The sequence below is a fragment of the Schistosoma haematobium genome, chromosome 1 (genome assembly GCF_000699445.3).
Source record: "Schistosoma haematobium chromosome 1, whole genome shotgun sequence".
Classification (NCBI taxonomy): Eukaryota; Metazoa; Platyhelminthes; class Trematoda; order Strigeidida; family Schistosomatidae; genus Schistosoma; species Schistosoma haematobium.
In genome coordinates, this window is record NC_067196.1 from 36,171,372 (window position 1) to 36,315,550 (window position 144,179).

A 144,179-nucleotide genomic window follows, 5' to 3' on the forward strand; every position below is an offset into this window, starting at 1 on the left:
CAATCTCCACAAATCCCCCTTTTACCATATAAATATCTCCTAAATATATTTCCTTTAGTTCACTTTAAGAAAACTGGTCTATTCATATTTACATTTACTACTCTAGTATTCATATTTTAAGAACTAATGTTAACAATAATGTCTACTTTAATAAATTCCCTAATAATTTTAGTTTACATTCACAGTTACGTTATTAAGTAAGTGGATTTACTCCGAAAAAGTCCAAACAAAACTGCTGGATTAAACGTTAGAATTATTTAAGTTTCAGTCGTTTACATTATCTCAAGTATAATTTTCACGAGTAGTATGATCTGATTGATCTTGATTGATATTTATTGTTAAATAGACATTGTGTCTTTTCATTAAAATCTTTTTTATTAATTAGTAAAAAGAAAAAGACTAGTATGATAACAAAGAGTTATCGGTCAGTTAACTAATGAATAATTTAAGATAAATAAAATACTGAATAACACGAATTACTTCCCTGTGTTATCATGAAATAAGTTCTAAGTTGTATAAAGTTTATTACTTCTGAAAATCCTTTTATTTCTATTTGTTCTTTTGAATAGCTTTTATTTTCTGTAATGATTATTAAAATTTTGGTTGTTAAACTGTAATATATTGGGAAAGGCTCATTTGTTCCCGATAAGTAACAAATAATAAGCCCAGCTGGTTTACATGAGCAAGTTTTCTTAATTCATTAGTTCTCAAAACAACTGTGTAGTAAATAATGCGTAACATAATTATTTACATATTGGTTTGAAAATGGTCACAGACTAGTTTACAAACAAATCAGTATACCAACCAGGAATTGAAACTTTTGTAGGTGATATTAAATCTAAGATTTTATTTTAAAATCATCACTCTTTTAGTTTTTTTTGAAAACAACGTTACCACCAAAACAAACTCATTGCTTTTCAATTTCGATTTGAGAGGAGGCTAGCGATTTGTGCTGGTCATTACGACGGAGGTCACTAAGTTGATCCAACTTTCTTTTGAACGTGTTGACAGATAGAGCTTCAACCATGTGTTGAAGTAAGAAGTTCCGTTTGTTGATCACTCGATAGGAGAGTTGGTAATCAGTTAAAAAGTAATATATTCTGGACTTATGAACATATTTGAAGTGTCCTCATAAATTCTGTTTTGAAAGACAAGAAAAATGAATGCATTTTTGATGAAAAATTATTACTAAGAAATCTAAAAACTGTAACTAAGTTATCTTTAGTCCCTCAGTGTGATGATAAGAATAGGTTTAGTTTGGCCAGTCTCTTGTCACACAGTAGCTTAGAGATTCCGGTAATCAACTTAGTTGTCATTTTCTCGACCTTTGAAAAACTCACTATTCTTTTTAGGCCGAGACTGTCTGCTTGAATGCAATACTTGAGCTATTAATAAGTTTGTGAGACATGAATAACTTGTTTTAAAACCGTTTTGATTTTTGTAGAGAATCACATTTATATTCAGATACCTAAATAACTGCTTGTGAATAATCATTTCTTGAATATTAACCACCATGCTGAATAAACATGAGGCCTGCTAATTATCAGGTTTACATGTGCACCTGTTTGAAGATTTACTATAGAGTTCTTTCATTTGTTTAATGATCTACCTTGGATTACAGGCGGATTAAAACATGTGCTCAATGGATTTACTATAAAGCTTGAGATTCTCTTTGGTAATCTATGATCCATTTATATCTAATTCATTTAACACCGAGTTTTTTAATAGTCACAATATTCAGAGTGTGATTAAGGTATCTTTTTGTACCTGAGAGAAAAGCATCTATACGGTATATACATAAGGAAAGTAGTTTGAGAATATCTGAGCTACATCGCAGTTGTCTTTCGCTAGCAATACAGTATGACTATCATACAGTTCAGAGGTGCCGCCTCCCATCCTCTACCCTTGATTTTTGTACAAGTGTAAATGTTTTCTAAATTCTACAAACTATCTCTGTTAAAATAAATAACTTTCTATTTCTTCCTTTTTATGAGTGATTGTAACTCTATCAGCTAAATTTATTTTAAATAGCATCATTTTATTATTCTGGTGAAACCCAACATTAAACTTTTAATGAATAAAATCAACTATTTATTCGTTGCATTGTATAAGGATTAATTCTTTAACCTATTCATATTAAAAGTATAATATCTAATAAATTTTAATTAAGTACTGATTGCCTAACTTTATTAAATATTTTAGTATCTTAGTAGATTATCTTTAGCTCAGATTTTGTTCCCAATCCATATTTAGTTCTAAACGTTAGTTTTCGTCACTTATTTAAAAAAGAAAAAAAAAACTTTTATTCACTAGTGAATTCTAATTAAAATTATATTAAGAAATTTCATTATAAACGTTATATATCACTTGAGTATTTATTGTTGGAAGAAGAACAGTTTCTTCTTAAAGTCAATCCCCCTACAGAATATAATGAACCCAATGATATTGATTTTTTTTAATCAAACAAAATGGAATTTCACAGTTTTTATTTAATTTAATTAGATAATTTATTTATTCTAATTTAATTTGTGTAATAAGTTTTGATTATGTAATTTATAGTTGTCATGTAATTAGGCTATAAAGCAAATTATTTGTTATTTTCCTGAATCATTATTTAAAATAAAATTGTACTTTTAAACGTGATACTATAATCATTTAGGTAAAAATGTTTCTATTTTTTTAATTAATAAAAGTATAAAATAAATAAAAAATATACAAAAAAATATTTATGTATATCTATGCTAGTAACACAATTGAGCTACACGATGTTTGTAAATTTTTTTTGAGGGGGGGTATATGCTATTAATTTTTCTTCAAAAACATTATTGACTATCAAAGTAATGATAACAATGAAATAATGATCCTAGATTTATGTATAAACTACTATAAGAGTAACATTGGTTGATCAGAGCTTATTACAAGTGTCAACCATTATATATTTTGATCTATTGAATGAAATGGTAAACGTGTTTGCAATAAAATTCTGATGAATAAATTCGGGCAACTAAAAAGAACTGTGCTTTAAAATTTCGTGGTTTTCTTTTGTTCTCCAATGACAGAAGTATCTTCAAATAATAATGTCTTAAATTTGACATATATTTTTATATTTCAACGGCATTTTTCAATTTCCAATAATCATTCACGTCTTTTCAACTTATAGCTTGCTTTCACTTAACTTCTTTGAACAAAATTGCTTCTATGAAGAGTTTTCATTTTGTTTCATTACAGAAGCATTACATATTAAAGAAATAAAATTTATCATCTTTGAATAAGTTAAATAAGAGTACCTTATACTCCCATCTTATTTACGAGAGAATTTATCCAATATATCTTAAAAACATTCACTTCGGCATAATTTTCTGTTTATCAGGAATTACTATACTGTTGTTCTTCTCACTTTCGGTAGCTCATATACTACAACATTAAGATAAAATATAAAAGAGATTTGAAATGCTTAAGTTTTTTTAATCTGATAAATAAACGTAGGCTTCTTTTCTTGTGAAGTAACTGAACAGAATAACTTTTCATATAATGACTAGATGATTTAACTATTTTCATACATTTGACAAGGCCGTTAGGAATAAGCATTAAACAAAGTTTTTCTTAACTAAAACAAAACCTTTTTTGTTTTATACATAAGTAAATATATTTAGTCAAATAGAGTAGAGAGTATTTAGTATAGAATGGTTTAAGAAACAATTAATGCTTAATATTTTACTAGCATTAATACAATCAGTTTATTCAATAAAATAAGGAACTTTTCTTTGACTTCAATAAAAAAAGAAAATTTGTTAGTTCCAGTAGTTATTATACCGCAAACATAATCCCTATTGATTTTAATCTCCCTAACTAATGTTATTATTTATTAAAACAATGAAACATTTTAATTTTGTTAGTGAATGAATTAAATAATTTGAAATTGTATATAATCTAATTGATTAATCAGCTAAAACAAAATTTGTCCGTTTAACTTTTGGGGACAATAAATACAGTAAGGTTAATATTCTATTACTAAAGTATTAGGAGTATAAACGTATCATGTACTGGAGAAGATTAGAGAAGAAGTAATGTAATGGAAATGATAATATGTATGTGAATATAGGTAATAACAAGAAGGTAATAACAATTATAACGCTGTCTAAGTGTATATTCTTCAATTGTGCTGACAATAGATTCAGAGTTTCACAGATGTTCTCTCTCTGTTGCTTACCATTAAGCTTATATAAGTAGTAACTTAGTAACAGAAGTGTTAGTGAAAGGAATCATAATAACCGATAAGCAAGGTGTATTTTTAGCAGAAACAGACGAAAAATATTAATATTTAATTTTTAACACTGAGTATAAACAGAATGTTCTTTTCTGCTAGATTCCCAGAATTCACTTGATAAACGTCTTATTTTTGTGATTTTATTTTGGAAATTTGAATTTCTTGTTTTCACGCCAGATGCACTCATTTTTACCGTCAGATTGTATTTCCCACTTGGAATAACCTTAAATGTCATTGGTTTGTTCGCTCTTTTAATATGCTATTTTGTGATGTTTCTCAAGGATATTTTTATGCAGTATATATACTCATGAGTTGTGGGCTTGTTGTTGTTCGTGATTCTGGCTGCTTATGCAATATACTTCCTTTCTCTAAATCTGAACTTCTCCCTCTAGTTAGCGGGGTTGGAACGCGTCTGAAGGGTTAGCTTATCTTGTCATTTTATCTCTGAGCCTTCGTTTCGGTCTCTGATTTAAATGATCTCGTAATCTCTTCAAACATAGCGAGATCCCACATAAACAAAATTTACTAGAGATACTATAATACAAAGTCGTTACAAATCTATTTTCACCATCACCATCAGTACGTTGAAAATTATAGACTGGTCAGGTACTTTACCGACTAGTACTGAATTTTAGTGAATTCAATGTATATATAAGAAGGTTCATAGAATCGTGATTATGATAGAATGTAATTGATTTGTTGTTTACTTAATTCCAGATATGAAGTTGATAAAAAAGATTCAAAATCTTTCATGATAATAAAACAACTAAGAATGTGAAAATTATTAGCTCAGTCTGTTGAGATCATGATCAAAAGATTTACATAAAGAATTTATGCATTCAGAAATACATTATTATTATTATTGTTATTATTATTATTATCAATCTGGTTTCTTCCTAATGGTTTCACTTTCCATAATCCTTTATGTGATTTACCTTCCCAATTGTATATTGTATCTTGTTACATAATTAAACTGTATTCAGTTGACCCATCATCCATTCTATGAAATATAACGTTAATTTTTCAATTCGTATTAACTTTTCTCACTTATTCTTCTTAGTTTTCTTCTTTTTTAGTATGTTTACATATTCTAGAATACAACAAGAAAGATTCTTTCAATTCTTCTGCATTTATTTGGTTTTTTTGCAGTACTCATTATCAGGATCAACAAAAATTCTAATGAAAATGTTTCTAGAAATATTTACACTTATTTAGTTTTAAATAATGACTTATATTCTTTTTAGATTGTAAACAACCGAAGTGAATCTTCACATTATAAATCAAATTCATTCTATTCTGCTATGATTGATTCTTTTTATTTATAACTATTTTCATTTTACTAAATATTAGAAAGTTTCTTTGTTTGTTTTTATTCTTAACAAAAATCTTTATTGTTTATATCTTATTTTTGCTTATTATTTAGTATAAACTTTTAAATAAACAAAAAAAGAAAACGTACTCATGAAGAATGAATAGAACCTATTTGAATTTATCTACTCATCCAATAACTTCAACAGTTGATAATACTTCATTGAATACAATGTCAACAACAAAAGTTCGTTTCAGTTCAGATTTATGTAATGGTCATATATCGTCATCATCATCATCCTTTAAAACAAATTCAAATAATTTATGCGATGCACCATCTTCATCATCATCAACTGGTGATTATTCAACATCATCTGAATTCAGTAGTACATCACATATTTTGAAAAACTTTACTATTGGTGATCGAGTTTTTTTAAGTAGAACAAAACAACATGGTACAATTGCATATATTGGACCAACACATTTTTCCGCTGAAGATCTTGTCGGTAAGTATGTATGATTCAGTAACTTATAAAAATTAATTCACTTTTTCATTTGTGATGCATGTATGGTCTTTTAATTGTATCACTTTATTGTATTTTGAGCTTCTAATGTTTGGCTAGGCATCATTATTATGATTATATAAAAACACGTGGTCAGTACTTTTTTTACCGAGTGCTCTAACGAGCGTTAAATAAAGAATGATGTACTGACTATCTTCAATTAATTCCATTATTAAATAGTCCTTGGAAGTCTGATTCGTTTATTTCTTGATTATCATGTTAATACATTATAGTTTCCAATATCCAACCTTTTAGAATTCAGTTTATTCATCTCATTTGTGAACTCTTGGGATGTTTCGCTTCTATTTATGTACAATTTCTAACTTTGAACTAGATTCATAGAGTTCCGGTTCTTGGGTTAAGTATTTATCATCTTATTAACCATTACGATTCATATTTGACTAAACTTATTTTTATGCACTAGGATGATTGCGCAGATAGGTTGCAAAATATGAAATTGGATCTTATCACAGTTTGATTAGATAGGTTTTTTTTCAGAAGTTCCAGTAGTAAGTCTTGACATATGGAGTTAACTTAGTCTGTACTGAGCCAGTATTTCAGCTATTAAAATAAGTGAATACTGAAACTCTGAACGTGAATCGTTTCATCTGTTCTCAGTGCTCAAACACTAATGTGCTGATTTCTTTCCCGGGTGCAGATATATGTACTCACTGCTAACAAACTTCCAACAATCAAAAACAACAACTCAGTGGTTTCTGGTTTTTATTAGTTCCTGAGCTGAAGTTGACTGCTATAAAATTAATTTAATTCTGCTAAGTACACTTCTTCCTAATTTGTTTTCCGAGAAGAGATAGTTGTCTTGGACGACAATACTAAAACTACAAATGTTTCGTAGCTTTATTGTTTGTTTTGAGTTTATTTTTGCGTTTTTTTTGCTTTCAACTAATATAATGGAAACTTCTAACCACCTACTGGTACATTTTAATGAAATTAGCACTTTGGTATATATATATATATATATATATATATGAAGTTTGATTGCTTTCACTAAACTTCCACACACTATAGTAATAAAATTTGTTTTTGAATTTTACTCAAGTTTCATACATAATTCCAATTTTTGATGGTGCTGAAACATCTATCATCAATCGTTCAGTTGTATACTCAGGATTTATTCGTTCTTTCTAATTGTACTATGGGACTTTTTGTTTTCCTTTTCATAATAAAATATCCATGGTTTTTTCCAGATGTAAATAAGTTTTGGTAATTCAGTTCTTAAGAAATAAACAAACAACCGAAATATAATATTCGTTGAATGGCTATATACAATTGGCGGCATGTCAACGTAATTATTATGTACTTATTATACAAGTTAAGATAGTACACAGTTTCAGATTGCATTATTTATTAGAGATTGTGCACAGAATTTTGTTATTGATCATTATGAGTAGATAAAACACAAGTTACAGCGTCCGGAATTGCATTTCTGAACCTCGCTTGCTGACCGAACCTGTTATTTATTACTGTTAACAGAAATTAACAAGGAAGATAATCTCGAAACAAGTAGATAATAATAACTATACCTGGAGAAAAAATTTAGAAATACTACTTCTGTTACTGACTATTTAAAGGATCATATATTATTTTAGCGTTTGATCGCCATTTAGGCATCCAATTATTATTATTTGATTGTGTGATATGAAACCCAAGGCATTTTACCAAAATACTGACAGTTTTAACTTTGTAAAACTTATCCATTACTTTATTTTTCAAAGTATGCAATTCATAAACTTTAAAGACTTCAAAAAACTAAAAATTGTTACGGTAAATAGTTTGTTTGTCCAATTACGATAAGACCTAAACTATATCCATTTTTTCCCACTATACTGAGCTCTATGTATTAAATCGTTTACTCTTTAAGTTTACTCAATCCTATAGAAATTCACATTTCAACAAGTAAGTATTGTTAGAAATTGTGTGATAAAATGCATTTCAATGTTTTTAGTGTAGGTCAAGGTGTATATCCTGAGTATCTAACATATTTTAATGCAATTTTTAGATTAGGACAAGAGTCAAATGATAATTGCATATCATAAATGGTAAATTCTTTAAAGAGACAATTCATCTCTATTCACAAATTTCTATTAGGCATTTTTGTAATGTAAAAAGAAGTATGTGGATATTATCTATCCAAAAGTTTTCATTTGTTTAGGCGTAATTTATGTTTAGAACTGTTTTGAAAGAATTGGGAAATTTTATATATTTTCTTTGTTCTTCTTCTTTTTATGAGAAAAAATCACACAACAGTTTGATATTAAAGAAAAAAGATTTGTTAAAATAATTAACCTTGAGTACGTCTAACTAATTAGTCTATTGAGGATACAAAAGTCAGACTAACCAAACAATGAAACATGAGTTTAAGGTTTATTTTAATAAATAACATGTTGGATGAGACTTTGAGATGATTAGAGATGACCGATCAATGATGACTGGATTATATATATATCAGTGACTAAAGGCAACCTTCTTTCTTCATTTTAACTGGTTAAGCTAATCGACAGTGGAGAAATATAATACTGACCCAAACATTTGCACATATTAAATCAGGAAATGGTCTCAGTTAGACCACGCGAAGGTATTGGACGGCCGTTTCTTCCATGAAATGAACTTCTCGTCATTGCGAATCCAAACCCCTGAACTCGGTAGTCGGACCCAGGACCTTTGATATAGCTCAAGATCATTAGGCGGCAGTCGTGATGCTATCTGATGAGGGGTTTCATACTAGGAAGGAACAGCCGTTTAATGATTCCAGGTTTTCAACGGTGGTCTAATTAGGAAAAGTTTGTGATTTAAACTGTTAAAATAATATAATCCACAAATCCATTATACTAAAACATTCATTAGAATCGTTTAAAAAATTGCTGATGACTTTAGGATTTAATTATGAACACAATATTTAAAACATCATTAAACCAATGGGACAACTAGCATGTTCACCGATACTGAAAACGAAGGGCCTATAGTTTAGGAAGATTCACCCGATAAAAATACCAAACATAGTTCTTATTGCCTTAATCCAGTTTATCAATGGCGGACATTCCATGAAACCTAAAATTCCACTAAATAAATTGAAAAATGATTGGTCTTACAGATTAGTTCTTTAACTATCAATCAGTAAGTACATAAATTAGTTCATTTCCGCTTTCGCATAGTTGCCGCTGGTCACAGTACCTAAAATAGCAATCTCAACTATGATATTTATTTCTTCAGATTTGTTTTTGACATCAGCACTAAGATTAGTCTCCTGTAGTAGATCGATATTTTACAAGTAGCCTTAAGGACAAACTTCTAAAAGTGACTACTTTGATTCATGTTTATCACTTTCCTTAGGTCAGTGGAACCAGGTTCATTTCTTTTTTTATGTACTTTTAATTTAATAGGGTTTAACTGCATTGGTATATTTAGTGAGTAAAGACAGGCTGTGAGTCCATGATAAGTGTAATAACAGTACAAACTCTTAACACTTACTATGTAATCAAAGATTCTCGTCTGCCAAATACAACGTTTCCTCGTCGTCTATTCATTAATGGACATTTTGCTAAGCATATGGATAAATTTAAACTATATACCTTAAAGTAACTTAACCTATCTTCTTTTTTTGTGGTAAATCAAAACTCGTTTCCTCTCTACCCAACCCATTTGTTCCCCCTCCTTTTACATTGGTCTGCTATTTACATTTGACGAGTTATTATCACTGGAAGATTCATCCACACTATATGATAATATATTAACAAATGTTTGGTAATTATTTTCTTACTGTTTGGGACTTGTTACAAACATTTCATTTTTGAAACAGTAGCTGTTTAAAAACAAGCAATATTCTAGTATAGATTAAAAAAACTCAAAAATTTATAACAAAACATCTTTAACTCTCCTTACTGAATGTTCTATAATATAATGTTTTAAAAAAGGTATGATCTGAAATGAATAACGGTTTAGCTTTTGATCGAGATCATTAATCTCACTGCTGACGAGTCCCTTACTAGAACAAAACGTCCATTCTGTGCTTCCATGTTTTCCGCGGTAGTCTAACATTGGTCGATTTATGTTCTACAACATATATATCATTCTAACAAGATGTTCAGCGAAGTAATTATGAACTTCTATTCATTCAACCGATTTCAACCAGCTTTTCTGAGTATTGAATAGTACTTATTATTATTAAATGATCACCTTAAAGGTTTAATATTTTATTTTATTATTTCTTAAAAAATCTCATAAAAGTATTTTTCTTATAGTCAGATGGGAACTTTATTTATTTAAAATAAAATCTGACGCAATATACACCAGTGTACCAATATTATAATTTACCATAACTAAGGTTCTGGCTCATAACAAATGAACTTTTTTCTAACATGATATGACAATAACTATACAACTTCCTACCAGCAGTACTACATAAAATGAGGGTCCATACTTCCATGTAGAAGTTTAGTTGAGTACTCATTGAATATTCATTAGTTTTACTTTATACAAGAGATGATAGAGGATATTCGTAGGCTACTAGTATTCCATCACGGGGATATTTGAGGCATTGCTCGTGTATTTTGAAACCACTGAGTAAGCAGTGGCTGGGTTAGAAATAGGGTCTCAGATAAGGATGGCGAATCAATTGATGAGGTCATAAATCTTCATCACCAGAATCGATTGGGAAGTGTAAAGGACTTGACCACACACCACGTACTTCGACGGGGCGATTTTGTATGCTGTAGGAGTAAAGGCGGTTGGAGCAAATCATAGCACTATCCCATGAATCCATTGACAATGGGGCTGAGCTATGTTGGGTGCTGAGGACTACCTGTTTGGGATTTGCGTGATTATCCTAACCAGTGGTTAAATAGAATCATTTACAATTCCGCATCTAATCTTTATCTTGCTCCAGATTCCAAGCTTCTGAATCCCTTATGATTTCTTTATTTTATATTTCTGTATTTTTCCGAATCGTTCGTTCGATGACTAACTTCTTTTTATCACACACATTACTGTTACTATCATAACTGCTCTGGAGTTTCCTCTAAAAACCTCATCTCTGTCGTAACGGGATATAGCAATTTGAATCGTTGAGCATACGTACCAGATTCAACGTTGTGTTTGGCTAATTTTCTTTACCTTAACTTCAATGAGTTTCTGTTCATAGAAATCCCAAATAACTCATTGTCTACCGTCTAGATTAGTTGAAAGATTCTAATGCTTATGTTAGTTACCTTGCCATAATTTTTAATGATTATGTATTCAAAACTTCGTCGAAATTCTCATGGTGGTATAGAGCGTGACACTAAAGTGTATATTTCAGATTTCGTACACCGTGAATCAGCGAAGTATAAATAAAAATCAACAAGAGGAAAACAGAGTAGCAGAAATATTCACCATACTTACAATGGCCAAAAACTAAACAAAATATATATTTCAATATTTGAGATTATGAGTCAATTAAAGCTAGACCACCATTGAAAAATTAGAAGCACTGGACAACCGTTTCGTCCTGTTGTATGACTCCTAAGCAGTGCACATCTACAATCCCGCCTAACACGATTCGAACCCAGGACCTTCGGTCTCGCGCGAGAACTCTTAATATCTAGACCACTGAGCCGGCATCCGATGATGTTAATGTCTAACTTCAACCAATCCACGAAATTAAGCGACACATCCATTATTGTCTTCATTGAGTTACTATCTCACAACAGACCCGGTTGAACTCCACTGGTCACTGGTTCTCACTAGAACTCCAGGAAATACTTGTTGAAGCATCTGTTGATTAATATGAGAAGGGGTTTTGTGGATTTTATGGCAATTTCAATAGTTGAGATCATCAGTCTACTGAAGCTGCTGAGTAGTCCCACAATAGGACGAAACGGCCATCCAACGCTTTCAGGTTTTCCATGGTGGTCTAGCTTCAATTGACTCATGATCTCAACTATTGATATTACTATAATATGCACAAAAAAACACTTCTGATAAAATACATATTCTCTAAAGTGAATGGATAAGTATTGTAATTTAAAGCATGGTAGAAACATAAATAAAGAGAACAACTTAATCACAGTGGACGATATTGAAGTATGTTGCTGAATCTTTATAACTATAGACAATAATAATTCAAAAATTTAAAATCTCTATGAAGTGCTTGGATAAATGATAAACGACCAATTCATCAAATAATGGATAGTCTCAATAAAGCTGCTTCCGTGTCTCTTCCAACCCACTATTAATATTATCAGCTAGCAATGTGCTTCAGGGATTCATCAATAAGACAAACGAATTTTGTGACGTAATACTTTATCATCAGAAGGGGTTTTGTGGAGATTTTAGTAACTTCAATAATTGAAATCATAAGCCAATTGAAGTTAAACCACCAAGGAAAACCTGGAAGCACTGAACGGCCGTTTCGTTCTAGTATGCAACTTTTAGGCAGTGCGCATCCTTGATATTCCCCTCCCGCAAGATTCGAGCCCAGGACCTATCAATCTCGCGCGCGGGCGCTTAATCGTTAGACCACTGAGCGGGCATCCAACGTGGCTGCTCACTGCTGAGGAGTTACGTACCAGGACGAGATGGCCGTCTAAAAATTCTAGGTTTTCCGTAGTAGTCTAGCTTCAATTGACTCATGATTTCAACTATTGATAATACTTTATCAGTAAGAAAAAAATTCTGTTGTATCAATATGTTATTTGTTGCTGTGTACTTCATAGATTGTCATATTACTATTATTAATAATAATTACTTTAATTCAAATGAACAAAACAAGTGTTGTCATTGTTGTTGTTGTTGTTCGCGTACACGTGTACATTTTCTAATAATTAAAAATGATAATATATTCCTTTTATCGACCCATCGATACTTATACTACTATTATTATGATTGGTTAAATTAATTAATAAAATCATGTTTCATATTGACTGTAGCTTTCACAATAGTGTAAGAAGAAAAAAAACACATCACAAATTGTTTTCTCTTTTTTTTCTCAAGTCACATGATTTATTACCTTACAGTGAAAGTATGTAATTGTTCAGAAGAAAGTATATAGATATATATATTTCAATAATGTAATAATGATTTATGGATTGTTTAGTTTTCATATTATATTATCAAATTATAAATGATAACATTGTTACTAATATCAGCTGTCTATCATCATTTTATGTATTAAGTAGTATACTGAATGCCGAAAAATTTTTTGGAAGAAAAACAGTTTTAAAGGTTATAATAAATAAGTTTGAGTAATTGAGAATAAAGACATTTTTAATATCCATACTTGTATAATATATTTTGTAATAAAGATATAGTGTGGTGCGTGCTACATATATTGATATAAGTAGTATATTATGCGAGTCAGGAATGTAATGTCTGGCAGCAGAAGATGGGGAAGATCAAGAAAGGAAGAGCGGGAATAGAAAGCAATTAGTATGGAAATGCAAGAACAACGAAGTTCGAGACACTTATTGAACATTTTGCAAATTAAGTATTATAGTATGGTTTTTCTATTTTACCAAGTAACTCTGTAATTTTGTGTTGAATATGATTCGGTTGTCCTCACTTGCGTTCTCCTTCACTACATATTTAAAACTGTTAATAATTCTTAAAGAGTTTAAGTGTACGTTCATATAGTTTGAATAAAACAAACAAACAGGAGAAATACATATATTCCTAAATTATACCATGAACTGATATTAAATCATAAATCTCTGAATACTGACAAAAAGTATCAATGAAATAGATTTTTCTTTCTTCTCAAGCAGTTGTAAATATTTACAGGATCTTATATAGAGTTTTCAGATCCTGGGAACAGTAATTGATTATTCAGCTATTTAATCGATTTGTAACATTATAATAACTTTATCCTTAATAAATATAAATAATTAATCAATTCTAAAATTGCTACCTTATTGTTAGACGTAAAGCTTTTATGTTTTATGTTGTCTATGACGATCGATGAGTGTTATCATGTCGTTCAGAACAACGATGAAACAATGGTTGAGAGCTCCTCGATTTTCAATGATAATCTTTCCAAGAATTGTCTTCATTATTCACAGAATTATATATATATATATATATATATATATATATATATTCATACTTTACTGTGTAAACATCAATATGCCATATGTGGGCCTATCATACAATACACCACTAACAATGAAATTTTCTTGAACATTTTCTCTGAACAAACTGAAAAGTTATTTATTCTATTTTGATGATTTCAGTTGTTAATGCATTTAGCGGTAAAATAATTAAACATAAAATTCTAGACTCGTTGACTAGTTTTCGAAAATATAGGAAAAGTTCAGGGAACTACTCATTAGTCAGTTGATTACTGACGTTTTCTTTTTAAATTTTTTGCTAAATTTCAGAGTGTTTCTATGCTGAAAATGATTAGTCTGACATTCATAGCCTAGGTTAACCGATTTAGATTGATCTGAAATTGATTGGTTGAATATACAGTTTAATCAGATTCTTTAAATTAAGTAAACCCTTTTGATAATGTGTATGTTTATTGTTTTAATTAATGGCATTAAAATTTCCGTTAGCTGTTTAAATGAACTTAATGTTAGACATATTTGTATATTAGATTCAACATGGTCATAACTGATATATGGTTTTTAACTGTGATTAAAGTAGACTTAGGTCTACTGTTATACATCGAAATTTGAAGCTGTTAACTTGTCTACAAATCTATTGATTATTAATCTGAGTTTATTAGACTACATCTTTATCAGCATGAAATTCGAAATCAAAGTAGTTTTTGATTTTTTACCGATTGATCATTATGAATAACTAAGACAATGACAGATGTTTACCAATCTATAGTAATTCATTTCAGTATGTAATAGAAGACAATACTCTGAAAATTTATAGTATTCATATTGACGTAAGGCATAAAAAGTGCAGTGTTGAATATTTTGAATTTTTGTTTAGCCTTTATTCTTGAAACACCAAAATTGCCCTAGATTTTATTGTCGTGATTATAGTATTAAAATAAGCTACTCAAATTTACATATAACATTCATACAATCACTGATTTATTTATCGTTCATTAATGTCTTTTATATATGCATATCAAATGAGTAACCAGTCTGTTTTTCAAATCAGTTATATATAATTGGTCTTGTATTATGTTTGATAATAATGCACTGAATTCTTTTTGTTGAATTAAAGCACAAATATTGATACAAAATATTCGCTTGATAATTAAAAATCAACTGATCAACTAACAAATCTATTTTGTTTAATCACTCATAGGTGTTGTATTAGATTCCAACTCTGGGAAACATGATGGCAGCATAAATGGAATACGATATTTTCAGTGTCCAGCAAGACGTGGGTTATTTTGTCCGATCGGTGACTTGTTCCCAGTGGACCAAAGTAAGTAACAATATATATATATATATATATATATATATATATATATATATAATGACGGATATATTTAGGATTAGTTTTTATCTATCCATACAGCCAAGGGTAATTATTTTATTTTTAATTCATGTATAATCATAAAAGGGTTTAGAGATATACTCAGAAAGATAGGTATTCTAAGTTATTATTTCATTCTATTACTGTCTTCAGTTTATTATGTGCATATTAACATAAAGTTGTCACCTTATTACAGAGGACACGGTTGCTTAATAAACACTGTAACATAAGTAACAAATCCGGAATCATTACCGATTCAAATTTCACAGTGCATTAACTCATAGATGACTTATTAGTAAAGCCAAAAATTTATAGTATTTACTATTAAACGGTCAAATTAGAGGAAAAGGTTTTCAAGCTGCGTATTAACGCGATATTGCAATGCAATTACATAGTGTTCTCAGTTTTCCACCCAACTCATCAAAAGTTTCAACATCTCACTTAGGGAAAGTGGAGACTAAGAATGATGCTTGAATGATGCTTGCCGAAAACATTTACATTATTGCAGTTCAATTCGTTATTTATTAAGGCACATTTTAAGTAAGTATGCATTTAACAGAAATTGTTAAATTTGAAAGGTTTTCAGGTAATAGTCTTCTGAGATGGATGGTGGCTATTAGTAGGATCTAGGATATGTGTTTCATCCTATTTGGGATTCGTCGACTGGATATACTTGCATCCACGAGTTGATGTTCACTTTGAGACTCGGACCCGAATCGGACGAAACGCTCGTCCTGGATTCCACTGCAAGTCACCATCGTCTCTGGTTGAAATGCTTTTGAAACAATAGTTTTGAAACAATTCGCACTGGATGCACATATGCCAATAAAAGGCTGATCAAACACAGTCCTAAACATCAATCGGGAGATTCAAAAAGCCAATACAAAAATGAATTGATGGTTTTCTTGTTTCAAAAACTCTATGATCCAACTAATCAAATTTATATTTTAAATTACTTTAAAATACGATAAATAGTGAGTCAGGAAGTATCACACACATTTTCAAGGATAATTTAGACTAGTTTTGTGTCCAAACTACATGATTTTCAACCACTGGATCACATGGTTAAGCTATCTACCTTCTGATTTGGTCCACTTTATGTTATATATCATCCAGTCCATGAACTTGTATTTGCTAGATGATTTATACTCCAATGATTTAGTGAATTCATTCAATTCATTGTATACGGCATAGTTAAAGCTATACATCAACCATCGATGATAATAATCATTGGTTAGCTAGAATCGAATTATTTCAGAAATAACGAATGAAAGCCGAATTCAATTCTGTAAAAATAGTATAAGTTACTATTTTTAATTGTTGTCTATTTTTTTACTGTAAGATTTTAAATATGGTCTGTTGAATTTGCTTCTATGGTTTTCCGATACGCTCACTTTTGTTTGTTTATTTTGTTTTATCCAGAAAACATTTTTTCGAGAAATAGAATTAGACCTAATACTAATTGTGAAGTCAACCAGTAAGTGACTAATTATTACTTAACATGATTGATTGATTGGTCATTAATAGGTGTTTCATTTTATAACATGTTAATTTTACCTCATTTCAGGATTGGTGATGAATTATTATTGATCTATATCAGAAAATTTTCTTTAGATTACTCTTGTGAGTTTCTTTTGACTAAGCATAGATCTTGATCATTGAAAGTTTTCATTTGAAATCAATATCAACTGATCGTACCAAGGGATGATTGTTGTTCGTCAACATTTTCAGTGACAGATATTTATTTGATCACAAAGATATAGGCCAGATCTGCTTCACTACCATCTTTCTACTTATTCTTCTAGTCTTTAATAATTTTAAAATGTACCTTAAATACCAGTGATCATTTACAAAGGTTTTCATGTACACGTTGTTGACGTTAAGGTCTCCTATCGATCGGTTTCCATTGGCACATGCACATATCGAGCAAATTGCTTCGATACTGTCATTGTCTAATAGGCTTTGGTAAAGTTGAACTGTAGCCAGCATCAGAATCTAGAATGCGCATTCCGTCCTATTGGGAATTCGTTGACTGAACCTAATTCATAACGTTTAATGTTCATAATGAAACTTAGGGCCAGCGCTTTCGCTTCAAACTTTAACACAGTACCTACTGAAAAAATGAGTTCAGGTAACTGCTGACTTGTTTAACGAGTATGAATTTTATTTCTAAATGTCTTGCATATCAAGACAACACACTCAAGATGCGCGTGTGGCAGTAGATATTAATTGTTTCCAGACCCTACTACAATAACGGAAAACTAAAAACCATCAAGAATAAAATTCGTACCTGTTACACAAACTAGTAGCTACCTAGAATAAATACTTCAGTGTGTGAAGTAATTACATTTGAAGCTGAAGATACTGTGTTCACATTTCAGTACGAATATCAACACTGAGATACGTGCATGTCTATCTGACATTCCCAAATGAGAATAAATATACCTCATGAACTCAACTGTTAATCACTTTCCAACTTTCTTGATATCACTAACCAATTTATATATTTTGCGTCGATATATTCAGTAACTATGATGTAACGGTTATCCATTTCGGCTTCATTTTCAATCATTCCCCATCTAACGTCGGTTGAGAACTAAAACTAACTTTAAATGGAACAATATCTATCAAACGTCAAAACTCAGTTGTTTGTGACATTTATTTTGCATAATATGTTTCTTAACCAACGAGAACTATTTTCTGTTGAGATCTATTTTTTTCTGAACCCACTACAGTTAACTTATATTAAAGCAACTATTCGGCTTCTTCATTTGAATGTATTTTTGATTTCTATTGCACGATATTTTATCTCTTAGTTTAACAACAGATAAGATATCAGTACAGACTGTTTGACTTATTATATTTCTTTAAATGAGATCATGAACAGATTGATGTTAGACCACCATTAAAAACCTGGAAGCACTGGACCGCCGTTTCGTCCTATTGTGAAACTCCTCAGCAGTGCGCATCGGAGATCGCGCTTACGGGATTCGGATCCAGGGCCTTCAGTCCTGCGTGTGAACGCTTAACCTGCAGACCACTAAACCGGCATCCAACGGTGTTAATGTCTAACATCAATCAATCCACAGGGTTACTCAACCATCTTCCATTGTACTGATGTAGATACCTGTCTCTACCTGACACAGATTAGCTCCACTGGTCATGGCTTCTCACTAGAAACGGCCGTCCAGTACTTTCAGGTTTTCAATGGTGGTCAAACGTCAATCAGTTCACGATCTCAATCAAAACCTGAATAATCTCTACGACCCTATGCTGATAATCACTTATTATTTATTGTATGGTCGAGAGTGAAATTCCATCGATTCTCATTGAAATAAGACTTTAAAATGTTAGGTGGGGGTTGAAGACAGTTGGCACGAAACCCTGGACTTATGCGCCACGTTATTTGGAGCTCGTCAGCAAGGTATACCTGTAATCTCGAAGGAACTGATGCTCCCTGGCGGGTTTTATCTCCTGTCACCCAGCTTCCCACTTACGAATGTTACAACTGAGCTATCTAACATGCGACTAACCTCCTTTGGAAATAAGACATATTTACAATTGATTAATCACTAGATATTAACCAGTGTTATGTATGTCATGTGCTTTTTAATGCAGATCATTTCTATCAATCAAGTTGTAACGTGACTACTTGTTTAGGTGACTGAACATCGGGTGAATCATACTGCATTTTTAAAATGCTAGTGTCAGCTTAAAAATTTGAAAAGTTAACGAAAGCCAAACAACTTACCTGTAAATCAGGATAAATATTATAATATTAATGAAACAAAATTTGTGTTAAACTTATGTTTTTTCGAGTTATTAGTCGGGTGGTCTTCTTGGGGGTACTGAATTGTTTATTTATACGTAAGTAGCATGCTATTTGGAATGCTACTTTTATGTTTGGCATTGAGAACACTAAGTGGAAATGTTAACGGAAGTATTTTCAATCTGCCATGATCAGAGATGATTGTTTGTATATATGCATGTGCATAGTTATGTTTCTGTTACCTCATCAGTACACAATCAAACCTTTTGAGGCTTTCTTGACACATCTAGAATACATGAGTAGACGTTTATTTGTCTGACTCATGTTATATTAATAGTGGCAAGGCTAAATAAATAACGGTTAATGTCTTAGATTCCAACTGAAGAATACTGACAATATTTTTGTTTTCATAATGTTCATAAATATTTCAGTTAATCTATAAAACCTCTCTTACAATTAGGTTTGTTTACGGTTAGATTTGTCGAGCACTTTTATTAACTCATTTACCGGACATTGTTATTTGAGTAGTAGCAATATGTCTACTACTTTATATTATTATTATTGCTATCTTGTCTGTATGATCATGTTTGCTAGGTCAAACGTTACAGTCCACGCATATATCGCTCTCTCTAGCTTAAATGTTAGTCGCTTAAATATCGCATGATGAATTATTCACTTTCCCATATATATGTGCTTGAATCTCATAAATTGGTTCGATTCTATTCGTTTTGACTCTTGATTGGCCTCTGTGACCGCTTACTCGCGCGCATTAGCTATTCTTTTCAAATTCGCTTGGTATGCCTGTAACTTTGTTTTTTCTAAGCTATTCAATAACAGACTGTAGTCGGGACTTCCTGTTGACTTCCGAATTAATGCACCGTTGGAATTTAATTAATAACGGTTATCACGGTGATCAATCAATGAAACCTAAGGAATTATCTTGATATCAAGCCACTAAAAATCACCATCATCAGCTCCAAATATAATTGTATCATAATAACGAACCAAATAAGTATTCTACTGAAGAGGCGATTACAGTAGTATACAACACTGAGTGGACTAGCATATATACTTATGAATTTTAGATGTTTTGTTCTACTCTATTGAAACAACGCTTAAAACTTAATTCAAACTATTTCGTTCAGAACTATTAAAGCTAAACGATTTTAGCATGTCTACTTTACTGATCTCTATCTGAGACTAGATAATAAAATTATCGGTTCTCAATTTTGATTATATTAACATAAAATTCTGATAAATCCGACGAAAACGATTAATTTTCCCAATAATATATATCTGGAAAGGTTGTAGCGCAGGTTAGTCCCATTGAAGTTTAATTTTAACCGAGTTAAATAAAAGTAAATTCAGGTAGACAAAAATAGATCCACTAATAATTTTACAATGAGATGACTACTATCAAGTTAAAATAACACAGTATATTTTTACTCCAATTTAAGATTCATATTTTCAGCTATTCTGAATACAATCAATCAGTAAGTTTAAGCAATTGCAAAGGCACCCTCTTAATCACCTCTACCATTTATTTCAAAGTATAGTATCTTTGTAGAATAACCATTAACTTGGAAAAGAATAAATTGCAACAGTTTTTTTTAAATTGTTTTATTAACATTTAGGGTTTGACGGCATGCTTTTATAGATTGAATCCATGCATTTCGCAAATAGCATTTTTGCATACGAAATAAAATATTGCATGCAACTAAAATTCAGTGTTTACATATCATCTTCTTCATAGATATACTTCACTAAATTGAAAGAATCCAGTAGATGCTACTAGATTTTCAAATTATTTACGAATAAGAATATTTGCTTGCTTTAACATTGAGTAATCTAAAAAATACTTTTATGTTTGCTTCATATTAATCGAGAGATAAACCTCACTAGATGTATCCTAATATTTCCGGAAAAACCACAATTTTACCCGCTTTTCACAATTCACGTCACACTTTTCAATCAAATACGTTATTAACTGAATAAAAATTATCCATTATAATCGTCAAAATTGGACTCATGATTGTCGAAATTCATAACAAGTGCTGTACATTCAAACTAACAACTTGAGAATTTATAAATGACCATACTGTCATCTTGGGTAGAGTTAATTTGCACTAATTATGGCTTCTTACTAAAAGTCCATGAATTTATGTTGTATCTTGTCTCTAGTTAGAATATGACTGCTATATTTATATATAGTGTGCGATGATTTCTTTACTCAGTTGTTGGCATTATTTAGAGGAAAACTTTCTTGACTAAAGAAAAGCATTTCTTTCGCACTATCTGATAATAAAAATGATTGTTTTCATAAACAAAACAACATTTTTTATTTATAGACTATTTGTTATGTTCTTATGCCCTGTTAGTTACCACATGAATAAATCGTCAATTAGAACACCAACCTATTTGACCATGATACTGTGCTAAATTAGTGACGCGGTAACTAGTATGGGCAGCCTAGAGTCAACCATGAGTCCTTATTGTTTCTTCTCGCCTAGCATTGTTCGTTTGAGTCCAGAATACAATCTCAGCTTCCACTATATGAATCATATACTTCAGGCATACACAGTTTATACACAAGCACATCAGACACCATCATAATATAAAATAGTAAATAACAATTATACAAGATCAGTTCAAAAGTGGCTGTGAGTATGAGAGGCTGAAACTAATAAATTAAGAACAATTTAAGAGCAGTAAATCGTATGATAATAGTCAATAGACCAAATGGAAGCTTATAATAAAGGGGATATGAATATAAATATGATATGGTTACTTATTAGTTATGTAATAAGAATATACGTGTAATAACAGTTCATAAATAATTCCTATCATTTATTATGCATTTATTCTTCGTTAAGACAAAACATTATTTATGTATATCTCGGTAGAAAAACGTAATCATGCCTCTTTGAAAATTAAACAAACGCTACAAGTGTTTTTGTTCATTCTATGTTTTTAAAGATTCAATTTTTTTCAGAATATTTTGAAAAAATAGAAATAATCATTCCTTTACCTGTTTTATTTAAGTATTAAGATGATACTGATATTTTCTGTCATATTAAAGTTATACTAACCAAAGGATTTCGAGCATATTAATGTTCTGTCTATAAATTTCATTAGTAACTATGAAATTTCGTAATATTATTAAATACTATCAAATTACAAGTGAATGTTACACTGCTAAACGTATACAATGCGTAAGAGACTGAATAATGAATAAAAAGGTTACTTTCACAAAATAACTCATTGGCCGACCAGGATTCTAAAGAGTTTTTTCCTAATTCTCTCTTCATTTGAAAGCTGATTTGTTCTATGCAGCATTAAGTCGTTCCTGATAGTACTGGGCAACTCGGTGTATAGTAAAATTGATAAAAATTGACATGCCAGCTATTCTTTATTTCGTTTTGAGTGACTGGCAGTAAACGTGTGATTCAACCCTTATAACTACATGAAAACTCTTAACGCGATCCTATTCATATTTTTAATTATACTAATCGATCGATTGATTTGTACACACTAAGATTACATCATAATACACCGGTTACAAATATTACCAGCTATGACTCAGAATCAACACAAGATATAATTATGTAACCTTCAACATTACCTTTACACTTCACGTAATTTACGATATGAAGTAAATAATTGTTCCTTTCTTTTTCATCGTTTTCTTTAATCGCTTATTATCTTTATCGTCTTTTATTGCTTAACGCTGTTGGACAAGTCTTTTTTTAAGGATATGCATCCCACAGAGTTTAATAATATGTTGAACATATAATTTTCAAATCAAAAAATGTAAATAAGAATTACTATTATTATAATAAATGAATTTTCTATAGTGAAAGTAATAAAACCAGATTACTGCATTAAAAAAATAACCTTATAGTTGTATCCAATTTGACAAATCAATAGACCGCATCATTATAAATGAATTTAATTATGATAGGGAATGAATGATATATTGCTTGCCATTTTATTCGCATATTCTTTTTCTATAATAAATCAGTTGACATTGTATTCATTGTAGATAAAAAATATTGCATTACGTGTTCATTTTGCTACGTTAAATATACGTTCTATCGTAGTCTACCGATATATGTTTCTTCTCATACAAAATAATATGAAAGAATTTTTCAATCGCATTATTTATATACTGAGAACAATCTTTATGATAGGACAGTGGCAGACTATTTTTATCATAAAATGTATGGTTTAGCCTACAAATCTCTCAGTGATAGACAATGATGATTTCTTAGGAAATCTTGATTTAACTTCAGTCCCCGGATGACCTTTCACTCAAATATATTTATGGATATATATAGATTTTCCTGGTGAAGGGGATGTTTTTACGCTTATTTAAAATATAATTTAATATTTCTTCCACTCAACTTTAACCATTATTTCAGCAAAAAATGCAAAAAAGATTTTCCATTCAACCATAATCCAAAATGTCTAATCATAAACAAGTTAACTAATTTTATTAGACATTGTTTGATGATGATTGATATAAAGAGGAGATTTCTTAAAAATGTTGATTGAATAACTATGACTAACATTTTTGATTTCAACTATGCATCTGGAAATATCATTTGATGTTCACTGTTACAATGGAATATAAATCCACAGTCTAATTCTATATTTCGATTATTAAACCATTTTACCGTTTACTTGGAATTCAATAAATCGTGTCTATTAATCTCATATTTTCCTGAAATTATATTCGCAATTTAAATCACACTGTCAGCCATTTTCTAACTAAATACCTGGTTGATAAAGTATACTCTTATGTTACTAAGAGTTTGGTAAAATAAGTCTATCATTCCTTACAACTGAAAGATTATGAATGGTAAACGAATTGTTTCAGCAAACACTGAAACCAGTTTGATTTTTATTCCGGAAGTGATGTAGGCACAACATCTCTGACTGTTCAGTTAATACAAATTAATTATAAAAACAAGTAAAATTACATAATGATCTATTGATTGTTAGATCTTTATTCCGTGAATTAGATTTTTGACGTTTGAAACTAAATTCGGTTGAGCGAAAATTCCCATTCAAAAATTTAATTTACAAAAATATAATTTAAACTAATAGTACATTTATTGAACTGTCAACATTCTAGTTTGTACACGGCATTAGTCCACTGAAGTTTAATGATATTTAGATTATCAACTTGAAATAATAACACAATAAGCTGAATTGTAGAGTGAAGAATAAGTAATTTGTTTATAAAGGATTTAGATACGTATGTGTGACAACGTATTTGTTACATCCAAATTAATTGTCAAAATCTTATCTTTTGTATACTAAAGCATTTGTCCTGTGATTGATACTAGAACTAGTTATCTTTAAGATTGAACCATATCTCATTTCTCTAATCTATACGTAAACTAAGTTTCACTTTGATTCCAATCAGTTTCTGTTTATGCGGAAGTCAACAGTTAAAGATTTATCATTAAATAACTCTAGTGATATTTATTCCATAATATATTTCTCTTATTCTGCTTTTTCCGGTTTCAATGAAAGGAAGCTCAAGTTTCGTATCTCTGATAAACGGGCATCATCTAATTCCTTCTGTAATCAATTTGACAGATATGACCGTAAACGTCATTCATTTAGACTTCCTAAAACAACAGATAATGCATACTTACAAGAAAGTGGAAAATTTCAGAGATCCTGGTCTGAAAGGAGTAGATCTACTGGAAAACTATGGAAAGATTCTGAATTTAGTACCTCCAATCGAATTGTTGAACCCTATGACGTACCAAAGGTAAATATTATGACGTTTGCATAGGAATTTATTTAGATTTTTTCATGTAAATCAATCAAACTAATGATAACTGATCTAAGTAAAAGATTATAAAAAATTTTACACACTGTTCAGTTATGTGAAATTCAACAGCATTTTCTGAAATAATTAATTAGTATCTTAATTAATGCTCTAATATATAGTCTCGGTTGTGCTTTGCTCTAACTATTGAACTCATAACTTAGTCTAATTGATTGGTGGTTATTAAAATGAATTTAATTGAGAAAATAACTTTTGAAAAATTCCATTCTGTTTTGAGAAAAATCTGTTGATTACTGAGTTCACATTTCTACATTACCCATATATATGTTCGGACGTACGACTTGATCCATTATATTAACGTACGATTTTGTATGAAAAAGAGAATAGTAAAATCGTAGAAGTCTCGACATATGAAACATTTAAAACGCACCTATGCCAAAAGAAAATTTATTTTAATACATTTCTATTAATATTTTTATTCGTCAGATAGTGTAATGAATGAACACTTAAGTGTTATCATATGAAAATTACAGAATATCTTTGTAAACTACGAGAATCATACATTAAATGCTTTATTTGTAAATCTTCCATAAATTTTCCTTTACATTCTGTATGATTCTTCCAATTCAAAATTTCTTCCTATTTCTCGTTTTGTTTTCTTCTATTCGATCTTCTTAGTCTTCTGTTGCCAACCATTCAACTTTTGATTGTTGTTGCATACTACTTATGTTTGTCGTCATAATTAGCATACACCACAATATTGCAGTCATATTTTCTTGTTGTTCAGTAGTAATGTTAGCACGTATGATAATTTTCTCATGATTTATCACTATTTCTTCAATTTCTCATTTTTATTGTGTACATCATCATTAGTATTTACTTTTAAGTAACCTATTCGAGACTGTACAAAAACAAAGACGTGTATGTATGTATGCGTATATATATATCACTTGAAAATAAGTATATAGACTAACTTATTATAAGATGTCGCCAAGTGTATACGTCTGTGACAAGAACATAGAAATAGTAATGAAAATAAGGACTAACAATAAAATGAAAAAGCTGTCTCTGAATTTCCGTGTTAGCTATATTTTTTTATACAAAATGAAACATACATTTTGATTTCTTTCAATCTGATCAACTTATATCCTTTTGCTACAACTAGATACAATTTTATCGATAAAGTTCAGATTCCATCCAATAAAACAATGTTTCTTCTTAATCGAAGTATGAGTAAAACGTATAAATCTTCCATTTGAATGTTCAATTACTTTCAATTAAGAAGTATCGTTTAAAGTTATGAGTTTTTATTTCTGTACAAATCAGCTTTCTTGAATTATTTCATTTGAATTACTTTGTTCTAACTAAACTTTATATTCATTACCATAATTGAATAACTATAAAAATTAGAAAATGTGTATTTTTATAAAATCATTGTTACTTACCTACTTACGCCTGTTACTCCTCGTGAAGGAACATAGGCCGCTCACCAGCATTCTCCATCCAACCCTGTTCTGGGCAATCCTTTCCAGCGCCTTCCAGTTCCTAATCATCCTTTTCATATCTGCTTCTATTTCTCGGCGTAATGTGTTCTTTAAGCTTCCTCTTTTCCTCTTCCCTTCGGGATTCCAAGTTAGGGCTTGCCTTGTGGTGTAGTTTGATGATTTGCGTAATGTACGTCCTATCCAGTTCCGTCGACTTGTCCTAATTTCCTCTTCAGCTGGAAGTTGGTTTGTTCTCTCCCAAAGAAGTCTGTTGCTAATGGTATCCGGCCAATGGATGTTGAGTATCTTGCGTAGACAGCTATTTACAAATACTTGTACCTTCTTGATGGTGGTTGTTGCAGTTCTCCAAGTTTCAGCTCCGTACAGTATAACTGTCTTGACGTTCGTATTGAAGATTCTGACTTTGATATTGGTTGAAAGTTGTTTTGAGTTCCATATGTTCTTCAATTGTAGGAATGCGACCCTTGCTTTGCCGATCCTCGCCTTTACGTCTGCATCTGAACCTCCTTGTTCATCGATGATGCTTCCTAGGTATGTGAAGGACTCTACATCTTCCAGAGTTTCGCCATCAAGTGTGATTGGATCGCTGTTGTCCGAGTTGTATTTGAGGACCTTGGTTTTCCCCAGCAAATCATTAATATTACCTCAAAATGATAATTATTGTGATGAACGAGAACTCATGTGGAGACAACCAAACTATTTGTTAATGCAAAATTACTGAATGTCATGATAAAATATGGAATTCATATATTAGATATTTCATCTGTAAATTTTCCATCAACTATCCTTTACATTCTGTATGATTCTTCCAATTTACAGTTCCTTTCTATTCCCCTTTCTGTTTTCTTCGATTCAATCTCCTTAGCTTTGTACTGTCAGGTTTTCTACTTCCGATTGATGTTACATACTGCTTGTCTGTCAACATAAGTAGGATATACTACAATATCACATTTTGACATTAATTCCTCTTACTTGAGACAAAATCGAAATTAAAAATATTTTACTCTTTCAATTAGATATTTATAAAATATAAATAAACTCATAAGTAGAAACATTTTACAAATTGTCCATTTAATAAGCCAATCTTTTGTTCAGTGTTCATTAACTGGGAAAAGAAGCAAATCATATCTAGTATTCAATATTGGAAGGAAAATATTTTTCAGCGAAAACACGTGAACAAAATAAAATTTATTCTTTATATTTTTGAGGAAAAACACAGACGAAATGGCTTCTTTAATGGAATTCGATAACCATTTGTTCTATATAATAGGTTAATTACATAAATCTTGCTGTGGAGGTGATACTGATGAAGTGTATTGATACAGAATTTTAAACACAAATTTTTATTGACAAAATTTGAAATAAAGGACTATAGATCAAAGGTTTTTCAACCATATTTAATAAATAATTAGATATTTATATATCAGGAAGCACTAGACTATTCTTTCATCTCTGTATGGGTTTCCTCATACTGCTCATTCACAAACTTACAAAAGAAATATGCAAGTTTTAATATGACGTACCAAAGTATATATATGTTATATGCAGCAAAGAGATATCAGATAAGAATATAATTCTGTTTTTGTTGTTCCAGCTCATTCACTATCAATATAGAGTGAAAACTTTAGAAAAGTGAAATACTCTTAACGATAAAATTATCCACAATAATGAATATTTCTTAAATGAAGTTTTATACTACAATCCTAATAAATTAACCAATGTATTATCATTTAGATTATATTACATCATTTAAGACTTTTTTTCTGGTAGACCACAACTATTTTACAATAAACGCTGATCAATGTAACGTGAAATTTTAAATATATCAGTCACCGTTAGTAGTTTTGTCAGTTTAAACACGGAACGTTTACAATATAAATCAATCATATTGTAAATAAAATTGATGAAAATTCTATAAGTTAGAGAGTTTTTTGACAAATGTGCCAACTGCATTTCGTATAAACTTACTATCGATTTAAAAATACTTTAAAATGGACTATTTCATTATACTTCAATAGTTATTCGATTGATAGGTATGTAAATAGTTTAGAGTCTTGAAATGAAGCTCTTATATTTTACACAGAACACATTGTTATTCATTAAACCAAATGCATAAAGATATACTTAAATTTGTGTATGTTAACAATTCCATTATGTGTGGTTGATTAAATCGACTACATTCATCAAGTTTTTGGTTTCAGTATTACGTTACGGACTTATAAACTGGAAATGAAAAATAAAACGAATTAGTTCGTCAACATACAACAAGCGTAACTTGAACACTAGCACTGGTACGAGTACTTTATTATAAAGTTACTTGAAAGCTATCCAAAATATTTTTCCTGATATGGAGCTGGTTTTTTGTTTCAGAAATAATCTTTTTATGGACAGTCATATATTTCACTTTCTTCATTTTGATCATATAAATCATTCAAAGTGATTAATCAATTTAAGAAATCATGATTGAAAAACTTGACTCATAATGAGGTGATTGGAATTGTTGTCTTTTTGATCCTCTTGATTTTTAAAATAACCTGCTTAATGAAAATAATGTTACTATGTACTCGGTTCGCTTTACATATTTCAGAAAATCCCTCATTTTAGTACCCATGTACCCCTTTTTGATGGAGTTTTGTTCTCTGAGCTGGATGGTTGGGTCGTGGAGCTTTCATCGTTCTTCTGAACGACATCATCAGCACAAACTTCAGGTAGAAGTGAAGTGTTCGAATTTCTCCATATGCGTTTCACAGCTTGTTCTGTACACCTCGAGGTTGATTGGTTCTTATTGACCTTAAATTTGTCATTGTTTACTTTGTTTTGGTTGTGTCTCCCATTGGTTTGATTTTCGTTCCTATATTTGTGCATAATTTTCCTGATTGGTTGATAAATTGGATCGATTTTAATGTGCTTGTTGATTGCTGACTGACCTGATTGACACTTCACTTCTATCTGAAGTTTGTGCTGATGATGTCGTTCAGAAGAACGATGAAAGCTCCACGATCAAACCATCCAGCTCAGAGAAGAAAACCCCATCAAAATCATCCACATGAGCTACAAATCTTCTCCACCACCCATGTACTCCTAATTGATGTGATATTTTTAAGTGAAATCTATCTTAGGTATGTATGAACAAATAATAAGTCAGAAAACATGTGTTCTAAAGAAAAGGGATTAAGAAGCTGTTTTGTTGTGCTTCAACATTAACATTTTCTATTTAAAAAATATACTTCATACTTCAATACTATTCATAGTAAATTGAGATACAGAGTTTAGTCTCAAAATAGACTTAGGCTTTATATTTTTGAAAATTACTCAATTATAAGTTGATTACTGCAAAATCTCTACTCAAAACCAATACACGTCTTTGCGAATCAAATTGATTATAAAGCCGTACTTTGCTATGTAAGTTTAATCCTAGTGCCAATAAATAGATTATTGGATAAACATTAGTAAAGCATTTGTAAGATACACACTTATTTTTAATACTAATAAAATATCCAAAATCTCTTTTGTTATCCGACATGTGTCCAGAAGAATGTAAGATTTCTTCTGATCGTTTTTAACAGGGGTTGCTTATGAGGGAGGTTGATTATGAATATGGTGGTCTTGAGTGCTGTTAGAGGTATGAGGACGGTTATCAATTCCCGGTTGCCCACACCGTGGAAGAGTTCTTCTGGAGGTCCCTGAAAAGGAATTTGGATTAGAGGTGGTCTCAGTGACCTGAGAGCGTGACCGCAGTGCCCAGGGGACAACTGCTTGAGGTTGGTCACACACGACCTTTTATGGGTAATTTTTGTGCTAACTCCGTACTTGTAGAGACCTTACCGCCGGAGATGGATATCCGTGGGATAAGGCGAGGTGTGCATTTTTAGGGTCGACCTTTTCTAACCCCACCCCTCCTTGTGGGAAGGCAGCATCGCTGTCATGCTGGTTGTCTGAAGGAAACACCATACTGCTGTCACACCTCTAAACAGTCAGCAGTACGACTTCGCCTTCGGACCTTGGGTTTGTTGCTTTTAGTCTTACCGCTCTTCAACCGACCTGTCTGACATGGTAGGACTTTGAGGAACGGTTGTTCCAGCCAGTATAGCTCGGTTGCTTCATTACGATAGGCGAGCCCGACCACCACGTCAAGGTAGAAACAACTGTCCAGTCGTTTTTAACTAAAACATACTTTACGATCACGTGATCAACGAAAGATGTAATACCGTTTCTTCATGGAAATTGTTAAATATACAATTCATCTAGTTTAACAATAAATTGTCAAAATTACTTAATTCAATTTTCAAAGTTAACTATTCAATTCGCTTTTTTTCTTTTCTTTTTGTTTGTTTATATGAATAGGAAATAAAAGATCATCGATATAATACTCTACCAGAATATTCAAATTGCTCTTCAAATAATACATCATTATCTAGTTTACATTTTATTCGAACCGGTAGTCTTTCTAAAATAAAACAAAATTATGAATTAAAAAAAGTAATACTATATGTGGTATTAATTCAGTTTCCTCTACATCAAAATTATATGATCAACGTCATAGAAATAGTTTAAATAATAATAATAATAATAAATTAAACTTATTCAATTCAAAATATTCTTCTAATAAATTGTCAACATATACATCCAATTCATCTTTATTCAATGTACAATTTAGAAATTCTTTAAAATTAATTAAATTAAAAACTAAATTAAATAAATATTCTGTTGAACAATTAATAAATAATAATTTTAATAATAAAAATTATCATTTACAACAGAATTATTTATTGAATGAAAATCAATTAGTTCTTATGAATAATGTTATTCATTGTGCACAAGAAAGATTAAATGATTTACAAAATCAAGTTTTACAATATCATGAAATGAATGTGAAATTAACAAAACAATTAACATTTGTTAAAATGTAAGTGATTACAATACTTTTATTATTATTATTATTATTATTATTATTTGGGTTTGATGAATATATTGCATCATCTGTAATCCAAAATGTTCTAGATAATTGATTGATTGTAATTTATGTTTTTTTCCAGTTATACATGATAATGATACTGTAAAGGATAGAACTTGCAACATTGTCGTCAAGTATACATAGAGTGAATTTGTATTTACCACTTTAATTACGTATATTCAAACATTCAGTTAAAATCATAAAGATTTAAATAACATTTTATCATTGGAATCTAACAGTATGGATAGTGTTGTGTCTTTATGTCCGGCGTTTTATCACGATTTATCCAATAATCAAGATACGACTTATACAATCTTCGCACTCAACTAAACTAATGATGTTCGACTGGTATGAGGAGCTTAGCGTCCTTATTGGTTCTATGTTCGCTTAGCCCGTTCATTTGAGTCTATCACACCAATAACAGCTAACAATATGCAAATTATTTATTTCAAACCAAACAGACAGCAATGCACCATAAAATAGGAAATAACATTCATACACAATAAAGCCAAAAAGTGACTGTAAACTTGTGAGGAAGCAGTCAGTAAACTGAACATAGCTTAAGAACCGTAAATCATACAATAATAAATTAAAGGTCAAAATAAAGCTTATAATAAGATAAATATAACTATACACAATTTAATTACTGAATAATTATACCTTAAGAATATATGGATAATAATAGTCCATTAATAAGTCTCAGACGTTACTCGTGATTTAATCTTCGCTAGGATATAACAGATAGAATATTGGGAAATTATTTGGTTATAAGCTCAAGTTTGTTAAAAAAATAATTGGCGATATCTTTATATACTAAAATATTTTATACGTTAGTATGTGTACCTGCTATATATATATCAGTAAGTATTATATATTATATCAGTAAGTATTTCCCGACCGTTGTTGCTACCTTGACGTGGTGGTCGGGCTCGCCTATCGTAATGAAGCAACCGAGCTATACTGGCTGGAACAACCGTTCCTCAAGGTCCTACCATGTCAGACAGGTCGGTTGAAGAGCGGTAAGACTAAAAGCAACAAACCCAAGGTCCGAAGGCGAAGTCGTACTGCTGACTGTTTAGAGGTGTGACAGCAGTATGGTGTTTCCTTCAGACAACCAGCATGACAGCGATGCTGCCTTCCCACAAGGAGGGGTGGGGTTAGAAAAGGTCGACCCTAAAAATGCGCACTTCACCTTACCTCACGGATTTCCGTCTCCAGCGGTAAGGCCCTTTGAAGAACGGAGTTAATACGTCAAAAACCTCCCACGAAAAGGCCGTGCGCGACCGGCCTCAAGCAGTTGTCCCTTGGGCACTGCAGTCACGCTCTCAGGTCACTGAGACCACCTCTAATCCAATTTCCTTTTCAGGGACCTCCAGAAGAACCCTTCCACGGTGTGGGCAACCGGGAATTGATAACCGTCCTCATACCTCTAACAGCACTCAAGACCACCGTATTCATAATCAACCTTCCTCTTCAATTCCTATTATTCCTCCTACATCGACTTTCAACCCTAAACTTCCTCCTTCGGCTTCCTCCTCAAGTGTCACCATAGCCAACGATTCTGTTGCTCAAAACTCTGTCCCAGGTCTACTGAAACCTCGCTCCAAACTACACATTGGAGCCTTCAACGTACGCACTCTATGTCAAATCGGTCAGCAGGCTTCCTTGGCTAAAACCCTAGAATCTCTTTCCATTGATGTATGCTGTGTCTCCGAAACACGCATACAGGATTCCAGTGTGGTCATTCACTTGACCTCACCTCGGCAGAACGGAGAGCCAACGAGATACACCCTACGTGTATCTGGTGACCCGATGGCCAGTTCTCGTGGACTGGCAGGTGTAGGCCTAGCACTAAGCATGAGGGCGGAACAAGCACTGCTAGAGTGAATCCCCGTCAACAGTCGTCTATGTGCTGTTCGGCTAAACGGCTCCGTAAGAACTCGGAAGGATAGGGACACACGTCGTTGCCTTTTCGTCGTTTCTGCCTACGCTCCCACTGACTGCAGCTCAGATGATGTGAAAGATGAAGTTTACAGAAAGCTGTCCGAACTTCTTCAGAAAGCTAAACGCTCAGACATAGTACTCGTAGGGGGTGACTTTAATGCTCAGATAGGTAGCTTAAACCAAACAGAAAGGCATTTAGGTGGATATTTTAGCATTCCGGCACAGCGAACAGATAATGGTGACCGTCTGCTGCAACTGTGTTCAGACAATAGCTTATTTTTAGCAAACACAAATTTTAAGCATAAGGAGAGACATCGTCTAACGTGGCGACCGCCTGCACAAAGCCAACGACGGACTCAAATAGACCATATTGCCATCAGTCATCGTTGGAGAGGGTCGGTAGGAGATTGTCGCTCATTCTGGAGTACCTGCTTGGACTCCGACCACGCCCTAATACGGGCACGCATCTGCCTGCTCCTCACTGGACGCAAAAAAGCCACAGTAAAAAAGACCCATTAGAACCGAACTGAGTAGCGAGGAAACCAAAAGTAGGTTCCAGGAACAACTGAGGTCATGATTAGGTAGTTCTGAAGACGAGGCTGACCCAGATGTTGCTTTGAAGCAGTTGTGGAAGCAGCAGTGACATCTATTAGCGACTTAAACCACAGAGTTACAAAGAACCAGTGGATTTCTTCAAAGTCTATCACACTGATGGATTCTCGCAAACTCGTCCCATCAGGTTCCGAACATGATGAAGAGCGACAACAAATCAGATCTAGGTTAAGAAAAAGTCTAAGAAACGACCGTGAGCAGTGGTGGGCAACGAAAGCAAAAGAGATGGAAAAGGCGGCGACTATAGGGAACACAAGACAGCTTTACAGACTAATAAAAGAAACTGGAATTAATAAGTCAAGTGTAAGTGAGATTATATCGGAAAAAGACGATACACTCATCTGCTCCCAGTCCAGGCGTTTAGAACGATGGGCGGAACATTTCAGAGAACAGTTCAGCTGGCCTTCAGCTACTCTACAACTACCCTCCATTCCCAGACAGTGTGAATGGAACATTGAAGTAGGTCCCCCAACTCTTGCTGAAGTTCAAAAGGCTATAGTTAATCTGAAACGAGGAAGGGCAGCTGGTCCAGATGGATTGGCTCCAGAGGTCTTTAAGGATGGTGGTCCAATTTTAGCGATTAGGTTGACTAATATTTTAGCTAAGATCTGGGAGTTAGACGTTATTCCATCTGGTTGGTCACAATCACTTATCGTCCCAATATATAAGAAAGGGTCAAAATCATCCTGTGACAACCACAGAGGGATTAGTTTAACTAATATAATATCTAAAATACTAGCCTCGATAATTATCAGACGCCTAACTAAGACTCGTGAACTGCAAACACGAGAGAATCAAGCTGGTTTCAGACCTGGTCGTGGCTGCATCGACCACATATTCACCATTCGTCAGATTCTAGAACACAGGCATACTTATCGGCGTCCGACAATGGTGGTCTTTCTCGACTTAAAAGCAGCATTTGACTCGGTAGACCGCGAGATTCTGTGGCAGTGTCTGTCATTGAAAGGCGTACCCCAGAAGTACATAAACCTTGTAAAGGCTCTTTACTCGGACACTACTAGTCGAGTCAGAGCTTATGGCGAACTGTCATCCACTTTTGCAACCTCAAGTGGTGTCCGTCAAGGCTGTCCACTTTCCCCATTTTTGTTTAACTTCATCATAGATCTACTGATGGAAATAACTTTCTCGTCGACTGAGTTCTCGGGTATTGATCTCCTACCAGGAGGTCCACTTATCGACTTAGAATACGCAGATGATATAGTCCTGTTTGGTGAAGACGCTGACAAAATGCAGAGTCTTCTGGTAGCACTGAGCAACAGTGCCAGGATGTTTGGAATGCGCTTCTCTCCCTCTTAATGCAAGTTGTTGCTTCAGGACTGGTCTGCGTTAACACCTGAACTAAGGATAGGGAGTGAAGTAGTCGAACGCGTTGACAACTTCACTTATCTTGGAAGTCTGATCAGCCCTAATGGGTTGGCATCGGACGAAATCTCAGCACGGATTCGAAAAGCTCGATTGGCTTTTGCCAACTTGCGTCACCTATGGCGAAGGCGAGATATCCGTCTATCAATAAAAGGACGAGTATACTGCGCGGCAGTCCGTTCTGTTTTCATTTACGGCAGCGAAACATGGCCATTAAGAGTAGAAGACACTCGTAAGCTATTAGTATTTGACCACAGATGCCTTAGAAATATTGCTGGCGTCTGCTGTGATCACCGGGTAAGTAATAGTGAGGTTAGACGCAGGGTATTAGGGAATGATGGTAAATCTGTTGATGAGGTTATGAATCTTCATCGACTGAGATGGTTGGGCCACGTGTTATGTATGCCTAAACACCGATTACCACGACGTGCAATGCTATCCGGTATTGGAAATGGTTGGAAGAAAGTTAGGGGCGGCCAAACCAAAACGTGGGATCAGTGCTTGAAGTCACTAACTTCTAGTCTGAGCCATGTTGGTAGATGCAGACTACTTGGTTGTGGTCCGCGTGACTATCGTAACCAATGGTTGGAGACTCTTGGTGACATGGCTCAGAATCGATCACAATGGCGTGGGTGTATACACTCCCTGTCTTCCCTTAAACTAAGAGATTAAAATCGCTTCATATCTTTCTTTCTACGAACCAATTGTTTCTTCTTGTACTATATCTCTATATGCAATCTTTCTCTCATATATTACTACCTTTGACCTAACCACTGCTATGAGTCCGGTGTTCATCTTGTTGTGCTGATGCGGTATGGCAACCTGGACCGATGCACATATGTGCCTGGTCCTACGTTGTAGCTGACTGATTACTCATTATAAGATGCTTCAAGCAAAATATTAAAAATTAAAAGTTGATTTAAAACATAAAACTATTGTACTTGATTTACAAAAGCTATATTCTTAGCATTGAATAGAAATAGTTAATCATATTTAAATCTATTTGAAGTCATTGTTAGTCAGATCCGCGTTTTCTTAGATTATTGTCTTTTTTAAGTAATATTAATTCTTATCTGTTATCTAGAAGTAAACATATGCAAATAACTGGAAAACACAACAGTATTATCATCATTTAACAGTAAATCATGATTCCTAAAATAGAATAACTAAGAACTAATTTACAAATTTCATCAATCTTTTTCATCATTTTCTTCGTATAAGTTGTTCTGTAAATCTTGAAAGACGCATAATATCTCATTTGCAAGACAAAGTAATGACACATAGTGTGTGACATAAAAACGCAATTCTGTGTGTTTTATTGGACACATTTACAAATAATTATAATTCAGCTTTAACACTGGACTTGTGATAAATATTTTATTTAGTGAAAATTCCCATTTTGCCATTTGGTAAATTAAGAAGGAACGAATTGAGCGAAGAAATTTCTTTTCAATTAGTTTTTCATCATGGCTCTACACTAATATATATACGTTTTACAATAATCATATAATACTCATCGAGTGGATACGTTACGTAATAATTACATAATGACCTTTAAATTAACATTCAGTAATTGGAAGAGAGAGGATTATTAATATTCAAAGTAATCAAGAAGTTGCTATGTTGCGTAATATAAGAAACAAAGAAGGAATAGAATTTTACCGGATGGTCAATAGGATAGTAGTTACGTAAGAATCAAGAGATGAATGTTGAGAAGTTATAAGGCTCAAAAGCGATAGAAACAAAATTACAAAAAATTTTAAAATAAAAATAAAAATGGAAGAAGTATGAAAAATAGTTCTTCTGACGGAAATGTTATACTGAAGGCCAGGGTAGAGAAAGTGGTTGTACGAATTTCTTTTGGATGCAAAGGTCAGGTTTGTGAACATGGATTGCGATGGCTTCCGCAATATGCAAAAGGCGCACTCGTAAACCATGTGGTAGATTTGATGGAATATTGTAGATAACCTTAAAAGCTTTATTCACTTCGACTTGATGACCTGTGTCAACCAAGTGAGAGAGAATAGAACTTTTAATCACTTTCACCTGTCCTTTGCTTAGCCATGTTGGATGATGTTCTGTAATGCGCTGACGGACCTGTCGAATTGTACGCCCAATATAACTGGCTCCACAGGAGCAGTTGAAACGATAGATACACATAGATTTGGCGAATTCTGGCAGTCTGTCTTTAATGGATGTTCTTATTTTTGGGTGGTTGTAGAAGATGACATTTAATTTGGCAGCATTGAATGTTTTTTGTACCGCTCTTCTTAGTTTCTGAGTCATGACTTCTTCAATGGTGTCATTTATGAATTGAAGTTTTATGAATAATACCTTCTTGGGGACAGTGGGTATTTTTATCTTTGTTTTCTTCTCCGTCATATGTTTTTCGATGAATTTCATTGGGTACCCATTCAGACTGAGTAGGTTCCGAATATTGTTCAATTCATCTTCAATAGTGTCTTCAGAACAGATCATTCTAGCACGATGTGTCAAGATCTTTATTAAGTTCCTTTTGTATCTAATTGGAACTGCACTGTGGAAATGAATGTATTGACCAGCTGCTGACTTTCTGTGTACTCTTCTTTTTATAGTTCCGTCTGTTCTTCTAGTTAGTTGGACATCTAGAAAAGATATGCTATTATTTTGTTCATCTTCTGATGTAAAGTTAATTGATGGGTGAACGTTATTAAATATATTAAGTAAATTATGCTTATCATTTTCTTTTTCTAATACTATGAAGGTATCATCTATATAGCGAAACGGTTGAATTTATTTGCAATGAACTAACGGCGAGACGCATAGAAACCCCGATTCCCGCATGCGCGATAAAACAGTTAATTCTTAGATGCACTATGAACGTCCAATTCAGATTTGACAATGAATACTACAGACAACTAGATGGAGTCGCCATGGGATCACCATTGGGCCCTCTACTGGCCAATATTTTCCTTGCAAAACTGGAAAATGGACCACTTAAAAGTACAATTACCCATTTACCAACTTACTATCGCTATATAGATGATACCTTCATAGTATTAGAAAAAGAAAATGATAAGCATAATTTACTTAATATATTTAATAACGTTCACCCATCAATTAACTTTACATCAGAAGATGAACAAAATAATAGCATATCTTTTCTAGATGTCCAACTAACTAGAAGAACAGACGGAACTATAAAAAGAAGAGTACACAGAAAGTCAGCAGCTGGTCAATACACTCATTTCCACAGTGCAGTTCCAATTAGATACAAAAGGAACTTAATAAAGATCTTGACACATCGTGCTAGAATGATCTGTTCTGAAGACACTATTGAAGATGAATTGAACAATATTCGGAACCTACTCAGTCTGAATGGGTACCCAATGAAATTCATCGAAAAACATATGACGGAGAAGAAAACAAAGATAAAAATACCCACTGTCCCCAAGAAGGTATTATTCATAAAACTTCAATTCATAAATGACACCATTGAAGAAGTCATGACTCAGAAACTAAGAAGAGCGGTACAAAAACATTCAATGCTGCCAAATTAAATGTCATCTTCTACAACCACCCAAAAATAAGAACATCCATTAAAGACAGACTGCCAGAATTCGCCAAATCTATGTGTATCTATCGTTTCAACTGCTCCTGTGGAGCCAGTTATATTGGGCGTACAATTCGACAGGTCCGTCAGCGCATTACAGAACATCATCCAACATGGCTAAGCAAAGGACAGGTGAAAGTGATTAAAAGTTCTATTCTCTCTCACTTGGTTGACACAGGTCATCAAGTCGAAGTGAATAAAGCTTTTAAGGTTATCTACAATATTCCATCAAATCTACCACATGGTTTACGAGTGCGCCTTTTGCATATTGCGGAAGCCATCGCAATCCATGTTCACAAACCTGACCTTTGCATACAAAAGAAATTCGTACAACCACTTTCTCTACCCTGGCCTTCAGTATAACATTTCCGTCAGAAGAACTATTTTTCATACTTCTTCCATTTTTATTTTTATTTTAAAATTTTTTGTAATTTTGTTTCTATCGCTTTTGAGCCTTATAACTTCTCAACATTCATCTCTTGATTCTTACGTAACTACTATCCTATTGACCATCCGGTAAAATTCTATTCCTTCTTTGTTTCTTATATTACGCAACATAGCAACTTCTTGATTACTTTGAATATTAATAATCCTCTCTCTTCCAATTACTGAATGTTAATTTAAAGGTCATTATGTAATTATTACGTAACGTATCCACTCGATGAGTATTATATGATTATTGTAAAACGTATATATATTAGTGTAGAGCCATGATGAAAAACTAATTGAAAAGAAATTTCTTCGCTCAATTCGTTCCTTCTTAAATATTTTATTTTCCAGTATACAAATTAAATATGTATTTAGGGAAAGTTATTGAATAATTAAAAGATAAAGCGAAGTACCTTGCCAGTTATTATCATCTTGTTTATTCTATCTAAAAAGATATTCTGATTTTATTAGATTATTCAGCTATCAAATCATTTTCTTATCATTGCTAGTAATCTCACGGTAGTCTTAAGCTGAATTGCCAATCCTTTGGCAAAAAATCTTTATTAGAAAAATACGTAACTTACTACTTCAAACTGTAACAGATATAACTGTAGTTTAAAGAATATTTCAAACATGAAAACTAATTAAGCCTAGGCAAAAATCGATCAGTTCACTTTTTTAAAAGTATGTGAGCTGCACAAGCGCACTTATTTGCTTACTTATTTACGTCTATTACCCCTCGTATACGAGCACAGGCCTCCCACCGGCGTTCTCCGTCAAAATCTGTCTTAGGCAATCCTGTCCAGTTGTCTCCAGTTGCCATTCATTCTTTTGGCATCTGCCTCCAATTTTCGACGCATTTTGTTCCTTGGTCTTCCTTTTTTCCATTTCCCTTAAGGGTTTCAAATTACCTTCTGCTTCATGATGCAGTTTGAAGTTTTCCGTAATGTATATCCTATCAACTACTATCGTCTTTTCTTAATTTCCTCTTCAGCCGGAGGTTGATTTGTTCTTTCTCACGGCAAACTATTGCTGATAGCATACGGCCAACGGACATAGAGTATCTTGCGTAGACGATGTTTATAAATTCCTGTAATTTTTTGATGATTGTTGTGGTAGTTTGACATGTTTCAACTCCATGCATGAGAACTGTCTTGATGTTCGTATTGAAGATTCTGACTTTGATGTTGGCTCCGCCTAAAGACCTTCTAGGTTTACTGCCGGTCTCAAGTTTGTGTACAGGAGGAAGGTTAGACATGGAGTCAGAAACCTCTTTAACGTAGAAATAAACAACCACACATATATATAAAAATACACTTACAAACGAATAAAAATACTGGTCTGTAGTTTTACAGATCATCCTTTTAATTTTTTGATGTTCCTAAAAAATATTTTATTCGAAATGAATATATTTAAAGTAGACATACAATAAATAATGAATGTAGAATTATTCCGTAAACAATTTTTCCGATGACAATAATGATACTTGATATAATAGAGTATTGATAAATACATATTGTTTTATACTGAAGACTATTATATCAACTTTTATTTGTGGTCAGGCAAAGAAAATTTCCCTAATATGGTTTAGACAAGAAGTAGTCCAATAAACTTTATCCATTAAGATATTATTTATAGCAATTAAACATTTTCAAATTGTTTAACTGGTATTTAAGAAAATATATAAGACCGTTTTAATTTCATAACCAAATACTTTAGTTTTAAAAATGTTCTATAAATAAATAAACAATAAATGTGTTGCTCGATTTCGTGGATTGGTTGAAGTTAGATATTGACAACGTTGGATGCCGGCTCAGTGGTCTAGTGGTTAAGCGCTCGCGGGGGGCGGGATCGTAGGTGCGCACTGCTGAGGAGTCCCACACTAGGACGAAACGGCCGTCCAGTGATTCGAGGTTTTCCATGGTAAACTAGTTTCAATTGACTCATGAAACCAACCATTGAAATAAAAATACCTCAATTTTTAATTAAACTTATAACTGAATGTTCATCAATTCATAATTTCATTATCATGGCATTAAGTGATCAGCTGTTGTAGAAGCCGCAACAAATTACTTTAATAATTCACTTTAATAACAAACTTTTTATTTCTTCTAACTAAATGACAACCTATGTATCTAACATTTAGACATTGAATCGCTAACCTTCACTCAGCATTTTTATAACAAACTTTGAAATGAAACGCTTTATAATCAATTACTTTGCAGTCAGTTTACTCGATAAATCAATAAAAGTGATTTACATAATAGATGGTAATGTTATTTTACATGATATTGTGAATATCGACAAAACGATGATGAAAACGTATTGTAATGCCTTCAGTCACTCAACATCACAAGCATTTCTTTTCGAATTTATTTTAACAAAATAAATGTTACTCATAAACTGTATATATAAATATTTACTTTATGGAATAAACGCTGATGATTTTGTCCAGGACGATAGTGGAAGTCTCACAATTAAACCGTCTAGTTTTGTGAATACAACACCGCCAAAAGCACCCAATTGGGCTACAAATTTTAGCCAAACGTTTTGAATATTATTTTTTTCATGACCTTCAATATTACCATTGTTTACATACTTTTTCTATGGTCATCTAAAATCAAATTCATGAATGTGTTTCAGTACTAATCCTTTCGAACTCAGTATATGTTTTACTAATTATCAAATATGTGTATATGAGAGTTGAAAATTTATATGAATATTCGCTTAAACAGTATATTGTTTGATCGTTTAAAAATAACTTAGATCATTTTTAGCTGTTATTCAGTTGTGTAGGTACTCGTTTTTCAAGGAACAAACCGTTTATTTGTATTTCTATTCATACTAGACTTTTATGACAATTATTTATGAATAACCACTATCAATAATTTCATTCCAGTTAAGCTATATAATTTTGCTTTGAAGTTCGTCCCTTCAGCTCCTAAATCAACAGATTAAACACGTATTCAATATCATTCTAATATTGAAATTTACAGAGTGACAAATTCAATACATTTCAGCTCATAAAGAATACTAAAATATGAAACCAACTAAACTGGTACTCATTTTTTATTGTTTGTTTGAATCATCTTTTCCTAAGCTGAAATTATTTTTCCTTCTTTCTGCCGAACTGAGTTGTTATACAATAAAATATTTGGTCCCACTATTTAAGTGTTTGCTTTGTTCATGAAACTGTTATACTTTACTCCCTTCTAGCAAGGCTTTGTGAAATTATGTATTTATAAAAATATCACTAGCTGTTTGAGTGGTAAACAGTGGTTGATTTAATATAAAATGATACGAAAAACCATAAAACGGCCAAAATCTTTAATTTCAAAGTTTCTATCCAAAAGCCGACTGGACATCCATAAAATTTCAATCACATTAGTAAAGCTTCGAATTAATTTCGAACTTCCCATTGAATAATACGAAAATAAACTATCAGTCATCTATTGAATTTCAATATATATACAGTAGCAAAACAGTTTTGGTAATATTACCCTTCCAATGGATAGTAATTCTTGATCTTTTACTCTTTACAGTTTTTGTATTTTGTTTTGATCAAAAATATATCTTTATGCTTTCGACAATCAGTTTACAGTACACTTTTTAAAGAGAACATTTTAAATGACAAGCTTTGTCATTTCATTTCATAATAGTTCACAAAGTTAAACACAATGATTACTGCATCGAAATTCTTCAAGGAGTCATAAATAAAACCTCTGTCACAAATTACAACTTAAAAAATATTGAACTGAGACTGGTGAAAGCAGTTTGCAAAATCATCTTGTAAATTTCACATAACACATAATTAACATTCTGCAAAGAATAATTAAACTGAATCTGTACTGTAAATTATCTTTAACTATCATTTAATTTGTGAACTTAAAAATTACAGTTTCTTTATCAGGTTTCGTTAGTTCAAATACTTCGCAATAACTTTTCTTTATAAAAACAATTCCTAATTCACTTATTTGTTGAAATACAAATGAATAAACATTTTCAATGTTATCTTTCTCTTTATCATATAATCTATAGTCTTAGTTTGAAAAAGTATTTCATTTTTTAGTAGAACAATCAAGAAAAATGATAATTATTCATCCTTTTATATTTATTAATCAATCAACAAATTATTTTAATTAATAAGACCATATATAACCAATAGACCACTGAGCCAGCCGGCATCCAACGATGTTAATGTCTAAGTTTAACCAAGCCAATCGTGGATGGGCACAGCTGAGCAGTCCCACACTAGGACGAAACGGTTGGCCAATGATTTCAGGTTTTCTATGGTGGTCTAACTTTAACTGACTCATGAATTCAATTATCGAATTACTATAACATCAACAAAACCCCTCTCTGAATATATATATAATCTCGTCTACAATATGATGTAAATTACTTTTCTGTTTTTCAATTTGGCTATAGATGTCAGCAAGAAATTTTGTGTAAACTTGGTGAAGGACCAAAGAATGATGTGTGTGAATCACAGGTAAGCTTCACCATCGATTTGTTGATTTTTATTCGAATGAATATACGTAGCATAAATTTTAACTAGGTAATCATCATTCTATTGGTTTTCTTTCAAAATAGATTTGGTTTAATATTTACTTACTGAAATAGCATTGTTGCATAGAAAACTTGAACATTTTACTTGGGTGATCATATTTGTAAATTTTACATCGTTTAGACTTTCGATTTTCAAATTAACTATATTATGACATTATAGTTATAATATGAGTTAATATAAACAAAGATGGATAGTGGCTAGCAGTGGGTTCCAGGACGCGTGTATCGTGCTATGCACCTTCATCCCAAAATTCATGTTCACTCCTGGGTCCGAGTCCCGGAGTTAAAATCAACTCTGAGATGCAGGTACATCCAGCTGAAGAGTCCCGAATAGAACGAAACACGTGTCATGGATTCCATTGCTGCCCACTATCCATCTTTGCTTATAATGCTTGTGAATTCAGGCAATGTCAAGGTAATTCTCACGGGATGCACATATGTCAATAGAGACTGATCAATTGCAATCCTAAACATCAATGGGAAGATTCAAGTAAACATTGGCAAGTGAATATGAGTTATTCTATAACATTATTTCTGCAGGTTTGACAAATTGTTCAAGTTTGCTAACTAAACAATGGTTTATTTAGACTGTGTTTATATGAAGTTCATTCTTCGTCATGGTTTCATTATGACAAGCAAATACATTGGAGAAAAATTAGAATCGAACGAGTAAACTAGTGTAAGCTGAGTTTGGTTTAAACTCAACTTTATGCTATGTTTTAGGATTAAGAGTATGAAAACTGTAAGACATTTGGTAATAGCATTATTAATTAAAAATGATTTTCACAACTTACTTGAATGAAAGAGAGAGGTTGCAGAATGTTTCGTTTGTAATGTATAAATGTTTTCAGATTGGCGGTACTTTTTCGGGAAAGTCAATTTAAAGTACATTTTATTAAAAATGTATATACAGTAGACAACTAAAAGATTTCATTCAAACTTTTTGATAGTACTCCATGTTATTCATTGGCATTCCTGTCATTTATAATGCAATTTATTCTTAATTCTTCAGTCAATTATATCTCCATATGATTAGCTTCAGTAGAGAACACCGTCAATTGTACCAGCTTTAATTTCTTAAATTTCATTGTAAAACACCTGGAGAATCAAGTCCTTTATTCTTTGAATTTAACACATTGATTAGGTCTAACCACTGGTCTTTAGGTTTTCTCGAAACGGAGTGAGATATTAAGGTGGATAACAACCGTGAATATCTGACATTATTGAGTAAAATAAAGGTTTAGTTATAAAAGCTATGATATTTTAACTAAAGATGTACGTAGTATTTTTCAAAACTACATACCTTTTTGAAATTTTGCTGAAGACATGTTACAAATTAACAGTTAATATTTTCTCATTTGTTTTCCGTAAGTATTTAGGTGTGGGACAATATGAAGTCCTAGACAACATGTAGATCTGTTTTTATCTGTGTCTACTGTCAAAATTGTTAAAATCGCCTAAAAATTCCGAACAGTAGTTAATGAAATAAATGACTTCCTCTTTTCCCTCTTACAGATCTCTGACAACCAAAGCTTTATCAAACCAGAGGAATAATGTTTGTTAACGGCTGCTTACTTTCATACTAGAAACCTTTTTAAAAAAGTATCATTATATAGGACTTTGTTAATGATTACTTAAAGCAGCTTCACGGTGAAACATTTATAGTCTCAGAACGAAAAACTAAGTATTTCCTGTGTAAATTCAAATGATCAGAAGTGAAAGATAACGAAATTAACACCTGCACCGGTGTATAAAACAGATTAGAGAAATAATTACGCACCAAAATAAATTTGGTACACACCAATAATAGATAACTGTATACCTTGTCAGATAATGTATTGACCAATACAATATTCTTTATCGCCAACGGTTTAAAGTTCGTTTTCGGAATTCAGATTAAACAATTAATACTCGGAGAATTAATTTAACTGATACAATTTTAAATTTCATGCCAAAGTTCTTCTACAATTCTATCAAATGGTAGGATCCCTAAAATATTTTAAAATGTTACTTATTAAGTTCTATTGGTCAACTTAGTGTCCATGATAATTCTCAAGGCATTCAGTATTACATGGCAGAGTGGTTTAGAGAAGCAGTATAGTGAAAATGACTAGTCACTTATTCGCCTTTATAAAAAATTGCTGTTAGCTGTTTTTTACTGCTGTTTTAGTTACTAATCTCGTGATAACTTTTAGTTGTTCACTACTTTACCAAAATATTCATTCTCTTCTGATTAAATGAAATAATACGGAAGGGAGTAGTGATTAACGATATGACCTTTTCAAATTTAGGTATGCTTATGTAATAAACATCCTACTCTTTCTTTTAGTACACAATTAGTCAGTCACAAATTTATAGAACTCATAGTTTTAAGTAACCATGCCATTTGAAATCGTTTAGTGGAAACCACAAAATACTTTTGGAGATTTCATGTCATCTTACTTATAGGATATAAACGTATCACGTTTTCAGTACATAATATGGTGCCTAAGGATCAAATATTCGAACTATTAGGTGGCTGTTGAAATATTTTACAACTCATTATAGAATGCATAGTATTGTATATAATCACAAAATTGTTAGTGATTATCGCTAATCCACTTGACATAAAGACATTAAAAAAAGAACACAACCGATAATAAACTAGTCCTCTCGATTCAATGAACAAAAATAATTCAGTTGAGGCGAATAACTAAATTATCAACTGCTCATTCTATAATAGTTTGATTCATTAGTTTTCATTTCATTTACCCACAATTACATACATATACTTGTTTAATGACTACTTTTTTCAAAACTGTAAACAGCAAATAGATCAACAACAAAAAGAACGAATTTGTGAAATTAAACATAAACTTTTTCTAGAATATGAAAGATTACAAAATTTGGCAAAGAATTTTTCTGCGCTAAAAATTACCAATATGGATATCATTCCAAAGGTTGTATATAATGGCCAAAATTGTAATAAGCAAACTATTCTAAACAATTGTTATAAGGAGGAAAATAGTGTTGTCATGGCAACTGTTCATGTGAGTTCAATATTCCCATATATATATATGCTTTGTGATTTTTACACTTATTTTAAAATTGTACTTTTATTTTACCAACATTTATTTTTACCAATCTTAGTTTAGAAAGTTTAATTCAGAATGATTTTAAAATAACTACTGAAAAATAGTTAAATGTTAAAATAAAATATTCAGTCTACAATTGAATGATTGTTTAAAGGAAATAAATATAAGTGAAAAACAGTGAACATTCTTTAATTAATCTTTTTAAATCGATGTATATTGTGGATGTCCCAAAGTTGTAATGGATAGCTGTAATATACAAAATAGTATGAGTATTTTTGTAACATGACTATTTTAGATTATAGTCAATTTACACTACCATATGAATAACATGGGATTGGATAATATGTTATCCAATATCATTTTCATGCAAAATATGAATTTTTTTAGCTTTATTCTCATATTTGATTACAAGTGTTCACAAATAAATAAAAGAGAAACACTATATATCCCAATGTTTTATAGATGGCCAACTTTATATATACCAGGTAAATACTTCAACTAAGGAGAATCAAAGTAGACTTTTCATACTGTTATGATGAGAATATTGTCTTTGATATGTTTGGATCGAAATTTATCTGATAGTTTTTAAGTTACAATGAATTCATTTACAACGGCTCTATCACAGAATATGAATAATTACTCGTATAAATAACGTATTAATAACAAATATTATTGTATTGCAGAGAAGTGGTTTAACTGTACTTTTTTCGACATATGAATCACATCACGTTTGTAAATAAAAATGCTTTTACTATATCATGCAAGATTATTCTCTCAGTACGATTAGTTACATAATTTAGGTACTTTTCTCAGCTTTAGAAGTTCAATTCAATATGCTTTCCCACTAATGTGGTGTTCTTATGTTTGACTACGATTTCCATAACTATCTTCAGTGCAAACAATCATACCTGGTGAAATTAAGTTGTTCTTCTTCTCTGAGACTAGTTTTTACTACACACAATCATAATTTCGAACAAGGTTTCTAGAATATAATGAATTCCTTATTGTGAGAAATTGTGAGTAGAGTTTAATTTGGAAATTCACATAAGAACCTGTGAATTAGCATTAATGATCCAGAATTAAAATGTGTCTAACGAGAAGTTTTCCATTTTGTGTATTTTAGGTTAACTGATATATTTTTTTGGCTTTGATCCTACTTTACGTATAGGCCACGCGAAACTGTAGGATATACTTGACATTGATCAAAACCTTTTTATCTGAATAGAATTTCACTACTTTTAATCGGTGCTAATGTAACCTACAATATCAAACTAAACTTCAATAATTACACTGTAACCTTACAGTATCTTGATAATAAGTTTTGCTTTTAGCAAGTTAAATCGTCATTTATCGTGAAAGATGTGTTGATTGAAACTGATGAAATCGGTTAGTTAGTGTGATTCATATTTCATGAATTGTATTGCACAATCGTCTCATATACACCTAAAGATATATTTATTAGAAATTTGTTGACTATCTGTGAATAATGACATTTTCATAATAAACTCTCATGAATCTGTTACATTTTAATTTCACAATTTCTTGACCTTATCGTTTCTAATGTACACGAGTGGTTGTTAAGAGAGTTTGAGTTCATCTAGTTTATCTGTTCAGCTCTTATCATTATATTATTCTTGGTGTAAAATACTTTTTCTTTTAAATATATAAACAGTATTTAAAAGACTAAACAAAACTGGTAGTAATCACTTATATCGAGTCAATCAATACATAATTATATTGTAGTTAAGAGCAGTAAAATTATTCACTACACAATTGATTTTTTTTGTTTTATCATGAAGAATGAAACATGAATATATAAATGAATTGAATAATCTGCTACTATAGTATATACTTATTCAATTTTGGATAATCGTAGTCAACAATATAATATCTATCTTAATGTTTAAATTACATCTAGAAAGGATCCAAATATTCATCAAAAAATCTAAATTCACTTTATAATAATAATAATAATAGTACTTAGAGTTTTTCAATGTTTCACTTAACAATTCATTGCACTAGCAACAGTAGATGATTTATAAAATTTAGTTTACTGGTATGAAATTAATTTAAAGTGTAGTTCTACTCTAATTGAGTTATGATATATCATTGCTAACATTTATATAACCGCGGTTAATTCAACATTTACCAAACAAAATCTATGTCAATTTAACTATTCTCTCATCGTTTTTTTTGTAGTTAGTTATAATGTAAGTTTATAAGACTTTAAATCAATACAATTGGATGCATAGAAGTACAAAAATAAAACCAGCAGAAATTTGTCCAAAAATCAGTTAAACTTAAAATGCTTATTTTTTTTAAAAAAAAAAACAACAAAATATGAATATATCTAATGATTGAGTTCGATTCTTAGTAAACAATGTAGCATTTCTGAAACAATTACCTTTGTTCTATTACAATTTTCTTCATTGAGTAAGTGACATATATATTACTACTCATCGTAACTATGAGGAAATGTGTTTGATTGACATTAATTAAAGTTGATTATCTAAACAAATTAATATGTAAAAGTTTTATCTAAAGATATTTGTTTACAAATTACAATAAAACAACACTTAATCAACATTGAGTAGCCAACACTGTTATGTTTTCAAGTTCTTATTGATGATTGAATTCTTTTGATCCTAATATAAACTGAACACTAAGTCAAGTAACTCATTTGATCTTTGGTTGACTGAAGTCAATTTACAAAAGCTCTGTAATTACATTTTTACTTAAGTGATATTATTCACCTAAAACTACATACAATCTAGATTAGAATGATACTTCTATTCACATCACTCATTATCGAATTCAGAAACACTATCATCACTGAAGTAAACAGCTTTATAATGAAAATATTAAATTTTTTCAGTCATCTGACATTAACTAGTTATACAAATGTTTAAGATGTTTGACTAAGTTCAGATGAAATGGTCGTAAAACATTTAGACAATGGATAAAAGATATTAATTATTGTTGCGAATTTGTTTGTTTTTGGTGGAGTTTTGTTCTCTGAGCTGGATGGTTTAGTCGTGGAACTTTCATCGTTCTTCTGAACGACCTCATCAGCACAAACTTCAGGTAGAAGTGAAAAAACAAGACAAAATTAGTTACGTTAAATATTCAACATTCAATATGACTGACCATAACTTGCATAAAAGTTTAATAAATCTGATGAAAGCATAGACAAATCATAAACATTTGTAAAATTATCTCAACATAATTTTCTTTTTCCATTTTATATAAAGAATAAGCTAACTAGCATATGAAATTCATAGAACTAAATAAATCAATCAGTTTTGTCTGTACATAGCATTTCCTTGTTTGTTTGGTTTTTCTCAGTAAACAAGATTTACTCATGACAAAGAAAGTAACTAAACACTATTTTATAAAAGATTGATTTGTTAGAAATCGATAAATTTATTGAATTGACCTTCTAGAATACAACGATTGAAAAATAACTAAGTTTCGGTTAAATGGTTTTTGTCAGAGTAGACTACTAAGCCAGAAATGTAGGGTAACGAAACATTTTGAGTTGAATGTGCGTATATATATATATATATATATATATATATATATATATAGGAAAAATTAGTGAGACTTCCGATTTTATTTGATGATATGACCTTTCTGTACTTCTCTCACTTATTTAAATGAGTTAAGTCAACCTATTGGCTGATAATTAAAAAATATCCCCATACTTAACTGAAAGAAAGCTTGAACACTTATGTCATTTCAGGGATAAATACGTCATCAACAGACAGCCAAGTCAAAAACAATGTGTAAAAATTAATCATTTTTTCTATACCCACATAGTATTTTAAAAAGCATTAATGCAATTTTATTCGAAAGTGATTTTAATAACGGAATAAAATACGCTGCACTACTAACAAAAGCACCATTGAGCTTTCATAACTTGGTATTCAAAATAACGAAAAACTTATGACCTTTAGTTATCATGATGTGATCAATCTCGTGAATCACTGTGGAATAGTTCGTCTGATCATTGTCAGCCTTCAATCAATTCCTGGTGTTACGAAATCATAACCTGGTGTGAATCTTCAATAACTGTCTTACACATAACGTGGTTGACGCTATAGATCATTGTTTCTTGCTAAACCTTGAAGATATCCAGCTCGCAACCAACAATAGTTATACAGTTAGGTGATTTATGAAGAGCTATTCAAAGTAAAATTAGTTTTTATCATGAAAATTAAAGAACTACAAACATTAGTAAGAGTTTGAATTATCCTGTTATTAATGTTCAGTGCTGAAATTTCGGTTAGTCTTTGTTGTCTAATGTGGACTCCGAGTAAACTGTTTCCAAATAGCCGTGTGGTTACACAGTTTTATAGAGTAGACGGATTGCGGCAAGCAACATTATTCAGTACATACGTTTGGTGCTATTTGGTACTCGCCAGCTGTATGAGAAATTCAGCGTGAATATCAACATTTGAATGTATTTAGAACTATACTTTGATTATATTCTGTTGTGATTTCTGCTTTCTGAACGGATCTCTTAATGTTCCCATTTTTAGTCCCGAGTTCTATTACATGTGAACCATGAATGTCAACTAAAGGGGGAATGTCGACAATTACAAATAAACATTGTATTCGTTAAACAAGTTAACAGACAATGGGTTGGTGTTTGAGTCTGTTGATACTGAATTTGAGTCTTAGCATGAAAATTAAATCCGGGTCAGAGGTTAATCTAATCGTAGTTTTAGTGTAAGGCATTGTATTACTCCACTTCCCTGCACAATCGAAATAAAGGAAGTGTTATATCTCTATATATAAGCATTCAATTAATTTTTATATTCTCCAGTCTGTTTTAACTTATTTAGTTTTCTTCGAATTGTTCCTTTTATATCAACAGCCTTTTGAAAAAAGTGATTACAGTAACAAAATCACTGCTAATAATGATGTTTATTGTAAAGATATAACATCCAATAATAATGGTGATAATCTTAAAAGGTAATTCTATTCAGTGTTGTTTTTCTAATCAAAATTCGTTATTCCTAATATAATTCATTTACATCGTTAAATATTCTCTATGTTCGTATCTCTGTTTCGGTTTATAAACGATTTATTACGTCGTGAACAAACGAAACGACGAATGTTTTGTGCCATTTCAGTAAGAATATAAGTGAACCATAATAGTTATACTTTTGTTATATCCCAATGAGTAGAAAAATTGTATTTCTGACGTTTCTTCACTTAATGCATAAAAACAAACCAATGGCGGGCAATAAATAGATTAATATGAATTTATTAATCAAGTCACTAATAATTTTTCGGAATAACTTTGAAAATTGTATGAAATTTCTCTATCAAAAACAATGTTTTAACAAATAATTAATCAGATCTAAATGAAAACTTGATCAATTTTTCAAAAGATTCCATAAACATCTCATAGTTGACTAAAGTTTTCATATTTTAAAATTAAATTATTGTTTTAACTTACTAATTTAAATGTCCGCTTTTTTTAAAAAAAAGAACAGTCTTTAATTTATGAATAATGAAATTAACTATAAACATTCATAAAAAATTAGTTTACAGGGTGAATTCAATGGTTGAACACTACCGTCACTTATAATAAGACAGAGAGCATGTCTATTTTGGTAGTTTTTATTTACTAATGAGTCGGTGTTTTGAGAAATGAATAATTGACAGTCAAAATTAAAAAAACTATTTGTATTTATTGATTATTACCTGAAAGATTTCTATTTATTTCTCACGTATATTACACTAGTAAGATCTATGCGCTTATTTACATGATACACAGAAACTAAATTAAAAAGGATTTGAATAATTTGAAGTAAACGCCATCAGTATGTTTCCTGAAACTAGTCATTAAACAAAGAACATATTATACTTTTGTTTCATGATTATATACATATATATTCAAAAAGATTAAAGACAATTTATGGACAGTTTGTTACACTGAAGAAGATCGTTTTGATGAACATACAGTTCAATAAATACACTACAGTGGAGATTCTGAAAAATAAACTAGGACTTTCTGTTCAGCTAAATCTCGAATTGTCTTGTGTAATCGGCTTTTGATTCGCAGTTATACGCAGAATAAGCTACTGTTTTGGGACACATTAATGTTCATCTATTAATCTGCTTGCCCTTCTGGTGCAAATTATTTCAGCTTCACATAGTGGAGTCTCTCAAAATGCACCACTGAACATTACTTTTCGTCACTAAAGAAAAAAACTACAGAAGCCCGTTATTATTTCAATACTGAAACATTTCGTAAATCTTTATCACATAGTTTTACAAGAATATTCGTCCGAAACCAATCGTACACTCAAAAGAATTGGTTTAAAGGAAATACAAACTAATGACTTATGTGGTGGAACAAACGATTGAACAAGTGAGGTCTAATCTTTGTATACAAAGACATGGGCAATGTCCCATTTCTCTATAATCTTAACTTCGATTTTTGTCTCCCTTTTACAACAATCTATTGCTTTTTACTCTTTTTTATCTTTTCGCGAACATTGATTAGCTATTATTATAATAGTAGCATATTTTATAAGCCGTTAGATTAGTACGTAACTCCATTTCAATATTTGATTTTCTTACAAAAAATCTACGCAACACCTCTTCATTTGATTACAGAACTTTTAATTCTATATTTTAAAAACTATTTATTATTGTCGATAGTGATTTTGAATGATGCAATACCTCTCTATCTGATTATTATTTTATTATTAACTAACATTTGTAGTTACTAATTGTAAATACGATTGTAAATAGTATCGTCGTTAAGAAAAACTTTGAATTTTTTACACTTTTTAATATTATAGCAATAGATAAATATGAAATGATATTTCATCTTATACAGTACATTACATTTCAATGTGACATATACCAAAGTGCTATCTCAGTTAGCTTTGACTAATTCTGTGAATTAGTATTGAAGTCTTCCGTTTCCAACATTGTCCACGAGGATGAATATTTGATCATATCATTCCTTGTCTAGTGAAAGCATTATAACAGTAAACACGTATGACTCATGAAATACGATTTATTTATACATATTTCTCACTCACTAAAATAGTTCTTTCTTTAACAAGCTTTTTTTATCATTTCAAAGTTACAAAAGAGTCAAATATTGTCAGAACGGGGTTTTATGGAAATTATAGTAATTTAATATTTGTATTCATGAGTCAATTGACGCCAGAACACCATGGAAAATCCGAAATCACTGGACGGCTGTTTCGCCCTATTGCGGGACTCCTCAGCAGTGCGCACCCACGATCAGGCATGTGGGACTCGAACCCGAGACGTTCGGTCTCCTGAGCGAACGCCTGACCTGTAGACTACTGAGCCGGTATCCAACAGTCTTAATGTCTAACTTTAACCAATCCACGAAATTGCACCACCGTTCATTATTGTCTTCAGTGAGTTACTATCTCACAACAGACCCGATTAGACTCCAAAGGTCATGGCTACTCACTAAAACTTTAGGAAATGCCTCTTGAAGCTAGTTACTAGTGAGCATATGATGAACATTATCTGAAAAAGTTTTTTGGGAGATGCGCACTGCTGAGGAGTTCCATACTAGTACGAAACGGCCGTTTAGTGCTTTCAGGTTTTCTATGGTGATCTAGCTTTAATTGACTCATGAACTAAACTATTAAAGTCAAATATTGATTTCACAATTATTCCGGGGACATATATGTCATTTAGCTCATTAAATTTATCAACTGGCATTTATCTCAGTAATAACACAAAAGAAAATATTTTAAATGCTCAACCGTTCAGCATAATAACTGATACGCAAAATTTGATTCGGTCCACATATAATCTGTTTCCTGTCATATATGGGATATACGTCATGATTATTTATATTTTCGTTTAACTGCTCATTTGACGTTTTCCATCTATTTTTTTTAATCTCTTTATTTAGTCAACTGGATAATACTAGTAATTTACAGGAAGTTATGAAACTTAGAAAACAAATACTTATCATTTATGAATCTTATCAATGTCATTATCAAGATGTATTGAAAAAATTAAAAACTTATCAATATGCATTAAATGATCAAGTAAGCATTCAATTTACTTTACATAAAAGATTGGTAACAATTAGATTAAATGTATTGCTCAGTTATCAACTTACACTTTAGAATTGGATCAAAACTTTGTATGAATTACTTTCACATAAACTATATATCAAGAATGAGACTAGCCTCATTTTATCTGATTATACTTTAATAATCATTGTAAGATTAACTGTTACTATATAGTAAAAAGTACTGCAATATAATGAACGCTTTTGTTTTTTTCAAACGTATAATTTAATTGAGTGCATGCAACTTTTATCAATTTACCATTGAATATTGAAAATCATATAACTATTAGTTAGGTAAAATTGTAATTACTTACTTACTTACGCCTGTTACTCCTCGTGAAGGAGCATAGGCCGCTCACCAGCATTCTCCATCCAACCCTGTTCTGGGCAATCCTTTCTAGCTCCGTCCAGTTGTAATTCATCGCTTTCATATCTGCTTCTATTATCCGACGCAATGTGTTCTTTGGCCTTCCTCTTTTTCGCTTCCCTTCAGGATTCCAAGTTAGGGCTTGCCTCGTGATGCAGTTTGACGACTTGCGTAATGTACGTCCTATCCATTTTCATCGTCTTTTCCTAATTTCTTCTTCAGCTGGAAGTTGGTTTGTTCTCTCCCACAGAAGGCTATTGCTGATGGTATCCGACCAATGGATGTTGAGTATCTTGCGTAGACAGCTATTTTACTAATTGGTCAAATCTTGAGTAATCATACAAATTAGAGAAGTTTACTGTACTCAATCCATCTGAACTGTTAATCTTCATAATTTTAAAATTTTTGGGGCGTATCACATAACTCCAATAGCTAAACTATTTGATTTGTTCAAATAAGTTTGATTATTCTAAGTATTTATGTTCGAAAATCCTTATAAACTGAATGAAATAACACAACTTACCATTCTCCATAACATGTTACTGTTATAACTTGTGGTCTTGTGTTCGATGATGCATAAACCCGTACAAGCAGTCTAGAGTACTAATCGGTCCTTCTTCCTGACTAGTCATGCCTGTTGAGTTCAGAACATAAATCTCAGCCTCCACGATATAAATCATATATTTCAAACATACTGAGTTTATATACAAGCCAAATAGCCGACATCATAATATAAAATAGAAAGTAGCATTTGTGCGAAATCTAGTCAAAAGATCCCAACAGTTTCCATTCATTATTCTCGTCAGGATATAACAGTCACAAATAACAATGTATATTTTCATGACTTGTATTTTTATTCCCATAACATCTGTCAACTAAATAGATCCAAGATTAAAGTTATGTTTGAATTAGACAAAACTTCATAAATCCTTAATCAAATAATGCATTAAATTATTAGATTAATTTCATATGTATTTAACGTTAATCTTCTTCATTTCACAATGAAGCTTTCTAACTGTTCTTTGTTACAACTGTACAAAATATTTCATAAGACTTTGTTCATAAACTGACATTGAGTTAATACGATTTAAATCTAAGGCATCGTTATGACCTCAGTAATTAAAACAAGTGTCATTTTCAAATGTTTACTTTTTTTAAATAAAAAAAAAGAAATCAAGCTTTATTTTAATTTCCAACTTTAATAGGAAAGACTAATTATTAATTTATTCATTAGATATTTTCAGTAGTGACCTTTTTTAATTCAGTACATTAACTCAATAAATAACACCTATTTATATATTTCCTTCTCTTATTCATTGAAAAGTGTCACAGTTTTGTCCTTAAGTCAACTTACCACAGATGGTCAACAATGATAAATTATTTATCTGAGTACTAAACAGATAGTAATATATTATTTTACAAAACTCTGGTTAGACTAAGTCAAGTAAGTAATTACTGTACTATGTATCTTATAAGTACTATTTGGAACAGTTGCGTTAAATTTAGTGCTATGACATGTCGATTTATGTATTGTACCAATTGACTAAAATTCAACTAAATAATGAAGTCTTTAGAACTATAAAAATCTACACGATTACATAACAATAATATTGATAATAATCTTTTAATTTAGTACCATATATTGCAAAAAATTCCTTTGTAATATACACTAAGACCCTAAAGAATTAGGAAATTCATATTAAAATCAGTTTCTTCACCATAGTTATCTAATACTCCTCATCACGTATAAAGGAATAAGTTCATTCCTTTTTTGCCAATATATATTCCAGATACGTTATTTTGAAGAACTCGATTGAAACTTTACAGATATGATTTATAAAATACTTACATTGTGTTTCACTAAAAGAGAGATAGAGATCTATAGAAAATACTATCATTTGTAGTTTTAGTTTTAAAGCATCAAGATTTATGATAACATATACCTTTTATGAGAATTTACGAATGTCTAATTAAAATAATTAAAATAAATCAATATAGGGAAGATTATTGTAATATTTGAATAGTTAGCAAACAATTAACCCAGATATATAGTATCATTCGAAGTATTGATCAAACTGATTTCACAGCTATTACCTATGAGTACAAATACATTTTCCAATAATAGAAACTTATTTAAGACATCACGAAGCTTTATCTCATATCATGCTGACCGAGAAAGTAAGTTTCCCAATTTTCAATTTATCTGCATATTATCTAGTCGAAAAATACAAGGTTTCAGTTCTAATCACCAGCTCTACTTAGGATATTTTCAACTTGATGATAATATCAACTCATCTGCTCAAAATGAATATATCCCAACAGAGAATGTTCGACATTCAATCTTGAATATCCCATAGTGGGGAAAACGTGAATACTGTCGACGAAACTTTTTTTTGCCAAGTCACTTTAAAGGCTTACACGTCTCTATTTAGTTTAGTGCATGTCAATTTCAATAAGAGCTGTGATTCTTACACGGATCAATTTTCTGTAACACGATATTCGTTTAAATTCCTGGTTCACTGAATTCAACTAAATTGTTTTTACTACTTATGAGTAAGCAGAAAAGTAATAAAAATTGAAGGCCTAATTGATTCATGATTAAAAATTAAAAGAAACTACTAATTACATCAGTTGATAAAGTGTAAAATAATAACATCCCAAGCAGACCATATTATACCTATCATCCTATTAAACTTCATTCATTCATCTCAGAAAATATGGTATAAGTCTACAAATAAGTAGTCGGAAGATAGATATTAAAACATTGTTTGTCGCAACTGGTGAATGCATTTGTATTCGTTATCGTTATCCAGATAGTAATCAAGGCTAGATCCGATTCACAAGGTCTAACCATCGTCTACCAACCAACAAGTTTAGTGTGGCTACTATACAGTTTTAAATAAACTCTCCAGAGTCCTTAGTTCCAAAGTGTTTGTATTAAATCTCCTGAAAACCGTGAACATATGTTCAGACAATTTTGGCTTTCATTATGTCTATTAAATTAAATACGTAGTTTATGATATAAACATCTGAGCTTCAGCTGCTTTATGACATTGAACAATGCAAGTTTATAGACTCAAAAATCCATGACTTCGTTGAGACCTCTACATACACCTTGATGCATGGAACTAATAATCTAATAACTACGAACTTGACTATCCGAACCAATGATCATCAGTGTAAATCATTTGATTAACATTACAATCATGGTCGACATTTGATATGCTATGGTAATTATTCTTCCGAAAATTTTATCAGAATCACAACAATTCTTCAATAATTACATAACAAACGTTAAAAGTTGTTCGGATATGTCAATCAGGTTGTTATGATTACTGGTGTTATAAGGGAAAACAATCTTAGGACGGTGTTAAGGTTTCTAACGAACTTAATCACCTAATTTTGAAGTATTAATAGCACTAAAAATATTATTCACGCCCCAGTTTGTCGCATATCAGTAGTGCACTCTCACTATCTCACATAAAACGAAACTTCAAAATCTAGTTTTCAATGCTTCTTCAGATATCACTTGTTCGTGATGAAACTTACCTCAAAAATGTACGAAATCTTCCAACAATCACCCGTTAGAAAATAGGATTTGAGCTAACTACTTATAGTATCATCAGATTGGCATGTTTAAGAAGAGTGGATTCGTCACATGTTACTGAGCTTATATAAATAAACTGTGTGATATCGACTAGTGCAACGTTATGATGCAGTTCAACAAAAAAACATCGTATCATTATACGAATATAATATTTTTGCTTACTACTTTACAACTATAAGTTAGTCCACGTTTAAATGTAAAACATACCACTACATAATAAACAGTTTATATCGTTAATTTGATACACAACTTATTTTGTTTTATTTCTAACAGATGTGTGAAATACGCAAGTGTGATCTTAACGAAGACTCGGTAAATTTCAACGGATTTATCATTTTCAGTATTGAATGTTCCTTATCATATAATTTTAAAGTAGTTCATTGAAATTATTAACCGATTCAAGTCAAACAACAGCTGGAAACCTGGGAACACTGGACACCCGTTTCGTCCTAGTATGAGACTCTTTATCAGTGTACACTCAAGAACTCGTAACCGGGAGTCGAACTCAGGACCCCCGGTCTTGCGCTCGAACGCCTAACCTCTAGACTACTGAGTCGATATTCACCTTCGATCAATTCATGATATAGTACGAGCGTTTGATACTCTCCTAAACAGTGTTATTTCAGCCATTCAACATTTATGTTTTATTACTTTTCTATAGATATTAATCAAACTGACACCATTTTAATCTATTTTATGACACATTTTTCCAAGCTTTCAATTATTAAATTACAGATTTGAACTCACTACTATTGACTTAAGTTCAGATAAATAGAAATTTACAATGCTTAATCCCCTTGATAAATTTGTTTAATGCAATGAGAAGACGAACGTTATCAGAACTATGAAATATTTTTTGACTAATACATTTCTAACAATCTAACTGCATGTATAGTTGTTAAAACACCATGTCTTTAAAAATAAGACGTCAACTAGACAAATTAGAAGATAATAGGAAACGAAATGTGACAAACGAATTGAAAACTATTCTAGATAACAATTCTTCATTACCACGGTTGATAAAGGGTATGAATATAGGAGATTTCAGTCCTCATACAGCCAAGACATCAGTATTGTTAGCTTCAATACAATACATTTGAAACATAGTCTAATGCAAAAAGCTGTTACAGACTTTAAAATTATGCTTACAGATTTTTTCATGTTCTTATTATCTCAACTTTTTAGATCTTATTCGAGCATAGTAATTTGAAATTTCTAGAGATGTTGAACTGGCTACTCTTGAGACTGTAATCAGTTTATCCACTCATCCGGTGATAAAAAATCGTTTTTATTTCACTCGTTGTATGATTATTTTAAGATTTACATTCTGCCACCAATTAAAGTGAAATTTATTACCGCGTTGAGTTTAGCTATTTCAATAGCATTATCCGATTTTTTTCGGTTTGTGCTACTTTACTGATGAAGCCCAAAAATAAATCTGAGAAACACTTTTAGACAATGTCTCAAAGTAATATTTCTGAATGTGAATGAATGTTTGTATCTTATCGGTGACTGTAAATAAAAAACTGTGGCTTGGCACCAAATAGTATTATCTAGTAATCTACTGTTATAAAAATCCTAGATGCACACTGACTGACTACCTAACAACAGCTAAAGTAATCTTGTCTAGTCTTTAATATTAATCGAGTTAAATTTCTCGAATAACAATGTAGTGTTTAGCACAAGTGATCTAACATTGTAATGCCACTTCTTTGATATTAAGTGGTTGAAGCATCGATCTCATCAAAATTGCATGATAGCACGAAACCAAGATTTCTGTAAACTATCTAATTTTGAACATTCAATGACATGCTTTTTTATACGGACGAACCCGTTCTGTATGTGTGAAGTAAATTCTCAATAGACGTTTTCGTAAACATTTTGTTTTCAATTTATCAATTTCCAGCATTCATTTTCCCTACCGACCAAATCAATTGCTCTATCCAGCTGTCATTACAACATTAACAATTTGCATTTATTTGATCCAGAGTGTGACGCACAGAAATCATTGGACTTTCATAAATCAATTTGTGAGGAACATAAAATGCTATTGAAAGAAGCTAAAAATAAAAATTACAAACTTTCGATGGAACTAAGTGTCGTTAATGCAGAGATAACACATCTCAATGGTCGACCAGAAATACAACTACATAACCACCTAAAGAAGTTGTAAGTTATTTGACTGAGTTAACTAATATATTTATTGTTTATTATTGTTAGCTTTATTCAATTTTATCTCTTTGACACAATATAGAATTCTCAGCACAGAGTATTTCAGTGAGTTTCCGTTTTTTATTTTGTGATCGATATTGACGATAAATATTGAGTGGTCACCAGTTAGATATTAGCATTTCAGAAGTCGACATCTGAATAATATTCATTCTTTTCAATGCATACTGCCAGCCATCACAATGTCTCCGACTGTACATTATTGTAACTTGTACAGAGAAAGTTCATGAACTTTTAACAAGTGTACCTGAATGGGTTATGCAATTAATTATTATAATGATCTGTTAAAACAAGCAGATTACTTGTTGAAACATCTAGGTGTCATGAACATGTAGCCCAAATGTCCAAGCACGCCGCCTCGTAATATAGAGCTGAATTATTCAAAAACATTAATACTTACATTTAATATACATTACACTGTTAAGCTTTTATTTCAACCTCCCCTCCGGTCTATATAAAGTTATCGTGTCCTCTAGAATTACCACATTTTTATTCCATTCACAATCACAAGTATTATGCAATTAATAAACAACAAAGTAGAAGCAATCTAAATTATATTTAATTGGGTAGATTCTTGAAGATTCCGTAGTATGAAGATAATTTACTTCGAGAACCACTGTCAACTGAAGAAACAACAAAAACTGGAAATCACTGGCTGGCACCTAATTTGAGTATAGTACGTACCGGAAACTTCATTTGGAATTAAATGTGAAATTTTCGGAACTCTTAAGCAACTTAATACTTAACGCAATATATAGTCCTACGTATTTGGAATTCTTTTACTTGTTTATGTATAATCATGTATCGTTTTATAATTCTTTTGAAGACTCACTAAGAGATAAGATGATCAATATTTATTTGTTAATACTGCATATAAAATAGTTTCAATCTTGACTTTGCCTGAGCTCAACGGTTAATAGCGAAATTAAGGTAGAATCTAACATATCAATGTAATTTGTCAAACAGCAACTATTAGGAATCTTACTGTTTAAACAATCCAATCCAATTTATAAAAACGGATACCTCAAGGCAAATATTACTTTGATACAAACTAACAGATTCTTTACAATTGGTCAATTAAATGTCTCTGAAATGTTTTTCCAGAATTGATGGTCGATATGAAGCCGAGTTATTTTTCTCATATGAAGTTGTTAATCTAATTCTATATCTTTATTTGTAGATTTGATAACCAGAGCAACGATTAACTTAGTGTATATGGAATGTAGATCCAGAGGTTTGATCTAAGCTATCAATACTCAGTTTTATCAAATATATAACTTAAACCAATTCACAAGTTATGATACTGATGTCCTCCTTGTTGTTTTATTCCACCTAAATAACCGACTTATAACATCAATTAACAAACATCCCTAAATGTTCATTTGAATTACACTCAACAAAACTATTTAATATTTTTAAAGTAAGAAATGAATATAACTAATTCATAACACCAGTTTTTTTATTATTAAATAAAGACATCACCAGCAACGTACTCAACGAGATATCGTCTAGGCGTGGTAGCAATTAAGTAGTTAAGATATTCATTTTCCATTTACTATGTTATATATCTGAATATTATTCCATCTATTTTGATGAAAGAAATCAGTCTGTATCATTAGCCTTTAATCTTAAAAAATATAACTCAAAACTGAATACATGAACTATATATACGATCATTGAGTTCTATTATGTGATAATTGTCTATTTCTTTCTTTGGTATTCATAGAGAATTATCTAAAACTACCAATGATAATTTACATCAAACAATTCAACATTTAGAAGAACAAATTGCTAGAGTTCATAAAGAATTAGAAGATGCTAAAGTAAGTAATGTATTATGAATATAGTTCTTATGAATTGTTTCATTTTATATTACTATTCTTCATATTAAACTTAAGAAAAGAAAAGTAATCGAAATTATTTATTTGTACTTTTGTTAGAAGTTATCTATTGTGGTTTATTTTAATTTAAATAATATTTAGCTGAGTATTGAACATTGATCAATGTTATTAGATTTATACGTGTTTCAGTAACAGGTTCGAGATACAGATAAATAGAACCAATTTGGTGATGAATATGATTCGTAAAGAAAAGGATAACTAAGTAGCGGTGTTGTTTTCATCAATAAGATTGTACTAGATTAGACGATTGTTTGATCTAATTTTATTTTTGTAAACTGTTTACTATAGAAGAAAAGTTGAGTGAAGGAGATGAATTGTAAATTTATGTAGTTTCTTCTAAAGGATAAATAATTTTGCTCTGATTATCAGATGAGTTGTAGATAAGGAACATTGTATATTGTCATGTAACCTATGTGAAACAATGTTGCTAATTGTCTGCAAGTACACATAGCGTGTATTTTTCATTAGTCATAAATATAGAAAAGTAATAACAGACTTCTACTATGCTTTGATTTTCTTGTTTAGAACAACACATTGTATATTCTGACAGACAACTATGTAAATGAATTTATCTTACAGCTCAATTTGACATTTTTGTATGAATAATTTTTAAACAAATGATTATCTTCAGTTTGAGGTTGTGAAAATTGTTGAATTTCATTGAAATCCTGAACCAAACAATGTTAGGCAATCATTGCAAACCTGCTGAGCAGTCACATACTAGGATGAAACGGCCGTTCCGTGCTTCCAGATTTTAAAAAGTGGTCTAACATTGATTGGTTTATCATTTCAATGAAAGTTAACTGATTATCAACTGCAGACATTATTGTCTCAGATTTCAAAGTATTATTTGAAAAGAATCCAACAGATTCTATAATAAGATAAATCATCGTGTATAATTGATTTTTCCAGAATCCGTGGTACATAATGATGTCTCATATTCGCTGATTTCGTCATTTAAGGGTATATGATTATATAAAGTTTTTTTCTCTTTTTACCATTATCTTTTACTAAATAATAAATATTGAATTAAACTGTCAATTGAATCCCTCAAAATTCAGTTAGACTGAAATAATTTTGACTGAATACTTGAAAAGCTTTAAGTTCTACTAATACACTTAGATTCATATATTAGACAGTATAAAAAGCATTATTGCATATCATCATATTGTACTGACAACATTTAAGTATTATTTGCATTTTGAAAGAATTGGATTTTTATTGGTATTTATTTTTAGTTGAATACAAACTAATGAGAGAAAATCTGTATAAATAGTCAATATATTAGCATGAATTGTATTTTTTATAGACTAAACGAATGCTTATGTAGCATGGTGTTTGCTGAACTGAATAGTGACAATTTCCTTGTCTTTCGGAATAATATCGTCAGTATCAATGTCAAATAGTAGTGACATATGTAAAAAAGTTTCTTTTCGAAAATTCACTTCTGTTTAATATGACTTTTGATTCAATCAATCTTTCCAGTGAAAATGACCAACTCAAATAATGCAGCACTTTTAACTTAGGTAAACAAGAAACTAAAAATTGTCTAGTGGATTGTAATGTAAATTGTACTTATCAGTGAATTATAGAACTTGGTGGTTGTAAAAAAAATAGTATCTTTTTGTCTTCTCACCATAAAAACCTATATAAACTAAAATAATTTCCGTCATACTTTTAACGATTAGTTGAAACTTTTTTAACGCTTTTGTTACCCTGAACTTGTCAGGTAAATTATGTATGATACAACTTTCATTGCTGTATATAGTCCCTCTAAACCTTTATTTCCAGACAAATATTAAAAGTTTTTTGCCGCTCGATATATATACTTTCATATTAATAAATACATACGGTGAATAGCTATCAATTTTGAAATGAATTACCATGCGATATAGTCTAATCACACACATCATTTTCACTTTAGGAAGTAAGATTCCTATTAAAGTCATGAAACTTCACATCCTGACAAATTACCATTATTGTTTTTCGCGGAAAACACCAATTCCATCAGGATAGATGGTATCTCTTGCTGAGAATTGTTAAATAGCACAAAACCTAGACCAAGAGTTCACTGTCCATTATCTTCAACCACCTGAAATCCCAGTCTGATAACTGCTTCGTCGTTAACAGATAAATCTTAGGTAACTGATAGATATAGGTTTGGTGAATTCAAAAAGGACAATGCTTGTTTATTTGTTATTCATTTTACTGCATTCGAAAATCGAGAAAACAAGCTTTATTATATAAACACGTTTGGTTAAATTTTTATAACATTCATGAAACTACTTTTGATCATTTAAGTAGTCACTTAAATTTCTGATAGTCACCACGATTATTACATTCAACAGTATGTCCTCAAGTACATACTTCTATTGTGAAGTTCTCATCCAAACATAAAGGTTAGAAGATCTTCCATTGTCTCCGACATATTTGGTTAACGTTCACTGCCTATAACAAAGAGGCATTGATAAGTAGTGTGTGATTCTTCATCTTTTGTTTATCTTTTCAGCCAGTTTGCTGCGTTGAAATAAGTATTCTTCGGTTTACTATTCTTGTATATACATCATCTCACAATGTGATGAATTTTCTCAATAGCTAATCAGTAAAACCTCACATAAAGTATTCATCAATACACAATATTCTACGAAAGTTGGTCAATTTAATTCAAGTGTTTTATATAATAAATATATTCTACTCATTGGGATATATGACTAACTTCCTACAAAACGCCTAATTCAAGTGTTTTAAAGTTTGTCTCTGTCTGTATCTGATAATCACTTCGAAAGGCCAATCTACGGTTTGTTGAAATACTCAAGTACTTACAAAGTCATATGATCTAATATATGACTTCTGATAATCAATTTATAAAGAGTTTTTAAGATGTACCTTCTATAGAAGTGAGAATGGTTTATTTTCCCAAATTTATATTACTGACAATTTCGACTTAAACTGACTACATTTTGAATAATAACTATATTCTTGTTAAAAACAATGTGATACTACTTGATAAACCAGATTTTGTTGCTGGATTACACTCGTTTTATGTACAAATTTAACTGTTGACTAAGCTATAAATTATATTCCTACTAAATTTGTTAGCATGGCATACTGTATCAGGTTAGTTATAAATAATTTAATCTAATTTCCCCAGTGTTAATTTTGACTTAATTTGTCTAAACAATTACTTGATATTCACTACAATAAACACAAAAGTATTAAATATACGTTAAAGATGAAGAACGTATTTGTAAAATTTCAGCGAAAGAATTTGAAGTAAATCCAACGTTTCGCCTGACAATCTGGTCCAAACTTTTTCAAGGAAATATAATCGAACATCAAAATTATCGAATATAAATAGGTACATGGTTCTCCGGTATACTGTATACTGAATAGGTCATCCAATCAACGTTAACAATGTTTAAAGTAGGCATTTACATTAGTGTGTAAGAGACAATGTGGTGTGAAAAGAAAAGTGTAGACTGTCTTCGGTCGGTGAATATTAAGAGAACATATAATTTTATATATGATATGTATCAAAAATGTCACAGAATGCATTAAATAAAGATAAATATTTCCTTGGAAAACCTTGGATTAGATTGCTAGGCGAAACGTTGGATTTACTTCAAATTCTTTCGCTGAGACTTTACAAATACATTCTTCCTCTTTAATTTCTCATATTAACTCGGCACCCAAATACTGTGAAACTATTCGATCAAATTTAGACGAAAGTTCTTATTTATTAAATATACGATTGAAAATCTCGTGTAGATTAGAATACAATCAGAACAGTGAGAAAAAAAATCTTTTTAAAGTGATACAATCGTATGTTAACGTATTAGTTTAGGTGTCAAAAGATAATTTGTATGTTTATTTACATGGAAATCGGTCACCAGCATTGTGTTCATTAAATAAGTTAAAATATAACCAACTATTATAACATACTAATATTCTACTTAAAAAACAACCAAGAGAAATAAAACTAACTATTAAAATATTTAGAATGTGAACACATATAAAAGATGTAAACGTGCTTACTAATAATATTCACCGATTTATAATGATTGCACGAAGTCTATATGCTAACAATATATTATTAAGCAGTACAATGTTTGATTTGCATAACTTGTACTTTAAAGAAATGAAAACTCTGTCATCAAATAATATGAAAGTTGATAAGTCGACCTGTCATTGTTTTCACTCATTAAAATAATATTAAGTAATTAGAAATTACCTAAACAGTAGTAAGATTAACTAATTACTATTATTACCGTGAACTAATATCATATGGTCAACTTTTGGCATGAATTATATATTCATATAGTTTGTATTGTCCTAAGTTGTTTCCAACTTCAAAATATGATACGGTAATGTGGTAATATATACAATACACAAATTCTCCCTTTTTAAAAGGTTCACCATATTTATGAATAAGTACTTAAGAGCTGTTATTTATTTGGAACTCAACCCTACGCAATATCAAGGAATAATTGTCAGTAATTAATTACTATAAATTTAAATCTTTAAGATTTTATTTTTACCATGAAGTCTATAACAGTTATATTTTAAAAGCAAACTAGTACTAGTTAATGACTTTTAATCAACGATAGTGATTTCAAAGTGTTAGTATATTCAAAAATCATACTTTTTAACATAATATTTACTAATTGTATACCATTTTTAGGTCTCAATGTTTTCTTTACACGTATAGTTAACATTTAACTGTAAGTACAAAGTAGTCAGACAAGGCTACTTACACTACTTCCTCCACTTTCTTCTGGTGGTTGACCAAATTGTGAAGACCTTGAGTTTTGAGGGGATGCACGGAATACAACTTGGATGCAACTAGACGATTTAGACTTCGCTGATGATCCGGCCGTTCTATCCCATACATACCAACAAATGGAGATGAATACAACTAGTGTAGTAGCAGCCTTTATATCAGTGGACCTCAACATACACAAGGAAAAAAGCAAGATCCTCAAATACAACACAGAAAACACCAACTCAATTTCACTTGATGGAGAAATTCTGGAAAAGGTGGAAAGTTTTACGTATCTGAGTAGCAGCATGGATGAACGTGGAGGATCTAATGAAGATGAAAAGGGGAGGATCGGAAAATCTAGAACTGAAATTCGACAATTGGAGAACACATGGAACTCAAAACACTTATCTGCAAGTAAACATCAAAGTATGAATCTTCAATACGAACATCAAGACAGATCTACTGTACGGAGCTGGAACGTGGAAAACTACTACAACCATCATCAAAAATGTACAATTATTTATAAACAATCGTCTACGCAAGATAAGCAACGTCCATTGGGCGGATACCATTAGCAACAACCTACTGTGGGAGAAAACAAAACAGCTTCTAGATGAAGAAGCAATTAGGAAAATATGCTGGAGGTGAATAGAACATGCATTATGGAAACCACCAAATTGAATCACAAGGTAAGCTCCAACTTGGAATTCTGAAGGGAAACAGAAAAGAGGAAGGGCAACGAACACACTGCATTGAGAACTAGAAGCAATCACTAAAAGGATGAACAACAACTATAAATGATTGCCTATGACAGAGTTGGATGGAGAATGCTGGTGGGCGGCATGTGCTCCTCAACGAGGGGTAACAAGCGTAAGTGAGTAAGTGATCAAGTATTTTACATCTGAACTCTTCAATTCTATTATATATTACTTAAATATTGATTGAATATCATGTATCTGATTATCATTGTTTGCATTAATGGCTAAAATAATACATACCATGATTTATGATCTCCTCACTGCAGTATATATATATGATTTAGATTCAGTCATGCTTATTCATTTGCCTCAATTTTTATTTTTCTCATTCAACCAAACCAAATTTTGAAAAAAACATACTATTTTGTTCTTTGAACAGAATAAACTCAATAAGGAGGATGGTATACATATGGCGCTCATGCGAATGAAGTAAGTTCGTCGTCTTCGTTATCCATTACTTACTGCTTAAATTGTTTCATACAACCATCTTTCAGAATGAGACTTTTCAACTGAATGATGTTATAAGTTAACGGCTCATTACATCACTGACTGTCATAAAATGAATGAAATTGGAACCAAAAGAACTAAATGAGTGATGTGAAACAATTCCTTCATATGGTGAATCGTCACAAGATGTGACTTTTGGTTAAAACCTTATTTATCGTTTAATGTAACAAAACTCACATCTACAAACTAGTTGATAAGAAAAAGTTTTTTTTATCATAAGAATGTCACTGAAAACACTAATTTAACAGTAGGATAAGTACTTCCGTCATTCATTCACGAAACCAATGAAGCCTCAACTTAGTTATTAGTCTTCACTCTTTACTGTTATTATCACTAACATGTAGAATTATTTGTAGTCTTTAAAATTTAAATGTCTAATATTACTTATTTGGAAATGATTTACACTTAGTTTTATTTTTTATGACTAAAAGTAAATACACAATTTTATCGAATTAAAACTAACAACTTTAGCTAATATTTAATTTGAATAAAGCAAGTACAACAACCATAGTAAAACGAGATGATGAAATTTATTTTGTGGATACTCTTTAGCTGCTTACAACCTAGAAATAATAGTGACAGTTATTTATAACCAATGTACACTATACTATATCAATGTAAGATTAGTACGATGAATTCAACAGGTATACAAGCATGAGGATTTGTAGAAATTGTAGTGTTTTAACAGCTAAATTCACGAGTCAATCTAATCTAGATCATCATTGAAACCTGGAGGCTCTGAACAGACGTTTTTTCCTAGTATGGGACTGCTCAGCAGTACTCATCCACGATTCCGCAACCAGGACTCAAACCCGGAACATTTAGTCTTGCGCAAAAATATTTAACCTCAAAGGTGGTCTATCTCTGATCGACTCGTGATTTCAACTGTTAAAATGCTACCATTTCCACAAATTCCCACAATGATAACAATCATGTGCTCACTAGTGATTAGCTTCAAGTTGAATTTCCTAGAGTTCCAGTGAGAAACCATGACCAGTAGAGTCCAATCCATGTTGGGAGTGAGACAGTTATCCACCTCAGACATTAAAACCGTCAGATGCCGGCTCAGTATTCTAGAGTTCAGGCGTTCACGCACGAGACTGAAGGTCCTAGGCTCGAGTCTCATGTGCAAGATCGTATATGCTCACTGTTAGAAATTTATGGAGTATTATTAAATGATATTGTCAATGATTATTTATATATTATTATATATAAAAGTTCTAGGGGAAAGTTTTGAAATATATGAAGATGCATTTCTAATCAATGAATATCGACGCCAAAATCACGTAATAACAATCATAAAATTTGATAGAATAACAGAATAATTGTACAAATTAGCTTCAAAACTGATGTAATAGCTAGTATGATTAAGTAAAATAAATGATTTCATTTCATTATAACTACAGCGAGTTTCTTTTTGCTTTATTAACATTTATCAATAGGTAAAATTGTATAAAGTTTATATTTGATAGTTCAATTGGAATTAAATTTTTAAATGATATTTTTTTTAGTATCAGAACGGGTTTTTGTAGATATTATAGTGATTTCAATAGTTGAAATCATGGGTCGATTGAAGCTGCTGGGGATTCCCACAATGGGGCGAAACGGCTGTCTAGTACTTCCAGGTTCTTCATGGTGGTCTAGCTTCAATTGACTCATGATCTCTACTAATGAAATTATTTTAATATCCACAAAAATACCTCCTGATACTAATCAACATATGCTCACTAGTGACTGGCTTCAATAGGTATATCATGGAGTTCTAGTGAGAACCAGTGACCAGTGGAGTTCAACCGGGTCTGTTTTGAGCTAGTAACTCACTGAAGTCAATGATGGATGTGTCGCTCAATTTCGTGGATTAGTTGAAGTTATATATTAAGACCGTTGGATGCCGGCTTAGTGATCTGTAGGTTAAGTGTTCGCGCGCGAAACCGATATGTCCTTGGTTCGAATCTCACCAGGCGGGATCGTGAATGCGCACTGCTGAGGGTTCTCACAATGGGACGAAACTGCCATCCAGCAATTCCAGGTTTTCCATGGTGGTCTAGCTTCAATTGACTCATGATCTCTACTGATATTTTTTGTTGATTAAATTAAATAAACTTTTCATTTTATAAACTATTCACTAATGAATCAATAATGAATTTCTATTGACTATTCCATTTTGTTTCTACGTCTTCTTCATTGTCAGTCTTGTTAGTAAATCATGTAAATTTAAAATACTCCAAAATCTAGGCTGATTTGGTTTTACTTTTAAAATCAGGATTTTGTAAATATTTTTGATATTTCAACTGCTCTAAAAGAATTATTTCCAACCTTGAAAAAACAACATAATACGTTTGCAACAATTGTCAGATTCAATACACGGAACACAATCAGTTGACTCTAATCAGGAAACGTTTAGTAAAATGGTAACGCAGTTCCTTTGCTGGAGAACTCTATTACGATTATTTTTTAAATGACACAATCATATAGTCCAGCATTTTTGGCATCATTTTGGCCGGAAGCTGTCACCTTGGCAACTCCGTAAAACTTGACATTTATTGCCGTCTGTCAGTGAATATAAAACCTGCTTTTATATAGGTGGCTACTTATCATATTAGTCGTTTGTTAGCCAGATTTCTGTCGCTCAGATTGGAAAGCAAACACATTTCTACTTTTTTATCGATCATAGTTATAATGAGTTATATTCACTCCAGTTGTCTAGCGTTTACTTTCTTTTTACAACATGGAAAAAAGAATGGCTTATATTAATCGAAGTATTGTTTGTTCAGGTAGACATTGTGTACTACTATCTAAAAGTGATTTATATGCATATACGCCAAATGTTTTCAGTTAAATACAAGTCGATAATGGACACGTATGATCACTTCAAAAAGACCAAATCGTTTATCGATATTTTCCAAGTTATTTTTAATGATTATATAAACCTATAAGAAGGTTTTAAACATGTTAACTTGTCTTTTCATACAAAGATACAAAAGTAACGTCTAAACTTTGTTGAAGTAAAATACGATAATGGACTGATTTATTCATCTATGAATATTTAGTCAAGTGTTTAAATAAATTTCCCATGATGAATTAAAAAACAACTTCAAATATCTAATGCCGTAATATTTTTTGTCAGTATACGCATCTGCTTGAACGATATTAATAAAAAGAAGTAACATTACATCACTAAAGTTATTAGATAGTTTGAAACTATTAATTTATTATTTTTCGAGATTGTAAACATCATTGACTAATTCTAGATAAACAGCAAGACAAAACACTGGACACCACTTTGATCTTAGTTTTATGACTAGTAGTGAGCACTCCTACAATTATCTGGGGAATTGAACATCAATAAATACCTGATATTAAGTAATTCTCAATGTCTGTTCACAACTACTAACCTGAATGACAATCTTAAGGTCCTCCAAAACACAGTATAGATTATTTCTAAAGAGTTCAAGAAAAATCGAGAGAATTATACTTGGCATCTAACTGTAAACGTATACTCTATTTAAATAAATAAGAATGCATTTGTAAAATCTCAAGAAAATATTCCTTGAAAAAGCTTGGACCAGATTACCAGGCGAAATATTGGGTTAACTTCAAATTCTTTCGCTGAGATTTTACAAATAAATCCTTCCTCTTTAATTTCTCACATTAACTCGGCACCCAAATACTGTGAAACTACTTGATCAAATTTAGACGACAGTTTTTAATTAAATAATAAAAAATGTTTACACAAAAAACATAACTGAAATAAGAATAATTTATTGTCGTTAATTTTCTAAATATTTTCAAATTCATGGATTTGATAGACGAATTAAACGAAAATAAATTGTTCATTGAATTCAATTTCCATATTGATCATTGAATAGATTTCTACTCCATCTGTCATTTGAATGAAATACACTCATACATATATACACATGACCATTCAATCTTCTCCAAATATCCAACTTACAAGATAATCCATCAATCACTCCAAATCTATGATGTTAATATTACAAAATAATATTTAATAATCGAATTTTTTTCCCTTATCGATTATCTGAATATTAAATAGAGCAAGAACAAACATTGATGCAGAATAGTATGAATTCATATTATTTCGAGGTTTCTCGTCAGCTGCTTACAAACCAAAATTGTGATAGAATTTTTACATGGAGATAGTGTGAAACAATTGACATAAATGAGTGTAAATAACGTGATTACAATAATAACTATATATATATGCTAGAAACAGGTCAGAGGTAAAAGAAAAAGGTTTAACTCAGGTTGGGTGGTATAATAGTTTAGTGAAGTTCATAAATTGTGTGATAATTAGAGAGATTAATGGAATTGAATAATGATAAGGTAGATTACGTAATAATAATTAAATAGAATTTGAAAAGTTAAGATAATTTAAGAGGATCAGGTGGTGGAAATGTGTGAATAAAATTTTAGTTTAAGAATTAGGTAATAGGGGGGAGTATAAAATATCTTAAAATAAGTAAATGAATAAAATAACCAAATAACCAAAACACAAAAAACAAACGGAAATAAAAGAGATTACCAGGGTAGTGATACGTTTATTAAAGTCTCTCTTTGAATGCATAAATCGGGTTTCAGTTTCTTAATTGCAATGGCTTCAGCAAAGCGGAGAGTGGTAGAACTTCTTTGTCTATTGATAATTTTAAACGCGTGCAGAATATCGACGGTATGCCCGGTGTCAAGTAGATGCCGAGCTATTGCACTGTTGAAAGCTTTAGTCCCTCGCAGGTTCGCATTTCTGAGCATATTCCGAAGAACTTGACGCTGCGAGGGACTAAAGCTTTCAACAGTGCAATAGCTCAGCATCTACTTGACAATTTTGGTTTGTAAGCAGCTGACGAGAAACCTCGGAATAATATGAATTCATACTATTCTGCATCAATGTTTGTTCTTGCTCTATTTAAATTCATAAAGGGAACCAATTGCATGAAATATCTGAATATTATTGAATCTGTGCACACTAAGAGAAATGTCGATTATTTTAATGATAAACTTTATATTCATTTAATTTAATGTAACGGTTTTTAAAAAACAGTAAACATATTTATTTTATAATACCCCTTTTTGTTCAAGAATAATTTCTTATATTTTATAATGCAGAATAATGCAGTTTGTAAACCAACTACATGCTCCATTCAAATCACGAAGAACTTGACATAAATATGTATCACTTTAAGTTAATACAACTCATATCAACACAGAGAATGAGCACATTCACATGGTGGTGAATAGGGTAAGTAGAAAGTAGCAAATAAAATAAGAAATTAATAAGTATGGGATGATAAAAGTGTTACATCCAGGTATAAGATAAAGAACTGGTGCATCAGTTACACTGAGATTGACTTTTAATCATATCACTTAGAGTTTTTATTCAAACGTATTATCGGAAAGACCTCAACTAAGAAGTCTAAATATCCCGGACATGACTCGAGCCAACACAGTGATGGACTCCATAAACTTATAACATTGTTTAATTTGATCATCCTTAGCTATCTTTAAAACAGTTTCTAGGCTGATCAACTCTACACATCGTGTTAAACAGTAGCTAAGAATTACACACTAACGAACCAAGTTTTGCATTACATTTTTTACGCAATGTCCAGACATATTACGCGTTTGCTCACTGATTAACGTTTCATTGAATCAACCACTCAACATAAGGTGAATGCAAAAGAGTCCATTTCCTACGTAACTTATTCTATTTTTTAAAAAAGTAGCTATCATTAACAGAAATACATTTGCGCCACACAATTTACTTGATTTGTGTGTAAGCTGTGATACTGCCTGGGTACCCAGACCGAAGCAGGTGGTTTTCTTGGTAGGCCACTACCCGAGCCTTAAACTTAAAGGTCTGATCCACAAGGCATTGGAGCATCGTCAGAGAATACATCCCCATGGTAGCCGGTGACCGACAATTGGTCCAAACGCCATTTGTTTCCTCAAGACCCTGGATCCCATGGGCACCATTGGTTTGGAATCAGGGTTTTCCAACTCCTCTATGTGAATCCTCCGTGCCCACAAACCCGGTCAAAGCGCCGGACATTCGCTCTTAATTTCGTAAACAACTGTAATGCCGCGAGAAGGCAGTGAATAGGACTTCTCTGGTAGTGGCTGCATATGCATGACCATGTGAGAACATTTCGAGAGGGAGAGATGACTCTCTCCACCCTCGGCCGTACCAGGGCACTTTTAAATCACATAATATTCAAACTAAATTTTGCAATTTATACCTTCCGTTTCCAACAACATTTAAATATTTACACTTACATAAGACGTTCCAAACTTCTGGAAATAATTATTTAGAAATATGTTCAGTTAATCCAAATATTCCGTAATTCTAAGAATTCTAAAATCAGGCTGACGAAAACTGACCAAAAGTAATCATAAAAGGATATTATTAGTTCATAGTCAGTGAAATACAAATAGACAATCATACACCTGTATTAGATCATGAAGTAAAAGCAAAATGAAATGATTAAATCACGACAAATTTACCAAGAATCAACTTCGTGGTTAACTTTGTAATTGATTCGTATGGTATACTCAGAACCGATTGAAAAAGTTCAATGAAGTCCCCACTTTTTTTCATTTCTTTCGTAAAATTGAGTATTAATTGTTTGTGTGGGCGATTTTACACACAAGAATCTATGTTCCGTACTGTGTATCAGTTCAACTATCAGATATTGAGCAACCAGAGAATATCGGTAACTCTCATAAAATAAACCTTTATTAACAATTAAAATATCAACTTATGAAGATGTATTATTCCCTTCTTTTGAAATCGTTATGTGTATTAAACTCTTGCTAAGTCTATCGATATAAAAAGACATTTTTTCACATTTTGCCATGCACTCATTTTTGTCTTTTGAGTAGTTTGAACAATAATGAGTTAACTACGTGATACAATAAACAGCACAAATGTGACCTTCATAGTACCATCAAATTTTGAGATATATTCCAATTCCACTTACTCTGTATTAGATAGAATTACATTGAAATTATTATACTCATTACATAATTCACTACATGATCATTTAGGAATGACCATTGTCTTGTTATTTGGTCCTAAGTACTGACCAGTTCTTTTACTTACCTTATAATTAACTGATATCTTGTTTTAATTCCCGATCATTAGTCTTCGAATTCATCAATTAAAGCAAATGGAAATCAAAGCCCATAGTCTCATAAACGATCAGTGCATGAGTATAAAAACAAAAGAAAAGGAACTAACAGAGACAATTAATAAAGTAAGATGACTTGTGTTTTTCAGCGTTTTTCTTTTACGATTTTATGTTAAAATCGTTGATATAACAATGTTGTTTAATAGGATCAAATAAAAGTTCAGTTTTAGGTTAGATAATGAGAAAATATCTGGCTTGAAAGAAACTATTAAACCTCTATACATATAAAAATGCTCTGCTGTATTTTATTACGCATATATGCGACGTAACTGTTTACTTAAATCTTTTCACTTTCATCATGATTTATAATGGCCACGGTGAAACTATTATTTGATTGATAGATTATTTTTTAGGTGTTCAGATATAATCAGTGGGAAGTTTTGGATTTAGGTTTCATGCTACTTGGTGGCTGACACCAAACTGTACACTACGAATAATTTGTGGTGTTTAGTCATCCCAAAGGAATAGACTAATATCTAGTTAACGAAAGGATAAAAGCTTTCACTTTTTGTCTTCGAAATATGAAAAGCTAAGTTATATTAGGCCACAAGTCAAGGAGAACTAATCATTGCTTAGTCAGGAATATCATAGAAGTGGACCGAAATTGCTTAACATACTTATCCTATCGATTACTGAGATTAATCTTTAAGGTCACTGACGAATAACCTGCCTGATTTAAAGTCCTATGCTAACTGTTGTTTCAATAATAGTACATATTGGTCGTTATGACTTTTTATACGATATCAATATCCTGTAATTCATCGCTTTTAGTCACATCGTATGGCCCAATTATCTCTTTAATGTATGCAATATATATATATATATATATATATATATATATATATGTCTTCTCAACTTTGTGATTTTCCTAAGGGAAACCTATTCGATTATTGGATTACAAGATAAAAACAGTGTGTAAGAATGAACATTAATTAATTTGGTAGGTAAAAAATCTCACTCAACCTTTTCTTCATCTTCCATAATTATAATACCAATTTTTGAAGAACCACGTTTTACTTCACTTTCCATCTCTACTTCTTTCATACAATCTGCTATCCTCATCACACTAACCTAATAAATTTCATTTTAAAACTTCTGTAATCTTTTGTTACTAACTAACTAATCATTTTACCTAGTTCCCTTCTCTCATTTAATTACTTTTCTAGGCTCCATAGCGACCTTTATTTTAATCATGATGTGCATTTGTGATTTTACATTTTCAAGAATAAAATCACCAAACAGGGATAAATTTCGTCAACCACTCCACCTCTCCCTCTCTTGTTTTATATCTCAAGAGGTCAGTAAGACGTATCTATAACCTGAATAAAATTGATACACCCCACAAGATTAGGAACACCATCATCCAATGTATAAGTTTTCACGAGATTACGCAATAATAGCTTCCACCTTATCTATTTTCACTTCTTGATGTGATTTTTGACACTTAAAAAATTCTCATTATAAGCCTACATTATCGTGTGATTCCTTTATTAATAATCTAGATGGATTTATTGTCCGAAGTCTGGGCTAATGAAAGGCAAGTAAAAATTGAGACAATTCAAAAATTACGCGAAAATCTTAAATTTCTGTCAAACAAATCTCCAAAAGTCCATATAACGAATAAAGCAATTCGAATACAATATACTGACAGCATAAGCAATAATGGTGAGTAGTTTCATACTTAATTATTTATTCTAAGACATATTTCGAATTATTCAAATAAAAGCCATAACATGGCCCATGCATAAGAATATCAGATGATGTTAGATAGTCAATTTTCAGAAGTTTAATGGTTCATTTATTTAGCGATGCACATTTGATTGAGGTGAATACTTAGAAATTTATTGCAAATTCTACTCAGCTACTTAGATGTGACCTTAGTGGAATAATACATAAGAAAACTTAAGAAAACTTCTCAATAAACATTTTTAGCTATAATACAAGATTAACCATATTACCAAAACATTATAGAATCACCACAAAGAATCACTAAGATATATTTAAAAAAACCTCTGAACGTTTACTGTCAAACAATATCAATACAAATGATTTTTATAGAGTTGCTGTAACTGTGTGAAATGGTTCTACCGGAAAGTTTTAGTTGTCATCTCAGACTACATAACTGACAAACATTTCTAAAACAAACAATCATAACACAGCTAACAGATCCGATATCGACAAAACAAGTGGCCACTTACATGTAGAGAAATTCTAATAGTTGATTTTCTAAAATTTCCTTCTTATGTTGTTCTAAAAGATAAAGTATCAAAATTAAACCATCGAGTTTAAAGACTAAGAAACTAAGAAAATCATTCTCCTAAGCTAATCATTTATCGAACATCAGTGGGAGTTTTGACGAAGCTTAGTATATTATGGTCATCTGAAGGACTCTTGAAAATCAGATGGCACTGAATAATTGTTTTTATTTTAGACTGAAAATAACTGTTGGCGTATATTTAGATTTCATAAGGGAGGAAACCCAATGGTTCACAGTTTGCAATCTTAGTTCTGCGTCAAATAAAAGAACAAAACTTTCATACAGCTGGTTCCCTTTATTGATTTTAATAAATCCAAATTAACGATTGAGGTGGGATAATGTGACTTCATTTTATTTCATGGTTTCTCATCAGCCGTATACAGCCATATTCACATTAAAATGTGACACTGGTACATGACACAATATCGAGCAATTCTAATTCTTTACATTATCAATGTCAGCTGTAGGCGTCTGATGAGAAACCACGAAATAAAATGAATTCATATTATTATTATTCAATTCTTATGTTGACTTTATTCAAGCACGACTTAATTAACTTCACTTATTTTTTCATACCCTACGCTTAGAATATGCATATATTCTTACTATTTCATTTTCTCATTTCATCTACTTAGGTGAACAAATATCAGACACACAAGAACCTCACCTACCATACTCGTTATTTAGTGCTTTATGCAAAGAAATACGCCGTTTACAATCTCGTTCGGTCAGTCTTGTAGAAGCATTAGACTTATTGAACACAGGGAGTTACAATTCAGAAAAACTTGATCACATTAAAAATTTAGTATTTTCTTCAAACCAAACAAAAAAGTAAGTAGAAAATCTTAAAGCTTTTAATTGTGGTGAAACTTCTGGCGTAACGAAGTAGCTGATAAGTTCTTTCGAAATTTATAAACACACTAAAAATAGTTTATAAAAACTAACACAGAACAGCTTGAAATACTTTTGTTATGTTCAGGATTGTCAGTCCACGGTGCCACAGTGGATTGTATCTCGGATATTTCAGTATACTGACAAACAAAATCCACACTTAAATTTCGTCAGTTCTTCAAAAAAAGTGAATTTTCGCCTAGACGATTAACTTTTGCTTTTCACTAATACCCTATATAAGGCCTCAGTAATTATATACAAGTTATAATGTTTATTTTAGTAATTTACACATATTTGCCTTGTATCAAATTGACAGTACATACACCATAAATTGGAAGAACATGCCTTTGAACAATGTCGGCACTAATATCAAAAGGAATATGGACACAAGACCATTTAACACTGTTCGATCTATCAAACAGCGTAATAACGGAACTGTATCATCAAATGCCCATTCACCTAATAGGATTTCAGTTGTTTCCGCAGCTTCTCGTCATAGTAAACATGTAACAATCAGTGATAATCGCAGGCAAAGAATTTCATCATACAAAAATTATTCTTATGGTAATTCTAAACATTTGTCAGTACACGAATCAGTTAATGAAAAAACAGTCTATCCTAACCCACCCACTAGTTTACAAGTAGAAAATTCAGTCCCACCATTGCAACAGCGACATGAACAACAACAAGATCTAGTGCAAGGAGAAAGAGAAGAATGTCTACACCAACTACAAGAGCAACAGCTCTTTTATCATTATAATTTACCGATTTCTTTCAGTCCACGTGTACAACGCCGCCCAGTTTCGTTTTATTTAAGTCGAAATATAGATAAATTTGTAAAATTGCCAATTCCAGAAGCTGATGAAGAAGAGCAGACTGACGATGATGAAGAAAACATTAATGAAGTAATGGATGAGGATGATGACGAGGAGGAGCAGTACGAGGAAAAGAACGAAAACGTAGAAGTACAAGATAAAAATAAAGAGCATTGTAATAATCATATTAGGTCCCATAACCATGAAGGGATTGGGGTAGAAACATCCTAAGAAACAAACATTGTATTAATCAGTAATCAGTCTTGACCGCAAACATATTTTCTCAAACTTTTATTTGTAAAATTCGTTCATAATTGAATATTAATATAATACTCAATCATTTTGTATCAATCAAAATTAAGACCTAATAACCTGTGTACAATAAACTCACATTCCTTTTTATTACATTGTAACATTAATGTATTATTTACAAGCCACTTTACGTCTATATTAATCAAAACCTTACTGTAATAACCAAATATTACGTGAATCGAACAAAAAAGGCTGTGTACATGAACAATAAAACACAATTCTGTTTTCATATTACATACATGTAAACAAATGAGTTCTATATCTTCACCATCTGTACCACTCTCAGAATTCTCAATATATAGGAATTCATTTCATCTCTTGAGTTTCAATTGTTTATACAGCTCATTCAGAAGATGTAACTATTTTTTTATCTATTAATTACTTCATATTCTTCATTCATTCTTCTCTTATTTTAGATTTTATTCTGTGCCCACTAATGCACACATTGATTTCAATGATTTACTCCTATTTCTTATGTCCAAGATTTATTTTTCTCTGAATCCTTACTTTATCCTAACACTTTTTGCTCACTTCCTGGTCGACAGTAATTCTTTTTCTATATGTTGTACAAATAAAAAAACACTGTCGTTAAACACAATTTATCGTGTCTTAGACAGTAAGCTCAATAGTTATTAATTCATAATTATATAAATACACATATTTTCTAAATATACTGTTACTAAATTACTATTATTGTTTTGATGGAATAAACTGTGCTCTTCAACTTTTTGATTTTCATTTTCTTCTAAAAACATTAAACTACTTTGAAAATAAGCTGTGGTCTACACACAGTTGATAAACATTGAGATCTCCAAGTATGGTGGAACTATTGTTTCTCAATCATACAATCGGTGTTTAAAAGTTCGCTCGTCTGTGTTTGCAATGATGAGTTTGCGACACCTGTAACTACTTCGGCAATCCTAGAGATTTTTATCAAATTTTACCCCTTACCTAACATGAAAATCATTTCCTTGCATACAAACCAAAGCTCAATACCAGTTGTGAAGTTATTGGCTTTTGTTTAATATTACTCAGACTAGATCTCTGTTAAAGTAGGAAATTCTCTTATAAACAGGTTTCTGTTTTCTATACATAAATATTTCTTAACCTGAAATATGAATGAAGTTATCGTTCATTTGTCCTCTAAATTGTGACATGGAAACACACATTAAACTAACACAACATTTTTTGAATAAAAATTAAAGTATTGTGAAATCTAGTCCCAAAATCCGATAATTATCCGAATTAATTTTCATTAAACTGATTATTCTCATAGATTCTCAAAAATCATTGTTGATTTTTTAAAACATTTTCTCGGGATTTATTTCAATGTTGTATCAGTTACAAATGAACATTATAAAAAGCAGAATTGATCACTTATTTCACAGACATGAATAACGATTTAAAAAATCGCTCAAAATCTATTAATCTGGACACAAATTAAGCAGATTCATTGTAATAAATGTCTTTTACGAAAAAAATAATAAAAAGTTAAAACGTGTTTTACAAATTAAAGTGAAATAACATTGTCCTCTACAATTGCAGTTAAGAAATAAGCAATATTTGAGATTACAAATGTAAGAATATTATTTGTAAAATCAATACGCGATCGTAAATAGATTTAGGTACCTTAATCCGGAAGCGATAAAGAGTTCTCTTTAATCATAGGTTGGTTTAGTTTATTTGAATGAATAAAATGTTTTTCTTTGATTAGTAAATTACTGCAAGAAGCATCTGTATTGGGTGAGATAACTGTTTCGATACTGTTTTCAAGTGGTTCAGAAGCAGTGCTCTTTGTAAGATTCTGATGAACTTCTGAATACTTGTCACGTGAAACAGTTATATTAGCAACATTTGTATTTCCTCCTTGAATAGGGTCCAACGAAGTATTTGCTGATAACCTATAGAATACAAAGAGCTTAGTATAATCAATCAATAGAAGGCCAAATATAGTACTAAATTGTTTACATGGAAAACCATACAGAATATCTCAGTTATGGTAGGATAAAATACCTATTGCCTGCTTCGTCATAACATAGTTAATTTTTATCTATTCACTCGGTTAAATAAACTTTTTAATTTAACAAGCATGTTTCGAGGTTCTGGGCAACCGTCCAACACTTGTTGACAATCCTCTGTGGACAGGATTTCCATATTGTGACTGATGTTCCGTCAATAAAATTCAATGCTTAAATCCTACGTAGTTTCACCTACCTTATACTTAGCATTGTTAATAAATTGAGTACCGAATGAATTACAGATGCTAGCTTAACGTAATGACCGGATTTGTAACTCCATAACCTTCCGACGAAAGTAACCAGTCATCACAGACAATATTGTCCTAATTCAATTAAGAAACTGTTTTAATAACAATCAAAGTAGCTTTAAACAGCACAATGACGCTTGCCATTATAAAAGGTCAATGGCAAGTAATGCGTCACAAACTAAATTATAGATCTTTACCTTTATTTTCCAAGTTGGAAGTAAGCACAATTTGTAGAAAAACACTTGATTCCTCTGTGTACAGCATTATTCATACATATTCCTCAAGATTTATAAAACCATAGGTATGCAGTTTACTCTGCTTACTAATATCTCGTCTCATTCAGAAATAACGACTTTAAATACCCGCATATTATTTAAATCGTAATGAGAACCATCTTTGACAGCCAATATATAAACAATAGGATTAGCTATGCTTTGTGTTTTACCTTGCAAAATGAGATTAACAGTAGAGAAAATTATGAAATAATGAAGCATCCAAAGACATTTTTAAGTTAACAGCTCAGTTAAACACCTGAATGGAAAAGATGGCTGTTAGATGTCGACCTGATGATTGATGCACTCCACCTTCAGTATTTGTTCATTCTTTAAAACTTCACTTCGGCTAATTCAGCATTATATTGCCAGTGATTTTCACTTACAATCTACAGCTTAAAGTTTGAACAAGCTGATATGTGCTTGACTTTTAAAGTTCAGCAACCTTTGACTAGTAATGATATATGCCTTACAACCGTTTTGTGATAAAATTGTAGTCATTGCCAAAATATAAACCATTTTAACAGTGTACTAATAAATCTGTAAATCAAAATGTTTCCTTAACTACAATGATAAAAGCTTACCGAGATCCAGAGGTATATTCCACTAAACAATTTCCTCCATCGGAACCATTGATATTTCTACAAAATTTACTGACTAACCAATTTGTGGAAATCGTCATAATCAACAAAAACAAAATACAAATAAATAATGGTAAGAATATTTCATTATATGTGAACAGTTTAATGTTATCTAATCGACAGACCAGAAGAACAACGAATATAAGAAAAGTAAATGCAATTGATGTGAATCCAATCATTGAAACAACATCATAAATATCTTTCTGAGTGAAACGACTCAATCCACATAACATACAAACTAAGAATAACAGCAATACAATCAAAAATCCCATTATAATCCAGAATGGTATTAACACTACAACCCATGTCCAATTAATATAATTATCTAAACGTAGGGCAATTAGAATGACACATGGAAGATTTAATGCAAGGAATTTTTCACAATCATAAACAGTTAACTCGTAAAACGCTTTTGTGAATGTCAAAAATCCTAAAACGCATAAACAATAGATTGGTATAAAGACTACACACCAATTTAATGCATTTGTTTCTAGTTTAATACATAGAAATATTTGAAATGTGAGTATTAAAACTTGATAAACATAATAGAATAAACAGAATTTGGTTAAATTGAGAGATTTAAGTAGGAATAAAATGAGCGAACCCGAAAACACTAGAATATTCCATAACCAAAGTGGCATAAACATAAACCACGCATTTATATGAATATAGTCATTGATTTTTAAAAGGCAGAGTATAAGATTTACCGAAAGAACCAATAAAAATAAAGCTTTTTGCGTAAGAACATTTTGTAAATAGTTTTGGGCAATCATGAGAATAGGATTAATAGTTGTATAAATATATTTACTAAATCCCAAACAGATTTAATTAATTACCATAGGCAAGTGTATTTGTTAGAAACAAAAAAGAAAAGAAACGCAAAAGTAACACTGATTGTATCTGAAAAATCCACTTAGGCAGTAGATGGATAGTCAGATCTGAAAGAAAGGAGATAATAAAAAATTAAACAATCCAGGTTGCATAATAATAGTGAGGTTAATTATACGTTAGAGATTCAAAATAATCTTGAAAATGAGAGTACATATAAAATAGTTAAAGTAAAACTTATACCCTAAGTTTAAAGTAGATCCTCATGGTGTTATTTGAACTATAGTGAAAGCTGCGCAGTTAACCAAACAAGCTTTAAAAATTTGACACCAACAAAATCGTTTACCTGAGCTAAATATTTTTTCCATGATTTTATGTGTTAATGGTTTTACTCATTATTACAGAAAGATTTGTTAACTATACAAACTATGTAGTAATCCTCTGAACAAACTTTCTATCCTTTTTATGGTATTGCTTGAGTTAAGACCGCTATTAGCTCATAAAGCCACATTAAGGAGTGATTAAGTTCGTTAGATACTTAATGATAGAGTCTACTGAGAAGTAGTAAAACGTATCAAATGTTCTCTCCAACGAGACATATGCAACAATATTTATCTACCAATGAACTAGCGGAGGACTAGTTAGCCTACTGAAAGTAAGATGGATCTCATCACCTTTATAAACTTATGAATGTGCTCTTGTTATTACTTTTAGAACAATACCCTTTTCAGAAACAAATTACCGGACGCTATTTGTTTGGAAATCCACTATAATAAAAAAGAGTCAGTTTCGTTTATCAAAAGTTTTTACTTACGATATAATCTTATTGACTGCCTTTAAAAAACCTTGGTCACAATTCGGTCTACATGATGTCGTTTATTTGTTAACATGGATTAACCACATAAGTTCGTTTATGTGTAATGATCAGGAACGGATATTGGTCGTTTTTGTTTACAAAACAACGTTACCAAAAGAAACATCTTGAACGGCGAATGATTACTATAACGTAAGTACATATCTTGATGACAAACTATCACAACATAACGATTTAAAAGGGAATCCTGCCCCCATAAAAGTAGTCGAGAAATCGAAAGCTGATCACATTGAGAGATCAGTTATTTTTCATAGAATGAAGGAGAGTGAAAGCTCTGAACCCAAAACTCGTTTAGAGCATGACATTGTGCTGATAAAACAGCTACTTAATCAACTCATGCCTCAAAATATCCCCGGATTCACCTTGCTAAAGGTGTACAGACTAGGTAGTCTAGCAAACTTGAAGCTTAATCAATCCAGACTGCTTAAAGTAGTGTTCAAGTCTTCGAACGAATGGACATAAATTAAAGGGTTCAGGAGTTTTTATTCGTAAGGAATTGCCGTTGGCAGACCACGTAAAAAGACGGGAAGCCGAAAAAGAACTACAACTTAGGTTAGACGCTGGTGAAAAGGACATAAAAGTTGTAAATTTTCGGGTTGTAAGGCTTCGACAGAAAATGATACCGAAGCCACTATGGGTGAAGAACGAAGCCACTTAAATAGGCTTCGGATCTGTTACACTAATGCACGAAGCTTACTCAATAAGCGATCGGAACTAGGTGTACAGATTGACTCTACAAAGCCAGACATAATCGCAGTCACGGAAACCTGGCTGACACAGTCTATAGATAGTATGGAACTTGATTTCGAGGGTTTTACGTTAGTAAGGGCCGACAGAATACAAAAGTGTAAAGGAGGGGGAGTAGCTGTTTTCATTAAGAATGCTATCCCATTTGCCATCATCGACAGTGTATCCCATGAGAGTGGGACATGTGAATTAGTTAGTTGTCGCTTGAAATGCAAGGGACAAGAGCTGCTGATTGGTTCGGTCTATCGCAGTCCAAGCTGTGAGGTAAATGAGGTCCTGCTAGGCAGTCTCAATGTTTGGTCACAAAGTGGTCGATGTCTAATCCTAGGGGACTTTAATGCACCTATGGTAGACTGGGAAAATCTGCGAACTGAATCGTCAGAAAATTCCTTCGAGCAGGAACTAGTTGATGTGGTTATCACATGTGCTCTAGTGCAACATGTGAAAGAAGCGACTAGGTACGACCCGGACTCTGAATCATCCTTATAAGATCTTATATTGACTCACTATAAGGATGACGTTGCAAACCTCCATTACACGCCACCCCTAGGTAAAAGTGATCACGCAGTTTCAACTTTCATACAACTGTCAATCACGAGCACTCGTTAGCTCAATCCAGACCTAACGTCTGGAAAGCAAACATACCAGATATCATACACTCAGCATTGTTAGTAGATTGGACAATAGACCCAGGGTCCTCAATTGAAACGGCTTGGGACGCATTTCGAAAATTATACTTAAAAGTTACCGCACCCCATATCACTTGGACTATACCAAGGGGGCCGAGAAACTCTCCACCATCGTTCAGTAGAGAGGTCCGTATCCTTCTCCGTAAGAGAAGAAAATGTGGGATAGATTTAGGTTACTGGGGACTGATGAGACAAAATCTCAGTATCGAGAAGCTCGGAATACCTGTGCCTCGACCCTCCGTAAGTCTAGAAAGTTGTACGAAGAAAAAATTGTTAAGGAATCCATAGAATGTCCTAAACGCTTGTATTCCTATATAAACCAAAGAACAAAAAGAAGAGGAAATATTCCCGCACTGTGGGGAGACAGTACTGCCGCATCAATAGTGGAGGACGACTTTGGTAAGGCTCAAGTGTTCTCGGACTACTTTAGCTATGTATATACCATAGGAGCACCCTTCCCATCAGTGCATACAAATCCCCCCACACATACACTGGATAGCGTGACCATTAAACAACTAGATGTCTTTGGTATGCTAAATAAGCTTGACATGGGTAAATCCACGGGGCCCGATGAAATGCATCCTAGTCTACTGAAGGAATTATCTAACTTCGTTGCGAAACCTTTAAGTATATGCTTTAATCTATCCGTAACGCAGGGTCGTTTACCAAAAGACTGGAAGAACTCAATAGTAAGTCCTGTCTTCAAAACAGGTACGAAACATAAACCTGAGAATTACCGACACGTCAGCCTAACTAGTGTGGTTGTTAAAATCTTAGAAAAGATTATTCGGAAAGAGCTGTTTAAGTACCTCGATGAAAACCAGATCCTTTCGGAGAAGCATCACGGTTTCGGAATAGGTTATTCTTGTCTCACTAACTTACTAGTCGCTCGTGAAAGCTGGTGCGCTATTAAGGACCAAAAGTTACCTGTAGACGTAGCCTACATTTATTTCAGCAAAGCTTTTGACAAAGTTCCGCATAACCGGCTGTTATACAAGCTAAGAAATGTCGGAATTGGAGGCAATCTATTGATGTGGATAAAAGACTTCCTAGTTGCGCGCCAACAAAGAGTACGGGTGAACTCAAAGTGATCTAGCTGGGAAACTGTGCTTAGTGGAGTGCCCCAGGGTACAGTTTTGGGGTCAGTGCTATTCCTTGTGTATGTGAATGACCTTCCTCGTCTCCTATCATCATTGGTCTTGCTATATGCTGACGATGTCAAGATATGGAGAACGATGCGATGTAAGGGTGATAGCTTAGAACTCCAAAATGACCTGAAGAAATTATCTGAATGGTCTCAAACTTGGCAGTTGCCGATAAATACTTCCAAGTGTGTTGTGATGCATATCGGTCATCAAGGTACAGATACATATACGATCAATAACACTGAGCTACCTGTCGTCCAGACACATAATGACTTAGGAGTCATCGTTAGCCAAGACTTAAAGACTACTGCACATTGCCGTGTAATAGCCGCCAAAGGTTCTAGAACCTTATGGTCAATACGTAGGGCTTTTAGTTATGTTGACGCTAAGACGTTTTTGACTTTATATACAGTGTTTGTACATCTTAAACTTGAGTACTGCATACAAGCGGCTATCCCCTGTTTAGAAAAAGACAGTGAGCTTCTGGAAAAGGTTCAGAGAACAGCAACTAAGCTGATTCCCGGAATAGCGAAGCTTCCGTGTGATGCCCGACTGGCCAAGCTAAACCTTTTCCTGTTGTCATATCGTAGAACTAGAGGCGACTTGATTACAGTTTTCAAATTGCTTAGTGCTAAATCCGCACCTGATATGCCCTCATTTTTCTTGTCTTCCAAAACAGAGAATTTACGAGGACACTCCAAAAAGGTTCACAAGCCAAGAATAAATTACTTGTCAGCTGACTATCGACTTTCCCATCGAAACATCAACGAGTGGAACTCATTACCTCGGCACGTGGTTGAGGCTCCATCCGTCGACCCTTTCAAAAGGAAGATGGATCAACTGAGAGGCCGTAATTGTCAGGACTAACACAGACCATCAAGCCTCCTGTCCTTTTCAAACTGAAACTGGAACAAACTATCGTGGTTTTTGCCCTAACCTGCAATGTTGGGAAAACAACAATCTTTAAAGTAGAGTACAAATTACCATACCTGAACCTTTCCGTTAAGTTTCATCAAGACTTTGATGCTACATTCAATATTGAAATCTGATTGTAGTTTATTGTACTTAAGACAAGTGGCGGCATATAAAGTAGTTCCCTCACTCTTAACTATATATGAAACATTTATTTTGACTATCACATCTCGTTTGCATTCAAAAAGCATATTTATCAGTACAGAGGCTTCAAATAAACAAGTGTTGAAAATTCCAAGATTAAACCAAAAGAGGCAAGGGTTTTTCTTACCAAATTATCCATTTTACGTGGATCATCATATACACGTAAAGGGATTAATGGGAAGGCACAAGGGTTGTTAACTATTTAAAACATTCCTAAGGTATACTCATGGAAACCATGTAAGACGCAACTGAAACCAAATACGATAAAGTTAGCTATGTCTGTAGCACGTTCATAGTAAGATCACGTACGGTTTATTCAAAGCAGCTAGTGCATATCAGTCACATCAGTCTAAATCCTAGAAGTCTCCAGAACTTATAACACTGTTTCCTTTTCACAGCACATGGTGCCTTCGGAGACCCTCCCAGCAAGTTCATACATAGGGCGAAAATCCAAGTCTATTCGTTTCTGAAAAATCAAAACATCCAAGAGAACTTTACGACACAAAACCAAGAATTAAGATACCTACAATGCATTGATTTTCTCCCATTTTATTTAGTTTGACGATTATTATAACGAAAGAACTATCTATGGCCTTATTAACTCACCCGTCAAACAGAAAGACGCACAGAGCCCCAGTCAACATGTGCCAAATATGCAAAGGATCTAATGAACTTCAACACAAGCACTGAAATACAAAAATATTTCCGAGAAAAGGAACGACCATTTGAACTTTATGATAAATACTTTGAGTGCTTCCACCGTCTCCAGACAAATTACACTCCAATGATTATTTTTGCTGTACATAAACGGAAATAAAGCATGGAATGCCTAACCTATACAGTAACATTCTACACTAAAAAGGTAGTGACATTCAGCCTAAACAATGTTTAAGCAAAATGTAAATATTTACAAAAATACTTGGCAAAATTTCAAGTACTAAATACTTAAAAAGGCTAAGCATACCATACCGAATGAGCTCAGTAGCAGTGTATAGTAAACCAAGGTCCGGATGGACCAACTAAAATTGTCAATGAGACGTCAAACGTTTTCTGGAGATGACATTTCTGCAAAACCGAAATCGTGCCAGTAAAGAAATGAACTTCATTATTCCTCATCGAAACGTTTAAACAATCAAGTCCCGAATACATTTGTGGAACATGAGAGCGCGTTTAGAGTTACGAAACTATTGGTTTACTACTTATTCAAGCGTCTTTGAGAAGGATTATGATAAACTAATCAGAGATAAATGAAAGTTGCTGATTTCGGATCGACTTCCTTGATCTTGACAGTAGCGAAAACAGTCGTTGATAACTAACTTCAAATCTGCCAACTCAATGAATCGACTCAATCCAACTCCAACGAAAGATCTATTCTACGTAGGCCACATAGCACTAACCTTAAGAATCACAGATATGCTAGTCTTGGTAACACCTATATAATCTAGGATCGGCGACTTAATCAGATCAGAAATCAGGAGTGAAATTCAAATATATATCCAGTAGAAAGTCGATAGATCAACAAAAATGTGGTCTAAGTTGGCTAGTTATTGTAAAGGATGCACGGTTCGGCGTTCCCAGTTGTGATCTGATACGGATGCTTGCCCGAGTCCCTTCGACTAGTGTGTCCATCGTCCCCTTGCCTTTCGATACTCTAATAAGCTATATGGCACATAATAGATGTCGAATAAAAAGTTCGATTCCTGGCGTCTGTTTGCAGGTTTTTACATTTTCCAGGCGTGATGCAAAAAATATTGATAATGTAAGTGCATGTTGAAATACTTTTGTGCTTACTCACGCAACAAAAAGCATGACGAAACTATAGTATGTGTATATGCAACAGCAAGAAACGTTTCACAAAAACGGTGTCTTGCGTTCGATTATTTCGTAAAAAAACAATACACAAGCACGTCGGTATATCTAGAGATAGATTGTTTTTAGTCGAATATGTATACATTTAAGCACGTAAAAATAGGCCTCTTCTTGTCATGTTTTGTCTTTGTTACGAAAAATTGTAGATGAAACTGTAACAGCTTAGGTAGGTTGGTTAAGAGTTGACCCCAAACAACCAAGCATATGCCAAAACAGTATTGTTCAAGTATTCATTCACTTCCTTATTTTGTATAAGCGTTATATTCCCTATTATCTTATATTGAATGTTGAGAGCCTTTGTTTGTCTGAACAGATAATCCCACGCTCCACTGTGACTGCGCTAAGATCGAAATAAAGACCTATTCACTACTTGTCTGGTTTTTTTCTATCAATAGCACGAGGGTTACCTTAAGGCACGAAAAAGCCAATTGGTTGTAGAAGGTAAAGCACCATAAAGAAAGGGATTATAGTTGGTCGATGTTGATTTCGCTTTGAGTTCCGTTCTTATCTGTGGCACAATACCTAGGTTCATGTTTAATAACCTCATGATGTCCTTCGTATGCAGCTTCGAATGGTCGATGTACTGGGTTACATGTACAACATGCCGAGATCGAGAAGTAGCAAGTTAAACTGAGCACATGATAGGCAACCGTGACCTGGTTTGGATGTTTGGCCGGATGCTTTCATCTAACCTGGGCCCGGCAAAACTAATGATATCAGTGCCAATGTCAAAGACTTAAAGAACCATGTATTTTGAGAACATTTTAACCGTTAAAAAGCATCGCGACAGCCTCAAGTAGCTAGTCTTTTTCAGAAAAACAAAACTCTTGCTGCTCTTCTTCAAGATGAATTCACTCATCATATTCTGAAACTGAGATTCATCTTTAAGTGCTATGTTATTTATTAGTATTTGCACTCACGAACGTTTGTTGACTTAAGATACGTGATCTGGAGCACAACCACTTAATGAATATCAAGTTAACAGTTTACAGTAACCGTATTTGTTAGTAAACAGTCATGTTTGCAGCTAAAGTATAATAAATTTTTATTATTTCCGTCCATTATTAGATAAATACTTGTGTAAAAGCAGAACACGGCCCGAGTTATTTGTTCCAAAGTGTTATACTTCGTGAAAGAAAAAGAAAAAACGACAAAGATGAGACGTCAAGTAACTGTCGCTTAACACTTACGACGTCGAACAAAATGAAACATTTTCACCAGTCGCTCAGGCGCAAAAACAATGTCTGGGTCAGTAGTTTGTCGAGCAAATAGCTGGCAAAAAATATTCATCACAATATAGTTGATAAATATCTTCAATAACTTAAATATTATGAAATCTATATGTTGACAATTACTAGGCAATTACCATATCTCTAAATTGCTTCTTTTTATGCCATCTTCCAATCCAGTCACGGCTAAAACATGGGCTCCATCCACGGGAATTTCGATACCATCATACGAGGTTCATTGGCCTCGCTAATGAAGAATAAATGGAAATCAAGACAGCTGTCTGCAAGCGAACATGGAAGTCAGAATCCTCAATACAAACGTAAAAAAAGTCTAACTATACGAAGCTGAAACTAAAAGAACGACCACAACTGTCATCAAAAAAACACGTATCTATAAATAATTGTCTACAAAAGATACACAGCGTCCGTTGGTCTGATATCATCAGCAGCAACCTACTGCGGAAGGGAACAAACCAGCCTCCAGCTGAAGACGAAATAAGGAAAAATGCTGGAAGTGGATCGGATAAACATTACGAGGATCACCAGGTTGTAAAACGAGACAAACGCTAACTTCACATCCTGAAGGGAAACGAAAAATAGGAAGAATCAAGTACACAATGCATCGAGAATTGCAGGTAGACATCGAAAGGATGAATAACAACCGGACTCAACTGGGAAGGTTTGTCCAGGACGAAATTGGGTGGAGAAAACTGGTGAAAGACCTATGCTCCATGACGAGGAGTTGTAGAATTATGATTTACCTCGTTGTTAGTACTGCTCTAACAATAGACCTAATCCTATAATTGTAGATCTGTCATGACGTAACTACCTAATCTATAAGATGTTACGTGGAAGTCACATCACCGTCTACACCAACTCACTAAATTGTAACAAATACCAATACATGATAGAGGACAAACTAAGGCTGGAGACAGGACAGTTTACTTAATATGAATAGGAGATATAAGATAACATTCAGCAGGGACCACGCCTGCATGGCCGAGCCTTACCATGTGATCAACTCCGATCAATTCAATTCATTCTCCCCGCCCACTTCGTCGTTGGGTTTTTCTCCATGTTAAGTGTTGAATGTCTATTTCCCACACTGTCTCGTATTAGAGCCCAGTGCCACTACAGACTATTGGAATTCTCTACCAGAAAACGTATATTCCAAACGAGATCGGACCTGTTCAGTGTTACAAACTGCAAGGATTAATATAGGTCGATAGTCCTACTATCTTTACTGCTGACGACTGAAGACTGTAGTTACCTATTCTATGTATGTGTATTAGCTACACAAAAAATAGTTCGATAGGCATTTAAACTAGTTTTGGTTAAGTAACTCCGGGTAGTCTACTTGGGTATTCCCTGGAACTTGTTGCCAATTAAGTGGATTAAAGTAAGCAGCATTTGACAATTCTGCTGTAGTGGTAGTACAATCTCCGAAATAAATGGTTTTATAGGTCTTTGATACTGATATTGAGCGTATTGTTTTCACTAGACACATACTGGGTCGGTATACTTTGATTATGTGAGTGTTACGTGAAAAAGCATTGTCAAACTCCGGGTACCTGCGGCTTATTTACTGTGATGTCCATCTCCTTCGACAACAATTCCCCTTAGATAAAGAAGGCCTCAACATGTTAGCCATTAGTCAGTAATTTTTTCGCTCCCTTCTATTCTCAACCTTTGTTCTGATGGACTTTGGGATTCTTGTATCAGAAGACGTGTTGTGGAACGTTGCCTAAAACTCTTTTATTAAGGTTCTCTTAAAGACAAAATACCGGACGTCGAGGATAAGAAAGTGGAAAAAATATTTGAATTACAGGCCAAGTTCAGTTGTATGATATCTAAGGTGCTGGTAACAGTAGTATATCAGTTGGATGGCTTACTCAAGAGTTGCATGGTGCAGATGCTTGGCCGAGCGCTTTCAGCTAGCTATGTCTAGCGAAATGGATACGACCAACATCAGTTTCTAGTACGAGAACTATTTATTTTTGCATTTACTTATCACTGTTTAATTAAATCATGAGGACTATGAGACATGACGCGTCGAAATAAACCAGTTTTCGGCAATCTTTCTGCGTTTATAAGTGTCTGGCAGTCATTTCTTATTCGTCGCCACATAAATATAGTCCCACTCACTAGTGCCTCACTTATCAGTATCCTAATCGCAACACTGTGAGATTGTTCCTCAGTACACCCTAGGTTTTTTTGACTCATTAATTTTATTTTTATATTGACTTTTGGCGAACCAATTCACCAGATGCATTGTGAGTAGCTTGTTCAAAATGGAGTCTTTGAAATTATCATCCGAAAATCTAGCCAATGAACTCTGAATGTTGTTGTTCCCTTTATAGCTACTTACTTACGCCTTCTACACTTCGCGAAGGAGCATAGGCCACCCACCATCACTCTCCATCCAACTCTGTCATGAGCAATCCTTTTCAGTTGTTTCTCGCTGCTATTCATCCTTTTCGTGTCTCTTTCCAGTTCTTAATACAGTATGTCCTTTTGCGTCCTTCTTTTCCTTTTCCCTTCAAGACTCCAAGTTAATGCTTGCCTTGTGATGAAGTTTGATGGTTTCCGTAATGTATGTCCTATCCACTTCCAAAGCCTTTTTCTAAGTTCTTCAACTTGTAGCTGCTTTGTACTCTTCCGTAGTATGTTGCTACTGATGGCAACTGTTTATAAATAATTTTATCTTATTTATTATGGTGGCAGTGATTCTGTAGAATTATTATCTACTTTGTTATTAGTACTATAACAATAATGGACCAAATCCTAAAACTGTAGATTTGTCATGACGTAACTGCCCAATCTATGAGATCTTACGTGGAAATCATGTCATCGTTTATCCTGTCTCGTCCTATCGTAAGAACCACCAGTGTGATGTTACCTACTTCTGGAGGTAGAACAATATATTTAGTATGAATAAAAGAGATTAGTTACACAAGAGTGACCGCGCCTGCAGGGCTGAACCACGCCATCCGATTTATTTAATTAATACTCCCTGCCTCCTTAATTGTTGATCCTTCCACTGTGTTAATTGTTGAATATGAATTTGCCCAGTTATCTCATGTTCAGCTTTGAAGATTGTGTGGTTAGAATCAATCCCACTACAGAGGCATGTTGTGGCTGAAAATAATGGCATAAACGACAAGCGAAGACAAGAGATAACTTTTATTCCCATATATATTCGACTGCTTGGTCACAAGGTGATGCAAAAGAATGAAAAGAACCAAAAGTATATTTCGGCTCGGGTGTTTCATATCCCGAGGGATTCATTTTTAGATTTTGTACGGCCAAACGCATGTGGAACGTTTGATTCAACTGACAAACAGTAATTGTCATTATGCACATGGACGAAAGGTAAAATTTACCTGACGTAATTTTATGCATTCGGTAGCAATATTTTCGGGAAACATATAGATTATATGACTGAATCGGAGTAAGACGGCATATAATGTCATACGTATTGCTACAAGGTGAGTAATATTTGTGTAATGTTTCAAAAAGATGAATAAAAACTATTTTCAGAGTAGATACTGAATAAATTAACTTGCTTTCTCACTTCAGACTGTTACTCTGTAGCGGCATTGGGCCCTAACCACATAATCTTCAAAGCTGAACACGAGACAACTGGGAAAATAGATGTTCAATATGTAACGCGGAGAAAAACCCAGCGATGTAGAAGGCGGGAAGAATGAATAGGAATGAATTCGAATTAGTCGGATGGCATGGCTCAGCCTTGCATGATATGCCTTTCCTTATTGTTCCCTGGATAAAAGGTTATGCCCTTCCATATAGTTTATAAAAGCCATCTGAATAACTTTTTTCCACCAGTTTTACAACTACACTGGCTAGACTAACGTATCGATAGTTACTAACTACATCTCTACTCTCCGCCTTATAGACCGGACTGATTATTGCGTTTTTCAGTTTTTAGGTAGTCTTAACTGCTGCAGAGACATATCAAACACTATGGTTATAGGTTCAGAACTTAAATTCTATAGGACTTTCATAAACCTAGGATGAATATCGTCAGGTTTGAGGCTCCGAATTAGTCTTGAGACAATACCTTTCTCAATAACTACGGGATCCACCAACAATCCACCACAATCTTAAGTATTCTTTGACCGTTCCTAATTGCTGATAAAAAACGCTTTGTTGAAACGTGCTGATAAAGCCTCAGTCCTTTCGGCATCATCTCTTGTCAATATTAACGGATTTTCTTCTGCCAAAAGTGATGGAATTCCATCACCTCTCTGATTCCACCTTTATGTATACGAGAATAACCGTTTCGGACTATTTTTACAATCCATAACCAATTGTTTTTCATGTCTAGTCTTATTTAATAACGCTTTATAAACAGTCCTTGTCTTACAATAACTGAATCTGTACTGTTCTAGACCAGTAAAGATGAAGATATTCCAACGATTTTTCCTATGTTTTAGAAGTTCCTTGACTTTTCTAGTTATTCATGGTGGGCAGTTGTTCGATCTACATGTTACCAAGCATTGTATAAACGAAAACGTAATTGAGCTAAACTTTCCTTCATGCTTCTTCAACGAATAAGATATTATCTATTGATCAATCTGTCTTAACAGCGCACATCCGAATGGCTGATGTGTTAGCTCTCCATACATTTGGACGAGGCTTAACGTGATCGTATATCATTTCACTAGCTCCAAACGTGAATGACAAAACAGCATGATCGCTATTCACTAACAGTGGAAGAATAATTAGGTTGGCAATATCCTCAGTCTCATGTGTGATCACCAAGTCTAAAAAAGAAGAACCTTGGTTTGCACCAAAGCGTGTGGGTTTGGATACATGTGTAATAATGCTTGCTCTATTACCGTTGTTGGGAGCCCGATATCAAACGCGTTTATAGATCCTACCATGGCCATCTCAGTTCAACTAATATCGGACGCATTAGAGTCTCCTAATATCAAGCATCTGTTATTTGCATTTCATAGCTGAATGTGCTGTAAAATAAAGTCATCAGCTAAATAAATTGGGTTGTGATATATGACACCGAGTATAAATGTAGATTATCCGATAGTCAACTCAAAGCTAATAACTTCACAAGTTCTATTGTCATGAGAGTCTCAAGCAAAGGAGCGGATATTTATATTAGTGGCTGTAAATAAAACGACGACACATCTACATCTATGCCTATCACTTCTTAGGTAGTGGTATCCGGATAATCCTGGAGTGATTTCAAAGTTGTGGACTAACCAAGTTTCCGTCACAGCTGCGACAAGTGGCTTTAATTTGTCCACTAATGTTCCTAGTTCATAGAGTTTATTTCTTAGACCTCGAAGATTGGCATATAAAACTTATAGGGAGAAAGGCCTATCCACGCAGGCCTTAGTAGCATTCACTTCCAAGACCAGACTGTTCGAAAACACACTAAGTGGAGATTTTCTCCACCAATTTGTTGATGGGTTTCTAGTTAAACTAGTGCTTAATTCCCTTTTATTTTATCTTCTGGAGACATATGAGGTCTTACTGGAATTTTGATATTGTCTCAACAAAAGATCATGTTGCTTCTGTGACCCTAGGATTACCTTAAAGAGTCTATAAGGTCGTGGTTTACCACTGTCGTTGGTTCTCTTACCTTTTCTTATCAATTTTTGGCCTGAACTCCTTTAGATTTATCTGGTAAGATGCAACAGATAAATTATTCGAGCCTTTCCAAATCATTCGCACGTCTAATTTGGTGATCAGGATGGCTTGACTCCGACAAATTACGCACAATCATTTTTGATGGGATTAAATGCTCAGAAATGCCAAGGTGGAGTTCTGTATTACCATAAGACTTTGGTAGTGTATTTTGTGACTCAGAATGAGAGTTCACCACCGACTTGACACTCAAAGGTGTTCCGCTAATAGCTTTTTTCTTTTCACTTCTTTTTCTCTGTACTGCTGACCGTTTTCCATCATTCAGGACAGCCACACCGGGACTATTTGGAACGGTGACGGTTTTATTCGGGTCTATACTTTCTACTGAAGATGCATGACTAACTACGCCAATATCAAGTGGAACTTCACTCCTCGTTAGTTTCGACAGAAATTTTACTTCTCCGTCAATCACAGTCGGGTGTTTTACGTGTCCCGTATCTGCACGTACTACACTGAGATATTCTTCACTGTTAGTACTCGTTTTACCACAACAACCGCTATCTTTCTTCTTATAGGCCAAAGCTAAGAGGCTCATAGCTTCCTGGATCAGCAACGTCTTATACATAAAGCAAAACATACAAAGTCAATGTGAGTTAGGATTCAAGCATCTTTTGTATGTGATGGGACAAAAACGGGTACACACTTTATGGAACCACTTTTTGCACTCATCATATTGCATTCCTTCTTCCACGGAGAATAAACGATTTGACTGTCTGCATTTATAAGTAATGCTAACCATTGTAATAAGATTAAGGATTGAAACACAGTATGACCACAATATGAACACAAATGTCGGAGTCAGTGAGAGGGCTCAAAAAGACAAAGTTTAGCTAAACTTCAAACCATAGCCGAAATATTTAGAGTGAAAGCAGACCAGGAATGCTTTTTGATGCAACAAGTACAAAAAAGCTGTGACTGGACTTTTTGGAACATGCGCGTAAAGAACACTGTATACTTGATATCGCGATCGTTTAAAAGGATGTCTGGAAAGTAGTTGCCACATTTCGGTGTACTCTAATAGTACATGTTTATGTGAAGCAAGACCGGAATGAGTTTTCTGGGCTGGAGTAATTCTAGTTGTTTAAATGTTTCACGAAATAGCATTTGTTCAGGTCGCAATTGGACTTTCAGTTGTGTTCTCGTGATTATTTGTGCCTTGTCTTTACCGCAGATTACGTACCAGTAAGTAACCCTAGCTCAACTTATGATGACTGTTCGATATTATATTGAGTACCTAAAAGTCCTAAGTATTTATTAATAGGGGTTGCATTATGAAATACAGTAAATAGTTGTATGAACTTCAATAAATACTTCGTCAACAAACGTGTGAAGCTTAAAGCAACCATATGGAGCCAAAGATGATATAGTGCATATGTTTGTTCCTCTCATTCCCACCTTCTATATACTCTTTAGCCTCACGCTTTTGCTGATCATGGTGGTTTGAAGGTTATAAAGGTTAATAAACAGATAAACGCTCAAGATTGATCGTTACTTATAAGAACTGGTGACCCTTGTTGATTGCCGTGATATGTGGTACTGTGACAGTCCAGCCTCCCTTCTAGTTTATCAATAGAGGTAGATGGTTTGAAACTCGACACTACCCACTCATATTAACCTCTTAAAACCAACATAAGTGTATATTATCAGTGATTACACTCTGATCTCTTTTATTGCGATGTTTTCTAATCGCTGTCTTTTCCAAAGTTTCTAGTATTTGGACCGTATCTAAGGCTACGTAGTCCTGTCGGATGTTCAGTTTCAGTTACCCAAGCGAATATTGGTGCAGTTATCTAACGAAATGGGATCTTATATTGATGAGGATACTGGTGATAATTCAAACATCTCTGAAATAACACTACAGTCGGACACTTCTATGAGTGAACAACAAAATGCTCGTATGTATCTTTTCCCTGTTTATTCGAGTTGCTATTACTGCGATTAGTATTTCATAATATTTTGCTCTCGTTTTAATGGTGTGATCGGCAAAAATTTTGTCAACATGTGCCTAACTTCACTAAAATTTTCACAACATTGTCATAGATTTTATACGACTCACATAAAAGTACATCTCTATTGGCGAACTGTCATTAGCATACGTATCCGTTCGACTCCAAAGGTCTCGAACACAGTCGTTTTTAATGTATTTGAAAATACTTCGTGCTTTGAAAAATCATGTTTGCTAATGATATTTTTTTAACGAGTGATTTGGCGTTTGGATTGTGATCGCACAGCCTTCCTTCATTTGTTTAGTTATTCTATGGCAACGAGCATTCAAGAAGGTTAAGTCAATAGACCTGGACTCATGGAGCAATCTACCATGGGATAAATGTCCTGTTCGATGCGCCCTCAGACACCGGTACAGCGCAATCAAGAAGAAATGGGTTGTGGATGAAGTGCAGATCAAAATGGAATCAGAACCGTTCGACCGTGGAGCAATGCGGGAATGCTTTAGAATGTACGTATATATTTAGTGTTTTCACTCTTATGTCTACACGTTCCGTACTTTCACCTATTTTTATTCGTACTACTGAACATAGTCTAACAAAACGCAATCTTCTATTTCACCATCAAAACTGATTGCTTTCTCAATAACTTCTGTAGGAAAAAACAGAGTCAGAGAGCATCAGGTACTAATGACTGGCACCATACGTCAAATTATGTGGCCAAGCGATACATAGCCCCTACAGACAAACAGATATACTTTGACGATGTACGTCTACAAATGGAAGCAAAGTTATGGGGTGAAGCTTTCAATCGCCATAATCCTCCCAAAAAGGTACGTTTTTCATTTCTTCAGAATATCTGAACACATTTAATATTTGTATTTAATTAGTTCCTAGTCTGATTATTTATTTTCTGTTTACTAAGATGATAGTAATTACTGACTTCGCTCAAAGCATGATCTCCAACATCCTCTTTATGTAGCTCTTTCCAAAATATTTCATTTTTTCATGTTTTACGACGGACTTTTTGTTCGTTTTATAAGTACGAAAGCCACTTATTTGAGATTTGCACCATCCGCGATATTCTGATTACTGACTATATTTTATCAGGTACACAGAGTCCCTGTTGTCTGTTGGTGATAACTTGATCTATAGTAAGTCGCATATGTATTTGGTGCCCCCTTGTACCAATATTTCTGTGTTCAAATAAATAAATAAGTTATCTATCTAATAAAGAAGTATATTGCTCGGTAGTTCCCTCTGGGTATTTTTCGATTATGCGACATGTCCATTGAGAATATCGTAGGTACTACATTGTTTGTTTTCAAAGGATTACTGGAATTCGGTGAAATCGTGTCTCCATCCTTGGTACTGCAATAATTTCTACCATGTTTTTTTTATTTATTCTGTGCTCTTACAAATCGTAACAACATGGATCGCTAAACTTATAATGAGTTCTACGTTGATATAACTCGCTATCAGTAAATTTATATTTGATTTTAAAGGTGGATATCTTCCAGCTGTCTATTCTCGAATTGTCTCCTGACAGTTCTGTTGGTAGTGATCAATTAGATTTTTCACCAGTATTTTTTCATATTGAACGCTTTATGGAAGGAGAATATCGTAAATACAACTCAAATTCTGGCTTCGTTGATGAGTGCTTACGTAATACCCCACAGGTATGTGTACTAGACAAATCTATTTATTTAAAGCAGTCATCATATTACTAAGAACCACTAAAACCCAGAGATTATTGTAGAACCCTCCAGCTAGTGTCCATTGTCTATTATTTATACAATTAAATCTAAGGCTTCCTAGTCCTATAGCTTATGTGTTACCAATGGTTTAGGTCAACTAGTTGACATTTCTTAAATCTTTAGTTTTAATCTGCATAATTTCCGAACAACTATTTAAGTTCATAAACTTTGAGGGTTTGGTGATTTGTTTTTACAAATATCGCTTAAGTATTTGGCCTATTAGTAACTATACAATTGTAAATGCATTGTGTTACTACAAAACCTAAAATGACATATTGCTTTTCCAGTGTACACTACTGTAGTGGCAAATAACCACAAAATTGACTGCTTTGTAGGGATACAGCATCTATACTTATCTTTTTAGTTTTAACGGGCATATTTGCTTGAAGTTGTCTGACCATGTACTGCGGCCATCTCAAAATCCGACTCAGCACCCACGGCGCTGTTGGGTAGTAAGGGCAGCCTTGATAGTCAATTTTGGTAGTCGGCGAGACCGGATATATCCACCATTCTGCTATGAACCGGATTAATTAGATTCCGATTTCGGGGTTCACTAATATCTTGCGGGCTGTCTAATGTGTATGAATACGTATCTAAATTACATGAGTCTCAACTTTTGTATGTACGTATGTAAGTATATGTCAGACGGACTCGCACAAGGAACGTAAGTTAAAACATTTGCCCTATATCTAATGCAATCAGCAGCCGTATCCTTCAGGTTAAATACAACAAAGATGGTAGCAAATACTAGGGAGAGGTGACCATTAAACCTCTCTGAAAGAGTTTATGTTTACGTGTATGGCATGAAGTGCAGGGGCATTACGGCGGCCATATCACTGAACACCTACGTGAGACGCTTCTTTAGTTGGTCACCTTAGTGATCTCACGTTCATCCAACTCGACCAGTAGTCAAATGTCATTTATTATCCTTATCATCTGCCTCAATTACATTCTACGTACTGTAGCTAACATCATATGATCCGGTTGTGACAAGGAAATCCTTATCATATGAATTCTTAACATCGATCACATGGTCATCTAAGTAATAGCACCGTTGATAACTTGGCAGTTATGGTTTTGCCTATCCAACTAAATGGTTTATGACTGTTATTCAAAGTACCCAGACATCTCTTTAATTTAACGTATCCATTCACTGCGGTCGAGGGTTACAGTTCGCATTGAGCGCACTTTATGCAGAAACTCATTTAATTGTTAGTAGGACTGTCGTTATGTCGAATATATCTTAGCTCGACTCCTGTATGCTGTTCCCTTATGATAGATGTATCTCATTAGTATGTATGATTCTAGACTAGCTAGCCTAGTTCGCATTTAGTCAAAATATCATTACTAAATTTCTGTAGGAATCGCCTGAGTGGAAATTTGTGAAAAAATAAAGATATACATATATTTCAAACAAAACGATTTAATCAGTGTTCTTAAGAACATGACCATCTTGCTTACTTGTGAAATGTTCATTTCTTACTAGACCTTTAGCCACTTCACATTTGAACGTTCTGGTCACCGATTGTTAGTAGTAGATATCCAAGGTGTTGGAGACTTGTACACTGATCCTCAAATTCATACATCAGATGGAGTGGGCTACAATGACGGCAATCTAGGTACGCGGGGTATGGCTTTATTCTTTCATAGCCATAGATGTAATCCTTTATGTAAATGGCTGGGATTGGCCCAATTTGATTTAGCACCCTCTGAATTAGATGAGCCAATGCAGTGTCAACAAACTGACCAAATTCCACCTAACCCCTCAGAAAAAGAAGTCAATCAAGTAAGATTACCTTATTTTTTGTCAATTTACTTATTACAAAATTCCTTGTAATTAATATCCACTTTTTCTCTTGATTGGTTGTCATATTTCATGGAGTTAAAAGTAGATTAACTGCTTTGTATTTATAATTGGAACCCACATAACTAAGTCGTTTTAGCTATCCTTCACTTGTCTAGATATTGATTGATAAGTAACGGTGAAAATTATTTACGTTGATGGATGTCGAAAAGTGAAAGTTTACGTGAAGCTGGTTCATGCTTCTATGCATAACTGTCTGTATTCGAAAATATCTATAGATAAACTGCATCATCTTATAGTCTGATGTAAAACTTAGTATAAAAGCTTATTGAATGACCACTGAATTATCTAGAACTAAGCTCATTAATTGAGTTGTTATTAACCGTTAGTTGATGATAAGGTTATCCTTCTGTTAAGTCTCCCACTCCCTCTATTGCTTAGTACACCTCAGACACTACTTCGCTCGACTGGTCCCCAAATCAAAATACAGGTTAAATAGGAACATAATTATATTCTAAACAAAATTGCAAGTTTCATGCAGTAGAATGTCAGTGTATTCATGATTCTTCATAGAAAAATCCTAGTCTTCTGCAATTTTCCACCAACTCTGATCGGCTAAAAATGGCCTAGTCAGTGTTTCATTTTGATCCTATCTAGAAAATATAATCAAATCTATACCCTGCTAACACCTAGTCGTGAAATACATCAGACTAGAAAAAAGTATCATCTTTTTGTCATTTCTAAATGTTCATTCACTTCACGTTGGTTTATAACGAGAAATGTACTAATTATTTAAAAACATATAATCACCATCTGTACTTTAAACTTCACTTAAGATCAAAATTAGCATAAAACAAAATACCTATGAAACTTATAAAGTCTGAAAAAACAATCCTTTCTTTGTCACTACCTCATTTTTAGATTGACCTGAGTATATATGGGATGTTTCGCAAATCGAAATTTCGTCGACGCACAATCAGTCTAAATAATCAGATGTCCTGTAAATCTCCGTCTCACTTATATGGTCCGACAGTTGTTCGTTCATCTGAGAGCATGCTCATGTCGGCACTTTCTGAAACTCGTCGTCGTTGTGCTAGTGTCTCACTTTGTGATCATCCTAAATCTGTGGGACAAAGTTCGGATTGCGTATCATCTTTCCATTCAGTAGGTGACGGCCTTTCGTTCGACAGCCCTGACGCTCTGAAGCTTCGTGAAACATGTCTAAATCCCCCTTTCCAGCTATCAAGCCGCCAACTTTCACCTGATTTAAATATATCTGGTCACGGACAGAGCTGTCCACAACCAATGCAAAATTTCAGTTCGGTTGTCCCCAAGCAACCGGATTCGAGAAATCGTGCAGCATCTGGTGACTCAGGATATGTTGGACGAATTAATTTAATCCAACCTTGTTCCGACCTACCTGTTAGTAGATCTCACGAAAGCGCTTCTGGATTCGATCAAAACTGCATGGATTTTTGTGGTGATTCTACCTCAGTTGATTTACCAGTACGTATATCTCAATCTAATGTCCTGGGTATGCGGTCCTTAGAATCTCATCCTTTAGTGGATGAAGCCTTTCCTACGGGATCAAATTATTCAATTTCCAATCGTAGTATCTTTATTTCCAAAAGACAGCGTAATATTAGTGAATCTAGTGATGTAGATGCGGAGGAATGTCATCGTGTGCCAGGAAATTTGTTGTATCAACTAATGCATGAAAATCACAAACCCAGTTGTGCCGATCATCCTACAAACTTGGATCAAGAAATTGGCCATTCCATTCTTGGGCAAGTAAGTCCAAATTAAATTTATAAAAATTAAAGAATAAGGTATATTCCTTTTTTAATGAAACTTATCATACACAATCCGATACTTTGTCCAAAGTTTCCTGGAATTCAGTCAAATCTTCCTGATAAAGTTATCTGACAAATAATCATTCTTTCAATGAATTTGTTAAATAATGCTCATAATGAAAATTAAAATATAATTTATGTTACCACATTATTTAAGCAAACCGTCCATTGGTTGTCGTCTTAACACTTTATCAGCTAATCTGGGATTGGTTAGTTGTTATACTTCCAGAAACTATGTGAGGATCCCCTTTTTGTTCATTCATTTCGGAAACTTTCACACTAAAATGGAACTTTATTCTAATGATGAATATTTCCTGACCACTTCATGCCTAACACCGTCTAAGTCTATGTGTTGTGAGTTATTCTTCTGAAAATCCCCATAATTTTGTCTACAAAATGGTCTTCGGTACATTCATTAAATATCCATTCAGCTTAAAGGCCCGTCATATTTGTTTTGTATATTTATAACATATACTCTAAATCAAATGTTTATGTTTTCTCCTCATCTCATTGAAGTGATTAAACTAGAAAGACTTGTCCCAGCTTCTTTTGTTTAATTCAAATGGTAATCACTTTTATACTTCTTACTGAAAATATCTGGAACACTGAAAAACATATGTGAATCAAATTTGGTAAAATCTTTCGAAGAATTTTCTTTCTGTCTTTACCTTTCTTCATGATTATAAAGTTTGAAGGGTGAACTCAAATTCAATCAATAAGTAATAATATTTGAACCACACAATTTTTATGATGTTGAAAATATCACAATTTTAGATCGTTTACAAGAAATGTATTAATAAAATGTAAGTACATAATTAAGAAGCAAGCAATGAATTAGATTTCAGTAAAGATTGTTTAGTCCAAATAAACGTTTCTGGTTTCATCATCTTTCATTTTCTTTCCCTGAGCATTTAAATTTTTCCCCTCTAGTAGATTTGTTCTACTAACTCATTAAAACTGTTATTCCAATTATTTGTAATGAACTAAAAAGTGAAGCTTTCTTTTTTATGAAAAAAAAAACAGATACATCATGAACTTGCTAGACTTCATGAAGCTGGACGTTTCATTCCAAATAAAGGTCAATGGTCACATGTAGGATTAAGAGGTGAAGGGATTTTCAACAAGGACTCTTGGGAAGTTAGTGAGTTCGAAGAATCACATAACGAAGCAACTAATGACCCAGTAACTTTGATCGATTGGTCAGCCGTCCTATTCCATGAAAGTCACGCTGCTCAGCTAGGCTGTCTGGAAGCCATGATAGTCATGGCACATTATTATCTTGGTTTACCAACTCAGCTGCTACTGGAGTGCCCAATAAAAGTAAGTTATTTTGTTTCTTAACTTACTTTTTGTGAGATATTCATAATTATGGAATACCAATCACAGATCTCTCAGTTTCAGTTTCCGACGGACTTGAAACAAAGTATCTCAATGTAAGACGTTATAATTTTCTGCAATATAATTTTACACTATATTCCAGTTACCCATTTCACCAGTGTGTTTACTTCGAATACCTTTGCTTTCAGGTTTATTTCTAGTAACTTTAACACTCGTAGCATACAAGTTACCGACTCAAATGGATATCATACGGTTGTAACAGAACTCATTTAAGTTGGACTTCCATTTATCTTCTAGGGGCGATGCTAAGATAATGTTATTTTTTATTTATAGACTGAAGTTTTAGTCGTAATAATCCCATCTTTATCCTGGGTCAAAAGAACCTGTATGTATGCAGTAAATTTTGTAAGTTGTATGCAATTGTCGCTTTGTTAGTGATCCAGTTTTAGAGATCTTGCTTAACTGTCATGTTCTTTTTTTCTGACAACGATGATGAAAGTTATCTTCCGAAATCTAGACTGCTTTTATCTCAATATGATCAGTTTCATTACCTAACGTATCTTTATTTATCCCGTAATATAGTAATCCATGTGAAATTTCTACATGTAGCCTTAGCACTCAAAGCCCGTTACGTTAAGAATTATATGTCATATAAACTTGCTAATTTTGAAGTTTGTTCCCTAAACCACTGGTCCACATAGTTATAGCTACACTCATTACTAAAATCTGTAGCTTACTGCGTGAAATCGAAGTCTTACAGGTTTTCTGTATTTTATTTCTTGTGATAAGGACGACTGGTGTAAACTAGGTTTGCTTTCTATCTTGAAGTTGTATTCATATCTCATGTTGTAAATGTAATTTATGTTGATTCTAAAAATCAGTATTTAGGTACTTTTAGCTGATTTACGGTCCTTCAAACATACAATTAACAAATATTTAAATACTCCACCATCTTAACCTTATGTTTATTAATAAATCTTTCGCTTATCAGCCGGATCCAAGTGATATACGTATTGGTATCGATCATCTTTGGCGTGCTGCAGAAGGTGGTGATCGTCGATGCATGATCCTTCTCGCTCGCTATCTAGATTTGTCAGTTAATTTCCTAAATCCAGGACATCAACTCAACTTCATAACAAATTCGCGTGACATATTTATGCTTCCTGCCTTACAATCGTTTCTTAACAACGATAGTCATTCATTACTTCCCTCCATATCCCCTGATTCTTGGTCCGAAGCTATAGGGTGGTATAAACGAGCAGTCGATAGCGCGGTAGGTTCATCCGCTTCCAGTGATGGATGTACAGATGAAGGTTTAGATGCTGAAGGTCACTATGATGCTGCTGAAGATTTGTTGCCTGTTTATCGTATCTTGGCTCGTATGGCTGAAATGTATTCTGTCGGTGGCTTCGGTCTTAAGCAAAATTTTTATTTAGCTGGTAAGTTTGTACTTGTAAAATTTGATATTTTGCGCTGTATAACAAAGTAAGTAGTAGGGTTTGTCAATGGATACAGTATACTAGTAATAATTATTAGTTCGTCCACCTTGTTGCTTTAAGAAAATCAAGTAAAGTGAGAATAGCATGATTTACAGAATAAAATGAATTCATTTTATTTCGAGACTTCTCATCAGGTACAAATCACTTAAAGCTACGATAACTAATATTATTATGAACAACGTTGTTCATTCCTTAATCAATAAAAAGAAGTTTAAAGCAAAACAGAAAGACATGGGAAATGGGAAGAATACAAGGTATATTCTACACAGTTGTCAAGAGTAAACAGTATTTATATGTTAAAAGTGAAGCCATATAATGAATTGTGTTTTGTCATAAGTAATGATCAGCAAACAAAATGAAAAACGTCAACAAATTAGTGGTCTTAAAGTCAAGCCACCTAATTAATATAAAATGGATAGCTTATGTAATAGATAAACGTTACACCACTATAATTATTTTGCATGGCAATTAGTTTACCACACTTAATGTGTGCAGAGGTCTGGCCGAGAACGCTTGATGGTAGTAGCCTCCGCTTATTATCTTGAATGCCTTTTTGATATCTACTTAATGTTCACTGTACATTAAGTGTTCAGTCATCTCACTTATAAACACTACTTCCCTTCGTTTCGAACTCCACCTGATTAACTAATGTATGGAAAATTTTGTTCATAATACTACTAGTAATCCTAACTTCAAGTCGCTCTCGCTTTATTCAAGTACTATTGCTTAGAAATCGGAAAGTGTCATAGATCAGTTTATTCGTTCGAAGCGACTTTTTTGTTGTTTTTAGTTTACCACTGTAGTTAATATAATCATTATTTCTTCCTCTTTTCTTCTGTTAAATTCCTGTGTACTGAAGTAGTGTCGAGACCTAGACTGTTCTATATGTATGTCAAATCCTACGTTGTATTTTTTACCCAGTGATTTTCAAACAAACGGTCTTCTCTAGATGTATAGGCTTGAAAAAGATCTAACGAAGATATAAGTTGTATAACAGTTTGGTTCAGTCTATTTCTTAATATTTTCATCAAATATCTGCCAATTAATTGTTCCTCCGTTATGAATAATTAAGGCTATGCCTATAGTGTTAAAAATTAGTTACCTACTTAATGTTCTCCGCGTTTACTTTATAGCTTAAAGACTAATTAATATTCGTCTATGTAGTCGCTGTAGTTTTCATTACAACTTCTACTGTGGGTAAGTGTTCACCCAGGACATTGGCATAACAGTCTATCCCTACAAGTTTAAGACGTAAAATTCTGAAGAATAAAATGCAATCAATAGCGTTTATTTTTCTAACCTTAATTGTATTATTTTTTCCTCTAAGAACTTACATTGTAACCATATAATTTATTTTGTTTTTGGATTTCCTGTCAAGTTTTCGTGTCCAAAATAAATCTCAATCTTAGCAATATAACGTAAAGATGACTTAAAACCTTTTCCCCTCACTTTAATTTATTTTGCTTTCAGGAGATCTATTCACTCAAGCTGCAGAAATTGCGTCTGGTTCACTACAGGGTCGTCTGGCTGCAAGATATTTTGAGTTAGCAGATGAAGCATACTCATCAAGTGAACAAATCACAAACTGATAGGAAGTTTATTTTGACTTCCTAGGCGTCAAAAGGCATGATTTAACATGCTCTATCCCTGGTGTGCTGTTTATACAGTTATAAACATCAGTACTTGTATTATTTTTTACTCTTTTGTTCGTGTAATGTATTTCTTACGATCCATAACACTAGTTTTGGCACTATATTGCAGTTCTTTCTATCTTACAGTCATCCGGTTGTACTACTTTTGTTTTGCTTGTTATATTTTAATACACATTTTTCATTTATATCATTCTGCACTTATCTTCGGTTTTTACTACATGTTCGATCAATTTTTTACGAATAGCTGCTGTTTCTAATTACATCTAATGCTATTACGTTATTAGCTCAGTTTGTAGTTTACTCAGTGAAAATTACAACCTGTGTTTCGTTAGTTTCAAGGATTCTCGTTATGTTGAAGATGTATTACTTACTTACGCCTGTTACCCCTCGTCGAGGAGTATAGGCCACCCACCAGCACTCCCCATCCAACCCTATCCTGGACAATTCTTTCCAGTTGCTATTCATCCTCTGGATGTCTGCTTCCAATTCTCGGCGCATCGTGTCCTTTTGCCTTCCCCTTTTCCGTCCCGATTCAGGATTCCAAGTTAGGGCTTGCCTTGTGATGGAATTTAATGGTTTTTGTAATGTGTGTCCTATCCACTTCCAACATCTTTTCCTAATTTCCTCGTTAGCTAGTTCGTTGAGTTTGTTAGTTTCTCGTAGGAAGGCTGTAATGAACCATTGTACTGCCGTTTCCCCAGCTGTCCAGTGTTTCTTTAGCCTCAGTTTCATATTGGTCACAACCAGGTGGTGATCTGAAGCTTTGTCAGCTCCTTTCCTGGTTCTCACGTCCGCCATTGTCCTTCTGAATTTTTTATTGATACAAATATGATCTATCTGGTTCTCCGTGTTGTGATCCGGTGAGACCCATATGGCTTTGTGTATGCGTTTGTGTGGGAGTGTTGTGCCGCCTACAACCAATTTATTGAATGCACATAGGTTTCCAAATCTCTCCCCATTCTCGTTCCTTTCTCCCGGTCCGTGTCGTCCCATGATATCTTCATATCCGGTGTCGTCTATTCCGACTTTGGCGTTTAGATCTACCATCAGGATGGTGAGGTCCTTTCTCGGGCACTTCGCTATGAATGATTGCAGCATCGACTAGAACTGATCTTTATTGTCGTCGTTGCTATGATTGGTGGGTGCATGACATTGGATAACATTCATCGTGATTCCCTCCTTTGTTTTGAAGGACGCTTTTACGATTCTGGATCCGTAAGATTCCCGTCCTATAAGTGTTTTACCTACTCCTTTGGACTGCATCAGAGCAACTCCCTGGGTGTGTGGAGCATTTCCTTCTTCGTGACTAGAGTATAGCAGCATCTCCCCCGTATCTAACCTTTACTGTCCAGCTTGGGTCCAATGGGTTTCACTGACTCCGTGCACCACTAAGTTGTATCTCATTTCCGTTGCTAGTTGACCGATCTTCTCGGTCTCCCACATTGTCCGGACGTTCCATGTACCTATAAAAAATTGTTCTGGTTGGTAGAAAGGGCATCATCTTCGTGACTGCCGAAGACTCGGTTTTCATAATGAGGCGTCATAATTCTTCCTTTAACTTGGAGGACAGAGTTTAAATGGTTTAATTTGTTTAATCTGGTTAGCGTTTTTTAGTAAGATTTTTTTCCACAGGATGGGGTTGCGAACCGTATGAGCTACAGGCGGAGTATTTATACTAGCCACTATTAAGTTGTTTTCGTGAGTTCATGTACTTTATTTTCATTTTTATTTAGAAAACTGATTATCAAGCGGTCTTGTCAATATCCATGCTTACTAAGATAAAAGAAATATGTAATCAAGTTTCCCAAACCACAACAGTTTATCCAGCTTTGATTTATAGCACTATGAAATTCCTTTTGATTTTACTATCCACTGCCTATTTGCATATCGTCTTACTTTAATGTAATCACAATTTTAAACAAGTCTTAATAGAAGTTTCTATTGAACCCGTAGTGTTCCCAAGACTTTTATACTGCTAATTTATATCCCGAGCATTTAAGACCTAACAATTCTTAATATACATTATCGACAAACAAAAAATCTTTGTAAGTCTTCAGTTCCTGCTTCCTGAGGAATCAGTCTTATTGATAAGTAGCTATTTAACGAACCCACTGAACTGAAGTGTGTTCTTAGATGTTTTTTATACCGTCGTCCGTTTATTGAACGAAAATATCGTGACGCTTGAGAAAAGTCGTTACTCTCCGTAAATTTACGTCTCGTTTATCCTTGGTCTTGGATCCCAATATTTCAAACGAGTGCAGAAGTTTTAATTCTGACTCATTTCACTTCATAGGAAATGATCCTTAAGTTTCTTCGTATAAAGTGTTATCCACACACTTAGACCAATCGAAATCCTCGAGTTTCATATCAATTACTCTCAAGGGTTTATCACCGAATCAAGTGTATCCGCCCTGTCAATCAAATTAGTGTCTGTATCACAAATTTCACTAAGAAAATGCGATTTTGAGAGCAGGACGATTTGACGTTCTTTTCTGTTATTGTTTTTCTGTATACACAGTTTCCGTAGCCTACACAATATTACTGCTCAGTCCTAGTTGCTAATAGAAGCAATTGGAAAGCCAACCATATATTTATTTTTATTCTATGTAATTAAGATCTAGAAATTCACACGGTTATGCACATAAAATATGAGACCACCATAATAATCCAACATGTACATAACTGGGACACGTGACACAAGATGACCAACATGTTTTTGATCAAAGTATCATAAATTATGAACAGTAAGAGATGCTGCAACAGTTTATAGTATATTAGTTAGAACGTCACGATTCGGAAAAGGTTATAAATCAACCATTCAATAGATGCACACACAAAACAAATTCACTGATCTCCCAGAGAATCGCCTTTCAGTTTCGTTTATTCGCTCCATTCTGAATATTGCTGTGTAGCAATAAACTGTTGCTCAGAATTCCATTATAGATGGTTAGTAACTATCAGATATAACATCAATAACTGTATTTTACGTCTGAAATAAATCACTTCTGTGTAATTAAATAATCGTACCATTTTGAAATTACTTCGTGGGATTACATCGTATTCTTGTTTCAGTTTCCTTTCGTGAACATATTGTTCGATCTCGACGGTTCATGTTTCTTCTCACTAATTAAATATTTCGAAATTTTGCCATGTAACCTGTTTTGTTATCACTAACCGTCATAGTAACACAGCCTAAACCGATAACCTTCAGTGAAAATGCTTCGTCACATGATGAAGTTTATCTGTGCAATTTATTCGATCTCACTTAGAGCTGATATTTAAGATCATAGGTTATCTATCTGAGTTTAATATAATCATGGGGGATGTCTAGCTAACAACTTCATAAATACTGCATATTTCCTGTGTGTGACCTTAACCTTTTTTCCCTTTATGCAAAACTGACATTTTTAAGCTGTTTCACTGGATATCCTCTTAATACACACATCATATGACTCATTCATACAGTAAATCAAATTCAACCTTTGGATATGATTGGACGGCTACTTAGTACAGACTAGTCTTTGACCTAATGTGTTTTAGATATTTCATACGTTGATTATTTTCTCCAGCATGGACTTACACAGACTGCAGAGCAAGTTTTAATACCAGTTGTTGAAAATCTCACTAATTTAACTTTACAACTAATAGGTCATATGACTTGGTTCTTTTTCTAACTTAAACACAAATGTCAGGGTTGAACCTCAAGGTCAACAGTTAAATTGGTAGACTATGTGATAAGTAGTCTTAATATCAAAAAAAAGAATTTTCGTTTTTGCTTGCTGGAGGTCTTAACTACCGTATATTAGAACTAAAGTATTCAGAACTTCGGTTCATGTTTACAGTCATCTTTTTAAAACTCATCTGTCTACAATTATTGACTTAAATGATGATGGGAACTGCAACTACATATATTGTGTGGTTAAGAGTACACTTTGTAGCTTCTTAAAACTGCATGTCGAGTAGTGTTTGAACTCGCGACTTACCGTTCCTAAGTTGTGCGTTTGTATCCCTCAAAACTATCATAAGTTTCTAAGGTGTACAATGACACTGCATACGTAAATGCGCTTAGATGTAAGTTGTGGTGTCCCATAATACGACCGGTAGTCGCTTTTTAGCAGAGTAATATGACGTTGGAAGTTTGTAGTTTTTGAGTGCAAGTGAGTTGTTTCCTAGAACTTGCTTGAACCAAAATCAGTTTTTAAACCACCATTCTTTGAGTCGTGCTCTTCAGAACCAATACTACTACTCTTTTTGATAGCTAGAACTGTTAAGTAAACAGAAAACTAGAATTAGTTTGAAACTTAAAACACTGGAATTATAAACCAGTATATTGAGTCATTTTAGATCCACAGTAAAACATGAAGCGAAGAGGAATTACGTAACTTTCAGTTCTGAATATATTCTCAAAAAAATAAAATTCTCCAAATTTTGTCCCCATATACTTCAGTTTCAAAACTTTATTCATCTTACCCTGCACTGAAGAGTGTATCCTATTGCTATGAATCATTTACACTACATCCCTTTATTTTGTGTTACTTTAAACTTATCGAAATTGAAGCCATGAGTTTTGACCTTAACTATTTGGTCTTTTGTGTCTCGATCGAGGAAAGCTGTCATTCTATTGGCGTCATTTTGCTTTGTATTGTTTGTCTTGACTCTTCATCAACACTTATTAAATTCTCTGGGTTATGTTTAATCCCTTCAAATTAGCGAACATCCTAACAGAAAGCACATTTATTAATGATTACTAATTAATTATTCTAATTGTATTTTTAGTATGACATCAATTGTATTAAGAATGTAATCAGTTGATTCGCCTCGTACTTGTTAACAGTATTTTGTCTATTTTAAATAGATATCATTTATTCTGATGTGCGTTCCAAATTTTTGGCCATATAATACACCTTCATTTTAGTATTGCCTAGTACACATACAGTTTCTGAGGTATTTACTATCAAAACTGTAATAAGTGGAAATCGATCCGCCTGAAACATGTTAGCTAGATGAAAAATATATCCAAAAACTAACTACGTTTATTCCAAGTAGGTTTAGAACCTGAGTAACAGCTACTTCAAACAGTAGAACACAATAAATAAAGCAATTTAACTAAATTGAACGAATCAGGTATAGCCAATATATAATCCTTCTAGAAGGCTCTTTGTTATTCTACTTACGAACTCTATTTTTAGTTCCATATAGAATTTAACCTCTGTCTAATTCTTCTGACGTAGAAATCAAAATGAATTTATCATTAAATTAAAAATCCTACATTGAATAATAATTGTGTTTTTCTGTACATATATTCATTGTTTGCTTACAGTATTGCGAAATTGCCGACCAACAATGTTTTTTTTTAGAAACAGTTACTAGTTAGATAGGGGAACGAACACTTGCTCTAAAATATTGAAATAGACAAATAAATTGTTGACTTAAAAATGACTCAACAATAAACAGAGGATATCTTTTATAAACTATAAACGACTATTGGCTAAAATTCATTAAGATATAGACCAACTACATGTGGGTGGACTATACTGGTTCCCAAAATATGCTACAGACAATAAATTGGTTTTAAGTTATTATGCAAAATATGTTTGGTGACATTGAAACCGAGTTAAAGTGACATACATTCATATGTGTCAGCACTTAAACGCTAAAAATGTAGTTTTTTTTCTCTAATGTTCAAAATCACCCAAAGAGTATTCTATAAACAATCTAAACTCGAGACCAATATAATAAAAGGTCAACACTAAAATTAGGAATTTTTGACTGGGAAATATTCAAGGGAAAAATGAACCATATGAAAAACTAATTGATCGTCAAACAACCAAACCAGTCAGAACCACAATAAAGAAATCGAATGAATGAACTTTACTCGGATAGTATATAACAGTTAGAAAACTGGAAATCTACTCCTACATATCTTTAGAAAATCTACCAACTCAGTCCTGAGTTCTCCTTCCCACTTGCTACTTATCCTTTTGATGTCTGACTCCAACTTCCGACTCAGTATGTCCTTTTCACTGCTTCATTTCCTTTTGTCTTCAGGACTCCAAGTTAGCAATTGTCTCACGATGCAGTTTGATGATTTTCGTAATGTATATCCTATCCACCTCCGCCGTCTTTTCCTAATTTACTCCTCAGCTCGAACCTGGTTTGTTCTCTCCCACAATAGGCTGTTGATAATGGTTTCTGGTCAATGGACATTCTGTATCTGATGTAGACAACTGTTCATAAATACCTGTAGCTTTTTGATAACAATTGTAGTAGTTCTCCACGTTTCAGCTCCATACAGTAGAACTGTCTTGACGTTCGTATTAAAAATTTTGACTTTGTCGTCTGACAGTTGTTTTGATTTCTATATGTTCTTCAATTGTGAGAATGGTATCCTTGCTTTGGCAATCTGTGCCTTTATATCTGCATCAGATCCTTTTTGTTTATCAATTGTACTGCTCAGGTACATAAACGTTTTCAACACTTTCAGAGCTTATCCATCAAGTGTGATTGGGTAGTGCTGTATTTCAGGATCTTCGTCTTTCTGCTGTGAATATTGAGGAGCACTGATGCAGAGGCTGCTGCTACTCTGGTTGTCTTGACCTTCATTTGTTGATGTGTATGGGTTCAGATCATGTTCGAAGTCCAAATCGTCTAGTTGCATCCAAACTGTCCATTGTATCCAATGGAGGTCTTCATAATCTAGTCAACCACCAGAGAGAAAAGAAAAGTTGAGAGTAAGCAGCTTTGTTTGACACCAGTCTTGGAATGGTTGTGTGAGCGTACATTTTCGATTTTAGTTATTTTTCGATGTAGTACAATTCCCATTTAATGGTATCGATCAGTTACAGCCTAATTTCGGACCTGGTTAAGCTCACTAAAATCATTTTGTAATTTTTCCTTCAAAGTAAAAAATAGATATCAGTTTTATCGTTCAAAAATATTTGCGAGAACCAACCTATTGAAAGAATACATGTTTACTTTCGATAGTGTAATAGGAAGACAAAGATTATCAGAACTATGTGATATATTAGCGCAATACATTTCGAACAATCTGATCACACATATACTTGTTAAGAACATTTATATATAAAAGTAAAAGGTCAACTAGGCTAGAAATGAAGGGTAAGAGAAGACAAGGATAATAAAGAAATAATGTGAAAACAATTTGAAACCTCATCATTTTGGATAATAAGCTAATATTATCAGGGTAGGTTTAAGGTGAAAACAAACAGTTTTTGAATACACAGAGGGTTTTTGAATTTTCGTATGGCTAAGGCTTCAATAGACCTTAATATACTCTCTTTTGCACTTATGACCTGTTTCAATTACGTGTTTGGCAATAGAGGATGATGGGTGTTTATCCTCTACTCTTATTGGGTCATTTGATTCTATTTGTTTCTGCAACCATTTCGGTACATGTTCACACACCCTAATGTTGATATTAAGATTACTCCTCCCTATGTATGTGTGACCGTGCTAATATATCACATAGTTCGGATAATCTTCGTCTTCTTATTACACCAACGAATGTTTACTTGTCTAAATAACATTTTTTAAAAACTAGTATACAGAGAAGCTATCTAAGCCAATGTCATAGAAGATAATAATGGAACAAAACACACACTAGTAATAAATGATAGATTTTCATCCTATTTATGAATTTATCACCAATACGTAGTGACAAATTCATATATGACTTCTCCATGTTCATTCAAATAGGACAGCTAACATGATACTTTTGGAACAGTTAGTCAGAACGTAATGGTCACCACTAAGTTGCAAAAGCCTATGGATGACATGTTTAAATATTAATTATTTTGTATGATGAAAATTACACATAGCATAGACAACTTTTAGCCAATCAGTCGGAGTTTGTATTTCCAAGGCTTTTTTATTATCTAATGATACATTTAATCCCAATAAAATTTCCTGACGTGTTGGAGGATAAATCATATTCCCTGATCTCTTGAAGTCGAATTATATTACAAAAAGATTTAATCAACATTTTATTGATGTTATTTGTATTATATTCGTTTTTGTGTTGCCATGATAACAATTTGAAATTAGACGAAATTTATTTCGGCTTTTATATTTTTTTTAACTTCCTACTTGTTATGACGTCAAATCGAAGTAAATGGGAAACAATATTTTTCGGAAATTATTTTTTAAAAATTGTGTTCCTAACTCAAAACGTGTCTCAATGACTGTTTCTATTATCCAGAAGTATGCCTCAACTAAATAAATTGTAACATTTAAACTCCTCCAGAACTCATCATGTGATAAATTAATGTTTCCTTTTTTTCTATCCAAAGTTATTGATTGAATAGAACTTCTTAGAATAACTAGAATGATTTGACAAGAAAGATTCCGGAACTATATATAAAGATGCTTATGGAATAAGGGATACTTAGTGAAACAGTATACTATAAGTTGTATTATCATCAAAGGACATCATAAGATGATAACAGGTATTCAAAGCCTCTCTCAATTGTAATGAATCCTAAGAAGCATAAATTTACTGATACATTTTATCAAGGTGTACTCTTGGAGTCAACGATACTTTTCTAGAGATTCACTCCTACACAACTCCCTACTTTTACACCACACGTTAGTATGAAGTTGTTCAAGTTACCAATGACTTATTGATCACTTGTCAGTAAATAATATCATGTTATTCAGTCGTCCGTGATGGCGTATTTTATCCCAGAGTTTTTAAATTATCTAAGTTGTACTTGCTATATGTAATTAAGAAATCCGGCCCCAAACCACCTGTTTTACTATAACTGATTTTCGATAGAAATTTTTTAACTGAATTAATTCTGGTTATGACAAAACAATTGTTTGTTGTTGATTTACAAGAGTTAGAATAAGTAGACCAAATATATTAAACAAAAGTTATAAAAGTATTCATTTCCAAAAGATGTATATTGAAAATAGAACGACTGGTTAATGGAATGCATAGTCAAATGAAAATATCTTTTGTATTAAAAAAAGACTAAGTTAATTAGCCGGTGATAAATAACTGATCAAAAGTATAAAAAAATACTTAATAGACTTTTAAATATAGAGTCATTGTTAATTCATAGGCTCTGAATATAATGAAACACTATCGTACACAATGTATTTTACAATATTATACACTTAACCAGTTGTTAGCTGTAAAGATAGTCAGATAACTATTAGTAATGAAATCCAGGGACAATTAATAGTTATACTTGTAGATAATGCATCGAATTTTGAAGTGTTGGACACTTACTTCAAGTCTCACTGTAAACGTTAATACAGGTTTCGAAGTGATCAAACTCGATTTAACTAATTCTGAATCGATTTCTAGTCAGACAAAATAAGCTACAGACATGTAATGAGCACGATAAGATGTACACACACATACGCATTCATGAAAACAATCAAGGTTGTAAAGCGAATAATTAACAAGGTCAAAATGTGACTCAAGAAGAATGAATAAACTAGTCTGTCCGGAAGCCAGAATAAGTTATGTGGGTTTGACATAGCAACGGGCACTACATATTTTCTCCTAATAACGATGTGATTTGGAAACTTGTTTAAGAACGTGATTTGTAGACTTAATAAATCTTAATTAGATCAGTATTTCATGTTCTCACTTTGAGTCGTGGGAATTATGGTGATTCCGTTTTCAACAGAGTTGGTACTTACTTAACAGCTATGATAATCCAGGTATAACAGAATGATCCCCAAATATAACGATGGCGACGCTCCCAGTTTAAATGACAGAGACCGGAATACAACAATTACTAATTCAGTTTATGTACACAGTATCTTAACAGTTAGTTTATCTTTACAAAATTGGGTGTTTTATTTATATTAAGAACAAAACTTTTTTAAATGTAATAACGTTTCGTATGCATTAAATGAAGTCATTTCAACAGATGATAAATAAATGTTTTAAAATCATTATTATTTACCTTCATTTTAACTTCACATAGACTTTTAAACATCGTGGGTATATGAAGTGTGTTGAATAATTTCTAGTTATTATTTTTACTTTTTGTTGTTATCTTTATGATAATTCTGTGTTTTACCTGATCTGTCGGATTGAGATAGATTTTATATGCTCATAGGGATCAGTTGTAAATTAGAGACGCCGACTTTTGCCTTTAGGTCAGTTTAATGTATTTTTATATCCATCTATTGCAAAGTTTTGTTATCATAATTAGTCGAGTTCATCCTTCTAAGTTTTATTTTCAAATAAATGATTCATCAACTGCGACAATCTTTAACGAAGAGTTATTTGTATATATGTATCTATGGCTATCCTATAAAATTGTTAGTGTAGACAATATTTGGAAACGGTTTATTACTAATAGAGGGTGAGATATGTTAATTTTCCCTTCTAATGATCTAGACAATAGTTTATAGTTCGCTTTTTTATTTCTTATGAGGGGCTTAAACTGAGTGTCAATAAACCAATAAGTTAGAACGTAGCTTTTATGTATGTCTCTCGGCAAAAAAAAGACAATTTATACAACGAGCTTGACGAACGTAACCAAGAGTTTCTAATGCATTATTTATTTTGCATCTTGTACTTTAACTAACATGCTTATTATTTTAGATTGGTATGAGTGTCATTCATGAGAAATGATTCATTATGAACTAATATGAACTGGGAAACTATTGAAAACTATGGAGTATTGGACAATTGTTACAACCTAGTTTGAAACTCTCTCTCGTCAACTACGTATGATATCCTGTTCACTTTGAGGTCGGTGAGAATGACCAGGGATTTGTAAGCCAAGATTAAGTAGTTGTTCAGAGCTCCCTTATTTTCACCAATCCTCTAACTGATACTATCCTATGATGGGAATTATATTCAAACATGTAAGAAGGACTAGATTTTTTGTCTATTTCATTGTTAAACGTAAAAGTATAACAGACGAAGACACTTTCAGACGCCAAATAAGAGTAAATAAGACTGTAGCAAAAATTCTGATAGTAGACGATAAAATCTATCTAGTTACAGGCAAACTATCTTGAGGAAAAACTTCAATTGGAACTGGCGATACGACGAAAGCTGTAAACAACAGTTTGTAGATTCCCTTGATCCGTACATATGGTTTCACATATCATTTAATAATGTGCATATATTTCAGTGTCTATTTAAACTGATAATGCGATTTATGATCCTACATAACTTACAGTGACATCAGTTAGCGAATAACCATACCTGATATAACTGGAAGACTAAACATATAATGAACAGAAAGGTGTTAATGAGATCGGTATGAGCAAATGCACTGTACTTACAGGTAAGTGTAGAAAACTGGAATGTCTTCGCTTCCCTGAAAAATGCTATTATCTCTTTCCTTACTGCTATTTTATTTCGTCACTCACTCAAGCAATGACTTTTAACCGAGTTTAACACATTGTCTAGTGATTCTTCACCTACTATCCCATTTCAGTCAATATTTGGAACCCACTATGTGGGTAAAAGTTTTGCTTATCTAAAATAGAGGATATTATTGGTCGAGAATAAAACGAATTCATTTTTTATGTTGTGGACTCATATTAAGTGTTTACATTCTTAATCAGACTAACAGCATACATATGCTATGATATACTGAAGAGGAGTTGGTTAGTGTGTGGATTATTTTTATTAGTTGGAGAATCATGAAGATGCAGATTGGTTGTTTCATCCTTGTTTTTCACATTACTTAATGTTAATCATTCTCACAACGAAAAATATTACTCAATAAAAGATCTTCAAGTATAAGGACTAGGATGATGCATTTAACCCACTAAGTCATAATGTTAGCTTATGAGGAAAGTCATTTTAGTACTTGTCAAAATGTACCAATTGGGATGAAGGGTTAATGTAATATTAATCAATCAAAACCAACAATCGTGAAGTCTTCCTTATATAAATGAAAATTCAAGATGAGAATGAGACGGGAATTATCTAAAATTCTAAAAATTATTAACACATGTTGCATACCAACTTTTAACAAAGTTAAAAGTTTTACAATTCTAAGGAATTAGGATGAGTCAGACAATGAGAGAAATGGTATTATTTTCAAGTTGGTGTGGTAACAAATAAATAATTTGGACAAAAATCTAAAAAAATCATGTAACGATGTTAACGATAAACTAACAACTACCTCTTTTTAGGATGCTTGGATTAGATTGTTAAGAGTTTTACATCGACTGCTTTTTTAAAACTCCGTGAGGTGGCTTTTATATCATTATTAATTATTTTAAACAACTAAAAAACTGACCCCAACAACCTGTCTCCGATCCATTAACTGTTGCATGATGAGAATAATAAATATTTTGATAATATTTACTTTTCAAATTTTCCCCTGTTTGGTATGGTGAAAGTCTCTCAAATTTATCGTACCATTGTCCAGATGTGATAATTTATTCATTCTGATTATTACGAAATCGATCATATCAGACAGACTATTCATTCAACCATTTCAAAGGTTATCAGTGTTGAATTATTTATCTATTTCAAAATGAATTTATATTATAATTAAAAATATCCTTAAGGAATTCAACATATTATAACTTGAGATGAAATAATTTAGTCGAAATATTTCTTTACCATTCCTGATTCATTTAACTAAACTAGGTTAATATAGATCACCATGGGAAATCTGGAAGCAGTCAACGGCCGTTTCGGCCTATTGTGGGACTCCTCAGCAGTGTGCGTCCACGATCCCGTTTCGCGGGATTCGAACCCAGGACCTACTGGTCTCGCGTGCGAGCACTTAACCACTAGACCACTGAGCCGTCATCCAACGTTGTTAATGTCTAACTTCAACTAATCCACGAAATTGAGCGCCACATCCGCCACTGTCATCAGTGAGTTACTATCTCACAACTGATCCGGTTGAACTCCACTGGCCACTGGTCATGGATGCGCACTGCTGACGAGTCCTACAATAGGACGAAACGGCCGTCCAGTGCTTCCAGGTTTTCCATGGTGGTCTGGCATAAATTGACTCATGATCTCAACAATTGAAATATTCAATTACTAATTATCTGACTGTATACACATTAACACATATGCATAATATTTTATGTGATAAATGCTTTTTTAAGATAGTGACCATCATTAGATTAGATTAATAATTATTTTTTAAAATATTAAATGGGACTATCATTATGGCATACGTTAAAATATCTCAACCGATGGTTTATTCAAAATTAATATTTGAAACAAACATTTACTGGTTCATTAAGTCAGGCTATAATTTATGGACGTCGTTTGAACGACATTAAAGTGACCAGTGTGAGGAATTATGATTATTATTTACAATTGATGGTCAGGGTTAGGAATTAAACTTAAAGTTGTCAACACGAAGTGACATCACTTAAAATACTGAAACTCTATTTAACCGAGTGGATGAATGACTTTCGCGCCAAAATCCAAGATCTGATATCCTAGATCTGATTGGTTCGTCCATAAACTATAGTCTCGCCACTAGATTACTTATTTAGTTTACAATAAGTAATATGTACTGGAATAGGAATCTTATGAGATTAGAAGGAAAACAAGTGTTATCGACTTTGTCGTTATTTTTACCAACGGTCATTATTGGCTAGCAATGTTAAATGGTTAACTTAGTTTTTTTATAACTCCGACCGACCAGAACTTAAAAGATAACGTTTGTCGACATAAGTGATAGGAACACGTTTATTTTTAGTTAAATAATATTAACGAATTTTCTGATTATAAGAAATAAATGGATATGTAATAGTTTTTCATTTTCTTCATGGATAATCATCATTATTTATGTGAGGACTAGGGTACTACACGGAAGTCCAGACAGAAATAGATGATTTTTTTAGGTGACCACCCTTCACTGTTTAATCCACAAAGGAGTGGACAGACCTGGATAATTTAATCATTGAACTATGTGATCTATTTATTTCGAATCAAAGATCACCAGAATATGACACAGTCATTTCACTAAATTAGGATATGTGTAGGATCTCCATTTTATATATAATTTTAATAAAAAATAATTCTTTTCTTTTGCGTTGCCATCCTTTAAAGTACCAATATACGTTAAATGTGTAAGAAGAAAAGTCGTTTTTACTGAAGTTTTTGGCTGTGAAATACAAAGATTAATTACATTTATTCGGGAGATGAACTATCCAAAATTACAATGTGATGTTTACATAAACTGGTACAGGTAATAATTGCATTTCAGTATATATTGTATTGATTAGTTTAAAGTGAATTATGTACGGTGAGTATAAATCTACATTAACTGTAACATTGTTATGTGGTCCACACCATTGATTGAATTACATTGACCAGTAATAAAGATTCAATACAGATTACTATTAAGTGGTCAATAAGTGTAACCATCTCAATCCTATATGAAATCAATGGTTTCACAAATTACTTATTGATAAAATCTCTGGTTATGAAACAAGTTCAAATCATATTTAAGCTATCAATCCGATGAAGATCACATATATGCCTAGTTAACGAATGCATCTAACATGAAAACTTGATTTAATTCTATCTACTGATTCCTTTCAGTCTGCTGAAAAATGTCAATTCCCGAGAAGTTTTATGCGATTAAACTATTACGTACTGAATACTGTTGACTTATCGATTAATTTCCTGTAGTTAAACTGTTTTTATTATCAATGAATTATCATTGCAATTTTCATTCATGATGAAATTTACATGCATCATTATCAATAATACTAAAAAACACAATGCCTTGATAATATTTCTTAATTAAAAGCCATAGTCCTTAAACCAACTCAGTTCCTAATACCGAACATGTAATCAGACACAATAAATCGTTATAGCACGAGGTCAATCTTCTCATACTGGTGTCACAAGTAAATAGATAAGATCGTTGGATAGCCAGACATATAGGTTGTGATAATAATATCGACCTACATAAACCAGAAAATTTATTTAGATTAGCAAATCAATACGTATGTGACAGGTATATGTTCACTATTTTCCATTCATTTGTAGTATGTAGATGGGGATTTTATACTCTTTTCTTGCCTTCCATTAAAACAACCCACTGTATCGAAAATTCAACCTGTGTATGAATTTGCATGGAAGTTAATAAACATCAAGTTAAAAGGAAAAAAATTTCTAAGCAAATTAATGTGACAACAGTAGGTATCATTACCCAGGTTTCACTTGATAACTTCAAATGAATTGAGCATTGGGTAGATGGTTACAAATAAAAATATTTTTTTAATATCCCAATGAGTAAAAAAATCAAATTTTCTGACGTTTCGTAACTCAGTGTAAGCCACTTCTTCAGAGGACAAACAACCAAATTAAATTAACCCAGGTTTAAATAGTACAAAAGAGCATAGCAAGAATATTAGATGTGATCAATCAAAAACAGGTCTGACTAAGTCAATATCATGTCATTTCGATCAAGGTGATTTATGTGAGACATGTTTGTATATTTGTGTGTATGGTAAGGGATGAAAAAATGTCATTTATTTTTACATGGTGAACTTTTCACATGAATCGAATTTAACTGACTCATGTTATCCTATTTACTAAAATCAACATCCAAATGTGATTGGATTAACACAGTATAGATTTGATTGATAAAACGCTATATATTTCTGTGATGATTTAGATTTTGACTTTTACCCTGAAGAAGTCCGGACAAATTAACTGGACGAAACGTCGGAATTATTTAAATTTTAGTCGATAAGATTATTTCAAATATAGTTTTCACATATAATGGGACATTTGTTATGGGAAAGAATAGAGTTTAATTTCTATGTACGATAATAGTGTGAAATGTGAGTAGAGTCAGATATAGTAGCCTGGATAGATGGTCCAAGTTAGATGGATAGTGAGATCTTCTTTTCTATTGAGGGCAGTAGGATTAAGCAATATATGGACAGCTTCAATTACTCGCCTTTCTTTGTGATTGGAAAGGCCTTTTTGTATTATTTTCATGGTAGTTGAAAATGGCATGAACTACTATTGCCGATTTAATTAGGAGTCTTTTCACTTCTATGGGATTATTAGACAGTTTCTTTGTGTACCTAATGTGTTCTTTGAATTGAGTCAAGATTTCACAAGATGACTCTGCAATATCGAAGGCATCATGATCGAGACATCCTAGTTTAATAAAATAACCCAATGTGTCATTCAATAAAAATAAAGAGAATTCAGCGAAGAATTCTAACCCTAACTTGTAGACACAATTGTGTGTTGACATACAAGGGATTTTTTTCTTTAAGCGTACTGAAGTATTTCTAAGGGTGTTCGTCGTTTTGTAATATACTTTAATTCCGTACTGTTTTAAAACTTTTTGGAGTTCTTCTATTGTACCATGGCAGTATGGTAAAACTACAGTACTAATCCATGGTATTTCATTCGGATTAATATTTAGCAGTAACACATCTCGTTTAATCGCACTTTGAATAATCTTTATAAGAAGATTATTAAACTGTAAGATGTTAATTGTATGCTTTCGTTCTTTTTGTTCATCTACTTCACATGTAATAATCTTATTTTCTCTTCTAAACAGATTTAAGGCGAGAGAGATTTTTCCAATAAATGTATATGCTGAATTGAAGTCAATATAACGATTTGAGTGCGTCAGTTTTCGGTAGATGGTTAGATCTAGAACTCCATTTGGATTTTTTAAAATTTGATTTTGCTAGTATCAAGAATAATCAGTCTTCCAACAACTATTTTAACATGATAAACTTTTTAAAGTAAGATGTTACTAATATTTTGTACAATATACAAAACAACTACTCATGGGGTTATTCATTATAAGCTGTTCACCCGCCCAATAAGATCAGTTTAGAAAAAAGCACTCAGATACATGAACAAAGAGTATTCTTTTCAATAAACTATCAAATTACATATGTAATTCAAACTAGTTGTCATAAAATAGATTGGCTAATTTTGATATCAACACATTTTTAAACCGTATATGAACAAAAACGTCAATGATTATTTAGGTGGGTGAGTGGTTGTTCAGGTGACTTTCATGAAGAACCGATATCAGTTGGAGAACTAGTGAAAACCAAATAGTACTGGTTAGATTTTCTTTCAGACCCTAGTTTGAAACTGTCCATCAGCATTGTACACACATAACTGAGTTTCAGATCTCGTATTCAGTATGGAACTTGGATACTAATGGCACATATTTACGATTTCACTCAATTTGTGATATGTAACATGACTCAGATTCAATATCATTTATGGAATTATTGATATATTATTCATGAATTGATTGAATTTCATTTATCAGGACTCCCAATTATGACTTTTCGAATTCTGTTAAAAAGTTAACTACCAGTAACTATTATTTATTACTTATTGGTGTAATTTTATCGTGATCATCGAATAATTTAGATTAGAAATTTCATCTTTACAAAGGAAAATATTCATTAAACTCTTTAGTAACTTATTTTCTTCTCAATCTGATTTCTGTTTATATAATTTTACTAACAGTAATCGTCCATTGAATAATCCGAAAAAATATCTTCACATCATATTTATTTACTTGTTCATGGATTTACTATTTGTATCAGAAGGCGTTTTGTGGAGATTGTAGTAATTTCAATTGTTGAGATCATGAGTCAATTGAAGCTAGACCACCATGGAAAACCTGGAAGCACTGGACGGCCGTTTCGTCCTACTGTGGGACTCCTCCACAGTGAGCATCCACGACCCCGCTTCACGGGATTCGAACCCAGGACCTATCAGTGTAGCTTCAATTGACTCATGATCTCAACTATTGAAATTTACTATTTTTTCTGTTGTTTTTACTCTTCTCACAGTTAACTTATTTTCAACATCGATTTTAATCAAACTTCACGAATCCCATCCGTTGTCATTTTCTGAAAAAATATATGATTATTAACTCATAATTCAATGCAGTAAATTGCTTTGATAAGGATATTTTGAATTACAATTGGGAAGTCATAATTCGTCGACTTTAATCAAATGAAGAAGCAGAACGATGTTCACCGATATTACCATGTAATCGCTGTGCTATATTTTGAATTGATTAGTAAGGAGATGCAAAAATATTTGAATTCTGTCTCAGAGTCCCAATAAGTTATTACCCAACTGCATGATTTATAGGTCTTTAGTTCGACTACATATTATGTCAGTTAGCCACAATTAACATAGAAATCATTATAAATCTGTCTTGGGCCAATTCATCACACTATGTCAACATGATGAGATGAAATTAATAAGTTGAATAGCGAAAGCATCAAAATGAAATTAGTATCAATAATACGGGCAAAGACTAAATGTTAGATAATATAATTCAAAAATAGGGGATAGGTGCGAATAATAAGTATGAAGTAAGATCAAAGTTCATTTCTTAGGGGAAGATAGAAAGTTAATGCATTTGGGCCATTGTAACCAAATCTGAATCACGTCAATCAACATTTCCAACCTCTGATCACGGTGATGGCAAAGACACCGATCATGTATTCACCATCTACCAACATGAGACACATCGCTAGTCAGTAACTTTAATGGCCGATCGTATTTCTTGATTTGCCACCTCTGGTTTCTTTTCAACCTATTCCTACTCCATACAAGATCTCCCGTTGATATGGAGTATGATTGTGCATACATAACCTATGGAGTCATAGAGGTGTAATTCTGAGAATTTAAAAACTAGGGCGATACAAATGTCCTACACTTTCTGGTTGATAATTGGCACTAGATATATAGCACAGGCAAGTTAGCCAATACTCAGACTAGATCAATACAACTCCTTTCCTGTCTTTCAGCTCGATCTCATGGGGCGAAATGACGAAACAAGAAAATCTGTTTATTTTCACCGACACATTGAGCCGATATGGCATTAATTTTTATGTTGTAGCGGTAAATAAACCCCCAAAATAAATAGCTCTGTAAGCTTTCGACATTGGATGCTGACCACATTAGTTTTAATGGACTCACCTAGCTGAAGGCTCTCGGTCATGCATCCGCACTAGATCACGAGTGGGAAAGCCATGCTCAACAACCCTGCAATCGCTAGTCAGATTAGATCAGACGATCCTCGATATATTGGTAGCCTATGAAATATATCTTCGAACCTCCTCGCTTCTGTCTTTTGATTTCACTTGATGAATACGATTCATATTCGAAGGTGTTACTGGTTAAAGCGTTGTCAAACTTCAAGTACCTGTGGCATATTCAATGTAATGAAAAAGGAATTAGGGTGCACTTGGCTCATCCTGACCTTGGTAATATTAAATAAACAACTCGGGACTCTCACCTTAATGTCATGTAGGCGCACACATACTTTTTCCCCATGTGCCTAAGTTAATATTACCGTCTATTACTTTACAGTAGCGTGCATACGATAGTTGTTGTAATTTTTGTGGGCTGGAAAATCTTTATTGATATCCAGACATGGGAGTATTTATTTAAACATGTGACTTATGTACTAACATATGCTTCAGAATGAGAAAATTCCATTCGAGATGGTGAAGAAGATTTGTAGCTCAGGTGGATGATTTTGGTGGAGTTTTGTTCTCTGAGCTGGATGGTTTGGTCGTGGAGCTTTCATCGTTCTTCTGAACGACATCATCAGCACAAACTTCAGATAGAAGTAATAATAATACAACTTTTGTATTTTATTTTGATTCGGTATAGCACAACATTCTAGGTTACTTTTTTGACACGTATTTAGTCAGAAAAGTATTAGTTTATTAGTGAATATGTACAAGTATATGTGAACTAATTTAGTTGGGTAATTTTCGTCATTCGGTGGAATTTTCTGGTGAATTACAGCTCATAAATATTTAAGTAGGTTTCAGTGAGACTATAATTTATGGACAACTTTTGAACGACTCTTGAGAATGTCCACTTACATACCACGGCTAAATGAGGGTTATAAACCAGTGTGAGGAATTGTGATTGAAATTTGCAGTTGATGGTTAGGGTTATGAACTAGATTTAGAGTTTTTATCACTAACTGACATCAGCTAAAATGCAAAAACACTATTAAACCAAATAGTTGGATTAATTTCGAGCCAAAATCGAAGATCTCTTATCTTAAATCTGATTAGTTCGTCCATAAATTATAGTCTTGCTGAAACTAAGAAAAATTGATTGATATTTTATTCACATAAGTCTGTTGAACGTCTAAACTAAGTGTTCAACCGGTTTGATCAATTTAAAAGATAGAATTACTTTAGTACTGTTCTCGTACCAGTAATTCCAAACAGGTAGTAAAGTATAACTGTACATGTTATGTTACCATAAACCTACAGTTTCTGACGCTTATAAGTTTAAAAGTAATTTGAATATAATTGTTTCAAGTGAAGGATAATATTGTGTTTTGAATCATGAATATTATCCATAGACTTTATGCCTATGACTTCCCAATTGGTGTAATTATGCAAATATAATTTATAATCAGTAAATTAGTAAATTCATTTTATTATTGACGTCAATTTTCAACAAACAAAAGCATGACAATTAATCGTTAATCCAATGAAATCTTATTCTAATGTTCTTACCAACAATATATGAATTATGATTACGTGTTTGTTACAAGTGCTTTTGTTTAACATTTTAATCGATATATGGTGTACAGAAAAGATTACAAACTAGATGATTTACAAAAATAACCCTACATTAATTACAATCAATACTCTAATATTAAAACTTAATCTTATCCTATTATCTTTGTGTGTTTTCTTTTTACGGGATATCATAATATCTGATATAAGCCTGTACTGGTTCAGGTTGAATGTTGTATAAATTTGTTTGTCCATAGCTGAATTGAGATTTTAACGCTTTAACTAACCACTGATTGACTTCATTGCTGATACTCCTATTTGGGTACAAACTAGTCATAAATATAGGAAGACATTTTTTCAGAGTCATGTAACAAGAAAGTTACTAAACATTTATTTTTTCAACAGTTGAAATCATGAGTCTATTGAAGCTAGACCACCATGGAAAACCTGGGAGCACTGGACGGACGTTTTGTCCTGTTGTGGGACTCTTCAGCACTGCGCATCCACTATTCTGCCCCCCTTGCGAGATTAGAACCCAGAACCTATCAGTCTCGTGCGCGAGCACTTACAAATTTATTTGATACACGAATCATTTAACAGCATAATTTTACATTTTTTTATAATCGTATTGGTTTGACAAAATTTATATCCCCCAAATTTGTAGATTTAATACGTAAATAGTTAACTAGCTCGTTAAATATCTTATTTAAGTAGTGTATATCATGGGAATAGTAAAAATAAATATTTTGTGCCAGAAACATTTTCTTTTGGTACAGAGATTTACTAGTGCAAATCATTTAGCAGCCATTTTCTGACCTAAATTAGCATCCATAGGAAAGAAATGACTCATAGACATGGAACAAAATAAATGTGTTTATAGTATGATGCTTAAACTCTGTAAGAATAAATCAGTGATTCGAATATTTCATATTATACTTTTTGCAATTGTCGTTTTAAATAAGTGGTTTATGGCAGTCTCCTCTTCAACTGAAAACATGGAGTAGCACTTCCATAGTAGAAGTCATAAAACATAGATGCTCTATAATATCACTTCATGAGTTAGAGAGCCAGAGAGAAAGGAGTATTATCGTTTTCATTTAAACTATGGGATTTGAAGACAAAAAATCTCTTACTTTTCAGTGAATTAATGTAAGTATGATGTAATTTAGATGATGTATGTATTTGTTGTTAATCTAATAACTGAACGAATCCGTATTTGTTTAGACTTTAAAAAAAAACACTTTAGATTTTGTTCTCGTTAAAGAAAGTGTACAAATTATTTGAGAAATATAGACATTTTATTCAATTATATACTTGGTAAGATTCAACTTATTTGTTTAGTACATGAAGAATATTGATTAAATCTGTCAATAATTGTAATAACATTCTGAAACTATTTAGTATACAATCGGGTGTACTAAATCAGCTTACGAATCGATTGATACTTAGAGGGAAAGCACCATTGCCAAAATATTTTGTTGTACAGAATATAATAAAAAGTTATCTACTATTCTTTTGTTAAAATAGATTAAGTAATACACCAAATGCTGATGTACTGTTACAACCAAATAACTGTGTGTAGACCAAATATGAAAATTCTTTATGTCTGTTTGTTTCTATTCTGCCTTGTCTACTGTTCATTTTATCTTGGTATTTACGTATTATTTTATCATTTCAATGTGTTATTTTATGTGATGAGTTATCTCATTGTGTGTACTTTGTCTTATAGCTGATGGATAGGATAGGATATAAATGTACAACCGGATGCTATTTACGTGAACCTGAAAAGTATAACGTCAATGATTGGGCAATTTTCAATATCTAGTTTAATGGACTCGGATGTTGTATGGTCAATTCTAACCAATTTTGTTTATTGTGTCCAGTAAAATGAGATGTTGAGTTTATTCGTATCTTCACTACACTGGACAGTCCCTATTGTGATAAACTACGGGTTTGGTGAGTCGTCCCGACTATGTAGCAGTATATGTAAAAACTAATTTATACATATATGTAGATGCAGTAAGACTAGGGAATAAAAATGAGTCCGTTGGTAGGATCTTGGTTTTTCCTTAATAACAAAATGGTAATTTCGTTAAGCAAACACGTCATCCACAGTTATCTACAAAATGAGGTACAAGTTGTCAACGTAATATGTTTTCATCATCGCTGATTTTTAAACCAATGGTACACAATCTCAGCATCTATTTTATGAATCAGAAATTCCAGATATACGTTGTTCACACAAAAGCAGACATGACAGCATAAAACCATAAACAAAAAATAATTATTATACAAGTGAGTATGAGATACTGTAGCTGATAAATTGGTAATAAGGTAAGAATGGTAAGTCGTATGACCGTGGCCGAATGAAAGCTTATGGTAAAAGGAATATGAACATATTTAATCTAGTTACTCAATATTTATCCAATAAGAAAATGTGTAATGATAGTCAATATATAAATGACATACCCTTACGATTTTAGTACCTCGAAGACTGGGCCTTCGGGTAATCCGGCAACAAAAGGTAGGGGACTAGTCCAATCAACGTCGACCGCCTAAGTTAAAACAGATGATGAGAATGTTAGAATTTCCAATGTATTGATTGGAATGTTCTCAATGAAAATTTTCAACCCTTACTCCTTCCCTACTTGTCAGTTACACATGCTTATAAAGACGAAAAAGTGTGGTTCAAATGTCCTCCAATAGATATATGGTGAGGCTTTCATTCAAATCTCTACATGATGCATACAGCTGAGACAGTTAAATGAGTTGATTCGGACTAACATGTGGTTTTCAATACGTGGTTGTGAAGATATTTGGATTTCATGGTGATCAGGAACCGGTCTGAGTTAGACGACCATTGAAAACCCACTAAATCTAGGCTCAGTGACCCTGAGATTAAGCGTTTGCGCCCGAGACCAAAGGTCCTGGGTTCGATTCTCGATCACCGGGTGGTGGATCAGCACTTCTGAGGAGTCACGTACCAGGATAAAACGGTCATCCAGTGTTTACGGGTTTTCAATAGTTGTCTAACTTAAATTGTTTCGTGATTTCATTGAACCAGCTAACTATTTATCGTTCGTTGAACATTTTGAATGCTTTGATTATACATTAGACTATCTGAGGTACTTTTTGTTGACAGACTAACATTTTGTAGCGTTAGTGTGATCTATGTTGGTCAGAGACATCTGGAACTATGCTAACATCTTAATGTTTACTATCTTAATGCTAGTTATGTTGTACTTAATTGAATCATAACACCTCACCTACACTTGAGTTTGTATAGGTTTTTGCTAAGGCCTTCAATTAACGTATTTAATAAACAGTATTATTTGAACAGTAACAATTGGTAAATATTTGTATTATTATTGTCATGTTTGTATGAGCATGTACGCTTGGCCATGCGTTAATAGCTTAAATGTTGGTCGCTTAAATGGCTCCGTGACTCATTCGTTATCTCATGTATACGTGCTTACGAAATCTTATTAATTAATTCGCCCTGATTCGCTCGCATTCTCAATTCTGCCCGTATTCGCTTTGTGTGCTTGTGTGTTTCTGGTCTGTGCTGTACAATAAACTGTAACCAACTTTTCGTCATGTCTTCTGGAATTTATACTGTTGAGAATTATCTAATAATAGTTATCAGGATGACTGATATATGAAGCCTTAGGAATTATCTCGAAAATATTCCACTATAGGCTGGGGTATGATACCCAACTCCTGACCAACCATCAGTATCATTATAATAAGAAAGACTATCAAATAGTTATGATCAAACAAAATGTTAAATATGTTCTTCTTAACTAATTACCGTAATTTTCTGAAATTACACACTGTAGATCTATTTTGTATCTTATTGCAATGAACGAAAACTCAGGCACGGTAAACCAATTTATTATTTTGCACAAATTACACAATGGCTTTGTAGAGTATGAAAATCATACATTAAGTATATCCTTCGCAGATCATCCCTGAGTTGTCATCATCCTTCCAATCCTGTTGTTATTCCGACTGCACTTTTTTTCTTTTCTTTTTATTTTCAATCTTCTCCGGTAACCAATCCACTTCCTATTCCTGCTACATACTAATTATAACTATCCACATAAAAAGTACACACCACAATATGATCATCTCATATTCTATTTGTCATCAATCCGATTCCCTCTATTTTCATGAGTCATATACATTTTGGTTTAACATTGTTTTGACTTATCATATGACTGCTTACCTTGACCTCATATTAGTGACGTAAACGATGATGTGATTCGGTCATATTCAGCTAGTCCCTTGTGAGCTTTCCCTTTACTAGGATTGTTGTTTGACTTATTCTAATCTTTTTCTTTGACTATTTGTCATACCTTGTTCATTCCTAAGATTTAGTATAACTGATAAATTGTCTAACTGGAAGACACAAGTGAAGGCTTTTAATTAGTTATTCTAATAGGATTTCTATGTATATTAACGCCGTAGCTGTAAGTAAATCCCAATGAACGGTTTTGTAAGTCTTTGACATTAGTTTTGCTGGACATATCCTCACTGAAGGTACTTGATCAAGGATCCGCACCAGATCATCATTAGGTACCCCCAGTTACATATCCCTTGCAACAACTAATCAGCTTAGATCATATATTTCTCGAAAAATCGACTATCTTCCAAAAGTATCTTCAAATCCTTTAATTCCTGACTGGTTTGATCGGCTTTGGGATCTCCGATTATAGAGGTGGTATGGACAACGGATTTGTCAAGCCTTCAACAACCGTGATATCTTTAACGCCATTTCAGGTGATGTCTAGAACGATCGTAGTTCTTTTGTAGAGGCTGGTACCACGTGAAGAACACATAAGGCGTTCTAGCTTCTGAACAGACCAATTTATTCATTCTTCCCGAGCCAAATTCTGACCTTATCAATTATTCCCTTATTAATCCTGACTTTTTATATGTTAATGTTATGTGTTAATTACTTGCCCTATTTCTGACGTGTCTGTAATTTATTTTCTTTAACTATAAATATCGATTCACTCTTGGTAAAATCGAGTTAGCCCAATCACCTCCACTGCGTATCATTTCGTATCACTTTTCTTTCTCCTCTTCACCTCCTTCTCTTCGTTTCTCTGAGTGTCAGTTCAGAACAATAAGTGTAAGAAATATACGTATTCAAAATTCATTCTCGTACTTGACTTATTTTTATTCCGTTATTCACTAACACGATTATATACGACGGTGGCCGGAATGTATATTTCGATAGCGATCATCATCATACGAATTACCTGGAGTCAGAAATGGGGCCACAAAACTGAGTTGGACTTGATTGTTAGCTTATGAATTATTAAATGGACTCCTCCTGGAGCCCCTCCGGGGCTGCTGCCGGTCCCAAGACCAAATAAAGGAGAAGGGCTGGGCATTGAGTTAGCAACCCCATCCCGTAAAAACCTAACTCGCTAAATAAAGCTAACAAGGAAAAAAAATTGAAACCATTTAAACTCTACCCTGGGTGTTAGAAGGTCTTCATTTAGATAGGTTATGACGCCTCATGGTGAAAGCCGAGTTCCTTCGGAGGTCACGAGACTGATGCCTCTTCTGACAAACGGAGCAACCACTTATTTAGGTACATGGAATTCTCGTACAGTGTAGGGGACCGAGAGAATCATACAAATTGCTGCGGAAATGAGGAGATACAACCTGGAGGTGCTCGAAATCAGTGAAACATATTGGACGCAGGTTGGTCAACAAATACTTGTTCAGGCGAGCTGCCGTTATACTCCGGTCATGAAGAAGAAAATGCACCACATACACAAGCAGTTGCATTGATGCTATCCAAACAAACACAAAAAGCACCTATGAGATGGGGATCTCACGGACCAAGGATCATCAAAGCCTCGTTCAAAACAAAGAAAGAGGGTATTTCAATGGACATCATCCAATGCTATGCGCCTATCAATGGTCACATTGAACACGTTGAAAATCAATTCTACGATAGGCTGCAGTCGATCATTGAGAATTGTCCAACAAACGGCTTGACCGTTCTGATGGGAGATTTCAATACCAAGGTTGGAATGGACAACACCGGATATGAAGACATCATTGGACTACATGAACAGGGAGAAAGGACCGAAAAGGTGAGAGATTTGCAAACCTATGTGCCTCCAATAAACTGGTCATAGGCAGCACAATATTCCCACACAAACGCATACACAAATCCACATGGACTTCACCGGATCACACTACACAGAACCAAATCGACAATACCTGCATCAACAAAACGTTCAGGAGGACTATAGAGGACGTGAGAACCAAGGGAGGAGCTGATATAGACTCAGATCATCACTTGCTGGTCGCCAAGATGAAGCTGAAACTCAAGAAGCACTGGACAACGGGGCGGACAATATCACAAAAGTTCAACACGGCCTTTCTTCAGGATACTAACAAACTCAACAAATTCAAGATAGTCCTCAGCAACAAGTTCCAGGCCTTTCATGATCTACTCAATGGAGAAGGAACTACTGTGGAGAGCAACTGGAAGGGGATCAAAGAGGCAATCACTTCAACATGTCATGAGGTGCTGGATCACTGTTGATACACTGGTTATGATCTAAGGAAGGAGGAGCAAGAAGACAGCAATTAATGTCTGCCGAACAATAGCATGGAAAACCGAGACACAAGTCGAATCCACAGAAGCAAACAAGCAAGTGAAAAGGAGCAGCAGAGTCGACAAATCTAAACATGTGGAGGATTTAGCAACGACGGCGGAAAAGGCTGCAAGAGAAGGAAACATGAGACAACTGTATGATACAACAAAGAAACTCGCTGGAAATTATCGTAAACCAGAAGGAAGGGAAGGCAATCACCAAGATTGGAGAACTGTGAGACAGGTGGGTAAAGCACTTGAAGGAGCTCTTGAATCTACCAGCTCCACTGAACCCAACCAACATCGAAGCAGCACCCACAGACCTCCCAATCAATGTTGGCCCACCAACAATTGAAGAAATCAGCATGGCCATCAGACAAATCAAGAGTGGTAAAGCAGCAGGACCGGACAACATCCCAGCAGAGGCACTAAAAGCAGACGTAGCGGTAACTGCAACGATACTCCACATTCTCTTCAATAAGATTTGGGATGAAGAATAAGTACCAAAAGACTGGAAAGAAGGACACCTGATGAAGATATCAAAGAAAAGAGATGTCAGCAAATGTGAGAACTACCGAGGCATCACTGTCCTCTCAACATCAGGAAATGTCTTCAACAGGGTGTTGTTAAACAGAACGAAGGACTCCGTGGACACCGAACTTCGTGACCAACAGGCAGGATTCCGTAAGGATAAATCGTGTACAGACTAGATCGCAACTCTACGGATTATTGTGGAACAATCAATTGAATGGGATTCGTCACTATACATCAACTTCACTGACTACGAAAAGGCATTTGATGGCGTGGACAGAACAACACTATGGAAACTTCTTCGACACTACGGCGTGCCTCAAAAGATAGTTAATATCATACAGAACTTATATGATGGATTACACTGCAAAATCGTGCATGGAGGATAGTTGACAAAGTCGTTCGAAGTGAAGACCGGTGTTAGGCAAGGTTGCTTACTCTCACCCTTTCTCTTTATCCTGGTGATCGACATTATCATGAAGACGTCAACATCTGAAGGGAAGCACGGGATACAGTGAACATCTAGGATGCAGTTGGACGGTCTAGAATTCGCAGATGATCTGGCCCTTCTATCCCAAACGCAACAACAAATGCAGGAGAAGACGAACAGTGTGGCAGCAGTCTCAGCAGCAGTAGGTCTCAATATACACAAAGGGAAAAGCAAAATTCTCCGATACAACACAGCATGCACCAATCCAATCACAATTGACGGAGAAGATTTGGAAGATGTAAACAGCTTTACATATTTGGGCAGCATCATTCATGAACAGGGTGGATCTGATGCGGATGTGAAAGCGCGGATCGGTAAAGCAAGAGCAGCATATTTACAATTGAAGAACATCCGTAACTCAAAACGATTATCAACCAACACCAAAGTCAGAGTTTTCAGTACAAATATCTAGACAGTTCTACTGTCTGGGGCGGAAACCTGGAGAACTACGAAAGCCATCGTCAAGAAGATACAAGTGTTTATTAACAGTTGTATACGCAAAATACTTCGAATCCGTTGGCCAGATACTATCAATAACGACCTACTGTGGGAGAGAACAAACCAGATCTGAGCGAAGGATAAAATCAGGAAGAAGCGTTGGAAGTGGATAGGACACACATTGAGGAATGCACCCAGCTGCGTCACAAGACAAGCCCTCACATGTAATCCTGAAGGTCAAAGGAAAAGAGGAAGATGAAAGAACACATTACGCCGGGAAATGGAAATAGACATGAGAGAAATGAACAAGAATTGGATGGAGCTAGAAAAGAAGGCACAGGACAGAGTGGGTTGGAGAATGCTGGTCGTCAGCGTATGCTCCATTAGGAGTAACAGGCGTAAGTAAGTAAGACTTAACCATTGTCATGGGTCAAACTATTAACTGCTGACCTTTCAAGAAAGATGGTTTCATGATGAAACTTTAAAATTTTAAAGAGATTCTATAGTTCACTCATGTGATACTAATATTGTACAGAAAGAATAACATCGCTCTTGATTTGAACAATTAATTGATTATTGTAATGATTATCTTCAATATTAAAATGAGGTTGTTTGAGATGATGAATTCATAATTTAAAGGTGTATAAAAATGATCATTAATAATAAGTAGTTGATCGATGATTGTACCAGTTGTTTTCTATATTGTTTAATTCTTTTATGGATTTATAAACTTTAGCAATATTTTTTTAGTTCTAATGATAAACTACTCAAATCATAAGTAAGTTTTATCTTTTAATTGGAATGAGTTATATTCATTGAATGTTTTGTTGCTAAAACATCTTGACTAAACACGTATTTGTTGTTAAATGTTGTGCCTTTTCGATAGAATTAAATTTATGCAAGCCATCTTACTTTACATAATCTACTCATAAATACTGAAGTAGGTTATTCAATAAATCGTATACACCACCATTGTTATCTTGAATATTCATCAAATTTAATCAGTTGAGATGTAACTTAATCATTACGATTGATTTTGAAATCAACTCTTAATGATAGTGTGATCAAAATTAATTGGATACAGTTAATAGGGCAAGGTCAACTAAGCACATAAATCACAAATAAATAGATACAATAATATAAACGATAACAATAAACAAACAACTAGAAAAACCTGTGTATGTTTATTTTTAAATTGTTTTCTTGTTTTTTTCTACTTATAATGCTGTTTTAATATTAAAAAGAATGCAGGTTATTGGTAAGTAGGATGATAAAGTTTATTTGATAGCAAATTCATATTCTTGTAAATAAATGAATCTTAATTCAGTCTTCAGTAATAAGGATAGGAGGTCTATCGACCTATGTTAATCCTTGCAGTTTGTAATACTATGGAGGTCCAATCTCATTTTGAATATATTAACAGAAGGTGCTGATATTACATGTTCCAGTAGAGAATTCCAGTAATTCACTACTCGGTGCGAGAAACGAAACTCTCAGTTTTTGAACTTTTTTCGAATGTCCTCTCAAATGATCAGTCCTAGACGGGAGTAAAAGATAAGACATGTTAATACCAAGGTCATCGCTCAGTATACGACAAGCCAATATTAGATCACCCCGTACTCTACGGTAAGATAACGGAAATAAGTTAAGGTGTCTCAGTCTGTCTTCATAAGATAGGCCAGATAGACCTTGTACCATCTTATTACCTCGTCGTTGGACTCTTTCCAGCATCTCTGCTCCATACTTGAAACAAGGACTCGCTGCTGAAATCCCATATTCTAAATGTGGTCGCACGTAGATCGCGTATAATAATCTAAACATTTCATCGTCGAAATACTGGAAAGACCTACGAATAGACCATAATACCCTATAGCTTTTCGCAGAAGCAGCCTTACAGTGACTAGTGGTTTTGAGATCACTGCTTAATATGACTCCTAAATCTTTATAGTTTCTTACTTTGGGTAGCACGAATCCACATATTGTATAGTGATACGATTCATCATAGTTATTTAATTGCATCACTATACTCGTATTAGGATTTACTTCTAGTGACTACCTGTCCAACCATGCCACCAATGAGCTAAGATCATTCTGTAATACTATCCTATCCGACATACTGTGTATGGGTCTCCAAATTTTTATGTCATCAGAGAAGAGTAGAACGGATGATTTTGCTATAGTTGGTAATTCATTTACATAAAGTAAATGTAATTCAAATAGATTACGCATAGAGTATTATGTAAGTAGTATCTAAAGTTTAGTAATTTCCATAAGATGAATTGAACATGATTATGAAACTTGTATTTGATTTCGTTTGAAAAGTAAATGGTGTTTAAAGATATTTTAAATTGTTTAAAGATCCCCGTCATATTAAAAGACTAATATTTGAACGACGATTATTCTTTTTGATAAATTCTCTTCAGGTTCTGTAATTATATATCCAAACGGATAATCTGAAAAATGGACAGATTAAGGGCAAAGTGCATAGTTTAAAGTTAAAGCATGTGAATTTAGGATTGTCAAACAAAGTAGAATAAAATTGTTAATGTTGATATGACTCATACAGAAGGTTAACTGGAATCAGCGAAAATGTTAAGATCTCTGATCGTAATAAATATGGGTCAGATTAGGGTGAGAGAAATAATAGTGCAATTAATATTCGATCAAATGTTTAGTGGAAGACTATATTGTGTCAAAAATTATTAGTAAGACATAATAAGGTGGGATGAATGAGAAGTAAATGAACCATACATCGGGGAAATTAATAATGACGTTTAACCAACAGTAATAATAATAATAATAATAATAATAATAATAAATAATAATTAATGAATTAGTTAATTAATAATTAATAATAATAATAATAATACAAAGATTTGTGGATAACGGAGACAATTACATTTGACTACGAAAGGTCTTGAGTACAATAGTCAAATTAGGTCATTCAGCAGCTAAGATTACTATTGATTAATTGGCCTTGAGGTTAGCCAGAGGAGGGGAAAGGGTTGGTGATATTTCTTTTATACGTATAGCTCTGGTTTCTTCATCCGGATGGCTACTACTTCAGACGTTTGTTGAACTTTAAGTCTGACAAGCTTTCACAAAAGTTAATAATTTATATGAATCAGAGGAATACTGTCAATATGTTCATCCTAGGCTTCACGTTTCAGATTTCTTATTTTTTATTGGATCCAGAATGTCTACCTGTTTGGGATTATGAATTAAAGAAATATATATATGTTTAATGTCCTATCGATTCCTAACCGATCTTATACTAATATCAATTAATGATAGGAATTAAATTCATATTATGGATTTACAAATATTTTTTAGAAACATTTTTTCACATACAGAATTAGAAGTGGCCTACAGTCAAGTAATCGGCAATAACACGAAATAATTTAGATGGTTTCATTAGTCAACATATTTACTAAGATAGCAACTGGACCTGTGAAGATATTCATTGTTACCTGTTTAACTACATCGTAGTTAGTTGAGAAACTTTATAGTGATGAGATATAACGTTTAGTGAGGTTCATCAACCATATCTCCTACTGACGTTAAAATGAAATCCGATTATTCTTGGAACCATTTTGTTATACTAATGAGATATGCTATTTTAATGGATCAGATTATTGAATCATATTCTAAGTGGATAGAAGAGATATATGTAATTACTGGTTGGTAATTAGTGATATTCCTTAGTAAGTGATTTATCACAGAACGTTTTAATGGTAGAATAATTCAGCTCCGAATAATTGCCTTAGATACTTTGAATAAAACAACAATGATAATATTTTGAGAATACGATGAATTCACTGTTTCCTCTTCGACTACATGCAAGTAAATATTTTTAATTATTTTCATTCAAGGAAAAATTCACTTACAGTGTTCAATAGGCATGTTATCTGATAGATACGGAGCATAATGTAGATCTAATGAAGTCATTCAAAGTTATCAACAAATTACCAAACTTCATGTTATTAAAGTTCGCACAAGTCATTACAATTAAAAGGTTGAAATCTGATCTTTGTATATAAAAAGTGTTGGTAGTTAATTTTCAACTGTTTTGACAACATTTTGATCTCTTTTATCAAACTGAATTTAATTATAATTTAATGAGTAGATTTCATATCATCCACTTTTTCCTCTTTTAAACTTATGTTATACTGACTAATATAATTATCTTAACATTCTAAAACGATTACCTTTAAACAATTATAAAGTGAATTCTTAACTTCTTTCATACAACTTGTAACTTATTCGTTATTGATTGACAACTGAATTTTAATGAGAAGAAGAAGGTTATCAGAAATTATGTAATATATTTGTGCAATACATTTCGAACAATCTGATCACAAATATATCACCTAATTCAAATAACCTTCGTCTTCTCATTGCATTATTGAAATTTATCAAAAGGATTAGTTAAATTCACTAGGTATTGTTCACTTGAATCTTCCCATTGATATTTAGGACTGTAATTGATCAGTGTCTTATTGGCATATGTATATACTGTATGTATTACCTCGATATTGTCTGAATTCACAAGCATTCTTAGCAAAGATGGATAGTGGCTAGCAGTGGAATCCAGGACGGTACTGGGTTCGAGTTCCAGAGTGAACATCAACTCTGAGGATGTAGGTACATCCAGATGACGAGTTCCAAACAGGCTGAAACACGCGTCCTGAATTTCACTGGTAGCCATTATCCATCTTTGCTTAAAAGGACTAATTGTTTTAAATTAAATTTAACATTATGTTATCGATTAGGAATAATTTTAAAAAATAATTACTTGTATGTAGCTGAAGAGAAAACAACGAAATACAATGAATTCGTAGTATTCTCCAAATATTATCGTTGTTGCTATGTCCAGATTTTCTAAGGAAAATAACTGCATGAAATACCTTGGATAAATTTGCTAATTCATCTTAAGAATATTTAAAATTGTTTTAAATGATTAAAAACATAGAATTTAAGATCTGTGGAGGTGCATACAGATGATACTGCTCAGAATACTGAGTAGTACGAAACGACTGAAAATGAAATACATGTATTAATGTAGTGTAATATTACGATAAAAAAGTAATGCAAAATAGCGTTTGTAAACCTAGAGATAAAGGTGTATCAAATGACGGTTATCATATGAATTAGCAACCTGAAAGATTTCATCAATTGGAAAACTACCTAAAAAATGATCTCAAAAAGTTGCGGAAATTTTTTCGCAAGATTTAAACTTTCATCAGTCGATAGTTCTAACAATAGCACGTAAATTATTAATGATACTTCTAAAAGATAACTAATCTTTGATGGTGTTCGTCTTAGGGGGAAGATGTTCGGTCTATTTGTAACCATTATGGTGCATACTATTTATTTCCAGAAAGGAAATTACAGTAGATAGTTACATTTTGTTTTTAGTAAACAACGTTAATTACTTGACTAATAATTTATTAATGAACATGTAGGGCTA

General features: G+C 32.9%; 3 protein-coding genes across 4 annotated transcripts; 2 read left to right on the top strand and 1 right to left on the bottom strand.

Annotated features, from left to right (window-relative positions):
• Positions 1–5,735: 5,735 nt before the first annotated feature.
• On the top strand, positions 5,736–80,829 carry CLIP2 (CAP-Gly domain-containing linker protein 2; the record flags this gene model as incomplete). Its single annotated transcript, XM_051218455.1, has 18 exons — positions 5,736–6,081; positions 15,397–15,519; positions 16,993–17,047; positions 24,881–25,124; positions 30,995–31,088; positions 31,157–31,556; positions 43,993–44,056; positions 46,941–47,162; positions 52,087–52,184; positions 55,135–55,273; positions 59,547–59,585; positions 61,180–61,442; positions 63,229–63,325; positions 69,303–69,352; positions 76,590–76,701; positions 78,138–78,300; positions 79,528–79,723; positions 80,100–80,829. The coding sequence occupies 18 exons, from the start codon at positions 5,736–5,738 to the stop codon at positions 80,827–80,829; spliced, it is 3,435 nt and encodes a 1,144-aa protein (XP_051073894.1).
• Positions 80,830–82,034: 1,205 nt separating this feature from the next.
• MS3_00008896 (uncharacterized protein) lies at positions 82,035–90,588 on the bottom strand. The gene is made up of 3 exons (XM_051217244.1): positions 90,458–90,588; positions 84,033–85,027; positions 82,035–82,811 (listed from the first exon to the last, which is right to left on the bottom strand). Exons 2-3 carry the CDS (start codon positions 84,860–84,862, stop codon positions 82,541–82,543), a joined length of 1,101 nt encoding a protein of 366 aa, XP_051073895.1. The 5' UTR covers positions 84,863–85,027; positions 90,458–90,588; the 3' UTR covers positions 82,035–82,540.
• An 8,643-nt stretch (positions 90,589–99,231) lies between these two features.
• Positions 99,232–112,207, top strand: EEF2K_5 (Eukaryotic elongation factor 2 kinase). Of its 2 annotated transcripts, XM_051217253.1 has the most exons (10): positions 99,232–99,459; positions 99,982–100,172; positions 100,528–100,732; positions 100,879–101,053; positions 101,726–101,899; positions 103,464–103,763; positions 104,703–105,572; positions 106,658–106,954; positions 107,964–108,411; positions 109,942–112,207. In XM_051217253.1, the coding sequence occupies exons 2-10, from the start codon at positions 100,076–100,078 to the stop codon at positions 110,058–110,060; spliced, it is 2,685 nt and encodes an 894-aa protein (XP_051073897.1). In that variant the 5' UTR covers positions 99,232–99,459; positions 99,982–100,075; the 3' UTR covers positions 110,061–112,207. The 2 variants fall into 2 exon arrangements, with proteins under 2 accessions (XP_051073897.1, XP_051073896.1); XM_051217252.1 differs by having other exon boundaries at positions 99,232–101,053; positions 104,703–112,207.
• The last annotated feature ends 31,972 nt before the right edge of the window (positions 112,208–144,179 follow it).

Excerpts from the sequence above, each read along its gene's own strand:
- EEF2K_5 (XM_051217253.1), top strand. The coding sequence starts at position 100,076 with ATGGGATCTTATATTGATGAGGATACTGGTGATAATTCAAACATCTCT. Across the intron at positions 100,173-100,527 it reads GAGTGAACAACAAAATGCTC|TTATTCTATGGCAACGAGCA; the intron begins GTATGTATCTTT and ends TCATTTGTTTAG. Across the intron at positions 103,764-104,702 it reads CAGAAAAAGAAGTCAATCAA|ATTGACCTGAGTATATATGG; the intron begins GTAAGATTACCT and ends CCTCATTTTTAG.
- MS3_00008896 (XM_051217244.1), bottom strand. The coding sequence starts at position 84,862 with ATGATTGCCCAAAACTATTTACAAAATGTTCTTACGCAAAAAGCTTTA. Across the intron at positions 82,812-84,032 it reads GAATATACCTCTGGATCTCG|GTTATCAGCAAATACTTCGT; the intron begins GTAAGCTTTTAT and ends TGTATTCTATAG.